This window comes from Syzygium oleosum, unplaced genomic scaffold (genome assembly GCF_021117445.2).
Source record: "Syzygium oleosum isolate NSW1041296 unplaced genomic scaffold, Sole_v2.1 Sole_v2.06, whole genome shotgun sequence".
Lineage (NCBI taxonomy): Eukaryota > Viridiplantae > Streptophyta > Magnoliopsida > Myrtales > Myrtaceae > Syzygium > Syzygium oleosum.
The window spans coordinates 609,668-752,426 of NW_026607490.1; the positions used below are offsets into that span (position 1 = coordinate 609,668).

General features: G+C 39.2%; 9 protein-coding genes, 1 long non-coding RNA gene and 2 pseudogenes across 14 annotated transcripts; 5 read left to right on the forward strand and 7 right to left on the reverse strand.

Moving 5' to 3' along the window:
• The first annotated feature begins 27,978 nt into the window (after positions 1-27,978).
• LOC115663530 (amino acid permease 2-like) lies at positions 27,979-30,365 on the forward strand. The gene is made up of 7 exons (XM_056312534.1): positions 27,979-28,138; positions 28,368-28,601; positions 28,781-28,874; positions 29,006-29,223; positions 29,335-29,474; positions 29,574-30,251; positions 30,301-30,365. The coding sequence occupies exons 1-6, from the start codon at positions 28,069-28,071 to the stop codon at positions 30,225-30,227; spliced, it is 1,410 nt and encodes a 469-aa protein (XP_056168509.1). The 5' UTR covers positions 27,979-28,068; the 3' UTR covers positions 30,228-30,251; positions 30,301-30,365.
• A 3,082-nt stretch (positions 30,366-33,447) lies between these two features.
• On the forward strand, positions 33,448-34,874 carry LOC115683667 (uncharacterized). Its single transcript, XR_008816827.1, has 2 exons — positions 33,448-33,880; positions 34,442-34,874. It is a non-coding gene; the product is annotated as an uncharacterized LOC115683667 (long non-coding RNA).
• A 6,641-nt stretch (positions 34,875-41,515) lies between these two features.
• Positions 41,516-44,430, forward strand: LOC115668037 (amino acid permease 4-like). Of its 2 annotated transcripts, none has more exons than XM_030589545.2 (7): positions 41,516-41,683; positions 41,857-41,995; positions 42,215-42,448; positions 42,622-42,715; positions 42,846-43,060; positions 43,172-43,311; positions 43,492-44,430. In XM_030589545.2, the coding sequence occupies exons 2-7, from the start codon at positions 41,857-41,859 to the stop codon at positions 44,143-44,145; spliced, it is 1,476 nt and encodes a 491-aa protein (XP_030445405.2). In that variant the 5' UTR covers positions 41,516-41,683; the 3' UTR covers positions 44,146-44,430. The 2 variants fall into 2 exon arrangements, with proteins under 2 accessions (XP_030445405.2, XP_056168508.1); XM_056312533.1 differs by having other exon boundaries at positions 41,516-41,615.
• Positions 44,431-46,380: 1,950 nt separating this feature from the next.
• LOC115666907 (auxilin-related protein 1-like) lies at positions 46,381-54,629 on the reverse strand (annotated as a pseudogene).
• Positions 54,630-55,734: 1,105 nt separating this feature from the next.
• LOC130138431 (auxilin-related protein 2-like) lies at positions 55,735-56,111 on the reverse strand. Its single transcript, XM_056312536.1, has one exon. It carries the CDS (start codon positions 56,018-56,020, stop codon positions 55,754-55,756), a length of 267 nt encoding a protein of 88 aa, XP_056168511.1. The 5' UTR covers positions 56,021-56,111; the 3' UTR covers positions 55,735-55,753.
• A 13,921-nt stretch (positions 56,112-70,032) lies between these two features.
• LOC115689699 (amino acid permease 4-like) lies at positions 70,033-76,184 on the forward strand (annotated as a pseudogene).
• Positions 76,185-76,555: 371 nt separating this feature from the next.
• LOC115689680 (auxilin-related protein 2-like) lies at positions 76,556-86,140 on the reverse strand. The gene is made up of 8 exons (XM_030615818.2): positions 85,293-86,140; positions 79,564-81,196; positions 79,337-79,472; positions 79,144-79,244; positions 78,948-79,013; positions 77,647-77,736; positions 77,289-77,465; positions 76,556-77,066 (listed from the first exon to the last, which is right to left on the reverse strand). Exons 1-8 carry the CDS (start codon positions 85,883-85,885, stop codon positions 77,028-77,030), a joined length of 2,835 nt encoding a protein of 944 aa, XP_030471678.2. The 5' UTR covers positions 85,886-86,140; the 3' UTR covers positions 76,556-77,027.
• A 2,523-nt stretch (positions 86,141-88,663) lies between these two features.
• On the reverse strand, positions 88,664-97,884 carry LOC115689684 (ultraviolet-B receptor UVR8). Of its 2 annotated transcripts, none has more exons than XM_030615825.2 (12): positions 97,721-97,884; positions 96,149-96,335; positions 95,623-95,769; positions 93,968-94,049; positions 93,504-93,659; positions 92,354-92,533; positions 91,832-91,903; positions 90,917-90,988; positions 90,628-90,746; positions 89,593-89,678; positions 89,440-89,492; positions 88,664-89,136 (listed from the first exon to the last, which is right to left on the reverse strand). In XM_030615825.2, the coding sequence occupies exons 1-12, from the start codon at positions 97,827-97,829 to the stop codon at positions 89,074-89,076; spliced, it is 1,326 nt and encodes a 441-aa protein (XP_030471685.1). In that variant the 5' UTR covers positions 97,830-97,884; the 3' UTR covers positions 88,664-89,073. The 2 variants fall into 2 exon arrangements, with proteins under 2 accessions (XP_030471685.1, XP_030471684.1); XM_030615824.2 differs by having other exon boundaries at positions 88,664-89,142.
• A 14,410-nt stretch (positions 97,885-112,294) lies between these two features.
• LOC115689682 (lipase-like PAD4) lies at positions 112,295-122,290 on the forward strand. The gene is made up of 4 exons (XM_030615821.2): positions 112,295-112,459; positions 112,599-112,935; positions 120,154-120,861; positions 120,984-122,290. The coding sequence occupies exons 1-4, from the start codon at positions 112,440-112,442 to the stop codon at positions 121,758-121,760; spliced, it is 1,842 nt and encodes a 613-aa protein (XP_030471681.2). The 5' UTR covers positions 112,295-112,439; the 3' UTR covers positions 121,761-122,290.
• Positions 122,291-122,580: 290 nt separating this feature from the next.
• On the reverse strand, positions 122,581-125,908 carry LOC115689683 (amino-acid permease BAT1 homolog). Its single transcript, XM_030615823.2, has 7 exons — positions 125,679-125,908; positions 125,387-125,569; positions 124,610-124,729; positions 124,308-124,499; positions 123,876-124,181; positions 123,293-123,475; positions 122,581-123,190 (listed from the first exon to the last, which is right to left on the reverse strand). Exons 1-7 carry the CDS (start codon positions 125,787-125,789, stop codon positions 122,699-122,701), a joined length of 1,587 nt encoding a protein of 528 aa, XP_030471683.1. The 5' UTR covers positions 125,790-125,908; the 3' UTR covers positions 122,581-122,698.
• An 11,625-nt stretch (positions 125,909-137,533) lies between these two features.
• Positions 137,534-140,016, reverse strand: LOC115689686 (psbP domain-containing protein 2, chloroplastic-like). Of its 3 annotated transcripts, none has more exons than XR_008816801.1 (4): positions 139,594-140,016; positions 139,340-139,495; positions 138,149-138,477; positions 137,534-137,754 (listed from the first exon to the last, which is right to left on the reverse strand). XR_008816801.1 is itself a non-coding variant. In XM_056312376.1 (3 exons), exons 1-3 carry the CDS (start codon positions 139,927-139,929, stop codon positions 138,217-138,219), a joined length of 753 nt encoding a protein of 250 aa, XP_056168351.1. In that variant the 5' UTR covers positions 139,930-140,016; the 3' UTR covers positions 137,828-138,216. The 3 variants fall into 3 exon arrangements, 1 of the variants encoding a protein (XP_056168351.1); XR_008816802.1 differs by lacking the exon at positions 137,534-137,754 and adding an exon at positions 137,828-138,059; XM_056312376.1 differs by lacking the exon at positions 137,534-137,754 and having other exon boundaries at positions 137,828-138,477.
• A 656-nt stretch (positions 140,017-140,672) lies between these two features.
• Positions 140,673-142,328, reverse strand: LOC130138393 (single-stranded DNA-binding protein WHY1, chloroplastic-like). The gene is made up of 3 exons (XM_056312378.1): positions 141,724-142,328; positions 141,541-141,633; positions 140,673-141,216 (listed from the first exon to the last, which is right to left on the reverse strand). The coding sequence occupies exons 1-3, from the start codon at positions 141,862-141,864 to the stop codon at positions 141,082-141,084; spliced, it is 369 nt and encodes a 122-aa protein (XP_056168353.1). The 5' UTR covers positions 141,865-142,328; the 3' UTR covers positions 140,673-141,081.
• Between the last annotated feature and the right edge of the window lie 431 nt (positions 142,329-142,759).

The window sequence follows — 142,759 nt, forward strand, 5'->3', positions numbered from 1 at the left end:
TATATGAAAATGTTCAATGAAGTTCTTCTGGTGCTAATATTAGGGCTTTTGAGGAATCTTCTCCTTCCTCTTTAGCTTTTACTGATTTCAGAGCTGGTGCCAGAGTCTTCACCATGCCCTTTGGAGGTATTCTTGTCTTGATTGGCATTTGCAAGCCGTTGATGTAGAGATGATCCTCCATCTTGCATAATTTGTAGCTATGAGCATGATCAAATTGACCTTGTCTTATGACATCTTTTACAACTTTGCTCTGACACCACTTTGTTGTAAATTAAGTTGGATCGCAATCGATTGCAGCTGAATTTTAATTGTCAAAATTGCGCAAGATGTCGCCGTATATTCTTTTTGCAAAAAAAAAAAGTAAATATCACAACAAAAGAAGAACGATACACCATAAGTTCTTACGTGGAAAACCCAATATAGGAAAAACCACGGGAAGCTGATCCGGGTACTGCTCCACTATAATCAAAAGATTACAATTAACACTCTGACGGTGTTTCTCTCACGATAAATTCTCACAATTTTCACAAAACATATCCTCACTTAGGCTCTGTTCGTTTGGCGAAAAATGTTTTTCGAGAAAACATTTTCCATAATTTCCGGTGTTCGGGGGGCAGAAAATAAGTAATCAAGGAAAATGTTTTCCAGTGAATGAAAAATATCCTTCTAAAAACTGGAGAAAATGTTTTCCTTTCTTTCAAGAGAGGCAATCATTTTCCAATCTTTATCGCTTGCCCTCGTGTTGCCCTCACAGCCTGTTGCCCCAACATCGCCCTCACCTCCTCGCACTTGCCTCCTCTCTTCATTTTCCCCTCTTCTCACGCATCCTCTCCTCTCTCTAGAATGCTCTCTGTTTCCCCATCTTTCTTACGCTTTCTTAGTCTCGTCCCTCATCTCTAGATCCGTTCCTTCTCCATTGCTGGCTCGCGCTTCGTCTGGTTCCTCATCTCCAGATCCGCTCCTTCTCCGTTGCTAGCTCGCGCTTCGTCTAGTCCCTCTTGTTGTCCCACAAAGACATGATTCCGAGGTAATCACTGTCATTTGCTTTCATTTCTATAAATCGATCTCTTTGCTCAATAGATGATTCAAGAGAAAGTGCGTAAACCAACTCTTCGAGTTTAGTTTGATAGCATTGGTGCTATTAGCAGTTAGGTCTTCGTCTATTTGTCTGTTCGGGTTGTTGGTTGATTGAGCGCATGTCAATTCGTTATTGATGGCTCTGATGGGAATGTTGCGTTCAAGGGTTGGGGACGGCTGAATGGTCGGATTGATTGCAAAGTTCGTTAGATCTTTAGGTGTTTATTCTGTTGTTGGGTTGACATGATCGAGTTTGCTTTTTGGCGATCCTTTTGGTTCAAGGAGCAATTCGTCAAGTTCCCCAAGACTGTTCAGATTCGGAGGAAGAGGAGAATTCTGAGGCAAAGGTTGAAGGTTCCGCCAGCTTTGAACCAGTTCACCAAGACCCTCGACAAGAACTTGGGTATGCAGTAACAAAAAGTTCTTTTGCTTTCCTGGATCTGAATATTGTGGTCGGTGTAGAATCTTAAGATGCACTTGTGTTTTGCAATAACTAGTTCTTCTTGCTTTGTTCTCTACCAAAATATAATATATGAGATGCGATTATGAGAAATGGCTGCTTTGCTGCTCATTGGCCTTTCATTTTGCTTGTATAAATAGGCTTCTAATATTTCACCTGCATTTTGTGTTTTATGATCAGTGTGCTCCAATAGAGACGGATGATAACAAAATCCAAGTGGCGGTAACGGGTGCGGGTGTAGCGGTTATGACAATTATCACACTAGTTATGGATGATTATAATCATTCTGAGAACCACATACCGAGAGAGCCTCATGTGAATCGAGATTACGAGAGAGAGTTGTATATGAATCGTGTGTTATACAGTGGTGATACTCATTGTATAAATCAAATACGGATGACGCCAAATGCTTTTTTAGAGCTTTGTAAGGTACTTGGTGTAAGTAACTTGTTGCGTTCTACAGAAATATTTCTATTACGGAGCAAGTTATGGTATTTTGCCATGTTATTGGACATAATGTGAGGTTTATAGTTATTGGGGGAAGATTCCATAGATCAATAGACATTGTGCATAGGTATTTCAAAATCACTTTCAAAATCGTCTTGCAAGCGATTTTGAAATTATACAAGCATGTGGTGAAAGAGCCAAGCAATTCCACTCCTCCTGAGATAAGTAGCAGTCGAAGGTTTTATCCACATTTTAAGGTATGAAATTTGGAAAAAAAAAAGTCTTTATACATTGCTTGAGAAGTTTCATTAGTATTTGGTTAGTAACTATATTGATTATTTTAGGATTGTATCGAAGCAATAGATGGAACTCATGTACGTGCATCAGTTCCTCTTGAAATTCAAGGAAGATTTCGTGGTCGGAAGGATGGAACAACATAAAATGTATTAGCTGCTGTTACATTTGACTTAAGATTTTCTTATGTCTTAGTTGGTTAGGAGGGCACTGCACGTGATTCACGTATTTTATCTTATGCACTTTCAAAGCTGGATGGGTTGAACATTCCTAGAGGTAAGAAAATGGAATTTATACACAATGTTTGAATTGAGGTTTGTATCTTAGTAATAAACTTATTTATAATTTGTAGGAAAATATTATCTTGCTGATGCTGGTTATGGAATCCAAAATGGCATCATCTCTCATCATGGTGTTAGATACCATTTGAAGGAGTTTGGTGATCGCCCACCTGAAAATGAGAAGGAACTATTCAATCTCCGCCATTTTTCTCTAAGAACTACTGTTGAAAGAACGTTTGGAGTTTTAAAGAAGCATTTTCGAGTATTGGATTATGAACCCTTTTGGTCATTTGATACACAAGTCAATGTTGTCTTAGCTTGTTGTATCATTCACAATTTTATCCTGGGATTTGATCCCAATGACTCTATCATGGAAGAGATGAATAGACAAATGTAATCTCAGAGAGAAAATCCAAGAATCCTACTTTTACAAAGAGAGGAAAGGGAGGAAAATAGGATATGGGCATCAAAAAGGGATAGGATTGCGCATGCAATGTGGATTAGTTATCAGAATATTCAAAGAAGTCAATAGTTTTCCTTTTGTATCTTTTGAGTGTTTCATTTAGAACATGTGGTTTCCATTTCTTTAATGTTAATAATCTTTAAAAAGTTACTATGCGTCTCTCTTCATCGTATTTTTTCTTATTTTGCTGTTTAAAGTTGTTACGTAGTTATCATGATGGGTAAAAGTAAGGCAAATGATGAGAAGATCAAGCAATTTAGATGGTCTAAGCCTATGAAATGTGTTCTACTTGAAAGTCTTGCCGAAGAAGCTAGTAAAGGAAACAAGCCTTTGAGCGCATTCAAACCCTCTTCAATTGCTCGAGTTGTCGATACAATAAGTGAGAGGTTTGGCGTTCATTGTCAACCCGAACATGTTGAGAACCATTTGACGACAATCAAAAGCAATTGGAAGACAATTCAAATGATGCGTGGCAACAGTGGATTCAATTGGGACGACAATTTGAAGATGATCATAGCTGGGAAAAAGGAATTTGATGAATATGTGACGATAATTTTTCTCATCACTTTTCATATGTTTGAATAATTGGGGCATAAGAAGCTTGGTGGTGGGGCAAACTGAATCTTTGTTCTGTTTGCCTATTCAAAATAGCTCAAATTCTCTCTAATTCACATGTTTGGACACTAGTGCCCGTAAGGTTTAGGATTCGGGGTAGAGATAATTTTTGCTTATGGATCGTGTTGATTTTCTTATTCAGCTGGAAGTGCTTTATGTCCTTTATAATGGTAACATCTTGTTTTCTCTATTGATATATCTGAACCGTCAAGCATTGTTAGCTTATGAAGGCTTCTGTGCTTTCTATTCCTTGGTGAAGTCCTCTAGTTTGAACTAGTTTTGTGAACAAATTAGCTTTGCCGTTGTAATGATTAATACGTCTTGACGACCTGATATTGTCTACTTTTTATGGAATAGAGATGGAAAGCTGTTGGGGTTTCTTTTCTTTACTGGAAATTCTGAAATTATCAGTTGAACTTTTTAACTCCAGTACTGAGGAGAGTTTAGATTGAGTTGCAGTGTTGGTATTTACAGCAGCTTCATGTAATGGTTATCATAACTGAATGAATATTGTGCATATTACGACGATCTAAATTGTTTCGTTCGACTTTTTATGGATTATTTGCATTGAATTGACAGGTCCATCCTTCTCATGAGAAGTTTCTAAATAAGATGATTGATATGTATGATGAGATGTCTTTGGTGGTTTGGAGAGATATGGCCATCGGAAGTTTTGCTAAGCAGCTCGGAGATGTTGAAGTGACAGAAGTTGAATCCTCACCCATTGATTTAGGCGATGACTTCGATGAGTTGATGAAGGGATCAAAAACATCTTCATCTACTGTGCCTTCGGAAAAGAGGTCCCACGAAAGACGAAGATGTTCCGACAATGATGATAAATATGCTCAATTTTCAAAACAACTTAGAGAGATGGCATCAGCGATTAAATCATTGGGTCAAAGCTGCAACGATTACTCTCAACTGTACAATGAGGTGATGAAGGTGGACGGATATGATGAAGTTTCCCTTGGATCGGGTTTTGACTACCTAGTTGAGAATGAAAAAATTGGAAAAGCATTCATGGTGAAGAGCGTGAATCTTAAGAAAGTGTGGATTGATAAATTTCTAACCAAAGGAGAACAATGACATATTATATAGAGCTTTATTGTCAAAAGACTCATGTGTTCTTTCTTTTTATACCGTTAGTGTTAGTACTCTGAGAGATGAAGTTTGATGTAAGGTTGGTCTGTATTGGCTTTTCTATGACTAGTGATCTCAGTGTGGACTCTACATTTCAACTTAAAGAATGCTTACCCTTTATTTTGAAGTGATTCTATGTTGTTTATTAGATCTGAAGTTGTGAACTTTCTCCCTTCCTCATGTATATCTAATCAAATTTTGGCTTCTGAATAATGTCCAATAACAATCATTTTGGTAAGATTGGTAGTGTTCTGATATCTTTCCTATTTATGCATAATTGTCGAAATCTTATACTATCAAGATCATTTATTCAAGATTGTAGCTTTGCAAGAGAAGTTCAAAATCCATAGAAGAAGTGATGGGTGTTTGGCGATGGTGAGGGAACATAGATGCCAAGCAAGTTTGCCTTGTGGCCTTAAAGGCAAGTGCATGCTCAGGTGATGAAGTCTAGAAAATATTTTCCTTACCGAATGGCGGAAAATATTTTCCTGATCTTTTTCACATTTTAGCCGAACACTAGAAAATATTGTTATTTTCCCAGAAAATGACTTCCCGGAAAACATTTTCTAGAAATGTCACATTTTCCGCGAAACGAACGGAGCCTTAATGAACTCTCAAGATCTCTTGTGTTTACGCACATTGTTGAAGACTCTTATTATTTCTCTGAAGTATTTTCCGATGCAAATAGAAACCTCCACCCAAGCCTTTCTATTTATAGTGGTAGATCTCCACCCAAGTTAAGAAGCCTCCCTAATTGATTGAAAATCACCTCCCAATTAGAAATCTCCCCGATTGATTGGAATTCCTCTAATTGGGCAATTACTAAAATCGATCCCATCATGGTATTCTTTCTAAATACGACTTCTTATTTAGATTTCTTCCTTGTCATCGATCCTGAACATGTTGGGCTGCTCCCAACAATCGGCCATTTCAGAAGGAAGATGTACTTTCTATTTTTCAGTAAGCGTAATGTTTGGTGTATATTTTAGGAAGTTTTGTTTTTGTTTTTGAGTTAGCGAAATATTTGATGTATCTCGTACGGAGATTTACTTTCTGTTATTTTGTTAATCAATAACTTGTGTATATTTTGCATTGTTCGACGGGCACGAATTCTCTCAAACTTTAAGTCATTGAAGTTTGCAATTTCGCTGTTCTATATAGAATTAGAAACTCTGTATATGCTATCCATTGCTTATGAGAACTTTCTTTTTATACAAGTGACGATCACACATTGCCTTTTTTCTTTAAAAGAAAAAATCCGACCATTTTGGTCATGCAAATTGCCATGTCCGTGTACATTGGGATAGGCTCCATTTAGAGGGTGGCAAGCGTGTCGAACGTCCAAGATTGGCATGAGTGGGATAAACAACAATATAGATATCCAATGTCTCATATTATTGTTATGTGTACTTCGGAAATTAAAACGAAATTTCACAAATGGAAAGAGTTGTGCATGTTTTTTCGGAAAAAAAGTATGGAGATGTATAATTAACAAAGAAAAAGTTATTTTTTCACCTCTTTTTTCTTGTTAGAAATAAAGTTTTCATTCATGAGGACAAAGTTTGACGATATATAGTTGCAGTTTCAGAATAAACAAGAGCTCAAAGGGCCTGAGAGGATGTAAGGTCCAACTTGGAGGAATGCTTTTCTTTCGTGGCAACCCAGTCCAATATTTTATTTGCTTTTCGGTTGTCAGAATGTAGTTGTAATCCTTAATCGTTATTGTTGTGCATCAAGGCAAGCGATTAATTTGAACAAATCAGGAATTAACTTCAGCAGAAATTGTCCTCAAGGGTTGAGAAGGGACAAGAGTAGAGAGCTGAGAGTCCCTGAAATTGAGAAGATGGGAAAGTATATGAGAGTACCTTCAGATTGGGGTGAATCTAAAAAGCAGATGTTTGCTTGGATACAGGTGGAAGAAAATATGAAGCTTGAGGCCTGAAAAGAGAAATTGATATCTAAAACGAGAAAAGGAAATACTTATTAAAGTGGTAGTGCAGGCTTTTTCCCGATGGACAATGTCAGTCTTTAATATACCAGTGTCTATTTACTGTGCTATATAATAGAAAATTGCTAATTTCTAGTGGAAAAATAATGATGAACAATCAGCTATGCATAGTAGGAAATGGAACATCTTTAAAGCCAGAAAAGACAGTGACGGACTGGGGTTCAGGAACTTGATGATAACTTTTAACAAATCTATGCTTGGAAAGCAAGGTTGGAGAACAGTTAATCAGCCCACAACTCTCTGGAGTGAGTTGCTAGAAGGATTATATTTTCCCTCATTGCGACTTTTGGCAAGCAGAAAAAGGCTCTAGACCATCTTGGGGTTGGCAGAGCATTTGATGGGTAAAGAAGCCATACAACCCTCGGTTTTGTGGGTTGTTGGAAACGGCGAAAGCATTCAAATTAGTGAAGACAGATGGCTTAAAATGGATTGATCGGCGGGCCTGCTAACATAGATGAGCCTTACTGGGTTGCTAATCTAATTGATAAGGAGGAGTAGAAGTGGAATGAACAGACATTGCAAACCTAGTTTGATGAAGAGACACAAATGAAATCCTAACAATCCCGTTGGATCTCAAGCTATAGCAGACAAGCTAGTGTGCTCTAATGCAAAGACTGGAATCTTCATAGAAAAAAGTGCGTACAACAAGAATTGAGAGGAGTGTATGAAATCGGATGCAAACAGGGCCTCATCATCATTTCAAACACCTCGAGCTCACTGGAACAAAATATGGCAGGTACCCACTCTACTCGAAATTAAATTTTTTCTCTGGAGTATTTGTCAAAACTCACTTTCTATTAAAGATAATCTATTCAAGAGGAAAATTATACCTGATCCAGTCTGTGCTCTCTGCCATCGGCAACCTGAAGGAAGATGATCATTCACACCTCTCACACACACACACAACTATATAAGCTCATACCCAAAATCTCACTATCAAAATTTTCCGCCAAACGCAAACACTCTCGTCCTATTTGTCGCTAGCTGAAAAACCTAAAAAGTATGTAAGACGAATGATATGAGTAACTACAACCCAGTGAGTAGTACGAGAACTCATTTATCCCAAATCCAATATATCATATAGGCACAATATCAAACATGAGTTGTATCGTGTTAACAAAGGTTTATACATGTCTAAAATACTCATTAGATCGACAATATTAAATCAAACATCAAAGGTCTAATTTATTGATCAATCTAGCGCTCACTATTCAATTATGGTCATGCTTAACGTCCCATAACAAAAGCAACCAAGATTCCTACTATGGCTAGGTCTCTGTGACATTCTGAATTTCGATCCATTTTCGGGATTTATGAAATGAATATTCCTTCAATGCGCTTTCAGTGAAATCTCGCTCGGAATTGATTACTCTCGAGTAGACTAACCGTTAGGGAATGGCTAGCTAGGAATCAAGTACGTGGACCTAAGAACTTGGTCATGGATTGACACTTCGACCATAAGGATTGGCGAGGGAATATTTTGGGCCGTTAAAGGCCAATCCAAGGATAGTTATGGAACGATTCGCAAATGTCGTGCAATTGGGTCGCGGTTGATTCCGCTTTGTCATTATATGAATTTCGAACGATCCTCAACCTAATCCGAACGATCGCGTCATTTGGAACTAGTGATTGACCCTCACAATTACATGACAACCGAGGTCGCCATAACTCGAGTAAACTTAGATATGGCTCGATATCGAATCGGCCACGAGTCGATACGCGTAATTCCTAAAAGCCGCCCGTTAGTTCGAGATATACTAAAGTCGCATTCGATTGAATTTGATCATTAATTAGAATCCGAATTGGGTATCGAAGTTTCAAGATTTCCACGGCTAATTTGTCGGACGTCGTCTCATTAAACGTGGCCAATCGTCGTGTTGATCGGAATTGCGGAAAAAGGAAAATTACGGACAAAATATTATTGAGATAATGTTGAACCCTTCTCTCTCCTCTCTCTCTCCTCCCCCACGTTGCCGCTGCCCCACGTTGCCTCACGTGTTGCTTCTTCTTCTGTCCTATTTTCTGCTGCTCCCATACTTCTCTCTGCTGACTGTTGACTCCTCAAGCTACCCCACGCCTCTGCTGAACCCACACTTGCTGACTTCTGCATTTTCTGCTGACTTGCTGCTGTCCCCACGTTGCTTTTTGCTTCTGCCTTGCTGCTGTCTTCTGCTTCTGCCGCTGACTGCGTCTGCTTCTGGTTGACTGCTGCCCACGCCTCTGCTGCTGCTGCTGCCTATAACGTTGATGGCCAGTCCCACCAACTCCACCAGCCATCATCATTGACTCCCCCGTGCTACTGACTTTTCCCCCCACGTTGGCTGATAAACCCCCCCCCCCCCCCACCAACTTCACCCTTTTCTTCCTCTTTTCCTTTGCTTTGTTGCTTCTGTTTTGCTGCATTTTCCTCGCTGCTTCTTGCTTCTTCTTGCTGCACGCCCGACCAGCAGCTTCGTCTGCCTCCACCGGCCAACCGCCTCAGCCGTCCGGCGACCGCTCGCTGCCGTCCGTCGCTGCTGCACCGGCGAGGTTGCTGCTGCCCTTTCGCTCAGTTATCTTGCTTAGATCTTGAGTAAGTACTCCCTAAACCTTGGTTAGGATAATGGGTTATTAATGAACATGTTTAGGGGTGGATTAGGGCTGTGGATAATTGGTTTAGTGGCTGGTTGTGCTTGGTTTGCTTGGTGGTGCTTGTTGGTTGATTTCCGGTAAGGCTGCTGCTGCGTCGCTGGTTTTTGCTATTTTTTCTGTGATTTGTGTGGGCCAAATTTGAGGAAGTATTCTTCATGAAAGTTGTTCATGACATCTTGTAGTATAACATATATTAAATCTAGAATTTTTGGAGGTCATTTAGGGTCATTCGTAAGTCCATTTTCGGACCATCTCAAAACTGCTGGAGTTACTGTTCACCCGACCTTCTGATCTTTCCGATTTTCTATAAATTTTTCCAGACCTCGTTTCAACAAACTTCCTTCACAAACATTGTTAAGAACATTCGTGTCTATGACATATAAAAATTTCAGAGATTTTCAAAGTGATTTGGCTACTGAATGAGTTGTATTTTGATTGTGTGAGGGGCTGTCCGAGCGAACTGGGTTCTGTCTGGCTTTGAGTGTCAAAACGAGGTGTTTACAATCAGAACTGGATTTCTTGTTCTGCATGAAAAATGTTTATCAAGATTTTTTGTACAACATATCCAAATTTCAGAATTTTTGGAGTTGATTTACTATTTATTTCAAACGGATTTCGGTCACTGCGCAGCTGCCCAGTTTGGACCCGATTTTGTACATTCTCGGTTTTTCTTTCTCTCGAGAATCATTCTGTATTATCGTGGCGTTTTGACGGATTTAGTTGACATTGGGCTAATTTACAAAGATAAGAATTGGTAATGACTGTTGAGGTGTGTGCATGGTCACGACACGTTCCGTTTAGGCGGGAGTTCTAGACGATGCCCGGCGGGAGTTCGGATGCCGTTTGGTACCCGGGATTGCCGGGGGGTGTTCGATCCCAGATGATGCTGATCGCGGTGGAGGTCGAATTGATGCTCCTAAGTGAAATGCCGTTGGGTACCCGGCTTGCCGGGGGGTGTTCGATCCCCAACATTGTCGTCTGGTACCCGGGGTTGCCGGGGGGTGTTCGATCCCAGACGATTCCGATCGCGGTGGAGGCCGGATTGATGCTCCTAAGTGGAATGCTGTTGGGTACCCATCTTGCCGGGGGGTGTTCGATCCCCAACGTTGCCGTCACCGACGTAGCGGGACGATGTATGGTTACGCCAGAAGACTGGCGGGAGTTCGGTGGCCCGAGGGATCGCTAATAATCTGGACTTAATGAGTGCGATTTGCATTGGGGAATGCTTTGCCTGAGTTAATTGATGAGCACGTCTAGATTATTAACTGTGTTATGCATGATTATGCCTTGAATTGCGTTGTACAAGCTTGATGAGCAATTGGTCATGTTATGGCGGGATTCTAATGTGCAGGGCTTGCGTATGTGCTGAGGCGAGGTAAGGGCGCCTGTGATTGTTATGACATGTTGGATGTCGGTATTGCATGATTAGGATTGTTCGGAGGTACGCGTTAGCCTAAGCGAGACTTAGGTTAACGCGTTGTTAAACATTTTCAGGCTTGGAATGACGAGTAGTCGTCACGTGCGGTTCGGAGTTCTAGGGTGATGTTGGGCATTGGATGTTGATGTAGCTAGCAAGGATCACCTAGAGGGGGTGAATAGGTGATCCAAAACAATTTTTAGTAATTTATGCGGAAACAAAATAAATCACAGAAGAGTCTGAATAAAATTCAGATTCAAGACAGATTATATAGACGGTGATCTTGATGTGCAGAATGTAAAGTAAGAGATAAGGAATAGAGAATCTGCATACAAGTTTATAGTGGTTCGGCTTATAGCAAGCCTACGTCCACTCTCCCACGCTTACTGACCTCTATTGGATTTCACTATGTAATCAAGAGGAATTACAACTTCGAGTGTTAACACTCTTGTGTATGATAGGACTCTCTATCTCACACAATCACTCTTATAAAGTGTCCCTCAAGATCTTAATGTTTTGCTCAGAACGACAAGAGAAATGATTGGAGTATGCTCAGACTTTGGACTTGTTGATTCTTGATTCTGTACTTCCTTCTGCTGCTCGTTGATCTCCTTAAATACTCCTCTACTTCCAAAACTAGCCGTTGGACAGCATTCAGAGGATCATCTTCCAATCTTCACCTTGGACAGATTTGTATAAAAAGGATTGAGTAGCCGTTGGATAACAGATTCTGAATCCCGCTGATTCTGGTCGCCCATACAATCAGAATCTTGGTTTCCATAAGTAGAGCTTTGTCCGTTGTAATGCATTCTTGCCATGATGTTTGATTGTCAATCAATTTAATTAAGATTAAGACAATCAGAACATTCCTTCTGTGAAATCCATGCCAGATCACTAGCTGTTGTGATATGTTCTGAATTCTGCGTCTGAAGAAATTCTGCGTCTGTATCAGAAGAACTTCTGCGTCTGCGTCTGAAGAATTTCTACGTCTGAATAATTTCTTCATCTGCATCTGCATCTGAATAACTTCTGCTTTTGCATTTGAATAACTTCTGCGTCTGAATCTCAGAACTTCGATTATGTGGGTCTTCAAAAACATACTTGACAGTTTGTAAAGTCTGAATAACTTTCTTCTGAGCTTCCAGAATATACAGACCTGGAATAAAATTGTTCAGAATAAGTATCAGATTTACAATCACAAAAGAAGGTTTTGTCAACTTCAAAATCAATAGGAGTTTTTCTCAACAATCTCTCCCTTTTTTATGATAACAAAACTTTCTTGCAGATTGAAATATTTTGAAAATAAATAAACATATTAAGCTCATTAAACACAGATTGAAAGAGCAAACTCTGTTGATATCTGTGTCTTTCTTCCTTTGAATATAACCTGTGAATCTGCATATAATTTCTCCCCCTTTTTGTCATCAGCAAAAAGATAATAATAGAGAGAATAAGGCACTGAGATTAACTAATCAACCAGTCTAACAATAAGTACGAGATATATTACAGACCAATTGAACAATGTGGAGAGAAAAGTTAAAAAACAGGCTATTTTTTAGGAGTACGAATCAGTTGAAAATTTTCCAATATTGAGACAGCCTCCTCAATCTTCAAACTGCATTGACCTATGGCCTTATCCATGTTGGATGAGCACATAGTAATGGCTTCCTCTAATGCTGCTTTATCTGCTGCTGCCTGAAGTTGTTGAGCCTTGGTGTTTTCCTCAACAATGTTCTGTAGATTCTGCATATGTTGTTCTAGAGCAGCTTGCTTGTCTTTAATCTCAAGCAGAATAGAAAAGATGTTCTGATTTTCGGATGGCTGACCTTGGACATTATCTTCCTCAGACTGATTGTACCCTATTGCTGATTCTGGCGGAATCTCCCCCTGAACAGGTGATTGATCTTCAGAAACATGTTTTGCATGAATGGATTCTGAAACCTTGGGATCTGGTTCATGAACATGTTCTGAGCCTCCTGTTTCAAAGTGTTCAGCTTCTGCTTCATCATTTTCATCATGCAAAAGAATTCTACATTTCTTGCTGTACACTTTTAGTGGGGTATGAGAATCAAGCTGCTTGCTGGCTGAACTGGTTCTTTTCCTTTGCTCCTTGACTTTCTCAACTTTCTTGTCAACAGATTTTACCTCTGACTTTTCAGCCTCTTTTCCTTTTACTCTGTCCCTGACATCTTCAAATTTCTTCATTTTGGAGAGCATCCGTTCTCCAACAAACATAAGAGGTAGCATGGTTTCACGCAACTCACCAGGAATAGATATATTGAGAAACATAAAGATACGAGTGATTAAAGCTCCATATGGTAGATGATCCTTATCCTTCTGTAATGCTCTGTATATATGGAATATGATGAGGTGAGGGAGAGAAAAGGATTGACCTTTCAAGATAGCCCAAATGAGCTTTATCTCTGATTTTGATAGGTCAGTTTTTTAGGCATCTTTTGGCTTCAAACAGTTGATGATGATCTTATGCAAGATCACAGATCGTCTGGATAAGTCAGAATAGGAGAGATGACGCTTTGAGCCTAGAGCAAAGTGTGGTTTTTCAGAAGCCACCCGAGACGCTTCTTCAAGATTCACTGCCAATGGAGTAAAATTGGAGTGTGTGGCTCCAATTATCCTTGCCAACTCATGTGCCTTTAAATCAACCTTCTTGTCACCAACAGTAAACTGTATCCAATTTGGTGACAGAATTGAAAGATTGGAATAAAAGTAGGCAGTTAATTCAGCATAAGTATTGGCAGATTGAAGACAAAATTCATTAATCCCTAACTTCTCAAACAGGTGCTGTACAGAAATGCCAGCCTTCTCCAGGTATTCGAAATCCACAGTTCTATTGTTCATTACTCCTCTAGCAAGTAACAACTTGTAGTACATATGATGCGCAGTGCTTCTGAATAAGCCTCCTGTTCCAGGCAAACCAGATGCTATTCCCACCTTTATCTCAAAAGTCTCAAAAAATCGTGCATCATCATCAGGAACAACAAATTTTGAAGCACTAGTGGATTTAGGGCTTACATGAACCGATTTCTTTTCAGAAGGAGTTGAAGCTTCTCCAACCTTTTCTTTGCCCTTTCTGGAGGAAGTCTCTTGTGGGGTAGAACGGGTTGGAACTTGTCCAGATTTAGTGCAGTAATCAGAATAGGTTTTCACAAGGTGAGTTTCAGAGCGAAGATCGTTGTCTTTCAGACAAGCACGAAGAGCCGACTCAGAGGCATTATACCTTTTCAACCTTTGATAATGTTCCCACACATGTTTAATGCTTCTGAACCGAAAATCAGTTTTACCGGACGATTTTGATGGAGACGATTGCTGAGGTGGTGTCGCTTCAGAAGAGTCTTTGGGATGGTCGGAGTCTGAGTCTGAAACTTCCAAATATTCTACCGGTGCGGTGGACTGTGAGTCTTGATTGAGAATACGGGAACATCTTCTACGGGCCACCATCTTGACCGACATTATGATCACCTTTGGAGACGAAAGTTTTGATCTTTGGAGGAAGAAGAGGAAAGTTTCTGAATATCGGAAGGGTTTTGAGAGTAAAAGATTGTACTGAGGGTTTTGAAAAGAGAAGGACGGGTTTAAAAAGGAGATGGATAATTTTTGGAAGAAAAAGTTATTTTTAGAAAATAAAAAGATATCTCAATCAAGTAGGAAGAAAATATACTTTATGAAGCTTAATCAAACGAGATGATATCATAACAAGATATTAAGCACAATTTATCAGATAAATGAGAATACATACCTGATTTGCTTCCAAAAGTAACGATTATAAAAATATCCTGCCAAAAATGCCAAAAATATACCCGCCAAAAATTTGAATAAGGAACGTACCTTTCTTTGTGAATCTGAAAAATGTTCAGACCGAAAGTACTTGAGTGTGAAAAATTTCTGTCTATCAAACACTTCAAGAAAATGGATAAGTGATGCACAGTTTGTCTCTTATAAACTCAAACGAAGATTTATCAAGAGGTTTTGTAAATATATCAGCTAATTGATTCTTAGAATCAATGAATTGAATATTCACATCACCATTTTGAACATGATCTCGAATAAAGTGATGCTTGATTTCAATATGCTTAGCTCGAGAATGAAGAATTGGGTTCTTTGTCAAATTGATTGCACTTGTGTTGTCACATTTGATTGCAATACTCGATTCTTCAATATCAAAGTCTTGTAATTGCTGCTTCATCCACAAAATCTGTGCACAGCAACTTCCCAATGCTACATATTCTGCTTCTGCTGTAGAAAGTGCAACTGTATTTTGCTTCTTTGAGTACCAGGATACCAACATATTTCCAAGCAGTTGACATGTACCTGAAGTACTTTTCCTGTCCACTTTACATCCAGCTAAATCAGCATCAGAATATCCAATAAGAGTAAAATCTGAATCTTTGGAATACCAAAGACCTAACATTGGATATGTTCCAATGTATTTGATTATTCTCTTTACTGCAGAAAAATGAGATTCCCTTGGGTCTGATTGAAATCTCGCATACATATAGACACTAAAAAGAATGTCAGGTCTAGATGCAGTTAGATATAATAATGAACCTATCATGCTTCTATATACCTTCTGATCAACCTTTTTACCATTTTCATCTTTGTCCAGTTTGGATGAATGAGACATGGGAGTGTCTGTCTTCTTGCAATTCTGTAATCCAAACTTCTTGATAATCTCCTTTTCATACTTCTCTTGGCAAATGAAAGTACCATCTTTGGTTTGTTTCACTTGAAGGCCAAGAAAGAATGATAATTCTCCCATCATACTCATCTCGACCTCGTTCTGCATATTCTTTGAGAATTCCTTGCATAGCAGTTCGTTAGAGGATCCAAAGATTATATCATCAACATAAATTTGAACAAGTAGGAAATCCTTACCCTTTCTCTTAACAAATAAAGTTGTATCAACCTTACCTTTGGTAAAACCATTTTGTAGAAGGAAGTTACTTAACCTTTCGTACCAAGCTCTGGGTGCTTGTTTCAGACCGTAAAGAGCCTTCTTGAGTCTGTAGACATAATCAGTCTTTCTAGGTTCTTCGAAACCAGGTGGTTGTTCCACATATACTTCTTCTTTGATATATCCATTCAGAAAAGCACTTTTCACGTCTATCTGAAACAATTTAAAGTTATGGAAACAAGCATAAGCTAATAGTAGCCGAATGGCTTCTAACCTTACAACTGGTGCATATGTTTCATTATAGTCTATGCCTTCTTCTTGAGAATAGCCTTTTGCAACCAGTCTTGCTTTGTTTCTTGTAACTTTCCCTTTGTCATCCAGTTTATTTCTGAATACCCATTTTGTTCCAATGACCGGATAATTTTTGGGTCTTGGTATAAGTTCCCATACTTTATTGATTCTGAACTGCTGAAGTTTCTCCTGCATAGCATCGATCCAGCTTTCATCTGATAAAGCTTCACCAACTTCTTTTGGTTCTATTTCTGATATCAATGCCAAGTTGCTGATGTTCTCTTTGTGTTTGGATCTTGTCTTGATGCCATCTTCTATTTCTCCAATGATGAGGTTCTTCGGATGACTGGATTTATGTTTCTAGTTTTTGTCAAATCTTTCCTTCTGAAAATCTGCAGACTCTGAACTTTCTGGTTGAGTCTGTATTGTATCTTCTTTTCCTTCTGATACTGATTGCTGATGATCTTCTGATAACTCTTGAATGTTTGGAGGTGGTTCAGATTCATCTCTGTGAGTCTGAATGTTTTCTTCAAACTTTACATTCATTGATTCTTCCACAGTCTGAGAGTTCTTGTTGAAGACTCTGTATGCTTTACTTATAGTAGAATATCCAAGGAAAAATCCTTCATCTGCTTTCTCATCAAACTTACCAGTGCGGTCATTTGGATTTTTCAGAACAAAGCATTTACAACCAAACACTCGAAAATATGAAATGTTTGGCTTTCTACCTTTGTAAAGTTCATAGGGGGTTTTCTCAAGAATAGGTCTAAGAAAAGCTCTGTTAATGATATAACATGCTGTAAAAACTGCATCTGCCCAAAAATAAAAAGGAATTTTGCTTTCAATCAACAGAGTTCTTGCCATTTCTTGCAAAGAACGATTTTTCCTTTCCACAACACCATTTTGTTCTGGTGTATAAGGAGTAGAAAAATTATGTTGAAAGCCATTTTCCTCACAAAAATCTGAAAAGCTTTGATTTTCAAATTCTCCCCCATGATCAGTTTTAATGCAGGAAATGGAATAGCCAATTTCATTCTGAACTCGTTTTGCAAATTTTGAAAAATATGAAAATGCTTCATTTTTATGAGCAAGGAAGAACACCCAAGTAAATCTTGTGAAGTCATCAACAATGACTAAACAATATTTCTTACCACCAATACTCTGTGTTCTGGTTGGTCCGAAAAGATCCATATGAAGAAGCTGCAAAGCACAATTAGTGGAAACATGATATATAGACTTGAAAGAACTTCTTACTTGTTTCCCTAGAGTGCAGGCATTGCATAACTCTGTTTTCTTGTATTTCAAATCTGGTAGACCTCGAACTAGTTTCTTGTTTGAAATCTTTGAGATCTGTTTCATACTGATATGCCCCAATCTTCTATGCCATAGATCTTCATCTTCTTTGATTGAGATCAAGCAATGAGTGGAGTGTGGATTGACATCTAGAAGATAGATATTGCCATGTCTTCTTCCTGTAAATGTTTGAGAAGAATCTTTGCTTGTCCCTGAGCATGTATCTTCTTGAAAGTTGATTCTGAATCCTGTATCACATAGTTGGCTTATGCTTATCAAGTTGTAGTTGAGTCCTTTCACCAAAGAGACATCATTGATTGTAAATCCTCCAATTTTAACTGTTCCTTTGCCAACGATTTTTCCTTTGGTATTTCCTCCAAAGGAAACTTTTCCACCATTCAGACTGTGTAAATCAGCGAATATGCTTAGATCTCCTGTCATATGTCTAGAGCATCCACTGTCTAGGTACCACTTCCTTTTTCTTTTAGTGGTAACCTGCAAAAATCACAACATCTCAAGTTTTCTTTGGTACCCAAATTTGTTTGGGTCCTTGAGTATTAGTATAAGCTGTCTTAACAAAATCTCTTCTAACAGGTCTCCAGACCTTAGGACATTCATTCTCAAAATGTTGTGGATCTCCACATTTTGAGCACCTGAGTGCACTTCGGCCAACAAGTTTTACAAAATTCCTTTTGAAATGGTTTTTATAAGCTTGTCGAGGAGGTCTTTGTTTTAATCTCTCCTTGACCTTTGGAAAATCAATCAAGCTATCACTTTCCTTCACAAATCCGAGACCATATTTGTTGTAGTAAGGAATTTGGATAGAAAGGATATGCTTTAAGGTTTCTGAACCCTTTGAAAACTTGGAAGTAATTTCTGAAACTTGCTTTTTCAAAACTGCATTTTCTTTGGAAAGAAAATCTCGACTTTCCTTAACTTGATGAAATTCTTTTTGAAGGAAATCGATCTTTTCTTTTTGTGAAACATCCTGTTGCCTCAGTGATGAATTTTCCTTTTTCAAAGAAGAGATACATTTAAGAGCAGTCTTAAATTCAAAGCACAATTCATCAATGTAATTTGATATTTCAATAGGCATGTCAGAATGTTTTACCTCAATCTCCACTTTGGGATCAGAATCTGAATCTGAGTCTGAGTTTGACTTAGCCATTAGACAGAAATCTGAGATATCTTCGTCACTGTCTTCGCACTCTGTATCACTCCAGGTTTCTGCTTTTAAGGCCTTCTTTGCTTTCTCAAACTTGGTCTTCTTTTTCAGAAGTGGACAATTTGGCTTAATATGTCCACGTTTCTTACAGTGAAAGCATATAACATCCTTTGATCTCTCTGTTTCATCGAAAGACTTCTTCTTCTCAAAAGGCTTCTTACCTTTGAGGTTTCTTCCTTTGATCTTCATTTTCTTATACTTCTTTATAAAGAGAGCTAGTTCTTCATCATCAACATCTTCATCTTCAGAATCTGCATCAGAATCAATGTTAGTCTTCAAAGTAATTGACTTATTACCTCTGGATTCATTCTCCTCATTCCGTTTCTCAGTCTTATATGATTGAAGAGTTCCAATTAACTCATTCACTGATAGAGGCTTGATCCTTTGTGTTTCTCGAAGAGATGTTTTGATGCTATCCCACTGATTTGTCAGTCCTCTCAGAAGTTTGTTGACTTTCATTGCATCTGGAACTGGTTGTCCTTGATAAGCAAGACCATTTACTATATCAGTAAACCTGTCATACAAATCAGCAATTGATTCTCCAGGCTTCATTTTGAAGGATTCATATTGACCAAGCAAAAGATTGATTTGAGTTTCCTTGGCTCGATCTGTTCCTTCATAAGTGACAAGGAGAGTATCCTAGATTTCCTTAGCTGATTCACAAGCAGCAATTTTTTTATATTCAATAGGTGATAAAGCACAATAGAGAGACTAAATTGCTTTGGAATCTAAGGTTTCTCTTTTGGATATCTCAGTTTGAGATAATGGAGGATCTGTTGCTATGCTTGCTTCTGCCTTTTCTTTTGAATCAGAAGATCTTGGATTGACTCCTCTGATGATGACATCCCATTGCATGTGATCAATTGACTTTATGAATGCCTTCATCTTATTCTTCCGCACACTATATTCCTTGCCATCGAAATATGGTGGTCTGTTGTTGCTCGTCCTTCAATGAGCCCTGGAGCACCATAGCTAGCCATATAGATCGTTAGCTCAGAAGTAAGACACTTCAATAAATGAGCAACCTGCTCTGATACCAATTGATGTAGCTAGCAAGGATCACCTAGAGGGGGGTGAATAGGTGATCCAAAATAATTTTTAGTAATTTATGCGGAAACAAAATAAATCACAGAAGAGTCTGAATAAAATTCAGATTCAAGACAGATTATATAGACGGTGCTCTTGATGTGCAGAATGTAAAGTAAGAGATAAGGAATAGAGAATCTGCACAAAAGTTTATAGTGGTTCGGCTTATAGCAAGCCTACGTTCACTCTCCCACGCTTACAGCCTACCGGTTGGATTTCACTATGTAATCAAGAGGAATTACAACTTCTGAGTATTAACACTCTTGTGTATGATAGGACTCTCTATCTCACACAATCACTCTTACAAACTGTTCCTCAAGATCTTAATGTTTTGCTCAAAACGACAAGAGAAATGATTGGAGTATGCTCAGACTTTGGACTTGTTGATTCTTGATTCTGTACTTCCTTCTGCTGCTCGTTGATCTCCTTAAATACTCCTCTACTTCCAAAACTAGCCGTTGGACAGCATTCAGAGGATCATCTTCCAATCTTCACCTTGGACAGATTTGTATAAAAAGGATTGAGTAGCCGTTGGATAACAGATTCTGAATCCCGCTGATTCTGGTCGCCCATACAATCATAATCTTGGTTTCCATAAGTAGAGCTTTGTCCGTTGTAATGCATTCTTGTCATGATGTTTGATTGTCAATCAATTTGATTAAGATTGAGACAATCAGAACATTCCTTCTGTGAAATCCATGCCAGATCACTAGCTGTTGTGATATGTTTCTAAATTCTGCGTCTGAAGAAATTCTGCGTCTGTATCAGAAGAACTTCTGCGTTTGCGTCTGAAGAATTTCTACGTCTGAATAATTTCTTCGTCTGCATCTGCATCTGAATAACTTCTGCTTCTGCATTTGAATAACTTCTGCGTCTGAATCTCAGAACTTCGATTATGTGGGTCTTCAAAAACATACTTGACAGTTTGTAAAGTCTGAATAACTTTCTTCTGAGCTTCCAGAATATACAGACTTGGAATAAAATTGTTCAGAATAAGTATCAGATTTACAATCACAAAAGAAGGTTTTGTCAACTTCAAAATCAATAGGAGTTTTCCTCAACAATTTGTTGAGATGGTGGCCCGTAGAAGATCTTCTCCAAAGGTGATCATAATGCCGGTCAAGATGGTGGCCCGTAGAAGATCTTCTCCAAAGGTGATCATAATGCCGGTCAAGATGGTGGCCCGTAGAAGATCTTCCCATATTCTCAATCAAGACTCACAGTCTACCGCACCGGCAGAATATTTGGAAGTTTCAGACTCAGACTCCGAGCATCCCAAAGACTCTTCTGAAGCGACACCACCTCAGCAATCGTCTCCATCAAAATCGTCCGGTAAAACTGATTTTCGGTTCAGAAGCATTAAACATATGTGGGAACATTATCAAAGGTTGAAAAGGTATAATGCCTCTGAGTCGGCTCTTCGTGCTTGTCTGAAAGACAACGATCTTCGCTCTGAAACTCACCTTGTGAAAACCTATTCTGATTACTGCACTAAATCTGGACAAGTTCCAACCCGTTCTACCCCACAAGAGACTTCCTCCAGAAAGGGCAAAGAAAAGGTTGGAGAAGCTTCAACTCCTTCTGAAAAGAAATCGGTTCATGTAAGCCCTAATTCCACTAGTGCTTCAAAATTTGTTGTTCCTGATGATGATGCACGATTTTTTGAGACTTTTGAGATAAAGGTGGGAATAGCATCTGGTTTGCCTGGAACAGGGAGGCTTATTCGAAGCACTGCGCATCATATGTACTACAAGTTGTTACTTGCTAGAGGAGTAATGAACAATAGAAGCGTGGATTTCGAATACCGGAGAAGGTGGCATTTCGTACAAAGACCTGTTTGAGAAGTTAGGGATTAATGAATTTTGTCTTCAATCTGCCAATACTTATGCTGAATTAACTGCCTACTTTTATTCCAATCTTTCAATTCTGTCACCAAATTGGATACAGTTTACTGTTGGTGACAAGAAGGTTGATTTAAAGGCACATGAGTTGGCAAGGATAATTGGAGCCACACACTCCAATTTTACTCCATTGGCAGTGAATCTTGAAGAAGCGTCTCGGGTGGCTTCTGAAAAACCACACTTTGCTCTAGGCTCAAAGCGTCATCTCTCCTATTCTGACTTATCCAGACGATCTGTGATCTTGCATAAGATCATCATCAACTGTTTGAAGCCAAAAGATGCCTAAAAAACTGACCTATCAAAATCAGAGATAAAGCTCATTTGGGCTATCTTGAAAAGTCAATCCTTTTCTCTCCCTCACCTCATCATATTCCATATGTACAGAGCATTACAGAAGGATAAGAGTCATCTACCATATGGAGCTTTAATCACTCGTATCTTCATGTTTCTCAATATATCTATTCCTGGTGAGTTGCGTGAAACCATGCTACCTCTTATGTTTGTTGGAGAACGGATGCTCTCCAAAATGAAGAAATTTGAAGATGTCAGGGACAGAGTAAAAGGAAAAGAGGCTGAAAAGTCAGATGTAAAATCTGTTGGCAAGAAAGTTGAGAAAGTCAAGGAGCAAAGGAAAAGAACCAGTTCAGCCAGCAAGCAGCCTGATTTTCATACCCCACTAAAAGTGTACAGCAAGAAACGTAGAATTCTTCTGCATGATGAAAATGATGAAGCAGAAGCTGAACACTTTGAAACAGGAGGCTCAGAACATGTTCCTGAACCAGATCCCAAGGTTTCAGAATCCATTCATGCAGAACATGTTTCTGAAGATCAATCACCTGTTCAGGGGGAGATTCCGCCAGAATCAGCAACAGGATACAATCAGTCTGAGGAAGATAATGTCCAAGGTCAGCCATCCGAAAATCAGAACATCCTTTCTATTTTGCTTGAGATTAAAGACAAGCAAGCTGCTCTAGAACAACATATGCAGAATCTACAGAACATTGTTGAGGAAAACACCAAGGCTCAACAACTTCAAGCAGCAGCAGATAAAGCAGCATTAGAGGAAACCATTACTATGTGCTCATCCAACATGGATAAGGCCATAGGTCAATGCAGTTTGAAGATTGAGGAGGCTGTCTCAATATTGGAAAATTTTCAACTGATTCGTACTCCTAAAAAATAGCCTGTTTTTTAACTTTTCTCTCCACATTGTTCAATTGGTCTGTAATATATCTCGTACTTATTGTTAGACTGGTTGATTAGTTAATCTCAGTGCCTTATTCTTTCTATTATTATCTTTTTGCTGATGACAAAAAGGGGGAGAAATTATATGCAGATTCACAGGTTATATTCAAAGGAAGAAAGACACAGATATCAACAGAGTTTGCTCTTTCAATCTGTGTTTAATGAGCTTAATATGTTTATTTATTTTTAAAATATTTCAATCTGCAAGAAAGTTTTGTCACCATCAAAAAGGGGGAGATTGTTGAGGAAAACTCCTATTGATTTTGAAGTTGACAAAACCTTTTTTTGTGATTGTAAATCTGATACTTATTTTGAACAATTTTATTCCAGGTTTGTATATTCTTGAAGCTCAGAAGAAAGTTATTCAGACTTTACAAACTGTCAAGTATGTTTTTGAAGACCCACATAATCGAAGTTCTGAGATTCAGACGCAGAAGTTATTCAAATGCAGAAGCAGAAGTTATTCAGATGCAGATGCAGACGTAGAAATTCTTCAGACGCAGATGCAGAAGTTCTTCTGATACAGACGCAGAATTTCTTCAGACGCAGAATTCAGAACATATCACAACAGCTAGTGATCTGGCATGGATTTCACAGAAGGAATGTTCTGATTGTCTCAATCTTAATCAAATTGATTGACAATCAAACATCATGACAAGAATGCATTACAACGGACAAAGCTCTACTTATGGAAACCAAGATTCTGATTGTATGGGTGACCAGAATCAGCGGGATTCAGAATCTGTTATCCAACGGCTACTCAATCCTTTTTATACAAATCTGTCCAAGGTGAAGATTGGAAGATGATCCTCTGAATGCTGTCCAACGGCTAGTTTTGGAAGTAGAGGAGTATTTAAGGAGATCAACGAGCAGCAGAAGGAAGTACAGAATCAAGAATCAACAAGTCCAAAGTCTGAGCATACTCCAATCATTTCTCTTGTCGTTCTGAGCAAAACATTAAGATCTTGAGGGACACTTTGTAAGAGTGATTGTGTGAAATAGAGAGTCCTATCATACACAAGAGTGTTAACACTCAGAAGTTGTAATTCCTCTTGATTACATAGTGAAATCCAGCCGGTAGGCTGTAAGCGTGAGAGAGTGGACGTAGGCTTGCTATAAGCCGAACCACTATAAACTTGTGTGCAGATTCTCTATTCCTTATCTCTAACTTTACATTCTGTACATCAAGAGCACCGTCTATATAATCTGTCTTGAATCTGAATTTTATTCAGACTCTTCTGTGATTTATTTTGTTTCCGCATAAATTACAAAAAATTGTTTTGGATCACCTATTCACCCCCCCTCTAGGTGATCCTTGCTAGCTATCATCCTTTTGGATGCCCTGTTGTAGAGGAGTTTAAGTCAACCTCCCTTTTGTATCCATGGCCTCGTTAGGAAGTGGCTTCGCGTGAGGCTTGTAATTGTGTAAACCTCCTTGAATTATCTTTGTGAGCTTATAATGACTTGCTGGTTTTTATGGGAAGTGTTTTCCTTACTACCCCGTTTATTTGAATGTTGTATGGAGTGTTCGTATTCGCTTCCGCGTGTGTTTAATCGCTAGTGTTTCGATTGGGTCGGCGACAAGTCCTGGGATGTCGCATACTTGATGACCTCGGAGGGATGTTGCGTGCTCGATAGGGTTCGGGGCGTGACAATCTCTATCTATATTGCCGGTGACTCGGCGCACAAAAATATCCTAAAAGCAGTATGCATACTCATAGGCTCCTCAATGGGTTCAAAACATAACAATAATAAGCATCAAACTACTAACATCATCCTCCAATAACCACAAATCAAATCCCAAAATCCATCTCATAAATCAGGTTCATTGATTAAAACATATGAAGTTTCATAATTTTATTATATCAAGCTGAATACATAAATAAAGTTCATGAAGAAGTACGTATAACCTTTCGCAATACTTCTCATAAAATGTCTATCAAATTATTCACAAATAACCAAAAAGTAAATGCCCGCTCCGTCTTTATGCAAGAAATGTGCTCGAGATATTTTTCATTTCAAATATCAAACCATGTGATACTATTTTTATAACTCATAACATATCACGTTCTTATCATTTTCAAAACAAGAATTTACTAAATCAAATAAGAGATAAGCACCATTAACAGCTAACCAAAACCCAAGTCGATTATTATGCCGCTTGGAAAACTTGAAAATCCGAGTGGTTCGAGACAGTGTTAATCTGACTTGTTGAGACCTTCAAAACGCAAGTGAGCCGAAACATCTCTCTCGATTTCTTTCTTTTTCCTTGTTTTATCAATCTAAGACTAAATCAATCCTTTTAATTCTTTCTCTGCACCGCTCTCTCTAATTCAAGAACCAATTCTCCTGTATTTGCAGAAAGAAGCATTTTAAACCAATGTCTCTAGTTCCGTCAAAGTAAGCTTAGTCATGTACCTTATGTCCAATAGCCCATTATTCAATTTTATTTTTTTTTGGTTTTAGCATGCAAATAGGATACGTGTCTATTCCATGCACTAAGCTAACTTATTAATCTTTTCCTTTTTTTTCTACTCTTTTTTTTAAGTCCAATTATTACTCCAATAATCTATCAATCCTTAGTCTTCGAAATCAAAGTGTCATTAGCACTTTGTGCCGTGTGGTCGGCAATTCATTATGGTCCCCAAATATGGAATGTAGCTAAAGCGATATTGTTAATTAGGTGGACTAAGTGAAATCATTCCCCCACTCGGTCTGCCTGAGAGAGATTGAAGGACACCTAGGATTCGAAACTTCGAGGAGACTCAATTGCCGCGTGGCCGACAATTTATTTTGGAACTATTGGAAACAGCAAATAGGGCCAAAACATAAAACGTCACATTCTATGGAGGCAAAACGCGATTAGAACTTTACATGTATTTCATGTTTAGCTTAGTCAGGAAGTTAAGCCACTACAATTTTTCGGGAAGACCTTTCAGTCCGAAAGTGTATAATATTTCTCTAATGTCTTGAGGGTGTTATGCAAACCCTTGGTACAAATATTATCATTCCTTTCGAAATTCTGATTGCGGTAATGAAGTACTGTAGATTTTCGCTGACAATTCTAAATCTGCATCCAACATCAATTATAGGCAGATAATTCGCACTACAAAGATTTAATTTCTCATAAGCTTATGAATTTAAGACCTTAGGTTTCTTAAGGCACAGAGTTCTCATTGCCTTACTAACCTCGTAGGATTTTATATTAGCATCTCTGGCAATATATGCAATTGTTGATGTTGTGTCTTGACTTATAGACGCGGTTTACATCTGAGTCTTTAACTAATATGACAATTTCATAAGTTGCACATTACATCTTTCTCAACTAACGGTCAAAGTTTCAAAAACTAAATATAATGATAACAGGAAACAAAGATAGGGACCGCAAGTATTTTAATAGTTTACACCTGCTTCGAACATGCTATGAAACGCAACAACAAACAACGGACGAAGATTCTTAACGGGGCAGTTAATATGGCAACGAGAAGCTTTCTACCCTAGTTGTTCACTCTTTCACCTATAAATAAGCTTTGAAGGTTCATACCATGAAGAGTTGCTGCAATTGCTTTTCTCAACCCATCTCTGTTTTCTTCCATTTATGATAGATCCCTCTCTGTATTATCTTTTTTCTTCCTCTTTGATTGCCTTTGATTGAGGGAAAGGTTGCAAATTATTAAGGTAAGTGTTTCGCCGGTTTTTACTCCGTCGAAAATCTTTCACCGAACGCTGTGTTTCGGATTTTATTAAGGGAGACCAGGGTCCTGAATCAAGTTTGGACAGAGAATGTCAAATGCGTTTATTAATCCCAATTTAGATCTTACACCCTGACTTGATACGATGCCAGACTCGACAATACTAACAATGAAACGACAACTTGCAAATGTTGAAATTAAGCTATGTCGGAATCTAATCAACGACACAACTTCAAAGTACGTCAGAATTTAATCAATGACGTAACTTAAGAGAATATGGTTGGAATCTAATCAACAGCTATACTCTAAGCACAACGCCGGAATTTAATCAACGACGCTGAACTGGTGGCACAACATTGGAATTTAATCAACAATGCTGAACCTGATAAAGACCATCGTCGGAATTGAATCTACGACAAAGAATCTGAAAACTACAATTAAAACTACTCCTAATGCGTTAAGGATAAAGACTAGATAAAAGATGTGTTGTGTTTGTCGAAGAAGGTCCTCTCTACGTTGGAAATCCTTGAGTATTTATAGAGCAGCTTGATAACTGTCGACCGACTTCCCCTTGCTAGTCGTTTTCCACTTCCTTACGTTTCGCACTTTTAACCGTTTCCTTACTTGTCGACATTGCTTACGCTTTTTGGGCAGCACGTAATAGCTAATTTTCTTCCACGTGTCTCTTTATTTCTTCCTTGGTCTTCACGCCCACGGTCATATCTTTTCCTTTTGACACGTGTAAACAAATTCTTCGCCACGTATTACCGTAGTTCCGTGCAAAGCTCGTGATCTTGGATTCATCGACGTCACATGCACAGCTCGTGATCTTAGATTCGTCGACGTCACGTGCAAGGCTCGTGATTTTAAACTTGTCGACACCTCTATGACGTGTCCTGTCGATAATTACTTTAGGTCCTCTTAATGCCTCTAGGCCTGACTTGCGGCCTTTTCTGAATTTTTACCATGTGGGCCGTACTTCATATCTTTTGTAACTTGTAAACGGCCCGCTCTCACCAGGGATAATTTTGAGTGTCAACAGTAAGTAAAATATCTGATTAGTGCTTGCTTTTGTTAATTTGTTCTTCTCAATGATAGTGATTACGAATTTGGGGTTTCATGGCCTTACGATAGTTTCTTTCCATTGCTCAATTCTTGAGCAATATTCTGTTTTGCCATATATATGTGTGTGTACAGTATAACCACTCTATATGATGACCTCAAATGCACTTGGCATTTTCTTTTTACTCCCATCAAGAGATCAAAACCATGTCACTTTGCCTTTTATATGTGTTTTGCACCACACTTATGGCTACACGTGAACGTTTATATGCTCAACTCAAAGGAAGTTTTCATTGACCGGAAAACATTTTTGGCGAAATGAACGGAGCTTTTAAGTGTTAATTAAACTTTCAAGTAGAACTAGATGCCATCCAGATTGGCAAGTTAGAATTTAATTTCCACACTTACAATTCACTAACAGTTGCTATTTCCTTCTTTCTTTGTCTTTGTTTTGGGAGGACATTAAAGATCGGTGAGATCGCCGCCACCAAGAACAACCAAAACCACCACCACCGCCAAGTTGGCGACATGTCCATTGAAATGCTTCCTCAGAGTGTCTCCAGACGCTCCGTTGACGAAGACTGCCCCAAAAGAACCGGTAAACAACCTTATCTTCTTATATTTTATAGTCTAGTTCATTAATACTTGTTTACTACAAGTTTGATACATCAACCATGCAAAATTTACATTTTCCGTACTAGGAGTAACAATTTAATAGGCTTTATCCAAGTGTAATTCCTTCATAAATTACTGAAAAACTAACTAAGAGACAATAAAAGGTTTACAACTATACAGGGTTGATTGGATTTTATTGGCTGACTGACCAGGGACCTTATGGACGGCGAGTGCGAACATAATTACAGTGATGGTAGCAACAGGAGTGCTTTCGCGGGTATGGGACATTGCTCAGCTCGGTTGGATTGCAGGCCCTGCTGTGATACTCCTGTTCTCCTTCGTGGGCTACTACACCTCTCGCCTCCTCTCCGATTGTTACCGCACCGGCGACCCCAACACCGGCGAGCGTAACTCCACTTACATGGACTCTGTTCGCTCAATCCTCGGTACGGAATTCTATCACCATGTTGTTGCTTCTCATTATTTGACTCCCGCACTTTGATCAAATTTCCTATTACCATATGTCTCCAAATGTATAGCAAAATGAGTCCCGTAACTTTTAATTAGGTGATACCAGTAACTCTACATTCTTAGAATATTAACATTTTCAAGGTTTTATTCTCAGGTGGAGCAAAGGTAAAAGCATGTGGTTTTCTTCAACATATAACCCTATTCGGATACGCCATTGGCTGTAGCGTTGAAGCATCTCTCAGCATGATGTGAGTACAAATCTACTTTCCCAAACTCTTGACAAATTTATTTAGCAGATCACATTGAACTTTCAGTTCTACCGTTTCTTATATAACCTGACTGATTCAATTTTATACACGTTACCTCTTTCCAATAAAAGGGCGATAAAATACGTGGATTGCGCCAGCAAGAATAATTGGGAGTACTCAAAGTGCCAGATTTTGAGTACTCCGTACATGATCATCTTCGGCATTACAGAGGTTCTGCTGTCCCAGATTCCAGATTTTGATCAGATATGGTGGCTTTCTATTGTGGCTACTGTCATGTTCGTCACTTACTCTTTGATTGGTCTTGGCCTAGGAGTTGCCCAAGTTGCAGGTACAGGCTTCTTCTTTTCTCAAAACAGATGGCCAAGAAATTTTAAGAGATTACATTACCAATATCATAAATAAGAAGTTGTTTCCATCAACTTTTTTTCTTGATGAGCAGCTAGTGGAAGTTTCAAGGGCAGTCTTACAGTAACAAGCGGTGGAGATGCGACTGAAACCCAAAAGATATGGAGATGTTTCCAAGCTCTTGGAAATATCGCCTCAGCATACTCATTTTCTGTGATCCTTATTGAAACTCAGGTACTAAAACATGATTCCATCCGTTCAAAAACTAAGGGAAGGGTTAAGAATGGATAGAACAGAATGAAATACCTTGTTTTTTCCTTTTGTCTTTGGCAGGACACCATCGGATCCCCCCCATCAGAAGCAAAGACCATGAAGAAGGCCATTTCTCTGAGCACCGTGGTGATGACGACTATCTACATGCTAGGTGGCTGCGTGGGCTATGCTGCTTTCGGTGACGACACTCCAGAAAATCTTCTGATCGAATTTGGTTTCGACAAGCCATTATGGCTTCTTGATATTGCCAATGCTGCTAGTGTGATCCTTCTTGTTGGAGCATACCAAGTAAACAGTCAGCCGATATTCGCCTTCATCGAGAAACAGGCCAATCAGAGATGGCCTCGTAGTGAGCTCATGGCTAAAGAGATAAAGATCCCGGTACCGGGTTTGGGCCAATTCAACATAAAGCTCTTTAGACTTGTTTGGAGGACGGCTTTCGTGATCTTGACCACCGTGATATCGATGGCATTCCCGCTCGTCTTCAACGATGTCGTGGCTATCATCAGCTTGGGATTTTGGCCTCTAATGGTCTATTTTCCCGTCGAGATGTATATTAGACAGAAACAAATTCCCAAATGGAGCACCAAATGGGTATACCTGCAAATGCTGAGCATGGCCTGTCTTGTGATATCGATCATGGCAACTGCGGGTTTGATCCCAGATCTTAAGGACGACCTTAAGAAAAATAAGCCATTCGGGTTGATCTACTAAAAAAATGCATGGACCTTTGGTTGATTGGCCATTTGACAAAAAATAACATCATGGAAGTTTCTAGTTTCATTTTTTGGTATGGAATTACGAACTCTGTATGTTCTATCCATTGCTTAGGAAAACTTGCTTTTTATGCAAGTGATGATCATACATTGTCCCATTGTTGTAAGAGAAAAAAAATTCAAAAATTTTGGTTATTCAAATCGCCATATCCACGTAAATTGGGTTAGGCTCCAATCATACGATGACAGGCATGTCGGCCTTTCAAGGTTAATTTGAGTGGGAGAATTATGATATGAACAAAGAAGGTCACATATTATTATCATGTATGCATCGGTAAATAAACGAAATATCATAATTTGAAAGAGTTTGTATATTCTTTTTGGGAAGGGGAAAAAGTAAAAAGATGTATGGATAATAACGTTTAAAGAAAAAGTGAACTTACTATTAGATTGATTGGCTTGTCCCATACCTCTTCGACATCCTCGACCAACTCCCTTTTATCAAATGTTGTCCCCTGGCCTCAGTCAAACAGCTCTATCATGTATATGTTTGCCCTAAAAACCAAAATTGATTGGTACGCCACTTCATTTAACCAATCATTTAGCTTCAATTCTCTCTAGGTACTCAAAAATGCTTCATGACCTTACCAGCATTCCATTACTGATTTGTGCATGATTATGCCGCTCAGTTAAGTGTAGTGTTTCATGTAATAATTGTATCGCGTGAACAATTAGCATCTGCGTCACGTATTCCATCAAATGTTTTTATTTATTATGACTTTCGAAATGTTCCCAGTATACACTTTATCTATCGCATAATCTCAGAAACATTACATGAAGAGTAGGTATTGCCCACACTCCGTATAGGCGTGTCCAACTCACATGCACCGTTAGATCTCATGGGTCATACGATGACCCACCTCACATGTGAACTGGGTATGCACCAGGTTCAATACTTCTCTATAGTGACTTAGACCAATCGTTTATCGGAGTGTTATGGCTTAAAATCCTCAGCTAACAATGTATTGGAAAGCACACGTCAGCCATCTTTAATGTTTTTCTAGTAAAGGACCTTGCGAGATGCTTTACTTGCTATACACTCAACAGCATTACGTGATGGAAGAACAATAGACCATCGAACTAATTTCTAGTGCATGGAATCCTCTTACAGGCAGCAAACTCTCATTCGTAAATGTAGAACATATAAAGATATTGGAAACAAGTTAGACATAGTTTAGCATAAAAGATTGTTTACGTACCCGAATGCTTAAATTTCCGGGGGTATCCACCAGTGACTGATGATTCATTCCTCGCCCTAATTATGGTTTTGAAACGTGAACTTCAACTCACCATGCCGTTGCCAGCAGACCCCAAACGTCAAATTAGATAGACTAGGACTTGGGACTTGAACTTGAAAGGGCAGTCCAATGAATGCTAGCAGTTAAAAAAGGTACTTGATTTGGCGTAGGCGTTTTGTCAAACTGTTACAGGTTGACAGCCTCAACCATTCATGGACTCTCCTTCATGTGTTTGAACTTAAATCTCAATATATGGTTGCATGCATGCAAACTAACATTATAAATGATAAGTCTTTTTCCCCATCTTTAGGCTCCTTGTAAATTCTAAAGCCCAAAACATGTTTTCTGGCAATGTAAGACCAAGGGTTTTAGGCAAGTTCAGTGAGGACGCACAGTTGTAGCTCAGGCACACGAGGCCAGATTCTTACACAGGACTTAGATTCAAGAGTCAAGGAAAATGGTTGTCGGCCCACTTGCCCAACTCATTCATGGGTTGAGACTACTTATTCATTCGCTACCTTCTTTTTCCTTACATATCCAAGTTGTAAGGCGGCCCAATTCCCTAAAAAAACCCCAAACTTTAGGTTTAGTCCCAAATCTGCTTAAAACTTTTTTTTGTCTTAAAAAAAAGGGTTACTACCACGAAAAACCCTAAACTTGTACACTTGTGACACATTTACCCCAAACTATTTTTTTGACCATAAAAAACCCCAAACTGGTACACCTGTGACAATTTTACCCTGAACTATTTTTTTGACCACAAAAAACCCCAAACTGGTATACCTGTGACAATTTTACCCTGAACTTACCACAAAAAACCCCAAACTGGTACATATGTGACAATTTTACCCTGAATTAAAATTTTAATATTATTTTTTATTTTTTTCGAATTTTTATTTATTTTTTATTCTTTTCTTTTCTTTTTTTTTTTCATCTTCAAACCCTGGCCGGTCGCCGGTCCGGCGACCGGCCAGAGGTGGAAGCCGGCGAGGGCCGCCCTCACCGGCGTCGGGCGAGGGCCGTCCTCGCCGGCGTCGGGCGAGGGTGACCCTCGCCTGCGTCGGGCGAGGGCCGCCCTCGCCGGCGTCGGGCGAGGGCCGTCCTCGCCCGCCCAGGGCAAGGGCGAGGGCCGCCCTCGCTTGAGTAGGGCGAGGGTCACCCTTGCCCTGGGCGGGCGAGGTCGGCCCTCGCCCGACGCAGGTAAGGGTTGCCCTTGCCAGATCCGGCATCGGGCGAGGGTCGCCCGACGCCGGCGAGGGCAGCCCTCGCCAGATCTGGCGAGGGCAGCCCTCGCCCAATACCAGCAAGGGTCGCCTTCACCGGATCTAGCGAGGGCGGCCCTCGTCCAACGTCGGCGAGGGCGGCCCTCGCCGGTTTTCGCCTCTGGCCGGTTGTCGGACCGGCGACCGACCAGAGGTTGAAGGTTAAGGAAAAAAAAAGAAAATAAAAGAAAAGAAAAAAGAAAAAATTCAAAAAAATTCAAAAAAATAAAAAAAATAATATTAAAAATTAGTTCGGGGTAAAATTGTCATATGTGTACCAGTTTAGGGTTTTTTGTGGTATGTTTGATGTAAAATTGTCACAGGTGTACAAGTTTGGGGTTTTTTATGGTAAAAAAATATAGTTTGGGGTAAATGTGTCACAAATGTACCAGTTTAGGGTTTTTCGTGGTATTAACCCTAAAAAAAACCCTCAACTTTCATTCTAGTCCCAAATCTACCCTCGTTAACTTTCCGTCAAAAATCACCGTTAAGTCTTCTTACATGGCAATTCCATGTCAGCACAAAATCCACATCATAAGCTGACATGGAATAACTCCAGAAAACATCGACGTTTTTGCTCTGGATATTGGGGGAAAATTAGGGCTTGCTTTGCTTCGTCTTCTTCAATTTGCTTTTAAAGATCGACCAAAAGAAATTCGCACTCAAAGAGACAACACCGCTCAGTCGCTCCTGATCAGTCGCTCCCTCCATCAGGTTCGCTCTCTACGCCATGAAGCCAGAGCCAGCTAGCGTCTCCGTCGCCCTCTCCATGGGTTAGCCTCTCTTTTGTTTCGCTTGAAGGAATCGATCGCAATTCGCACTCAAAGAGACAACACCGCTCTGTCGCTCCCTCCATCAGGTTTGCTCTTTACGCCACGAAGCCAGAGCCAACTAGCTTCTCCATCCCCCTCTCCATGGGTTAGCCTCTCTATCGTTTCACTCAAGGGAATTGATCACGAACAGGAGGGATTCCTCCATAAATCGACTGAGTCGTGGACTCCAAAGCACTCGATCTCTTCCTATACAGGCTCGCGCTCGGTCACTCGGTGGAGAGAGTGGCGGAAACTGCGATCAACCCTTGTGATAACCAGGTATTTGTTCTTCCGTTTCTTTTGCTCTTTTTTTCCCCTAAATTTAACTTTTATCGTTTTTGATGAAGTATGCGTGCATTAATCTTGATGTTTTCAATTTTTGCTATCCCTGTTACATGTATGATTCTAGGTTCTTGAACATAATTCAATCGCACAAGAATGTTGGTTGATTGTTGTGGTAGTCAATTGTTCTTATGATGTGAATTGTGTTGTTTACAATTCGCTTCAATCAGTGGAATGTGTTTGACATTGAAATTGCAGGTTGATCGTCATTTTGCTAGCAAGTTTTGCTCGTAAAAAATTGGAGTATTACTAGGTTGAATCAGAAGCAATGGTGGGTTCATTCAATTGTCGACTCTTTATGTTCGAATTTTGTATCTTCAGGCTCGACAAGGATATGGACTTTTCATGCTCATTTTGTATCTTCAGGCTCGACAAGGATATGGACTTTTCATGTCTGAAACTGGGAATTCATATTTAAGGATAATATCTTTGTCTAATTTTAAATGTATATCGAAAAGAAAAGCAAGTTCATATGTAAGATTTTTTTTTTTACTGCAGATGCCTGGTAGTGATAGAGTTATTGACATCGGAGGTCCATCCTTCTCCAACGAACAAACAAGAGCAAGGAATGTTCAAGTTTCAATAAGCCAATCTTCAATTGATGTCTCGGAATCTCCATGCACTCAACAATCTGGAATCGGTGGTGGATTGTGAAATTGTGGACCAAGAAATGCTAGTGGATGTTCAGTGCCTGCTGTTAGATGAGGAGATTTTGTTGCAGACAGAAAAGTGCTAGTTTTTATGTTTTTTGTAAGTAGATATGGCTATGTACTGTCTGGTGTGAGGATATGGTAATGTAACTTTCTATATGGGATGGTTTGGTTATGTACGATGCATTGAGTTGTGCTTGTTATGTTGGCATGTCTCTCTTTTCCAGCACACAATGTGGATCGGTTTAAGTTAATCTAATGCTATTTAGCAGATTTTTGCCTTCGCCTTCTTTTGAGCTGTGCTTGCTATGGTGCTGGGATTGGTTGAAGGATCAAAGTTGGATCATTATTTGTGGTTTTAGCTGTATAAAAAGGTCTTATCAGGGAAGGTGAAGGAGATACAAAAGTCTGGTGTTATATTGTGCAATCTTGTTTGCTGAGTTGCGCGTCAGCAAATGTTTAGAGTAAACAGTTACAACAGTTTGTGCTATTTGACTTGGCTGCTCAAGTTTACAGGAGAGAAGAAATTGGTAGGACAATCAAATAATTCAGACAAATTCCACATCAACTAATTCGGTAACTTTTGTATTTCAAGATCAACAAGGATTACAACTCAATATGTCTTTCACCAACATGAGAAACAAATAAATCGAAAAGAGAATATGAGAGATCTAAAAATACAGCTACAAGATGCTCCGCATCATCTAAAACACAATTTCATTTCACTCAACCCCTACTAAAAGATGCCATGGATGTGAGAATGCTTTCTCCAAGCACCAGTGTCAATAAAGGTTTTTCAGCATCCTTCATATCACAGCTGCAGTCGGCTTTGACTCAGGCTCGGGCACCTTTGCTCCTTTTCCTTCTCTTTCAAGGCCTTCAATGTGTTCTCTGCATGTGAGACAAACAGAAACTGGAGTCACTTGAGTCCATGCTTCAATGTGTTCAGCAGCCAAGTACATATATTTTCAGTTGAATAATGGCAGCAGTAACAACAACAAACCAAGCCTTATCCCACAGACGATTTGAAAAACGACATTGTCACCTACACTTTCGATGAGAAGAAAACTAACATTTTCCATGAAGAGAACTGTTAAATGACGTTTCATTTGGTTGTTCTGAGTTTTTTTCCCTGATTCTCTTTGCTACCTGTTTAACTCGGCAAAACCAGGCTTCTTATACCATACTGCAATGGGAAGATATACACTCTTATATATCTTTTTTGCAAAAAGCACGCAAATGACACAGATTGTCGGAAGTGTTCATGGTACAAAAATGAGAAAGGAAACTGTTGCTTATAGGGCTGCATCTATACCTCATATGGTGGTTGACTCAATTTCACAGAACAACGTCAAAAAACTGTTGCTTATAGCAAATTCAATTTCACAGAACAACGTCAAAAAACTGTTGCTCATAGCGAATTAGGTTTTTTTCAAGTAAAAGGATTTCAGAATAAGGAGGAACACTTGAAATACACCAAAGAGAACCATCGGCTAATGCTCACTTGAAAATTCAGGAGCTTTTTCTTCCCATCCTTCGGTAAAACACAAAACGAAAAATGATTTCATGAGCTTCTTCACTGAATTAACACTCATCAATGAATGGTTTATAGTTTTTGACTTCAGTTATTTGGAATCATTAGACATACTCAAGGCATCACTTAAAAAATCCCACGAACTCTATCTAAGCATTCCTTGCTAACCATTATAACTTTTGCCTACAACTTTTGGTCACCATTTATCTTATCAGCACGGAATTCAATTGACCCCTCAACATCTGCTATTCCAGAATTTCACCCTCTGTTGCTCACCAGCAACCATCACTGGTCACCATAGAAACACGTGAAGCACAAAGCCATGGCGATAGTTCAACAGCGTACTCGGCAACTATGAAAGTACATCAAGAATCCTGTCTAATAATTAACAAATCGATTAATAACATGTGGGACTATATCAAAACATCTTCAGATTGAGCAATTCCAAGAATTAATTCATGACTGTATCTCACGGACATATCATCAAACAGGTTGTATACATTCGATTAAAGGAGAAACGATACATTAATGAGCTCGGATTTGATACTAATCTCTAATCCCATTCAGGACGATCGTAATCAATTAACCTAAATTGAGAAAACATCTCAGCACATACATATATGTACAATTAATTTTCGTTTGATTGACCCAGTCACATATATGCAGCATATTCAAAAAGACAATGTACAAGGAATGATTCAATTTCATGCAGGGGACTCTCGGATAAGTTCTGAGGTATAGCATACCAAATTGATCTCGTAAGTTCTGAGAAAGCATTCTCACATCAATTGCAGTTTCCGCCACCTCTCCACCGAGAGGCCAAGCTCGAGCTTGTATAGGAAGAGACCGAGCGTTTTGGAGTCCACGACTCGGTCGATTTACGGAGGAATCCCTCCTGTCCGCAATCAATTTCTTCGAGCGAAACAATAGAGAGGCTAACCCACGGAGAGGGGGATGGAGAAGCTAGCTGGCTCTGGCTTCGTGGCGTAGAGAACGAACCTGATGGAGGGAGCAACCAAGCGGTGCTGTCCCTTCGAGCGCGATTTTTTTTTTTTTGTCGATCTTTGAAAGCGAATTGAAGAAGACGAAGCAAAGGAAATCCTAATTTTCCCTCAATATTCAGAGCAAGAACGTCGACGTTTTTTGGAGTTATTCCATGTCAGCTTCTGACGTGAATTTTGTGCTGACGTGGAATTGCCAGGTAAGAAGACTTAACGGTGATTTTTGACAGAAAGGTCACGAGGGTAGATTTGGGACTAGAATGAAAGTTGAGGATTTTTTTTTAAGACAAAAAAAGGTTTTGGACAGATTTGGTACTAAACCTAAAGTTTGGGGTTTTTTAAGGAATTGGGCCGTTGTAAGGCATGGTTATCTATAAAAACTCTTTTAGACTCATGATCAGAAGGAAAAAAAAAATTTGTACCATAATAGAGAACAGGCACAGTACACTAATATAAAACTAAGCGAACCTAAAAAAGCACAAGAATGGTTGAATGAATGATTCAATTTGTATTATCAGCAAATACAGGCTTTCTGAACTACTAATGGTTTTTGTTTAAGGGCTTCAATTTTAGGAGGTGGGCTCGCGGACCGGCCACCTGTTTGGGCATATATGAGCTGTTCCAATGAGTTGTGCAGTACCTCGCCATGCCGGCCAAGCCATTACGATGCTAATCCGGAATATGGGCCCATATTCTCATATTGCTAAATGAAATTTGTTAAATTATGATAAGCATATTTGGTAATGCACGCTACATTTTTTATTGAGAAAGTTACGAGGGTAACGTTAGAAAAATCGCATTGCACAAATCAAATGACTCGGAGGATTGAATTGAAAGAGGGTCCTTGAATTTAGAAGATTTAACCATGTACAAAGTAGGAGCTCTCCCCCTTGGCGGCTCCATGGTGGACGTGTAGAGGCTAGTGGACTCCTTATTGGGTCGACCACTTGACGGCCACATGTATTATATTAATGTCGTGATTTATTCTAGTAATAAAGTAGGAACATATAGAGGCTCTAAATTAAGTATATAAGAGCACTTTAATTCTCCAATGACCTATCAATCCCCGGTCTTCGGAATCAAAGTGTCATTGGCACTTTGCGCCATGGGGCTGGCAATTTATTAGGGCCCCTCAATATGAAATGTACCTGACATTATATTGTTAATTAGGTGGCCTAAGTGTAGTCATTCTCCCCCTACTCGCTTTGCTTTACAAGGATTGAAGGACACAAAGGATTCGAAATTCCGAGGAAAGTGATGTTTTGGAACTATTGAAAACTACACATAGGGCCAAAATAATAAAACGCCACATTCTATGGAGACAGAGATGAATAGTATTTAACACGTCTTTCATGTCTAGTTTAGTCAGAAAATTATGCCAATATGATTATTTCGGATGACCATCAAGTCCGAAAGGATACAATTTTTCTTTAATGTTTTGAGGGTGTTTTGAAAACTCTCTGTATTGACATTATCGTTCCTTTTAAAACTCTTATTAGTGTGTAACGAAGTACTATAGATTTTCGAGTACACAATTCAAGATTCGCACTATTATCAAGGCCTTTTACCTTATTATGAAGTAAGTAATGCCAACTTAGGGATAAACTTGAGACATTACATTTCTTGAGGCACGGGGTTCTCGTCATCCAACTAATCATATGAGTTTCTATTAGCATCTCTACCAAATTTCGAATGGAGGATGTTGTATCGGTTTAATATTGAGTCTTAACTAATATGACAATTTCTTAAGTTCCACATTACATCTTGCTATGCTTCTCTCTCTCTCTCTCTCTCTCTCTCTCTCTCTCTCTCTCTCTCTCTCTCTCTCTCTCTCTCTCAGGCACACGACAAATGTTTGGAAGGCTGAGAAGCCCTCTTTACGCTCTTTCCACCTGCCTTCGGAGAGGGGACCAAAGTGCTCCGCGAAAGGATTGGTCAAAATTTAAAAAATAAACAACCAAGGGCATAAACAATAATAAAAAGGAAAGAGAAAACAAAGCTAAGGTCGGCAAGTCTATCATAGTCTGCAATTGCTTTAAACATCCAATCAAAAGCAATAAGAAACACTAGCCAAAGGTACGGACCAGAGGCGAGCATCGATTCCTTTCAACAACAATGGAGGAGATTCTTACACGCGGGAGTGCAATACGAAAGTGAGCTTTATCACTAATTAAACTATGATTTTAGCCACCCTAGTTGCTGACTCTCTTCTCCTATATATAAGCTCGAAGTTCCTGCCATGGAGAGTGCAGCGATTGGTTTTCTCGACCCATCTTTGGTTTTTCTTCCGTTTGTAATAAATCCCTCTTTGTATATAATTTCCTTTTCTTCCTCTTTGATTGCCTTTGATTGAGGGAAAGGTTGCAAAATAATTAAGGTAAGTGGCACATATGATAAGTGCTAACTCTTGCTGATTTGTTCTTATTGCATGATAGTGATGATCATGTTCCTTTTTGTCCTTGATTGCATTGAGCATATATTATGTTGAGCAATGGAAAGAACTCTTTTGTTGTGTTTTTGCTTTCTTTCACTTTCTTTCACTTTCTTTCATTCCTCCACTGGAGATTTGGGAAGTGTGCTTTGTCTTCTAATAGATTAAATGCTGCTTTACATGCATCACTGTCACTACAACTACAAAGCATGTGCGCATTTGATATCCATTCTAATGTGTTCTATTTTAAGATTTTATTTACTGTATATCAATTGGTTTGGCTTGGTCTATTTTTATTTTTCTTTTGTAAGTGATGATTATTTACAAAGAGAAGGACAATGGTCGGTTTACATTGATATTAGCTAATGCGATATCTTGCAAAAGTATGCAGAGGAGGCAAATGCATGGACCGAATGGAGTTTCAGAGACTTAACAATACTGAAGACCTAGCTTCACATATCCATTATTGAACATAGATAGGCCCAACACCAAAGGCAAATATATGCTCAAATAAGCTCTAAGCATCTTGCTAAGTGAAGCAAGAAAGGCAGGAACAAGTGAAACTTTTCTACAACTTTGTACCAATGCCTTAAACGCTACGTTTGTTAGGAGGAATTAGGAGGGAAGAGAAATAGTTCTATAAAATGCAATCATGTTTGGATGGAGAGAAACAGACTGATGGAAAGACTACGAAAGATTAGGAAGAATTGATCGAGTAAATTTTTTATGTACATTTTAATTCTTGGAGGGATTCGTACGGATTTTCATATAAACAAACAAATTTATTCTTCTTGCTCACTTGTTCTCCTATTTTACATCTATTTAGAAATACATAGAAGCATATTTATGTCGTAATGCATTCTTTCCCTTTTCTTTTCCCTTGCTAGCATCCAAATAAATATTATAACTCAATTACCTCAGATTCCTTCTCTTCTTTATCCTCATAATCATTTAAATCACTTCTTTTCCTTCCTAACCATCACATCCAAAACGAGTGTAAATGTACAATATGGTGTTCGATAATATTTAATTAGCTCTTTCTTTTTATGCATGGATATCTTTCTTTCTTTTTTTACAAGACATCATAATATAATGAAAATGACTTAGTAAATAAGCTCTAGTAAATTTAGAGCAAATGCAAAAATTTTCTTGTTCTGAGTTAGAGAGAGAGAGAGAGAGAGAGAGAGAGAGAGAGAGAGAGAGAGAGAGAGAGAGAGAGAGAGTTGACTGAAATAGGAAGAGTGGGATTGAAGAGGTGGATGGGCCCGTTTGGGAAGGTCTGTGATTTGGGTGGATCGTTGCCGTACTCGTTGGGCGTCACGTGGGGTTTTTTTTTTTTTTTTTTAATTTTTCATTTGCCGTCTTTTCATTTGTTTTTCAAAGTTCTTTTTTATGATAAAAATGCAACTCATGGTCCTCCTCTTCAATTTTATAAACAGAATGCAGAGATTAAGAAATTCTAGCAAATTTTATTTCCCATTATTATTCAATGAGCGGCCGACCTTGCGGACGAATATCCACTCACTCGTATATTTGTGTAAAATCTAATTCAATGGCAGTATACTTACAAACTAGCAGTAAAATAGCTATTTAACGTCCTTTTTTCTTCCGTGGTTGGTGAGGAAAAAATATTATGAAAATAATTTCTTTAACAGACAAATTCAACCATCAATATAATAGAAATTATTATATGCACCGGGTTCATGTGAGTTCAATATTCAAATATCTTGGATCAAATGGATTTCATAAATATCACGTTTGCAATAAAATCACATAATCGAGTGGTACTATATTAATCTTATATATGCAAAGCATCTAGTAACTTTTTGGAAAATGTACAAACCATCATGTCTTGAACTTTGGTTTAACACTATTCCAGTATCTTCCATGTAGCCAACTCCCCACATTATAAATACACACACTTCAATCCCTCCTCTCCCACCATTGTGAGTTCTAACCTCTCTGTCCCAACTATTCTTCCATTATTCACTTTCTTGCCACCCCCATCTCTCTCTCTCCCTCACAGAGTGTGTGTTTTGAGCCCTTCGGTTTTTAGGTAGGTGCACAAAACACAAAGCAAACTCAGTTTCAAAGAAGCACACTCTATCCACTGATTTTGATTCGGTTAGTGTTAATTAAACTTTCCAGTAGAACTAGATACCACCCAGAATGAAACAACATGGCCTCTGATTGATGAATAAATTTGAAGTTGTTATCATTTGGCAAGACAGAATTTAGTTTCCACACACACGACTTACTAACACTTGCTATTTCCTTCTTTTTTTGGGACATTAAAGATGGGTGAGAGCGCCGCCACCAAGAACAACAAAAACCACCACCACCACCAAGTTTGTGACTTCTCCATGGACATGCTTCCTCAGACTGTCTCCAAATGCTTCGACTCCTTTGACGACGACGGCCACCTCAAACGCACCGGTAATCAACCTTATCTTCTTTCTATATATTGTCTGATTCCTTTCTACTTGTTCACTACAGGTTTGATACATCAGCCATGCGATCTGTACTAGGAATAACAGTTTAATATGCTTTATCCAAGTGTTATTCCTCACAAATCACTGGAAAAACTAACTTGAGAGACAATGAAAACTTTCCAAATGTAAAGAGTTGATCGGATTTTTTCGGTTGACTGATCAGGGACCTTATGGACAGCGAGTGCGCACATAATAACAGCTGTGATAGGATCGGGAGTGCTTTCGCTAGCTTGGGCCATTGCTCAGCTGGGTTGGATTGCTGGCCCTGCTGTGATGTTCTTGTTCTCCTTTGTGAGCTTCTACACCTCTTGCCTCCTCTCTGATTGTTACCGTGCCGGCAACCCTGTCTCCGGCAAGCGTAACTACACTTACATGGACTCTGTTTGCTCGATTCTCGGTATGAATTAATATATTGTCGCTTCTCATTATTTGACTCCTGCATTTTGCTTAAATTTCCCATTACCTTATGTCTCCAAATGTATAGCAAAATGAGTAGCCTGACTTTTAATTAGGTGATAATAGTAACTCTACATTCTTAGATTATTAACATGTTCAAGGTATTATTCTCAGGTGGAGCAAAGGTAAAAGCATGTGGTTTTATTCAATATTTCAACCTATTCGGAATCGCCATCGGCTATACCATTGCAGCATCTATCAGCATGATGTGAGTACAACTCACTGTTCCCAAACTCTCATTGTTCCCAAACTCAGATCACAATGAACTTACAATTCTACTGTTACCTATATAACCTGGCTGATTCAATTTTATATTTGTTCCCTCTTTCCGATGAAAGGGCAATAAAACGTTCAAATTGCTTCCGCGAGAGTAACAGGGAGAACCCGTGCCATATGTCGAGCACTCCGTACATGATCATGTTCGGCATCACAGAGATTCTGCTGTCCCAGATTCCAGATTTTGATCAAATATGGTGGCTTTCTATTGTGGCTGCTGTCATGTCCTTCACTTACTCTTCGATTGGTCTTGGCCTGGGAATTGCCCAAGTTGCAGGTACAGATTTCTTCTTTTCTCCGGACAGATGGCCAAGAAATTTCAAGAGATAATTTTATCAATATCTTAAATAAGAAGTTGATTCCAGCAATTTCTTTTCTTGATGAGCAGCTAGTGGAAGTTTCAAGGGTAGTCTTACAGGAATAAGCATTGGAGCTGTGACCGAAACCCAAAAGATATGGAGGAGTTTCCAAGCTCTTGGAGATATTGCCTTTGCGTACTCATTTTCTGTCATCCTTATTGAAATTCAGGTACTTAAACGTAATTCCATCCGTTCAAGAACTAAGGAAATGCTTAAGAGTAGATAAAACACAATGGAAGTACCTTTCTTTTTCCTGTTAACTAAAAAATTCAAGCAAAAATTTGTGACGGCTAAGCTGGAAAGTTAAGTCATGAATGCCATAAGCTCAAGAAAATTGCATCTTTGGCAGGACACCATCAGATCCCCACCATCGGAAGCAAAGACCATGAAGAAGGCTACTTTTCTGAGCACGGCAGTGACAACGACTTTCTACATGCTCTGTGGCTGCATGGGCTATGCTGCTTTCGGTGACGCGGCTCCAGGAAATCTTCTGACCGGCTTCGGTTTCTACAACCCATTCTGGCTTCTTGATATTGCCAATGCTGCTATTGTGATCCATCTTGTTGGAGCATACCAAGTGTTCTGCCAGCCGATTTTTGCCTTCGTCGAGAAACAGGCCGCCCAGAGATGGCCTGATAATGAGTTCATCGCCAAAGAGATAAAGATCCCGGTACCAGGCTTGGACCAATACAACATGAACCTCTTTAGGCTTGTTTGGAGGACGATTTTCGTGATCTTGACCACGGTGATATCGATGCTACTCCCTTTCTTCAACGATGTCGTGGGGATCCTTGGTGCCTTGGGATTTTGGCCTCTAACGGTCTATTTTCCCGTCGAGATGTATATTAAACAGAAACAAATTCCCAAATGGAGCACCAGATGGGTATGCCTCCAAATGCTGAGCATGGCCTGTCTTGTGATATCGATCATGGCAGCTGCGGGTTCGATCGCAGGAGTTATGCTTGACCTTAAGAGTTATCGGCCATTCAAGATGAGCTACTAAAAAAATGCACGGACATTTAGTTGATCGGCCATTTAAGAAGAAAAAACTAACATCATTGAAGTTTCGAGTTTCATTGTGCACAATTCCTTAAGTGGGTGGTGCTGGTGTGGTTTGCATCTTTGTCTTGGTCTAGTTTGTTTTCTTGAAAAGTTCCTGTTTGGAAGAGAAGGAAGGAACTTGTACGCAAAAAGTGTGGAATCCTCAACATAAATCTCTTTTCTTCTCAATTTGCTTGTTAGTGTAAAAATCTTGCTATGGCGAGGGTGAGAAAACACTCATCAATATCACTTTGTCATAACATGTCCTATCCGACAGTCGACGACACCCATGATATCGATGATTAGCCAAACCAACCTCTTCGCGAGTTTCTAATAAACAGCGAAGCAATAAAGCATGTGAATTGAAACTTACATTCCTTTGTGTGATTTTGATCTCCAAAGACAAGCATTTGTTTACAACAACAAAAATACCGAAAATGTGCTGCTAAAAGTGGGGATGTTCATGTTTGCTGCATTAGAAATTTCCTAATTAGTTAAACAAGCTTTGGAACATGGCAAGACATCAATGTCTTCCTACTCTTCTGTCTGATCGATCCTCCTCCGGCTTCCAATTGTATGCATAATCCTGCTTTCCCTTTTGACATTAGCCCTGACAAATGATTTGGCATTACATTTTCACTTTCACTCGTTACAATTTTTCTAGGTTTTATTACATTTCTAATTATTATGTGGCATACATGTCGAATGGACAGTTCTGCTTAGATGGAAACTTCCCGGAATGGCTCTGACCCTTAGGTATTCTCATCCGTGCGGGGGTAGGTGCTTGACATAAACAGTCACCTAACGAGGAAAATAAGAAAATCCGAACTGAAAAAAAATCAAAGAAACGGGAGAAAAACAAGATCTCGAGGAAAGCTGGCATGATCAGTCCGTGTTAACCGACATCGATATCTGGGTAACTTCAATCCTATCAAAGTAGGGCCACCACCTTTCATGACCACATTTAAACCTTCATGCAACTTTTTCTACACGTCCTCTCTCCAACGTACAATTCGGCATAGAATTGACATTTCAGATCCTGAACGCACCCTCCTTATTCCCAGCAATATCTTTCCCTACCAGAGAGACAGACAGCGACTTTCACTTGTTGGAAAAGACATCAAGTCCTCAAAAGATGCTCTGCTCATTACTCAAAGATTTTCATGAGAACCCGCACAAAAAAAAAAATGGTTTGCCATGCATGAAGAAGTGAACCTCGGTCCTGAGTCCACGAAGGTTTCATTTGAGCTGGAGAATACAAAAAGCTGAAAGCTAAAAGGCAGAATCAAAAGGGGGTCCAAATAATTGAAAATGAACGGTCACTCCAAATCACAGGAAAATTTGAATGGATTAAACTAGGAAATGTCAAAGGCAAATAACATGCTGAGCACTGTTTCGGTGCTTTAATCAGGAAGCAGCTAACGTGGAAGATAACACTCAACAGGGACTATAAGTAGAAATGATTTTTAGGGAGAGTACACATTCAAATGATGGGATTTTTGGATGCTCCATCAGAACCACCAAAGGTGCTGCTTCATGTTTATTCCTTTTTTCATCATGACCTGAGGCCAGTAACGTTAAAAATCATATAGTAGTGGAGGTATCATGAGCATCTGGTCCACCTGGACATGGTTCTTCCTCACATACAAAAAAAGAATCCTTATAGGTACTTCGTTTGAATTACTTAGTCTAGATAACAGGGTAAAGTGGACAGACACTTAAACTGCACAGCATAAGCAGCTGTTCCATAAGTTCTTTTCATCATCTTCTTTCTGCTCCTAATTCAAATTCTCCAAAATGGAGATCAAAAGGTGAAAATCATGGAAGCAGAAGGCAAGATCTACCACTACCCAGATGACGTGATATAGTGCATTTATGGACAGATGTCCTTGTAGATATAAAAATTCACATATTTGTTAATTTAAAGGGAAAACTATCCAAATACCTAGTAAAATTACTAAACCATCGGCCAAAGGAGAGTTGCTTATTTAAGTAGAAAGATCACAACCGTTTAAATAAGAGGCTCGGCAGCATCTCCGCTTTCTTTACTTTTTGGTTTGGAAGGGAAACCTTAGATCTCGAGCAATGATGAAATAAGTGACCTTATAGGAAGAAAATGACTGTTATGATAGCGCAATGACGCCTATAAATACACTGCCGGAGGTGTTATGTTCATAATCGAACTAGAACTGTCCACTAAATAAAGACATTTCTTCTATATAGAGATGTGCTGAGCAATCATAGAGTTCAATACAGATGAGAGGTTATACGCTCAATAAATGGAGCTATATCACAACCCAAGAGGGAAAAAATCACCAAAAAGAAAAGAGTCTTCCCATTCTCAACGAGAAGCAGATCTAGTAAGAGTTTTCCATAAATGGAATCAACACATGCTATTCTACAAAGACACAACATTCCAACCAATAACACAATAGCCTTCAACTTCTTTTACCTCGAGAGAGACTCAATTGTGGCAAGCGACGATGTTCTGCAACTCTTGGGAGAAATCAACTGGATTGTGTGTATCTATGCTTTGTCTGCACACGTGCACAGTACATTTCATCAAGAAGACGTGCTATCATTCTTCTGTAAGGAGCAGACTAGCATTCCACCAAAAATATGACATGGTTGCCGACAATGCAGCGTTGAGGAGGCAACATGACTCCAGGAATTCAAAAGAGCTCCTCAGAATTGAATTTGTTCCAAGCTTCCTGTAGCATTATTAAAACAACGATATCAGTAACAAGTTATCCCTCAAACAAGAATTCTTCATTTGACTTGTGACTGGTTCCTTCACCTTTCAACAAATTACTTGCTACATAGTAGCACTAAGGCGACCCACATTTACAAATATGGCCTGAAAATTTACAGTGATAGAATGCCAAAGACCAACAGAGAAATGACCAATTAGGAAAATTTGATATCCCAAATACCTTAAGGAGGTCAAACACTTTTTCAGCAACGTATTTCTGCTGAAGATTGACACCTTTCAGCTGCACTTTATCAGGATGAATGCACAAGGTTGCTTTCTTATAGACCTTCTTCACTGCTGCACCAGTTATCAAATCTGTCAAAGAAACAGGCTGCCAACCACATTCAGGCCAGAGCACCTACCACAAATCACAAAAAGAAATATCAGCCACTGCAAAATACAAATCAATGACTAAAAATCCATCACCGAAAGCAAATAATATCTGTCACTGACTAATATTTTCAAACCAAAGTTTTCCATTCAGTAAACGGCAATAACCATCATAAGTTAAGAAAGGGAAACAAGTATTAAGACATACATATTGCAAAGTTGAAAGCAGAGCCGGTAGGTTCCCCTCTTTGCCAGCAGCCCAACGCTTAATCTCCACATCCAATGTTTCGGCAATTCTCTGAAAATCATCCAAAACAATATTAAAGAGAGAATTCACCAATTTGTAATTTTGACCAAGAATCAATGTAATTAAAGAACTAATGCGAGATGAACATGAATAAATAGAGGAAATATGCAATCCGTATACAGTGACAATCAACAAAAACTATCAATTCAAAAAATCAAAACAAGCTTAAGACTTATTATGGCATCTGCATTCAAATTTACTATTTCATGCCCTTCGTCTTCTAAACCATGTGGGACACAGCATTGGATAAAAGCATCCTCACTTTTCCCCAGTTTAGCAGGGGGCAAAGACCTTGACAGTAAGTGCATTCTTCAAGCCATGGAAAGTACACACTGAGCCTTTGTTATTCATCAGATAAAAGACGATTCATAAGAAGCCATTTGCTGTTTACTTTTCCCCAAAGAGAAAAAAGAGATTCTGGAATTCAAGGAGAAATATTCCTAGTCCAATTGCAGAAAATCCTTTAAAAATGTCAAAAAGAAGAAATTAACAAAGCAAAACCTAGAGAGAAACGCCAAGTTCAACTTCAAACGACAAAATCCAACAAAATCCAAAAGGCACACAAATTGATAACCTATGTTATGATCTCCTCTGAAGGAGTCTAATTGGTGTACCACCAGCGGCGGCGCAGCGCAGTTCAGAATGAGATGCTTCTTATATCTTCCTTTTTACCTCGCTCCTATCTATTAGGGCACTGCAGAATCATTTCCAGAATTTTGCATACGAGGGATTAAACATCGGTTGCAATGGAGAAAAAGTTTTTGTTTTCAATTGTCATATCTATGAGTGATCGGTCTCAAAGAGTGGCAAAAGCAAGAGATTGATGATGGAGAAAGTTGCAGATTGGTGAAAGATTTACTGATGGCGGAAGTGAGTTTGTGGTACAGCATTAACAGGCAGTCGTTTTCAGCCCTTCTTATGGGAGTTTAAAGCCTGAACTAACATTCAAAATCAATTTAAGACTGCAACATAGAAATTCAAGGATTAGCCCAGCTTTATGACAAGCCATACCCAATAGTCATTACACTTGCAGAATCCTGATAAGTTAGGTGACAGCAACAAACTTTAGCAATAAAAGTAAAGCAATCAAGACTTGAATATATGTCTTTCTGCACCTAAGCCACAAGCTCAATACTCAAAAGTAGCGCAGACGCATAAAAAGAAACTTAAACATAAGGAAATCACAACAGCTTCTTACATGTCTCTCGGCCTGCTCCCTTTGAACGTGAAGATCCCGCTGGTTCTTCTCAGCCAGAGCTTTTGCCTAAATAGGATAGACAAGACATAAATCTAAGAGAGAGATCCACAATAATCAAACCAGTTCAAATAAGGCTAAATTTTCAGCATCCATCATTCACAGAGATTAACAAAATGTCCCCTTAGAAAGCATATACCGCTTGTTCTTGTGCCCTCTGTTGGCGCTCCAACCGAGCTCTACGTCTTTCTTCACTTTCTCCTTCAACTTCCTGGAACTCCCCCAGATGATGCTACTCCTTTTGGTTAACAGAGGGAGTAAAAGTTCAGTAAACAATTAATATTTAGAGTTAATAAAGCTTTATCTCTCTGCAAAGTTCATGCATGCTACCTCAAAAAATTAAAGAAAGATCGTCGACAATATTTGTAGTTGATTAGGCTTTTCTCGTGCTTGATGAAGTAGATTCAGATGTCTTGGCCACATCAGGCCCCTTTCTGCTTTGTGACTGTTTCAAAGAAAGGATCCTGGGTCATCAAAAATTAGGATTAGAAATCATTTTTTTACCGCCATTGTAAGGTCAAAAAATCCAGCAACTCAGCTATAAGTTCAAATACTCACTGCAGGATTGGCCCTGGGCCGCGGAGCACTGCTTGCTCGACCCATGCTGAAAAAGGAGTCAAGATCATTATCATTCTTTTGTTGGTTGGCCCTAGCAGCCTTTTTCTCGAGCCTCCGCAGCAGCCCCTCTCTCGAGCCTCTGCAGCAGCTCTCTCCACAGCAACTCGTTCTGTTTTCATCCGTGCTTTAGTAGCCCTCCCCTTCCCTCCCTAGCCCTCGCTTCTTTGCCTCTGCAGCTACTATTTTGCCGAATTCAGCTTGTGCTCTCACCACTACTTCCCTTTGCGGCCAGTCTCGACGTTCAGCAATCGTTACAGCAGCCGTTTCAGCTCTCGCGCGATCCGCCATAGCCGCTCTCTCATTTGCCTCCCTAGGAGCTCGTTCTGCTGTCATCCGTGCTTCAGCAGCCCTCCCCCGTGCTTCCCTATCCCTTGCTTCTGCAGCAGCTCTTTCATGGGCGTCGGCTTGTGCTCTCAGCATTGCTGCCGTTTCCGCACGCTCTCGAGCTTCAGCATTCGCTTTCTCAACAGCAGCCCTTTCGGCTTTCTGGCGAGCCTCCATAGCTGCTCTGTCACGTGCCTCCGTAGTAGCCTTTTCCCTCTCAATCTCCCTTCTCTCCCTTTCCTTTTCAAGTCTCCTTTGTTCCCTCTCTTTTTCTTCTCTCTCTCTCTCTTCCTCAAGTCTCCTTCCCTCCCTATCTTCCTCTTCCTTCTCCCCCTGCAGCCTCTCCCCATCTAACTTCTCTTGCTTTTGCCGGATAGCTCTCTCGTGAGCATCCAGAAAATCCTCGTCCTTCTCGAAATGCACGGTGTCTCTACTTCTAGCAGCCTTACTACTCTCTCTTTCCCTTACCTCCATTGCATGTCTAAACTTAGCCTCTGCCCTCTCCCTGTCTGCCGCAGAAGCAGCAGCATCAGAGTCCATGCCCATTTCTTGCCGTATTTTTTTGTCTTCTGTACCAAAAAGCGATGAAGCTGCTGCTTGAAGAGCTGAAGGCAGTCCACCCACAGTACGGACGATGTCTTCTGAAAGAGCATAGTAATCGGCTGAAGGAGAGTTGTCATCACCGAAGGCATGCCTAATAAAAAGTTGAAGTGCATCTTCGTAGCTCAACTCCTCCATTTTGTAATGCTTGATTGTATACATAAATCCTCTGATATTCAAAACACTTTTGTCCCTAGTGGTAACAAGTATCCTAGTACCAGGATACAAAGAAATCGCTCCAACTAGATTTCGGATTTGGTTGCCCTTATCAACATCATCCAACACAATTAGAACTTCCTTGTTGCGAATTGTGCCTCCAATCCCGTTGATCCCTTGATCAATATTACGAATGTCGCTAGCCACTCCAGAATTAGAGATATTGGACAAGAGTTGTTCTTGCAGCTTGACTATTGCCGTTTCCTTTACATCATCAAGAAAGCAGCAATATTTTCCAAAGCGAGAACAGTGTTGATTGAAGATAATCTTGGCAAGTGTTGTTTTACCAATGTCCTCCCTCCCGTAAATTCCAATAAGCCGCACACCTTCGGAGTCGATGTCTAATAAATTGTTTATGGCTGCTCTTCGATCCTCCATTCCAACTAGATTTTTGGTCACTATTCTTCGTCTTGTCTCGAGTATTTTCACAACCTCTTCAACAACCGACTTGCTTAGATGCCCATCGCTGCCACAAAGTTGAACAGTTTGAATTGAGAAAAGGTAACAAATGTATTTTCCTTGCATGTTGACCGACCATCTACTAAGTAATCGGGTGGGAACGCGAGGTCAAAACATTTTTGGAGGGAGTCAACTTATTATGTAATTGCCAGCTAATTTCAATCTAATCATCCTAAATAATGTTAATCCAAACGCAGCCTAGTGAATTGTTCCCATGTAAGAAACTTTGATCTTATGAACGAATAACATAATCAGAATATATTATTGTTATGCTCCGAGATCGACAAAAATGAGTACGTAAACTCGTTCTGCTTTCATCCGTACTTTAGTATCCCTCCCCGTCCTTCCCTAGCCCTCGCTTCTTCGCCTCTGCAGCTACTTTTTTGCCGATTTCAGCATGTGCTCTCACCGCTGCTTCCCTTTGCGGCCAGTCTCGACGTTCAGCAATCATTACAGCAGCCGTTTCAGCTCTCACGCAAGTCGCCATAGCCGCTCTCTCATTTGCCTCCCTAGGAGCTCGTTCTGCTTTCATCCGTGGTTCAGCAGCCCTCCCCGGTGCTTCCCTATCCCTTGCTTCTGCAGCAGCTCCTTCACGGGCTTCAGCTTGTGCTCTCAGCACTGCTGCCCTTTCCGCACGCTCTCCAGCTTCAGCATGCGCTTTCTCAACAGCAGCCCTTTCGGCTTTCTGGCAAGCCTCCATAGCTGCTCTGTAAAGTGCCTCAGCGGCTTCTCTCTCACGTGCCTCCCTAGTAGCCTTTTCCCTCTCAATCTCCCTTCTCTCCCTTTCCTTTTCAAATCTCCTTTGTTCCCTCTCTTTTTCTTCTCTCTCTCTCTCTTCCTCAAGTCTCCTTCCCTCCCTCTCTTCCTCTTCCTTCTCCCCCTGCAGCCTCTCGCGATCTACCTTCTCTTGCTTTTGCCGGATAGCTCTCTTGTGAGCATCCGGAAAATCCTCGTCCTTCTCAAGATGCACGGTTTCTCTACTTCTAGCAATCTTACTACTCTCTCTTTCCTTTACCTCCTTTGCATGCCTAAACTCAGCCTCTGCCCTCTCCCTGTCTGCCGCACATGCAGCAGCATCAGAGTTCGTACCCATTTCTTCCCGTATTTTTTTGTCTTCCGTACCAAAAACCGATGAAGCTGCTGCTTCAAGAGCTGAAGGTAGTCCACCCACATTAAGGACGACTTCTTTTGCAAGAACATAGTCATCGGCTGAAGGAGAGTTGTCACCGAAGGCATGCCTAATAAAAAGTTGAAGTGCATCTTCGTTGCTCAACTCCTCCATTTCGTAATGCCCTATTGCATACTTAAATCCAGTGTTACATAGAACGCTTTTGTCCCTAGCGGTAACAAGTATCCTAGTACCAGGACACAAAGAAATCCCTCCAACTAGATTTCGGATTTGGTCGGCCTTATCAACATCATCCAACACAATTAGAACCTCCTTGTTGCGAATTGTGCCACCAATCCTGTTGATCCCTTGATCAATATTGCGAATGTCGCTAGCCACTCCAGAATTAGAGATATTGGACAAGAGTTGTTCTTGCAGCTTGACTATTGGCGTTTCCTTTACATTATCAAGAAAGCAGCACCATTTTCCATAGCGAGGACAGTGTTGATTGAAGGTAATCTTGGCAAGTGTTGTTTTACCACTGCCCTCCCTCCCGCAAATTCCAATAAGCCGCACACCTCCGGAGTCAATGCCTAATAAATTGTTTATGGCTGCTCTTGGATCCTCCGTTCCGACTAGATTTTTGGCCACTATTCTTTGTCTTGTCTTGAGTATTTTCACAACCTCTTCAACAACCGACTTGCTTAGATGCCCATCGCTGCCACAAAGTTGAACAGTTTGAATTGAGAATAGGTAACAAATGTATTTTCCTTGCATGTTGACCGACCATCTACTAAGTAATCGGGTGGGAACGCGAGGTCAAAACATTTTTGGAGGGAGTCAACTTATTATGTGATTGCCAGCTAATTTCAATCTGATCATCCTAAATAATGTTAATCCAAACACAACCTAGTGAATTGTTCCCATGTAAGAAACTTTGATCTTATGAATGAATAACATAATCAGAATATATTATTGTTATGCTACGAGATCGACAAAAATGAGTACATAAATAAGTGCTTCTTATTTAAATATCTAACTCGTCTTCGTCGGATCTCTTTTGTAGATCAATTTCACAGACTAATCAAAAGGTAGATCCTAATCAGTCAAGTGATGGATCCAGGAATAAGAAAGAACGCCACGTAAGCAACCAATGAAAAACCAGTGTACAAAGAAGTGTTTTTGTTGTTTACCTAAATAAAAATACTAAACAGCATTATGTTTGGTAAGTTCATTTTTTGAATGTTCAAAATGTTCAAAGACACTAAAAATTTAATCACTACATTATTATTTCAGTTAAAAAAAGAATTTAAGGGGAAAATTGTCCTAAAAGTCCTAATCTTATTGTATGACGGCCAATTCGATCCTAAACCTTTGGCAATTCAGTCTTGAACCTGTTGTACGGCGGCCAATTCAATCTTAAATCTTTCAATTGTGACAATTTAATCATAAACCTTTTGACGATTTGTCAATCTGGTCCTAAACCTTTTAACAACTTGATAATTTAGTAATTTCGGATAATTTTGGCCGTAAATCTCCAAAATATTAAATTTACCTATTTCTTTTGTCGTGGAAAAGAACTTTACAAATGCGATTGCATTCAGTTCCATAATCAAGTTCTCTGGCATACATTAGGAATCTTAACATAAACATGGATCGAGTTAGTGTAAAAAAGATGAAACAAAACCAAATTTTTATACGATGAAAATTAGGTCAAAAACGAAATCATAATGATTCGATTAGGTCAGAAAAAAAAAATGGATATCTCATGATATAAAAAATTAAAAAAACAAAACTTGAGTCTTTTTATTTCAATTAAGGGAAATTGGAGTTGGAATATGATCAATGAATTCTTATTAGATCTAGCTTTCGATTGTAAAAAACAATTTTCACATGCACAGTTAAATGGTTACCCTCTATAATCCCGCGATTTTAACCCTCTGATGCCACCAACTTCTTGGAGAGCCTGCCGCCACGTCTCTGCAACCTTGGAGCTGAACTCCTGATCCATCCTTTGCTCCAAATCCATAATGTCGTCACTGTACAATGGGGTTCTCAGCTTCACATCATCAGATTTCACATAATAAAAAATGGGCAATATCACTTTCTCATTCCCATCTTCTCTAGAATTAGAGGTGTTCTGCACCATCCTTGCAAGCTCGCAGAGGCACGAGTAACTCGAAGCGTAGTTTCGGGAGAAAATGATTATGTAGAGCCTAGAGTCATCGATTGCTCGCAGAAGGTTGTTACTAATTCTTTTGCCCCATGGGATTTCTGAGTTATCGTGGAAAACGCGAATCCCGGCATCAATCAAGGCGTTGTAGAGGGTGTCGACGAATCCAAGTCGAGTATCGTACCCTCTAAAATTCAGAAACACCTCGTACTCCTCTCCCAATGGATTGCTGGTGCTCGTTCCTATCTTTGATAACGCCATACGAGCTCACTTCGCACTTAGCAAGGTCAACCCCCCTGCCCCCCTCTCTCTCTAATTGTCACACCTCGATACCTACCAAAATGGGGGAGTGACACAGCCGTTCTTCCACTCGAAGGACGCAACCTCAAACACAACCAAAGAACCAACTCCCGAAGTCCCTGTTGAAATCGCTCTCGCTCTATAGCCACTAACCGAGGAACCTGAAAAGATTAGAAATGACAGGGGTGAGCAACTACAGCTCAGTGAGTAATACATCTCTTCTAAGCAAATCGAGTAATCACTATACATGTATACAAAGCAATACCAAAATTTCAGAAGCCAAACTCAAGGTATAAAATACATATCGAATCACATAAGAGTTGTTTCATTTCAACAAAGCTTTGTACAAGTCAAAAATACTCTTTTAAATCCACCATCACAATTCAAATATCAATGGTTAAGTCCATTGATCAATCTCTATAAAAACCACATCAATGATCCATTCCATTGACTAACTTATTGCTCAATTACTGCTATGGTCACAATACAACGCTTTGTAACAAGGCGACCAAGATTCCCTCTTTGGTAAGGTCTCCACCTACAAAGCATATGGCTCGGCATAGAAGGATATCCTATATTGGTATGCATACCCAATACCCCGTCATAAATCCATTAACCATTTCATAAATTACAATATGTTTCTCAAACCATTTCATAATCCATTTCATAAATCACAATACGTTTCTGTAACCATTTCATAATCCATTTTATAAATCATGCTCATAAAGCAATACATGTACGTAAACTGTCACGGCACATTTCATAATATGTTTCTCAAATCATTCTCAAATAGCCGAAAAGTAGTGAATACTCGATCCCGCTTTATACAACAAAAATACTCTTTTAAGTTCAATAAATATTATATATCAAATCACTATTACTTCAAGGCATGAGTTTTACCAAGCCAAAGAAGAGATAGCGCCACTCACTTAGAATGCCTAAAATCAAACAACACGTAGCTACACGAGCCGAAGATCTCATAATCCTAACAATTAAAAGAGAATCGATGTCAAAACCAAGTAAAATAATATAGCTTCAAATCGGCTAAACGTCGCTTAAATGCTAACAAAACAACTCATACGCGTTAACAACTCACACACCCAAAGCGATTATTCAAGTCGTTCGAGCCTATGCAGCAGCCCTTTCTCGAGCCTCTACAGCAGCTCTCTCCACAGCAGCCCATTCTGCTTTCATCCGTGCTTCAGTAGCTCTTCCCCGTGCTTCCCTATCCCTTGCTTCTGCAGCAGCCTTCTCAGCTCTTTCCCTTGCATCTGCAGCTGCTCTTTCACAGGCTTTAGCTTGTGCTCTTAGCACTGCTACCCTTTCCGCACCCTCTCGAGCTTCCGCATTCGCTTTCTCGATAGCAGCCCTTTCAGCTTTCTGGCGAGCCTCCATAGCTGCTCTGTCACGTGCCTCAACGGCTGCTCTCTCACGTGCCTCCCTAGTAGCCTTTTCCCTCTCAATCTCCCTTCTCTCCCTCTCCTTTTCAAGTCTCCTTTGGTCCCTCTCTTTTTCTTCTCTCTCTCTCTCTCTTCCTCAAGTCTCCTTCGCTCTCTCTCTTCCTCTTCCTTCTCCCCCTCTTGCGATCTAACTTCTCTTGCTTTTCTCGGATAGCTCTCTCATGAGCATCCAGAAAACCCCGTCCTTCTCGACATGCACAGTGCTTCTACATCTAGCAATCTTAGGGCTCGTTTGGTTCGACATTAGGGAAATGCCTTTGGCAAAATGCAAAGGTCTTTGGGATAAAGGGTTTTTCCGAAATGCAAGTAATATTTGGTAAGTGTATTTTAAAATTACATTTCAAAGCAAATTTAGCCTAAATACCTTTTGGTAAAAATTATATTTTGTAAATGACTTTTACTGATATTTAAAAAAAAAAAAAGCTTGAGGTGGAGCTCAGCCAACGACCACTGCCGCCGACCAGTTCTGGTCACCGACCAGCCTCCCCTGACCTCAGGCAAAGTGGCCTGAGGTCGCGTGACCTCAAGCATCGCCTGGGTCGCACGACCCCCAGGTGACCGCGACCTCAAGCGGCGGTCACCTAGGGGTCACGTGACCCAGGCGACGCTTGAGGTTCGCCTACCCTAGGAGGCGATCGCCGGGGTTGCTCGGCCCCCAGGTGGCGGTCGCCGGGTTCATGCTAGCCCTCAGGCGGCGGTCGCCGGGCGCCAAACTTGCTGCTTGGGGAAGATGATGAACAGTGCTATGAATAGTGCGATGAACAGTAAATTTGCATTTCGAAAATGAAACTTGCTAAAGTACCTCCGGATATGCCTTGAGTTAAAGGCCTTTAGAGTCTTTTGGAAATGTAATCGCATTTTCCCAAAGTGCTCTAAAAAAATTGCCAAACGCATTTATATTTGGCCAAAGGACTTTAGAGCCCCAATGCTCATTTCAAATGCTAAACCAAACGGGGCGCCTTACTACTCTCTCTTTCCCTTGCCTCCTCTACGTGCCTAAACTTAGCCTCTGCCCTCTCCCCGTCTGCTGCAGATGCAGCAACATCAGAGTTCATACCCATGTCTTCCCACATTTTTTTTTTGTCTTTCTTACCATAAAGCAATGAACCTTTTTCTTGAAGAGCATAAGGTAGTCCACCCAGAGCAAAGACGATATCTTTTGAAAGGGAGTAGTAATCTGCTGGAGGAGAGTTGTCACCGAAGGCATGCCAACTAAAATGTTGAAGTGCATCTTCGTCACTCAACCCCTCCATTTTCGTAATGCTTGATTGTATACTTAAATCCTCTGATATTCAAAACGCTTTTGTCGCTAGTGGTAACAAGTATCCTAGTACCAGGATACAAAGAATTCACTCCGACTAGATTTTGGATTTGATTGCATTTATCAACATCATCCAACACATTTGGAACCTCCTTGTTGCAAATTGTTTCTTCAATCGCTTTGATCCCATCATCACTGTTAACAATGTTGCGAGGCACTCTAGAATTAGAGACATCGGACAATAATTATTTTTGCAACTTGACTAAGCCCTTGGTTTTTGCCTTTTCCCTTACGTCATCAAGAAAGTTGCAGTATTTCGCAAAGCGAGGACATAATTGGTTGAAGATTATTTTGGCAAGTGTTGTTTTACCAATGCCCTCCCTCCCACAAATTCCAATAAGCCGCACACCTCCGGAGTCGATGCCTAATAAATTGTTTATGGCTGCTATTTGATCCTCCATTCCGACTCGATTTTCGATCACTATTCTTTGTCTTGTCTCGAGTCTTTTCACAACCTCTTCAACAACCGACTTGCTTAGATGCCCATCGCTGCCACAAAGTCGAACAGTTTGAATTGAGAAAAGGTGACGAATGTATTTTCCTTGCATGTTGACCGACCATCTACAAAGTAATCGGGTGGGAACGCGAGGTCAAAACATTTTTGGAGGGAGTCAACTTATTATGTAATTGCCAGCTAATTTCAATCTGATCATCCTAAATAATGTTAATCCAAACGCAGCCTAGTGAATTGTTCCCATGTAAGAAACTTTGATCTTATGAACGAATAACATAATCAGAATATATTATTGTTATGCTACGAGATCGACAAAAATGAGTATGTAAATAAGTGCTTCTTATTTAAATATCTAACAAGTCTTCGTCGGATCTCTTTTGCAGATCAATTTCACAGACTAATCAAAAGGTAGATCCCAATCAGTCAAGCGATGGATCCAGGAATAAGAAAGAACGCCACGTAAGCAACCAATGAAAAACCAGTGCACGAAGAAGTGTTTTTGTTGTTTACCGAAATAAAAATACTAAACAGCATTATGTTTGGTTAGTTCATTTTTTTTTAATGTTCATCGTGTTCAAAGACACTAAGGTAGCGAATGATAACCATTCTGTTCCGGAACGAGTTCTTTAACCAGAAATAGATTTTTCTATTTCTGATTTCTGGATGAGTTTCTGAGAAAAAAAACCCGTTTGATAATGACAAAAAATTTCTATTTCTAGAACAGAAACCCGTTTGATAACAGCACAAAATTTTTATTTCCTGAAATAAAAACCCGTTTAATAAACAACAGAAAATTCTATTTCCAGGAACAAAATTCCATTTTTTTAGAAATGGAATAAAAATAATAAAAAATCCGAAAAATTCATAAAAATCTTTAAAAAAATTCAGAAAATCCCAAAAAATTGAAAAATTCCAGAAAAAATCATCAAAATGTCGAGAAAATAAAAAAAATTAGATTTCAAGAAAATAGGAAATTTGTTGAATTTTTTCAAAAAAAATCAAGAAATCAAAAATTTCAAAACTTCACAGAATTGCTTAGAATACCTGTGACCACCCACTTTTAGTGAAATTTAAATTTTTTTAGGTGCCCAAAAAAAATCAAAAAATCAAAAATTTCAAAACTTCACATAATAGTTTAGAATACATGTGGCCACCCACTTTGAGTGAATTTTAAATTTTTTAAGGTGCCCAAAAAAATTCAAAAACTCAAAAATTTCAAAACTTTACAGAATGGCTTAGAATACCTGTGGCCACCCACTTTGAGTGAAATTTTAATTTTTGGAGGTGAAAAAAAAGCAAAAAATCAAAAATTTCAAAACTTCACAGAATGACTTAGAATACATGTGGCCATCCACTTTGAGTGAAATTTAAATTTTTTTAGGTGGAAAAAAACATAAAAAATCAAAAATTTCAAAACTTCACAGAATGACTTACAATACCTCTAGCCACCCACTTTGATTAAAATTTAATTTTTTTTTGATGCCCAAATGGTATTTTTTATTTTTTTTTTATTTTTTTTGATTCCTAAAGAAAATTAAATTTCACTCAAAGTGGATGGCCACATGTATTCTAAGCCACTCTATGAAGTTTTGAAAATTTTTCGTTTTTTCTTATTTTTATTTTTTTTCGACACCTAAAAAAAATTAAATTGCATTCAAAGTGGGTGGCCACAGGTATTCTAAGCAATTATGTGAAGTTTTTTATTTTTTATTTTTTTATATTTTTCGGCACCTAAAAAAATTTAAATTTTGCTTAAAGTGGATGGCCACAGGTATTTTAAGCCATTTTGCGAAGTTTTGAAAAAAAAAAAAATTTTGGCACCTAAAAAAATAAAATTTCGCTCAAAGTGGATGGCCACAGGTATTTTAAGCCATTCTGTAAAGTTTTGAAATTTTAACTTTTTTGTTTATTTTTATTTTTTTTGGCATATAAAAAATTTTAAATTTCACTCAAAGTGGGTGGCCACGGGTATTTTAAGCTATTTTGAGAAGTTTTGAAATTTTTTATTTTTTTTATTTTTTTCGGCACCTAAAATAATTTAAATTTCACTCAAAGTGGATGGCCATAAGTATTCTAAGCCATTCTATGAAGTTTTGAAATTTTTGATTTTTGTTTTTTTTTTTTTTTCGCACCTAAAAAATAAAATTTCGTTAAATTGGTGGTCACGGTATTCTAAGATATTCTGTGAAGTTTTTAAATTTTAGAATTTTTTTTTTGGCAACTAAAAAATTAAATTTTGCTCAAAGTGGGTGGCCATAGGTTTTCTAAGCCATTTTGTGAAATTTTGAAATTTTTATTTTTATTTATTTTTTTCGGTACCTAAAAAAATTTAAATTTCACTGAAAGTGGGTAGCCAAAAATTCTAAACCATTCTGTTAAGTTTTGAAATTTTTGATTTTTTGCTTTTTTTTCTCACCTAAAAAATCGTGACTTCCATATGAATATGTGTGTTGAAGAAAATGAATTCCTCATAAATGGTTCTCACTTTTGTTCCAGAAATGAAAAACCAACTTTTTTTTTGTTCTCATTTTTCGGTTTGAAATCCGTTTTGGAAGCAAACTTGTCCGGAAATAGAAAAATGAAATTGCGTTACCAAACGGGTTTTCGGTCCAAAGCGATTCTAGGAACAAAAAACCGGTTGGACATAACAGAATGGTTTTCATGCAGCACCTAAAAACTGGGAAGGTAGAGTAGAAATTAGTGTGATAAAGTCATTCACAGAAATGTTCTAACATAGAGTAGAATTTTTTGAGTGAGATCCGTTTATTTCGAAGCCATTGCTCCCCTCATTACTTAAACACTCCAGTCTCTAGCTCCTTGGCTCTAGTACTCTAGTTATCGCTCCTGCCAATGTAGCTCGTTTGAATATGGTCTCTCTTAGGTTAGGGGAAATTTCTTTGATATAAATGATTTCTTAGAGATGAAAAGCAATTCTTCATACCTGGTCAGATATAGGTCAGGTCTCTTAGTTTTTAGGTCTTTGCATGAAAACCATTCTCGTTCTGTCAGAAGCGATTTTTGTTGAATCGGTTTTGGACAAACCCGTTTGGTAACACAATTTCATTTTTCTATTGGGACAAGTTTGCTTCCAAAGCGGATTACAAACCAGAAATGAGAAAAAAAAAGTTGGTTTTTCATTTAGGAACAAAAGTGAGAACCATTTACGAGGAATTCATTTTCTTCAACACACATATTCATATGGAAGTCACGATCTTTAAAGTGAGAAAAAAGCAAAAAATCAAAAATTTCAAAACTTAACAGAATGGTTTAGAATCGTATACCCACTTTCAATGAAATTTAAATTTTTTAGGTGCCAAAAAAATAAAAATAAATAAATAAAAATAAAAAATTTCAAAATTTCACAAAATGGCTTAGAAAACCTATGGCCACCCACTTTGAGCAAAATTTAATTTTTTAGTTGCCAAAAAAATTCTAAAATTTAAAAGCTTGGAATATCTTAGAATACATGTGGCACACGATTTGAGTGAAATTTTATTTTTTAGGTGCTTGAAAAAAATAAAAAAAAAGCAAAAATCAAAAACTTCAAAACTTCACGGAATGACTTAAAATACTTGTGGTAATCCACTTTGAGTGAAATTTAAATTTTTTAGGTCTGAAAAAATAAAAAAATAAAAAATTTCAAAACTTTCAGAATGGCTTAAAATCATGTGCCACCCACTTTGAGTGAAATTTAAATTTTTTATATGCCAAAAAAATAAAAATAAGCAAAAAGTAAAAATTTCAAAACTTTACTGGAATGACTTAAAATACGTAGTACCCTTTGAGCGAATTTTATTTTTTAGGTCGAAAAAATAAAAAAAATAAAAATAAAAAATTTCAAAACTTCACAAAATGGCTTAGAATCCGTGGCGTCCACTTTAAGTGAAATTTAAATTTTTTAGGTCTTGAAAAAAAAAAATAAAAAATAAAAAAATTCACATAATTCTTAGAATACTGTAGGCGCTTTGAGTGAAATTTAATTTTTTAGGTGTCGAAAAAAAATAAAAATAAGCAAAAAGAAAAATTTTCAAAACTTCAGTGAGTGGCTTAGAATACAGTGGCCATCCACTTTGAGTGAAATTTAATTTTCTTTAGGAACAAAAAAATAAAATAAAAAATAAAAAATACCATTTTGGCATCTAAAAAAAATTAAATTTTACTCAAAGTGGATGGTTAGAGGTATTGTAAGTCATTCTCGTGAAGTTTTGAAATTTTTGATTTTTTATGTTCTTTTCACCTAAAAAATTTAAATTTCACTCAAAGTGGATGGCACATGTATTCTAAGTCATTCGTAAAGTTTTGAAATTTTTGATTTTTTGTTTTTTTCACCTCCAAAAATTAAAATTTCACTCAAAGTGGGTGGTACATGTATTCTAAACTATTCGTGAAGTTTTGAAATTTTGATTTTTGATTTTTTGGGCACCTAAAAAATTTAAATTTCACTAAAAGTGAGTGTGGCAGGTATCTAGCATTCGTGAAGTTTTGAAATTTTTGATTTCTTGATTTTTTTTAAAAATTCAACAAATTTCCTATTTTCGAAATCTAAATTTTTTTATTTTCTCGACATTTTGATGATTTTTTCTGGAATTTTTCAATTTTTTGGGATTTTCGAATTTTTTAAAGATTTTTATGAATTTTTCGGATTTTTATTATTTTTATTCCATTTCTAAAAAATGGATTTTTGTTCTGGAAATAGAATTTTCGTTGTTTATCAAACGGGTTTTATTTCGGAAATAGAAATTTTGTCTTTGTTATCAAACGGGTTTTACGTTCAGAAATAGAAATTTTTGTCATTATCAAACGGGTTTTTTTCGAAACTCATCGGGAAGCAGAAATAGAAAAATCTATTTACGGTTCGAGAACTCATTCGAACAGAATGATTATCATTCGCTACCCTATTTTCCCGACGGATTGGCATGCATACATATGCCTTTTTTTCTTCTTAAACATTGAAGTACATATACTATCAGAAGAACGAATTATTGAATGCGGCTGATATAAATATTGAATTGTTAGATTAACCCAAGTTAGTTCAACCTGATCTCCATCCAACTTCTACATTCATAGCTTGAAAAAATGAATCAGATCTTTATATGCGAAATTCTCAATCAATGCTATCAACGGTCGCATTATCATTTCACTTAAAACAAGAATTTAAGTGTCATGCAACAAACGGGACTGGCCCAAGTGGGATTAGAGATCGACATAAACGTTACCCTCAAAACTTGAGGAACATGATGAATCGTAAACTTGAACATCCATTACAAGTTTAAGTTGAAGGAATAGAGGAACAGAAATGTTTGATCTTTAAACCAAGTAGAAGAATCAAAATATAAATGCGTGATGAATTACGGAAATACTAGATTTACCTATTCCTTTTGTCATGGAAAAGAACTTTACTAATGCAATTGCATTCAGTTCCATAATCAAGTTATCTAGTGTTGGAAATTGTGATCCGTTTTTTACAAAGAAATCTCTTGTCCAATCTAGACTTCTCTAGACGGACATGAGCAGCAAGTAAAGAGGAAGACCTGGAGTCAAATCTTACTTAATCATGAAGAAAGAAGAGTCAACAATTGTGGCTACAAGTTGAAGACTACATGGGAATGCAAGCAAGCAGTAGAAGTCCAAGTTGGTGGGCAAAGTCAAAAACTTGGAAAATCCTAGAACAAACTAGTAGCTTAGGAAACAAGTATACTCAGAGGATAAGAATATGAGTCGGCAGAAGCCTCTAGAGTCAGTTGAGTTGCTCTATAAATAGAGCTTAGTATCGTTTATGCAGAACGTTTGGGGAGATGAGCTTAAAATTACATATCTTTAGCTTCTCCACCCATACTCCTCTATCAACTATACTTGTCCAACTATTGTAAAACCATTTCTATAAATTAGTGAAACTATCCTTGTCCCATAATTTGTCCCTTGTCCATCCTATACCAACTATACCATACATACATACACTTGCACACATCACAAAACACAAACTATCATCGATATCAAACACCATGCTTCCGCGCAATTCAAATTTTCTCACATCTAGCATACATTAGGAATCTTAATATATACATGAATCGAGTTAGTGTAAAAAGATGAAGCAAAACCAAATTTTTATACAATGAAAATTAGGTCAAAAACGAAATCATAATAATTCTATTAGGTCAAAAAAAAATTGGATATCTCATGATATAAAAAAATTAAAATAAAAAGAAATTGAGACTTTTTATTTCAATTTAGGGAAATTGGAGTTGGAATATTATTAATGAATATTTATTAGATCTACCTTTCGATTGTTAAAAATAATTTCCACTGTTAGATGGTTACCCTATATAAGTCTATGATTCCAACCCGCTGATGCCACCAACTATTTTTAGAGCCTGCCACCACTCTCTACATCCTTGGAGCTAACTTCTTCTTCTGATCCTTCATCATTTGCTCCAAATACAGAATGTCATTACTGTACAATGGGGTTCTCAGCTTCACACCACCAGGTTTCACATAATAAAAAATGGACAATATCACCTTCTTATTCCCATCTTCTCTAGAATTTGAGGAGTTCTCCACCATCTTTGCAAGCTCGCAAAGGCACCAATAACCCGAGGCATAGCTTGGGGAGAAGATGGGTATGTAGAGCCTATTATCATCGATCGCTCGCAGAAGGTTGTCACTAATTCTTTCGCCCGATTGGAGCTCTTTGTTATCCAAGAAAACGTGGATCCCTGCATCAATCAACGCGTTGTGGAGGGTGTCAACAAATCCAAAACGAGTATCGGGCCCTCTAAAACTCATAAACATCTGGTACTCCCCTCCGAATGGATTGCTGGTGCTTTTTCCTGTCTCTGATATCGTCATAGGAGCTCACTTCGTACTTAGCAGGGTCCCCCCCCCCCTCTCTCTCTCTCTCTCTCTCTCTCTCTCTCTCTCTCTCTCTCTCTCTCTCTCTCTCTCTAATAGGCACTGGAAATACTTTTTCATCTAACATCTTGTACCGGGTATAGGCAATTTCGCATGAAGTCAACAATGTTTTGCGGATCTCGACACAAGTCGATGACTTCAATATTAAAGTCACGACAAGGCTTGGGGTGGTACGAAGCTGGCGAGGAATGTGGTCCACAAAATAAAGCCTTTATGCGTGCAGTTGCAGGGAAAGTGAAGAAGTGACGTTCCTTGCAAAATCTGAGGAAGAAGTTGACTTTAAGACCTTGGATGGGTAGTGTAAACCGAACATCTATGGACTAATTCAGTGTAAAAAGTTCTAAGCCTTGGTTTTCAACAATCTTAAACGGAAACCACAATCTCCAGCTAATGACGAAATCTTATCCTTCAAGAAGTGTGCATCTAAGCCCCTTCTGTAAAGCATGACCACTAAATCTTCCGAGCTCCAAAATGCTTTTCTATTGATGAACTTGCCATAAACTAGTAAAGTGACATGAACAAATTATAGAGGCACAAACAAACGAGATTAATCATGAACCAATTCGAATGTACATGTGCATTTTTTAACACACAAATAAGCAATCTCAAAGGCCCTAAGATACGATCGCAATCAACAATTAACCAATCAGTTAACTCCGGCTCTCCTCACATTCAATTGGGACAGATCCACTGCATTTCCCCTCAAAGCACCTACTTCTCAGCTCAAACATCACGATGCAAAAAAAAACGGTTTATTCAAAGTACCAACTTCTCAGCTCAAAAATCAACGCACCAGGAAAGCAGCAGAGGAACAATTGCAATGGAAAGCAGCGTAGGAACAATGGCAACCAAGCCCAGACGTCATGAAAAGCAGCAGAGAATTACAAACACGGTCAACAAGGATTGCAATGCTCAAACATCATGGAAAGCAGCAGAAGAACAATTGCAGAAAAACAGAAATGCAACAACGAAAGCAAAGATCTAAGCAGTCGAAAGCAGATCCACCGGAGAGAGAGAGAGAGAGGAACTTGCGGAGAGATGCGAAGATCGAAGGCGAAGGGAGAGAGCGAGCGATCGGCGCGAAGCTGAGCGAAGCGAAAGAGGCGGCACTGAAGCGTAAGATGCGTAGGGTTTTTTTCTTTAAAAGGGGCAAAATTGGACAAGTTCCTTAATTGACGGTTTCAACGTTCCGAAAATCCTGGCGGGTAGGACCTGTCTTGAGCTTCCAGATGCTTACCTTGGTCAAAGGAAAAACTTTCTTCCCAAACAGTCCTACGTTGCACAGACACGCTCTGCGAGCCACGTGTACACCTACACCGTCCGACACGCATTCGACACGCTCCGGCACGCGGTCAACAGGTGTCGGACATTCGACACGCGATCAACGCATCGGACACGCCGGCGACACGCGTGTCCCTTCATTACCGAGAGAAAGATGAGGAAGAAGGTGCAATCGAGAGAGACTGATGAGGAAGAAGGTGCCAGATTTCTGGTGTTGAGGACGACGCCCTTCACGCCATCATCTCCTTTGCCTTGCCCTTAGCCGGCAACGGAGGAGAAGGAAGAGGTGGGAGGAGATTGCGGGTCGCGCAAAGGAGGACGCTAGAGAAAGCAGGAGGCGTAGAAAAAGAAAGGAATATGTTATTAGGGTTTTGACAAATGAAAGCGGATTGGGCTTCCAACAATTGGCTGCTTTTTTTTTTATTTTTGATCTTGTACTTTCCTTTTTTTCTAATTTGATTATCTACTTTTAGTTTCTTTACTAATATGTTTATTTACACATAATTATTTTTTGAAAATTTATGTTTACTAAGCTCGCGTGTGTATAATGTTTTTAGGGTAAATTCATTCTAAGCTTTTTTTTTTATCATTTATTTACTTATTTGATTCAAATTTAAAAATAATAATTTATTATGTATACAACGTGTCCCAGCATATCGGAATTTTCTATTTTTTGAGAAATAATGTGTTGCGTGTCGTGTCATGTCGTGTCGCATGTTGCGTGTTGGTGTCGGTGTTACTTAGGGTCCGCATAGTAACGATTCTGTATCCGGAAACTGATTCTGTTCAGAAATAATTCTTTTTTATTCTGTGCCCGAGAATAATTTATAAGCATTTGAAAGCGTTTGATAACTGTCCAAAATTTCTATTCTTAGAATAGAAAAAGAACAGAAATGCGTTTGATAACTACACAAAATTTCTTTTTATTAATAATATTTTAATTTTTTAAATATTTCTTTCTCTTTTTTTTCTTTTTTTTTCTTTCTTTCCCTTCCCTTCCTTGGCCATGGCCGGTCGCCGGGGCCGATCACAGGCCAGGGCTGGCTAGGGCGTCGCGGCCCTCGTCGCCGCCCTTGCCAGTCGCGACGGCGAGGTCGGCCTCGACAGATCTGGGCGAGGCTCGACCTCGCCGTCGTGACCCAGGCAAGGGAGATGGATCGCGACAGTGAGGTCAGCCTCGCCTTGGCTAGGCAAGGCCTCGCCGTCGCGATCGTGAGCCGCCCTCGCCGGCCCTAGCCTGTGGCCGGTCGGCGGCAGGCCAGGAAGAAGAAGAACAATAAACCAAGAGGGAAGAAGAAAATCAAGAAGAATCAGAAATGGAAAAATTGTTCCAAGAATCAAGAAACTACTTTTTTTTACTTCTTGATTCTATTCCAAAACTGATTCTGGGAACAATTTTTTGCAAATTTGTGCCCAGGCACAAAAATTTTAACAAACGGATTTCTGTTCCAAAACTGATTCTGAAAATAAAAGAACATCAATTTTCACTATTTAGCAACTTGCCAAACGGGCCCTTAGACAAACACTTAAACTTTTCATTTATTTTCATCGTTTTTTTTAATAATGTAAGGAAAATTTTCAATTATGGACATGAAGTGCCCTTATTTTCACAAATAAAGGTCTGAAATGAATTTTGTTTCAATTAAGAATCTGAAATTGTTATATCTGTTTCAAAAAAAGGTCTAACTTTTCAAACGATAAGAGCATTCTCGTCTTTCAACTTTTTATAATTTTTTTTTCCTTTTCTTCTTTTCTTTTTTCTTTCTTTTTTTCTTTTTCTAGTTTTCTCTTTGTCTTTGCCGGTGGTCAGCTGACCACCGATAAATCTCAAAAAGGGTTGGACAAGGGTCATCCTCACCTGATCCGACGAGAGCCACCCTCGCCGGTAACAGGCAAAGCGACCATCGCCCTGGGCGAGGTCGCCCTCGCTGGCCATGGGCGAAGGTTGCCTCGCCGAACCTTGTTAGTGGCCGGCAAGGCGATCGTCGCCCAAATCTAGCAAGGCCGACCCTCGTCCAGCCCTTCCCGGGCTTCGCCAGCGACCAGCCACCGGCAAAGACAAAGAGGAAACCAGAAAAAAGAAAAGAAAGGAAAAAAGAAAAAATAATTTAAAATTAAAATTATTTTTGGTCAAAAATACCCTTGATCGACTGGAATATTTCGCCTACCGGTGAGGTCAGGCCCTTATTTGAAACTATCATGGCCACTTCAGGCCCTTATTTGACACAAAGTCCACTTCAGGCCCCTATTTGAGAAAATGAGGGCACTTCAAACCCCTATTTGGAATTTGGGTTAATACCACGAAAAATTTCAAACTTGTACACTTGTGATAATTTTACCCCAAACCAATTTTTTGACCACCAAAAACCCCAAACTGGTACACCTGTGACAAATTTATCCCAAACTAATTTTTTAACCACTAAAAACCCCAAATTGGTACATTTGTAACAAATTTACCTTCCGTTAGTTTCTGTTAAATTGGATTAATATCACAAAAAATAAAAATTGGTACACCTATGACAAACGGAAGGTAAAACATAAAATTGGTACATCAGTCAACTGATGCGTGTCATTTAAAAATGCAATTTGATAGTAAAATTTAATGGAAATAAACCGAATGTAAATTTGTCACAGGTGTACCAGTTTGGGATTTTTGGTGGTAAAAAAATTAATTGGGGATAAAATTATCACGGATGTACTAATTTAGGATTTTTCGTGTTATTAACACTTGAAATTTTCCCATAATGTAATGCAACTCCTGCTTTTCCCCTTAACTTTTTTTAGAGGAATGCAGAGATTGAGAGTTTCTAGTAAATTTTACTTGCCATCATTGTTTAATGAGCGGCCCATCCTGTTGATGAATGTCCACTCACTCATATATGTGTAAAATATAATACATCACTTACTATATATATGGCAATATACTTACATATTATCCGTAAAATAGATAATTAACATCCTTTTTCGATGTCGGTAAGGAAATATTAAGAAAACAGGTTCTTTAACGGATAGTGTCAGCCATCAATATAACAGAAATCATCGTATGCACCGAATTCATGTGAGTTATCTCTTCGGCTCCGTTCGTTTCGCCGGAAACGTGACGTTTCTGAAAAATATTTTTTAAGAAGCCATTTTTCAGGAAAATGACATAATTTTCCGATGTTCGACAGATATTTGAAAAAGGCCCGGATAACATTTTCCACCGTTTAGTATGAAAAATATGATTTCATTTTCCTCAATGCATAGCTTTTAATAATTTTTATATTTTTTATTTTTTATTTTTTAAAATTGATTTATAATTATCTTTTTCTTTTCTTTCTTCTTTTTTTCCCTTCTTCTCCGGCAAGTTGCCGGCCACGACAAAGGTTGGTGACCAGCCATAGGCAAGCTCCAGCGTTGCCAAAGGGGGACGAGGCTCTCAGATTAGTGACACTCGGGCCTCGCCAGAGGTTGGCAAACTCACTCGCTATCGCCTCACCAGATCTGGCAAAGCTCAGCCTCGCTTCACCGGCCGTCGTTGTGGCCAGCGCCAACCGGTGGAGAAAAAAAGTAAAGAAAAGAAAAATAAAAAATTAGAAAAAATCAAAAAGAAAAATAGAAAAAAATTATAAAGAAAAGAAAAGGAATGTGAAGGAGTGTAGAGAGGAAAGAGACTGGAAAATTTCCCCATTTTTATTGATGTTTTTTCCAGCGAAAGCGTTTTTCTTGATTAGTTTATTTTCCGTGAACCGAACACCGGAAAATTTAAAATAATATTTTTCTTGAAATTGTTTTCCGCGAACAGAACGGAGCCTAAGATTAGATGAAATTTACGAATTTCAAGTTCCTGATCCCGAATTCCCGCAGAATGTACAAACCATAATGTCTTGAACGTTGGCTTGAGAGTTGAGACTATTCCGGCATCTTCCCTGAATTCTAACTCCGCACATTATAAATACACACACTTTCAATCCCTCCTGTCACTCCATTCTGAAATCTAACCTCCCTCCATCTCTCTCAGAGAGTGTGTTTTGAGCCCTTCGGTTTTTAGGTGGGTGCACAAAACACAAAGCAAACTCAGAGTCAAAGAAACACCCACTCTCCACTGATTTTGATTTGGTTGGTGTTCATTAAACTTTCAAGTAGAACTAGAAACCACCCAGATTGAACAACATGGCCTCTGATGGATGAATAAATTTGAAAGTTGTTATCATTTGGCAAGACAGAATTTAGTTTCCACACACACGACTTAATAACACTTGCTATTTCCTTCTGTTTTTTGGGACATTAAAGATGGGTGAGAGCGCTGCCACCAAGAACAACCAAAACCACCACCACCACCACCAAGTTTGTGACTTCTCCATTGAAATGCTTCCTCAGACTGTCTCCAAATGCTTCGACTCCTTTGATGACGACGCCCGCCTCAAACGCACCGGTAATCAACCTTATCTTCTTACTATATATTGTCTGATTCCTTTCTCCTTGTTCACTACAAGTTTGATGCATCAGCCATGCGATCTGCACTAGGTATAACAGTTTAATATGCTTTATCCAAGTGTTATTCCTCACAAATTACTGGAAAAACTAACTTGAGAGACAATGAAATCTTTCCAAATGTAAAGAGTTGATCGGATTTTTTCGGTTGATTGATCAGGGACCTTATGGACGGCGAGTGCGCACATAATAACAGCTGTGATAGGATCGGGAGTCCTTTCGCTAGCATGGGCCATTGCTCAGCTGAGTTGGATTGCTGGCCCTGCTGTGATGTTCTTGTTCTCCTTTGTGAGCTTCTACACCTCTTGCCTCCTCTCTGATTGTTACCGTGCCGGCGACCCCATCTCCAGCAAGCGTAACTATACTTACATGGATTCTGTTCACTCGATTCTCGGTATGAATTAATATATTGTCGCTTCACATTATTTGACTCCTGCATTTTGTGTAAATTTCCCATTGCCTTATGTCTCCAAATGTATAGCAAAATGAGTAGCCTAACTTTTAATTAGGTGATAATAGCAACTCTACATTCTTAGAATAGTAACATATTCAAGTTTTTATTCTCAGGTGGAGCAAATATAAAAGCATGTGGCTTTATTCAATATTTCAAACTATTCAGAATCACCATCGGTTATACCATTGCAGCATCTATCAGCATGATGTGAGTACAACTCATTGTTCCCAAACTCTCACAAATTTATTTATCAGATCACAATGAACTTACAATTCTACTGTTTCCTATATAACCTGGCCGATTCAATTTTATATTTGTTCCCTCTTTCCAATGAAAGGGCGATAAAACGTTCGAATTGCTTCCGCGAGAGTAACAAGGAGAACCCGTGCCATATGTCGAGCACTCTGTACATGATCATGTTCGGCATCACAGAGATTCTGCTGTCCCAGATTCCAGATTTCGATCAAATATGGTGGCTTTCTATTGTGGCTGCTGTCATGTCCTTCACTTACTCTTCAATTGGTCTCGGCCTGGGAATTGCCCAAGTTGCAGGTACAGGATTTCTTCTTTTCTCCAGACAGATGGCCAAGAAATTTCAAGAGATAATATTATCAATATCTTAAATAAGATGTTGAATCCAGCAATTTCTTTTCTTGATGAGCAGCTAGTGGAAGTTTCAAGGGTAGTCTTACAGGAATAAGCAACTGAAACCCAAAGGATATGGAGGAGTTTCCAAGCTCTTGGAGATATTGCCTTTGCGTACTCTTTTTCTGTCATCCTTATTGAAATTCAGGTACTTAAACGTAATTCCATCCGTTCAAAAACTAGGAAATGCTTAAGAGTAGACAAAACAGAATGGAAGTACTTTTTTCTTGTTAACTAATAGATTCAAGCAAAAATTTGTGACGACTAAGCCGGAAAGTTAAGTCATGATCGCTGTAAGCTCAAGAAATTGTATCTTTGGCAGGACACCATCAGATCCCCACCATCAGAAGCAAAGACCATGAAGAAGGCTACTTTTCTGAGCACGGCAGTGACGACGACTTTCTACATGCTCTGTGGCTGCATGGGCTATGCTGCTTTCGGTGACGCAGCTCCAGGAAATCTTCTGACCGGCTTCGGTTTCTACAACCCATTCTGGCTTCTTGATATTGCCAATGCTGCTATTGTGATCCATCTTGTTGGAGCATACCAAGTATACTGCCAGCCGATTTTTGCCTTCGTCGAGAAACAGGCCACCCAGAGATGGCCTGATAGTGAGTTCATCGCCAAAGAGATAAAGATCCCGGTACCAGGCTTGGGCCAATACAACATGAACCTCTTTAGGATTGTTTGGAGGACGATTTTCGTGATCTTGACCACCGTGATATCGATGCTACTCCCGTTCTTCAACGATGTCGTGGGGATCCTTGGTGCCTTGGGATTTTGGCCTCTAACGGTCTATTTTCCCGTCGAGATGTATATTAAACAGAAACAAATTCCCAAATGAAGCACCAGATGGGTATGCCTCCAAATGCTGAGCATGGCCTGTCTTGTGATATCAATCATGGCAGCTGCGGGTTCGATCGCAGGGGTTATGCTCGACTTTAAGGGCGCGAATGACAACCATTCTATTCCAGAAAGAATTCCTGAAACAGAAATAGATTTTTCTATTTCTATTTTGAGGATGAGTTTCTAAGGAAAAAAACTCGTTTGATAACGACCAAAAATTTCTATTTCTAGAACAGAAACACGTTTTATAACAGCATAAAATTTCTATTTCCTGAAACAGAAACCCGTTTGATAATAACACAAATTTCTATTTCCTGGAACAGAAATCCATTTTTTTAGAAATGGAATAAAAAATTAGAAAATCCGGAAAATTCCTAAAAAACTCAAAAAAAATTCAGAAAATCCATAAAAATTGAAAATTTCCAGAAAAATTCATAAAAATTTCCAGAAAAACAGTCAGATTTCAAGAAAATGGGGAATTTATTGAATTTTTTTTAAAAACGAAAAAATCAAAAATTTCAAAACTTCACAGAATGACTTAGAATACATGTGGCCACCCACTTTAAATGAAATTTAATATTTTTTAGGTGCCCAAAAAAACTAAAAAATAAAAATTTTTAAAACTTCACAGAATGGTGCCCAAAAATTTAAATTTTTGGGCATAGTGGGTGGCCACAGATATTATAAGCCATCTGTGAAGTTTTGAAATTTTTGATTTTTAGATTTTTTTGGGCAACTCAAAAAATTTAAATTTCACTCAAAGTGGGTGGCCACAGGTATTCTAAGCTATTTTGTGAAGTTTTGAAATTTTTTTATTTTTTGATTTTTTTGGGCACCTCAAAAAATTTAAATTTCACTCAAAGTGGGTGGCCACATGTATTCTAAGCCATTCTGTGAAATTTCGAAATTTTTTATTTTTTGATTCTTTTCTGGGCACCTCAAAAAATTTAAATTTCACTCAAAGTGGGTGGCCACAAGTATTCTAAGCCATTCTGTGAAGTTTTGAAATTTTTTATTTTTTTTATTTTTTGATTTTTTTGGGCACCTCAAAAAATTTAAATTTCACTCAAAGTGGGTGACCACATGTATTCTAAGCCATTCTGTAAAGTTTTGAAATTTTTTATTTTTTAATTTTTTTTCTGGGCACTTCAAAAAATTTAGATTTCACTCAAAGTGGGTGGCCACAGGTATTTTAAGCCATTTTGTAAAGTTTTGAAATTTTTGACTTTTTGATTTTTTTTGAAAAAATTCACTAAATTTCCTATTTTCCTGAAATCTGACTTTTTTAAAATTTTCTGGACATTTTTACGAATTTTTATAGAAATTTTTAACTTTTATGGATTTTCTGAAATTTTTTTTGAGATTTTTATAAATTTTCCGGATTTTCTAAATTTTTTTTGAGTTTTCTGAATTTTTTATTTTTTCTGATTTTTCTAATTTTTTTTAGAATTTTTTTATTTTCCCGCCGGGAATGAACCGGACCGAACCGGTTCGAATCGGTTTGACCAGGTCAGATCGGGAACAAATTTATGAAGAGTTGTGTTTTGAAGAGAGAAAACAAATTTTTTTAGAAATGGTTTTCATTTCTTGTCCAGAAACAGAAAACCAACTTTTTTTTTTGTTCTGATTTTTGGTCCAGAATCAGTTCTGGAACAAAAAGTTGTTCCAGAAATAGAAAAATGAAATTGCGTTACCAAACAGATTTCTGTTCCAAACCTGTTTTCGGAAATAGAAAACTAGTTCTGGACAGAAACAGAATGGTTATCATTCGCGCCCTAAGAGTTATCAACCATTCAAGACGAGCTACTAAAAAAATGCACGGACATTTAGTTGATCGGCCATTTAAGAAGAAAAAACTAACATCATTGAAGTTTCCAGTTTCATTGTGCACAATTCCTTAGGTGGTGCTGGCGCGGTTTGCATCTTTGTCTTGGTCTAGTTTGTTTTCTTGAAAAGTTCCTGTTTGGAAGAGAAGGAAGGAACTTGTATGCAAAAAGTGTGGAATACTCTAACATGAATCTCTTTTCTTCTCAATTTGCTTGTTAGTGTAAAAATCTTGCTATGACGAGGGTGAGAAAACACTCATCAATATCACTTTGTGATAACATGTCCTATCAGACAATCGACAACACCCTTGATATCTATGATCAGCCAAACCAACCTCCTCACGAGTTTATAATAAACAACGAAGCGATATAGCATGTGAATTGAAACTTACATTCGTTTATGTGATTTTGATCTCCAAAGACAAGCATCTGTTTACAACAACAAAAATACCGAAAATGTGCTGCTAAAAGTGGGGATGTTCATGTTTGATGCATTAGAAATTTCCTATTTAGTTAAACAAGCTTTGGAACATTGCAAGACAACAATGTCTTCCTTCTCTTCTGTCTGATCGATCCTCCTCCGGCTTCCAATTGTATGCATAATCCTGCTTTTCTTTGACGTTAGCCTTGACAAATGATTTGGCATTACATTTTCACTTTCACTCATTACAATTTTTCTAGGTTTTATTACATTTCTAATTACTAGGTGGCATACATGTCGAATGGACAGCTCTGCTTAGATGGAAACTTCCCGGAATGGCTCCGACCCTTAGGTATTCTCATCCGAGCGGGGGTATGTGCTTGACATAAACAGTCACCTAACGAGGAAAATAAGAAAATCCGTGCTGAAAAAAAAAAAAAAAACGAGAGAAAAACAAGATCTCGAGAAAAGCTGGCATGATCAGTCTGCGTTAACCAACATTCATATCTGGGTAACTTCAATCCTGTCAAAGTAGGGCCACCACCTTTCATGACCACATTTAAACCTTCATGCAACTTTTTCTACGCGTCCTCTCTCCAACGTACAATTCGGCATAGAATTGACCATTCAGATCCCTAACGCACCCTCCTTATTCCCAGCAATATCTTTCCCTACCAGAGAGACAGACAGCGAATTTCACTTGTTGGAAAAGACATCAAGTCCTCAAAAGATGCTCTGCTCATTATTACTCAAAGATTTTCATGAGAACCCGCACAAAATAAAAATATGATTTGTCATGCATGAAGATGTGAACCTCAGTCCTGCGTCCACGAAGGTTTCATTTGAGCTGGAGAATACAAAAAGGTGACAGCTAAAAGGCAGAATCAAAAGGGGGTCCAAATAATTGAAAATGAACGGTCACTCAAAAGCACAGGAAAAATTTGAATGGGTTAAACTAGGAAATGTCAAAGGCAAAGAAAATGCCAAGCACTGTTACTGTGCTTTAATCAGGAAGCAGCTAACGTGGAAGATAACACTCAACAGGGACTATAAGTAGAAATGATTTTTAGGGAGAGTACACATTCAAATGATGGGATTTTTGGATGCTCCATCAGAACCACCAAAGGTGCTGCTTCATGTTTATTCCTTTTTTCATCATGACCTGAGGCCAGTAACGTTAAAAATCATATAGTAGTGGAGATATCATGAGCATCTGGTCCACTTGGACATGGTTCTTCCTCACATACAAAAAACAGAATCCTTATAGGTACTTCGTTTGAATTACTTAGTGTAGATAACAGGGTAAAGTGGACAGACACTTAAACTGCACAGCAGAAGCAGCTGTTCCATAAGTTCTTTTCATCATCTTCTTTCTGCTCTTAATTCAAATTCTCCAAAATGAAGATCAAAAGGTGAAAATCATGGAAGCAGAAGGCAAGATCTACCACTACCCAGATGACGTGATATAGTGCATTTATAGACAGATGTCCTTGTTAATATAGAAATTTGCATATTTGTTAATTTAGAGGAAAACTATCCAAATCCCAAGTAAAATTACTAAACCATCAGCCAAAAGCGAGTTGCTTATTTAAATAGAAAGATCACGACCGTTTAAATAAGGCTTGGCAGCATCTCCACTTTCTTTATTTTTTGATATTGGAAGGGAAACCTTAGATCTCGAGCGATGACGAAATAAGTGACCTTATAGGAAGAAATAGACTATTAGCTTACATGCGACGCCCAAAAAACCAATCACCGTCATTTCGATATGATACCACAATTATGCCTATAAATACACGGCCGGAGGTGTTATGTTCATCATCGAACTAGAACTGTCTGCTAAATAAAGACATTTCTTCTATATAGAGATATGCTGAACAATCATACAGGTCAATACAGATGAGGTTATACACTCAATAAATGGAGCTATATCACAACCCAAGAGGGAAAAAATCACCAAAACGAAGACAGTCTTCTCATTCTCAACGAGAAGCGGATCTAGTAAGAGTTTTCCATAAATGGAATCAACACATGCTATTCTACAAATGCACAACATTCCAACCGATAACACAATAGCCTTCAACTTCTTTTACCTCGAGAGAGACTCAATTGTGGCGAGCGACGATGTTCTGCAACTCTTGGGAGAAATCAACTGGATTGTGTGCATCTATGCTTTGTCTGCACATGTGCACAGTACATTTCATCAAGAAGACGTGCTATCCTTCTTCTGTAAGGAGCAGACTAGCTTCCACCAAAAATATGACATGATTGCCGAAAAGGCAGCGTTGAAGAGGCAAGATGACTCCAGGAATTCAAAAGAGCTCCTCAGAATTGAATTTGTTCCAAGCTTCCTGTAGCATTATTAAAATAACGATATCAGTAACAAGTTATCCCTCAAACAAGAATTCTTCATTTGACTTGTGACTGGTTCCTCCACCCTTCAACAAATTACTTGCTACATAGTGGTACTAAGACGACCCACACTTACAAATATGTCCTGAAAATTTACAGTGATAAAATGCGAAAGACCAACAGAGAAATGACCAATTAGGAAAATTTGATATCCCAAATACCTTAAGGAGGTCAAACACTTTTTCAGCAACATATTTCTGCTGAAGATTGGCACCTTTCTGCTGCACTTTATCAGGATGAATGCACAAGGTTGCTTTCCTGTATACCTTCTTCACTGCTGCACCAGTTATCAAATCTGTCAAAGACACAGGCTGCCAACCACATTCAGGCCAGAGCACCTACCACAAATCACAAAAAGAAATATCAGCCACTGCAAAATACAAATCAATGACCAAAAATCCATCACCGAAAGCAAATAATATCTGTCACTGACTAATATTTTCAAACCAAAGTTTTCCATTCAGTAAACGGCAATAGCCATCATAAGTTAAGAAAGGGAAACAAGTATTTAAGACATACATATTGCAAAGTTGAAAGCAGAGCCCGTAGGTTCCCCTCTTTGCCAGCAGCCCAACGCTTAATCTCCACATCCAATGTTTCGGCAATTCTCTGAAAATCATCCAAAATAATATTAAAGAGAGAAATTCACTAATTTGTAATTTTGACCAAGTATCATTGTAATTAAAGAACTAATGCGGGATGAACATGAATAAATAGAGGAAATATGCAACCCGTATATAGCGACAATCAACAAAAACTATCAGATCCAAAAAACAAAAACAAACTTCAGACTTATTATGGCATCTGCATTCAAATTTACTATTTCATGCCCTTCGTCTTCTAAACCATGTGGGACACAGCATTGGATAAAAGCATCCTCACTTTTCCCCAGTTTAGCAGGGGGCAAAGACCTTGACAGTAAGTGCATTCTTCAAGCCATGGAAAGTACACACTGAGCCTTTGTTATTCATCAGATTAAAGACGATTCATAAGAAGCCATTTGTTGTTTAATTTTCACCAAGGAGAAAAAAGAGATTCTGGAATTCAAGGAGAAATATTCCTAGTCCAATTGCAGAAAACCCTTTGAAAATGTCAAAAAGGAGAAATTAACAAAGCAAAACCTAGATAGAAACGCCAAGTTCAACTTCAAACGACAAAATCCAACAAAATCCAAAAGGCACACAAATTGATAACCTATGTTATGATCCCCTCCTAAGGAGTCTAAATCGTTGTACCACCAGCTGCTGCGCAGCGCAGTTCAGAATGAGATACTTCTTATATCTTCCTTTTTACCTTGCTCCTATCTATTAGGGCACTGCAGAATCATTTCCAGAATTTTGCATGCGAGGGATTAAACATCCATCGCAATGGAGAAAAAGTTTTTGTTTTCAATTGTCATATCTATGATTGATCAGTCTCAAAGAGTGGCAAAAGCAGGAGATTGATGATGGAGAAAGTTGCAAATTGGTGAAAGATTCACAGATGGCAGAAGTGAGTTTATGGTACAGCATTAACAGGCAATCGTTTTCAGCCCTTCTTATGGGAGTTTAAAGCCTGAACCTAACATTCAAAAGCAATTTAAGACTGCAACATAGAAATTCAAGGATTAGCCAAGCTTTATGACAAGCCATACCCAATAGTCATTACACTTGCAGAATCTTGATAAGTTAGGTGACAGCAACAAACTTTAGCAATAAAAGTAAAGCAATCAAGACTTGAATATATGTCTTTCTGCACCTAAGCCACGAGTTTAATACTCAAAAGTAGCACAGACACATAAAAAGAAACTTAAACATAAGGAAATCACAACAGCTTCTTACATGTCTCTCGGCCTGCTCCCTTTGAACTTGAAGATCCCGCTGGTTCTTCTCAGCCAGAGCTTTTACCTAAATAGGACAGACAAGACATAAATCTAAGAGAGAGATCCAGAATAATCAAACCAGTTCAAATGAGGCTAAATTTCAGCATCCATCATTCACAAGAGATTAACAAAATGTCCCCTTAGCAAGCATATACCGCTCGTTCTTGTGCCCTCTGTTGGCGCTCCAACCGAGCTCTACGTCTTTCTTCAGTTTCTCCTTCAACTTCCTGGAACTCCCCAGATGATGCTACTCCTCCTTTTGGTTAACAGAGGGAGTAAAAGTTCAGTAAACAATCAATATTTAGAGTTAATAAAGCTTTATCTCTCTGTGAAGTTCATGCATGCTACCTCCAAAAATTGAAGAAAGATCGTCGACAATATTTGTAGTTGATGAGGCTTTTCTCATGCTTGATGAAGTAGATTCAGATGTCTTGGCCACATCAGGCCCCTTTCTGCTTTGTGACTGTGTTTCAAAGAAAGGATCCTGGGTCATCAAGTTAGGATTAGAAATCATTTTTTACAGCCATTGTAAGGTCAAAAAATCCAGCAACTCAGCTCTAAATTCAAATACTCACTGCAGAATTGGCCCTGGGCCGCGGAGCACTGCTTGCTCGACCCATGCTGAAAAAGGATTCAAGATCATTATCATTCTTTTGTTGGTTGGCTTTAGCTGCCTTTTCTCGAGCCTCTGCAGCAGCCCTCTCTCGAGCCTCTACAGCAGCCCTTTCTCGAGCCTCTGCAGCAGCTCTCTCCACAGCAGCTCGTTCTGCTTTCATTCGTGCTTCAGTAGCCCTTCCCCGTGCTTCCCTATCCCTTGCTTCTGCTGCAGCCTTCTCAGCTCTTTCCCTCGCATCTGCAGCTGCTCTTTCACGGGCTTCCGCTTGTGCTCTCAGCACTGCTGCCCTTTCAGCTTTCAGGCGAGCCTCCACAGCTGCTCTGTCACGTGCATCAACAGCTGCTCTCTCACGTGCCTCCCTAGTAGCCCTTTCCACGGCTTGTCTGGCCCTTTCCCTCTCAATCTCTCTTCTCTCCCTTTCCTTTTCAAGTCTCCTTTGTTCCCTCTCTTTTTCTTCTCTTTCTCTCTCTTTCTCAAGTCTCCTTCGCTCTCTCTCTTCCTCTTCCTTCTCCCTCTGCAGCCTCTCGCGATCTAACTTCTCTTGCTTTTCCCGGAGAGCTCTCTCATGAGCATCCAGAAAATCCTCGTCCTTCTCAAGATGCACGGTGTCTCTACTTCTAGCAGTCTTACTACTCTCTCTTTCCCTTACCTCCTTTGCATGCCTAAACTTGGCCTCGGCCCTCTCCATGGCTTCTTTCATGGCTGCTGCAGATGCAGCAGCATCAGAGTTCATACCCATTTCCTCACTAGAAAAGCCGTTAGAATGATCATCAACATTATTTCTACTCCCGCCCATTGCAAAATCTTCTAATTCATCGATTGGAGATGAAACTGAACTCCCATAAGCAGGAGGGAATGACTTAGGATCCTCAAAATTTTGAGTGGAATTTGGGAATGAAGAAAACTCATTAACAATTTTCTTCGCATTTGCAGATCCGAAAGAGCTACTTCCTGCTCTCGAGACTCGTGCTGGCCTTGGAGGAGGAGGTCTAGACGGCGGGGGCACACTTGTAGGTTGTGTAAAAAGAGGAATTTCTGATACTGTGAGCCATAACTCATCTGAGGATGAGACATTTTCCTCATATCTTGGGGACATGTCTACTGGACTACTGGCATCATTGGGATTGGCCTGCGCATAGGAAGGACCAGAAGCAGTTTGACCAGCAGACATGTTAGTACCTTGAGAAGCAGGAGGAATATCGAAAAAAGCTTGATCAGATTTAAGATCATTATCAACAGGCAAAGACTCTTCCTCATAGTTATCTGGACTCCCCTTAGAGCTGCGCTCTCTCCTCAGATGACTTCTATCCTTGCTGCTATTGGTTCTTTCAGATGAAAATGACGGCACAGATTTTCCCAAGCTATCAAATGGATCCATGTCATCGTATACTCCCCCACTGGATACAGATGGAGCATCAGTTTTCATGCTCTCGGATTTACCGAGCTTACTAAATTCTTCCAACGGGTCAGTGGAAAGGCCTGAAGATGAGGTCACATGGGGTGAGGTTGATCCTAATGACGCAAATGGATCTTCTGTCATTTTACTCGTGTGATGTGTTGGCTCAGAAGGCCAAGTAGGCTCTGGTATTGGCCTGCAGGAGAAAGAGAAGTTGGTGCATGTACTGAGGAATATCTTATACATTTGTGAAACGGAAAATGAGGAAAAGTACCTTACCAAAAAAAAATGAGGAAAAGTAAAATTACCAGCATGATTACAATTAACAAGATAGTGATCCCAGATAACATTCTCTTAGGGGGTAGCAAGGGCGGGGGCGGGGGAGGGGGGATAGGGGTAGAGAGAGGAGAGTTGACTTGATTAGTTATGTTGTAAATTAAGTTGTAGGATGGCTATGGCTATGCAACTCGAGTCATTTAAACAAACCTTACATAAAAAAAAAAATCATCTTGCATCGTAGTGACCACAGATAAGCACAATTCCTTCTATATCACAAGACCCAATCACTCCATCTTTACCTCAATTGTGGAAAAACAAGGCAAATAGAAATTGCCCAATGCCCTTTCAAAAGATTAATTACACCAAATAACCTCATAAACTGCTACCAGATAACCATAAACTTCATGATTTGGCTGTTGCTCTTGAAATGACCCTTAAATTTTATAATGTTTAGAATTTAAAATCATCTCAGTCACTGCCATGTTAATTGATCTTATCATGTCACATATTCAAATCTTACTTACAATCTGAGAAAAATAAAGAAATAGCCCATTTTCTCCAAAGTAGAAACGTCAAACCCAACCCCCCCCCCCCCCCCCCCCGGGCAATTCCCTTTTCTTTTTCTCCTTCCCAAGGCTAGGTCCTCGTTGCAATTTTTTTCTGTAGGTCTACATAGTTAGAATATAAGAACAGTTCATGTAATCCATTGGCTGCAGTCGTAATTAGGCAACTGAATCAGAGTCAAAATCCCTTCGAATGTGATAAACTATACTACCAGTTCTCCTAGAACTAATACTGTCTTCCAGGGTGATTCAATTACTTCGTTAAACTGATCAAATTTTCTAATGTCAGCATATCAAGGAGTTTATCATAAATGGCTGACGAAGCCAATAAGAAGCAAATCACCATAAGAGTAGCATATGTTGTCTCCTAGTTGTTCCAATAACAAGGCATGCGGTATGCAAATCTATGGCAAACCTTTGGCAACATTAACAGTATGTTTTACTGCTAGCTACTGTTTAGTCATAGAATTTCCATGTTCATATTATTAATTACATTTTTTATTCAATTATATACATTTTTCTCGAACAAAACACAAAGATTGAGAATCTTTGATCCTCCAAAATTTCACCATTGCAAACTACATCTCGTGAGATTGAATCCAATCTGATGAAGTCTGTAAGTTTGTAACCATCACCAGATGGTTCGTATTTGAGAAATCTGACAAAACTTGACTCAAATAGCTTGTCAAGACTCCACATTGTCCAAAGCTACAAAAAGATGAAATATATAAAGTTGGTTTGTTCCAAAATTTAATATCTGATGGGGACAACTGTTACAGTGAAACTGTTAGACCTAACAGAAAGTGGAACAGCTAAGGAAATACTTGCTCTAATAACACTTCATGCTGTATAGTTTATGGAGTTAAATGCAATTTTCTTGGCACAAGTACAAGGACCTATACCAAGACAACTATACCTTCACATTTTTCAGTAGGCATCTCCATGTTATAGAATGAATATCCATATCCATATTCATAACATCTAAAGAACTACAGCATGCACAAGGCAGTTTCATGAGCAAAACAGCATTCTTCTTGATAATTGAGATCATAAACTAGTGGCATTCAAAAGGCATACTGCTGCCCAAAGTTGATGAAGAGGGTCATTAATGGAGCTAAATTATTCTTGCAATCCAATGAGTCTGATTCCATCTAAAGAACTTGGGAACTTCACATCACAATTGAGTAACTATAATTGACACCAAGGTTTACCTCAACCATAAGTCCACTTGCTTCATTGTTTAATTTACTGTGTGATGGAAGAAGTACAGAAATGAATGTATTCCGAGAAAGGGAAAATGACATAAACAGTTCCTGAACTTTGGCCCAATGTGCAATTTGGTCCCTGAACTTTTAATTTGTTCAATGTAGTCCCTGAATTTTAGGCTAATGTTCAATGTCATCCCTGAACTTTTAGTACATGTTCAATTTAGTTCCTAAACTATATGAAAATGTTTAATGTAGTCCCTAAACTTGAATTAATGGAAAGGACTGCATTGAACATTTTTATATAGTTCAAGAACTGAATTGAACATATACCAAAAGTTCAAGGATGACATTGAACAAATTAAAAATTCAGGGACCACATTGCACATTGGGTTAAAGTTCAGTGACTATATTGAACAAATTAAAAGTTCAGGGACCCAATTACACATTAAGCCAAAGTTCATGGACTGTCTGTGTAATTTTCCCTTCCGAGAAATAGGTGTAAGATTAGAAGAGCTTGTTTGCAATTGAATGGACACATGAAATGACGTCCGGTTGCTCTAGTGAGAAGATGCGATTATAGGATCAAGAAACAACTAACAAAGAGTAGAAGAAAACCTAAAAAGACATGAAAGGAGACGCTAAAAAAATATGGGGAGTACCTAAAACTACAGAAAACTTTCATACCAAATAGAGAACAATGGTACAAAAGCATTCAAATAGCCGACCCCACTTAGTCGGATAAAGTTATGAAAAGTAGCAATCACAATCTCCCAACATCTTTTATCAAAAATGAGAAGAAAATAAGTTTTCCCCTTCACAAATCCCGATTTCTCCACAAGAATATCGCTCTAAGAATAAAAAAAGAAAAGAAAAGGTAGATTCTATGTTCACCACTGCACTTTTCCACATAGAGATTGAACTTTCCATTTCCAGTAAGAAGACTGGATAGACCATTAAGTGCCAAATCCAATCAAGCACGTCGATTAAAGATGAATGATCGTTGCCATGAAAATGCCGTGTTCCTACCGGTAATCACACTTGGAAATAAAGAAATACTGACTGCGAGTTTGAAAGAGAAAAGGAAAGAATATGCGATCAGATCAGCAGATTTTGGCAGCGAGAGAGGAAAGAAAAATCAAAGTAGATAGTACAAGTTAAAGCAGACATTAAACAACAATTATTTGGGCTTGTTAACAAGTGTCCTTGGGGGCACCACTTGTTAAACATGTTTAATGAGAAAAAATTCAATTTTCAAAACATTAACCGTGCATATCACAAGAAGAGTCTGATTAAATGATAAGTCCATTCATTCTTCTTATATACACATTTTCCTTCTCAATGGATCAGCTAAAATATTCATATAACGATCTCTTGGAAAAACAAGTCGCAACTTCCTCAAAATGCTGTGTTTGGGAAGGGTAGACTGTGCACGGGAGGAATTTGTGGGAGGATTATAAGATTCGGAAGTCATTTTCCACTATTTGGAAATAAAAGAGAAAAATTATGCGATAGGCCCATATATCCAATCTCTCAAATTTCCAAAAAAAAAAATTATAGGAAAGGCAAGAGATGTGTATGCCAGTGACCTACTCGGGATGGTACATACCTAATAATGAAGGTTATGAAAAAGCAATCAGTCTACTATTTCTTCTCTATCATTCCTCCTGACCAAACAAGCAAAAGAAAGTTGATTCTCAATCCCCATTTTCAATGCCGTTACTTCCCTTTCTTTTCAATACACTCTTTCTCCCACTTCTTTTCATGTCAAGCACAGCATAAAGGTGGGAACTCAACTTCAAAAGCAACATAGTACCAATAGATCGTCCCAAAACCCTGATAGCTATGGGGTAAGGAGGGCACAACAATTTTCTTCATATTCACATACGGAATCCGCAGGGCTTTGCCACATAAATACCAAATCCTATTTGGCCATGTCAGTTCAATGCATACCCTAAGATCGATAACAAATCCACTGGGATCATAAATGAAGACCTAGTAAAAGAGAAAGTATGTACACAGTGCAAACAGCAGACAATGCTGCAAGAGATTAGAAAACAGATAAACTAGTTAAATCAAACAATGATCAACACTATTTTGATCAACCAAAGCTAGCTCTAGCAGGTGCAATCAAAATACGCTCAATTAGGAACAATGCTGACAAATACTAAATCTCTACAGTACTAAAAACACTTGAAGTCCACAATGTAATCAGGAAACAGAGACCAAGGCACTTAGCACATACCTGTTCTTAGCAGGAGGACCGCTTCCTCCAAACCCAGGAATTAAATCATTATCAAAAGCTGGGACACTCCTGTCATACACCTTACTCTTTGACTCACCTTCCTTCTTTCCAAATCCGCCCAAAAGATCGTCAAACGCACTACTTTCGTTCCCTTTCCTCCGCGGAGGAGAATCAGAAATGGACTTGAAGACATCCTCAAATTTAACCCCGGTAGAGCTCTTCAAGCCCGGAACACCTTCAAATATATCGTCGTCGTAGACCGGCGGCTTATCATACACCGGCGAACCCGGCGATTTGGCGCTCGAATTGTACATCGAATCGAAATCGAAACCCGAACCGCCACCGCCGCGGCTCTCCGATTTGCCCGCGCCCCTCGCATTGTCGCCGAAGATGTCCCCGAAGTCGTCTAGGGTTTGGGACCTCGCCTTCGGCTCGAAGCCGAAGGCGTGATCGGAATTGGGGGCGCGGCCGGATCGGGATCCGAGATCGAAGTCGAAGGAGGCGGCGGAGGCGGAGGAGGGTTTCATCGGGGCCGATTTGCCCTGGGGCTTGAAGCCGAAATCGGCGGTCAGGAGGCCGTCGAAGTCGTTCATTGCCGGCCGGGTGGGTCGGTGGGGCGGCGGGCCTTGGATTGATGGGTCGGGTCGGGTCGATCGATCGACCGGGGGAGGATCTCCCGACGAAGGGGGGGGGGGGAGATCGAGAGGGTGGGTGGGATCGACAGGAACGGAGGAGGGTTCGTCGGGTGATCTGCGGAGTAGGGAAGAGCTTCGAGCGAAAAACTGAGATCTGATGATGATGATGATGGTGGTGGTGATGAAGGAGGGCGGGAGAGGGAGAGAGGAGAGGAGGAAGAGGTTGGGCTGCTCCTTCCTTCTCTGGGAATGAAGGTGGGGGGCAGGAATTGAAAATGTCAAGAAAATGGGGGAAAAGGAGTTGGTGTTTTTGTGCGCGTCTGAGGGGGGGGGGGGGGGATCTAATCTGACCACTATTTCCTCCTCTTCTTCTTCTTCCTTCTTCTCCCCCTGGAGTTTTTTGGTATATTTGTCCTCAGTCTGTCTGTCTCTGTCTCTCTCATTCACCTTCTGCTCTTATCCTTAATTACCTCTCTTGCTATTTGCGTGTGTTTGGCTAGGGGTGATCGGTTCCCGAGTTGAGCCTGTTCCACGTTAGAACCGAAAACTGAACCGGTAAAGGCCGGTTCACGAGTTCTTGAAATCGAGAGCCGGATTGGTAGGGCCGAGAACTGACCTGAACTGGCTGGTTGTGGTCCGGTTTGAGGTTTTGACAATTTCTTTTTCTTTTTATGCTTTAAAAGAAGGGGAAATTTTTTATTAAAAAAAAAATACATATCGATCTAGTCCGATCCGAACAGTTTGATTTCGCACTTGGAATAGAGAACCAGACTAATTATTCCCAATTTCAAAAATTTAGAATCGGGAACTAGACCAGTTCTCTCTGTAACCGCCCAGAACGGGCTGATTTGGTCCGGTCCGGTCCCAAATAGGTTGGGTTCCCGTGCACACCCCTAGTTTTGGCATTGTTGTGTAGTAAAATTGATTTATAAATCTTTAAGCGCGGTGAATGATAGCCCAGCACAACAGGTGAGTCGTATTCAATATTTTCCATAAGAATTTATCGTATCGATTGAAAGGAACCGACTCGCCAACGCATCCAAGGTACGGATTATATTTTCTTCTTATGATACTATGGACAATCAATGCGCTTAGATACATACCTCGGCCTCGGTCCAATTGAGTGTAAATTTTATTGTCTCGTTATCTTTGACTATGTGATACCAAAGAGTGTCATTAATGATGGTCTTCAGTTATTCTTTTTCTACTTCACATATACTTACTTTGACTGTGAGCTAAGATTAATGTTTACTCAGAATGAAGTCAAGGAACCCACTGCCATCTCAATGAATACTTTAGAAACTTTAAAGTCTTCATCTAGGATAAGATAGAAGTGGATAAATTATAGCCAAAGATAGTAATTTATGATTAATTCATTTTAAATCTTAATTTGTTGAGTAAGAGGTTATAAAATTCTATCACCGAGATTACTTTTAATTTTCTTTTGCCATTCGATTTATGTGATTTTAATTCTACTATGCAGCTTCCCGATACTTTCTTTCGTGCACATTCAAAATTCTGATGTTTTTGTGTAGATCTTTTCTAACTTTCACAAGCCAATTGTGACACGTGCAAGTTAAAAAAAAAAACTTGCCAAGTGGCAAAACGAGAATGAAAGTCTTCAAGCTTGCAATTTATGTTTAGAGGTAATAAAGAAATTGATAAATGATAGGCCATAGCCAATATTGGTATTCTAACATGATAGCACTTTTCAGTTCACTCGCTATGCATTATCTATATTAGCCAAATAATTTCTATTTTTCCTTTTATCAATTAATTTTATTGATTTTATCTCTTATCCATCTAACCACTTAATTCTTTTATTACGAAATTGCTTTCTTATTTATGTATTTATATAGAATTTTGTGACTCGTGCGTGTTAAAGAAGATGCCAAAGTGGCAGAATGAGAAAGGATAGACTTCAAGATCAAACAAATGGGAAAATCTGATTTCTTTATCATCAACTTGGCCCTTAAAGTTAAAACTTAACTTTCACATTAATCTTCCTTTTCTTTTTTTATCTAGATAATGTCATCAATGTACATTGTACTTTTATTCCAAAACCCAAATCAATTGTTTACTTTATTGGTTCAGAAATTGTCGTTCTACATTTTAAAAAGTGCCACCCGCGATAGATTTTGCCGAGATGTACTCTCTATTTTTTTATTTTTTTTTGGCTGAGGTGCACTTTTTTTTTTGTCATGTTACCGAGCTGTACTTGACCCGTTTAGAAAAACACGATAATCATTTTATCGTAAAGTAATTTACCATATCTCGCATTTTCTAGGGACACATTTCATATTGAATTATCGAAAAGAATTAGAAGCATGGTTACCGCGATTTAGTAAGGCGAACCACTCAAGAAGAGAACACCGTTCCGAAGTCATGACATGAGAACCTTCGTGCATCACCATCTGCTGGACATTTATGAGACTAAACTTGGTGTCAGTGTTTCACCACAACCAATGGTCAATGCCAATGTCCATCTTTAATGAGAGGCTGCGTGAAAGTCTACCAATCGTCGATACCATGTTTGACCCCTCCTCTCTCTCTCTCTCTCTCTCTCTCTCTCGCAGCTTAAACAGTTTTCCCCTTCGAACAAAAGACTGATGCCGGAATGTAAGTTGAGTTGCTTCAGGGCCTTTTGGAGAAAGGCCGGTGTGAAGGCCCCGTACTCACCATCCGACCATCGACATGAGCAGACATATAAACCCTAACCACCAGAGATGCTGCATATTTGTGCCGACACCGGAAACGTAATGCTTTCATTCCATATCTAGTCATCGCGGGATCACAACCCATCCAGGGATGTTAAATGCTCCTTTTCCAGTTATTTAAACAGAAGCAATTATGGGAAGCAGTTCAGCAATAAGATATAAGCTTCCCTCAAGCCTTACAAAGCCTATTAAACCACAAAAGTGGAGCCCCATCTAAACTATTCACATTGGCGTTAAGTTCTAATATAAGGGTTCAACTATCAAGATAGAAGAATAAAGACCAACGGCACAAGTCCCCGCAAGGATAGATCATTTACAAAAAACCTAGGAAATGGAGAAGTTGAAACCAAACTTCGCAGATGGCACAACCTTGTCGGCCAGTATTAGAGTGCCGAAAGGATTGGCTGTAATGAAGCATCTTTCAAGTGATCACATTCGCATCCGCTTGACATCAGTCTCGGGAACACTCACGTCGTTTCTGTTATCCTGCCACTGAACCTAGAAATAGGAAAAGCAAATCAATGATCTAATCTATCTCATTACAAGGTAGATACGAACCTTGTTGCGCTGAATGTAATAGCTTTGAAAATTACATTATCAAGTCTTAACTGCATATTCTTTCTTTTATTGGTCAAGTCAACTGATTGCAATCTAAGAAAACAAGTAGAATTAGTCTCTGTATTATCAGACACAACAGTGGAGATGTCATGGTCAGGAACATCACTAGATCTGTGGCTCCACAAGTTTCACATCAGGAACAATTGTAGTTTAGAGTTTTAAGAGCCAGTGACTTACGGTTTCATCAGGAACAAGGGCATATCTCTCTGATGGGGAGACCCACGTTTTTCCTGTGTAAAGTTTTCCATGCATATAAAAAGATGCAACATATTGGGTGAATAGTGAGTAAACATATCGTAAAAGGCAGGGAAAATCGAGATCATTAAGCACCTGATGAGAGATCTAGGTTTGAGGACTGAATTTGCTGCCCACTAGATCCATCAGCACTCAAAGCATCTATTATCTTTGGCATGTTCCTACACATTTTCCAAGTAATTAACATCAGTGAACAGAGATTCGGCAACAACTTCGTTAATTCTACATATGTGAAGTAATGTAGACCATGTTCATTATCACCAGTTAAAAGTTCCATCATTTCCTCCGTTCTTTCAGATAATCATCAGCTCCCGAACTCAACCACGTATCTTCACTATTACCAACATTACTTATTCTCCAGAACAGTGCCTATGTTGTAGATCAATTAATGAAGTTTTTAAAAACATTAGCTGACAAAAACTAAAATGAAGTTTCTTTTTTTTTTTCAAAATCGAGGAAAGTTATTAATTTTTTCTTAAGCTTTCATGTCTCCAACTCAATGCATTTGACTATTAGATTATTACAGAGATGAGTCCAACTCAGAGTATGAACCATAAAAGAAAATACCTATTAAACCGATCATAGGAATACTAAATAGAAGACCTATTGTCCAATGAGAAATCCTTCCAGTAGTATCGGCCATTTAGTCCACCCAAGCAAACCCCACATATACATTTGGCCAGAAGAAAAACCCCACATAAACAGATGGCACACTTGAGGGTCACCACATCCATCTAGTACTGGATATTTTCACTTCTTAGTCATGGTAAGAGAACTCGGGACTTGATTCAATCAATTCATTGAAAAAAAGCGTAAGGGTGACAATATACTATCTTACGATCCTTGCCTAAGCCCAGATTAAAGTTTCTTCTTCATATTCAAATATCAGTTCAGTTCCTTGATGGATGCAATAAGGAAGGTATATGCTCGCATCAATTTTCCCATATTTTGTATATAAACAGAGAGTTCTCTCAGGAAAGAAGCAATGAAATTACGTCAAAGCATATGGTGACTGTGTGCAGCAAACTACAGATTACAGAGTTCATTGCTCTTAAATGATGCCACAAGCACAAGCAGCAATACCCAAAAAATGCATGTAGACACTTTTACCTATCAACAGATTCCCCATGCCCAAGCTGTCCATTAGTTCCTCTACCCCAGGAGAAAACATTGCCTTCTTCAGTAACAGCTAGTGTGTGCCTCCATCCACATGAAACCTGAGCCACTTTCTGTCTCAAAGGAAAAGAACAAAGAACGTATTAGCACCAGAAGTAGGAAAAGACAATAAGGATGAAAAGTTGCAATCTCATGCGTGCGAGAAAGGAAAACCCACGGAACTGAAAAAAAATGCCATGAGCTATCTTATCAGTTATCCCAATAAATGGAAGTAAGGATGTGCCTGCTCATTAGGGAATTTGACTTGCACAGGAGCACAATGATCAACGTTGTCACCCACTCCAACCTGTCCAAACTGCATATAAAAGAGGAGAGAGTATCAGTTAATTTGCAGTATCACAACTAAAGCATTAGCTTTAGAAAATAATTACGCAAAAGATGTAGAAATATAGAGGAGAAATTCAGATATGAATCCCCAAAAAAAGTAATAATAAAGACGAATTACTCCAACATCCCTCAGGTGTAGGCAAAGTTGCAGGACGAGTACTCTGCTTTCGAAAATACCTCTAACACCAGTACATCCACTATTAAAATCATACAATGCGGTGATTTTATTTGTATATCTCTCTAATCTAGATAAACTAAAAACAATTAACTTGGAAGGCATCCATCCACATTAAAATTATATTATAAAAGCATTATTCATCAACTCAACTATTTTAATATTATCTCATAAACAAAGTGGATATTGAATTCACATAATCATATTTCATTTATTTGATGAATCCAATAAACTGTGATAGAGGGTATCAAAGTGATTCTGTAAAACACATGGGGTCTCCCTCCAATTTTGCCAAAACCTGACGGTCAACTTAGAGAAATTTAAAAAAAAAAAAAAAAATCTTGCGAGAAATTTATCCAAAAGAACATCAAATCCCACTCTAACAAAACCTAACAAAACCAATACCATAGGGAATGGCAGATCCAGACTGCACATGCCGAAAAAAGAACGCCCAAGCATTCAGTAAATGTTCATTAAATAAAGAGAATATATCCATATATGGAGAGCGAAGAGAGCTCAGTGGAACTGAACGGCTTCCTAACGTCCCAGGCAAACAATACTGGGCAATTGCTGATGGAACTGATTAGCAAGGAGGAGTCTAACCAAGTGATGGTGAAAAGGAAGCCAAAAACGAACCTTGTTCCAACCCCAGCCATACAATTTTCCATCAGAAGTGAGCGCCATAGTGTGTCTCCAGCCACCAGATATCTGGAAAATAGAATTTGGGTTATTTGAACAGAGATAACATGTTCGGCTGACCAGATACATTCAGTAAACCCTATCTCAACTTAACATTTAGCAAACAAGGTATCAAAAGTACTAGCACGAATAAAAAGCCTAAAATAGAGGAAGAAAGAATGCAGAAAAGGTGATAAAGTGATGCCGATTAGACCTACATAAGCACGCATCTTCATCAGCCGTGAACTATAGGTAACAAGAGAAAGTTGAGTATTATTTTATTCATACATTGTCCAAATCAAAATCAGGAAACCAGCGAAGCTAAGTTCAGAAGATCACTCCCATGGATCCATTCACAAGCACTTGTTAAAAGTCAGTCGTTCCATTTCTTCTCTAAGGACCTTTCACCAATAATCTTTAGTAGGCCAATAGGCATTGGAAGAAAGACAGAATGACAGCTGCAATTGAAGGATGTGTCACCTGAGAAACGAAACTTCCATGCAAAGCCTCCAGCTTGTGAGGAACAAGGTGATCTTCAAAATTTCCATGGCCAAGTTGACCATACTTGCTCCATCCAAAGGTGTATAAAGCACCAGAAGCAGATACTGATATTGAATGTCGCCATCCGCAGGCAACCATAACCATCTTTTCTCCGTTCAACTGATTGAATTCGTAAGAATGTTAGAACAATAGTCCTCGATACCATACAATGAAATAATACAACCAACAGTTATAAAAACAAGATGATATGTTTACTATAACAAATAATAAAGTTTTTCCTTCGAAAGTCAAATACAGCATTGTTTTCTAAGCACACCAGAAGCAAGCAACAGACTAGCAAGATAAAATGTTCTCTTTAAGTCAGGAAACAATTGTGGTCCGTATGCCATGCCACATAGCACGGAACTACATAAAGTTGAAGTAATTAATACCCTATAATTTATATTGGGTTAACAAAATACTTCTTGTTTTGGCTACAAGTTCTTTTCTAAGAGACATAATCACCCAATCTACAAAAACAGTGCCCCACAAATCAATGTCACCCAAGTCATCCAGACAAATCTAGTTGCTGGTGAAAAACCATCAGTTCCAGAACAAGCTAGCACACATGAAATTTGAAAGACACAAGAAAGCTGGCACGATAACCAAGATGAAACTAATAATATACAAAGAAGAGGTGTGTCAGAGACTCAGAGCTGCAGAATCAAAACCATTGCTCTCAAGGTAATTTATAAGGTGATCATATAAACTGCTTCCTATGTCTGTTTATTCTTCTTCTTTTTTTAATTAAAAAAACAAGGTTCTCTACACTTCGACTACCAGAAGTATTAATTATATAGCCTAACAGTGGCTTGCCTTCACATTGAACATATTGTAGCCTGTTAAGCAGTATCTAACTTATACTTTACGAGCACATCACTGATGATGACTGTTAAAAGAAGCCAAGCTGTCTGGTCCTTTTCTCACATCAAATTCTGATCGGTGAGCAGAGAAAAACTTCCAAGTATTTGTGTAACTCTTCACGCACAGATCTCCTAAAGGACAACTTTGCATTGTAGGATTAACCGCATGGGATGACTGAAAATTATTTTAACTAGAAAAAGTTCACATCACCAAAATCTTAACTTACATGAATAGCAGAAACTTTCTCAGGAACTAAGCGATCAGTTCTGTCACCTAGGCCCAAGTTGCCATAGCGGCCCCAACCCCATCCGTAAAGCTCTCCAGCTTCTGTAACTGCAGCAGTATGTTCAGCTCCAGCTGCGACCATTTTAATGGGGATCCCCTAGAAGTTGCATCACCATGACAAAGCAAATAAGCTATTTAAGTAAATCCCTTATCCTTCTACAAAGTAAACTGTAAAATGTTCCTGTGTGTCATTAATTCGTATTCGAACACAAATGGAGGCTCGCTGTAAAGGCCTCAAATAGTCAAAACTTGATGCAGCCTTAGAAGAAAGATTGAGCATAATCTCTGGCAGTAGTGAACACACATATCTTTCTCAAAAAGGATGTTGGTGAAAGATGGGTCGTCTATGCAGTGAGCAACCAACATCCTTATTGACATTATTACCGAGAAATAACTTGCCAGTACCTGAAATGCATGTATCTTCTGTGGTAGAAGAGAATCCTCAGTGGTGCCAAGACCAAGTTGACCATTTTGATTCCTCCCCCAGCTTCAATCAAGCAAAGAATTTGTAAGGAAAAGTGTAAGGCACTGGCTGGTTTTACATTGGTGACTTTAACCTAAAGCATTCTATCAGGGAACAATATCAACATTGAGGAAACACATTGGATATTAGAAACACGCAAAAGCTGTAGGAAAACCAAACTTTAGATTGATGAAGTACCCCTTACTGAGGTGGTTACAATAAGCTCCAACGTAGGGTTGGCAATTCATTTGTTCGTGTCACAAATCGTGTAATGCCAAATTTAGGTCTAATCCAAACATGGCCACATATAGTACGCATTCCATATTTTTGAAACACAAACATGAAATTCACTTAACGGGCTATACAATCGACACGTTAACATGTCGAACAGTCAAAGATATAATCTCTTATTTAAACGTGTAAAAATTTGTTTAAAAGTATATTAACGTATCGTAATGAATATATCTAAACATGTCGAGTTGAATGAATAACACGTTGACATCATGTTTAATTAAAAGTGTCATAAGGGTAAACCGGCGAATGACACATTTATTGTTTGTGTATAAACAGGTCGACCCATTTATGACATGAACACGATGAAGCTCAACCAAAGCACGCTTACTACATGTTAAACAAAAGGGTGGTGTTGAAAATTGATAGCCCTACTCTGAAGCTGCGACAGGGTTAGTGTTGATGGTCATATCATTACATTGTGCAAGCACTAAAGCACTGGTTTTGGAAGGTCCAAAATAAACACATGTCATATCACTAGCAACTTATGTGTTATCACCAAAACTTGGAAATGTACTTGACTGCATAAAATATGTCAGCCATTTATAGAACACTTAAGCTAGCTTGGCAGAAGATATATGCATTAAGTGGAACATACAGAACTGAAGACACAGAATTTAACTTTAGTAGGTACTTAAAAGGGAATAAACCCCCATGTGCGAGTAACTTTCAGATATGTTAGATTCTATCCGTCATATGTGAGCTCTTTTGTGTATATGCTCGTTACAACCCCAATTTCTTTTCTTATTCAGTTCAGTCCCCTCAACTCTTTATTTTGTTAAATCCATATCACATTGGAATGAAGCAAGCCACCAATTTAAAGATCACTCGGTCACATGGCCCAAAAGTTCCACGCTACTTCTCCCCCCTCAGACAGGTAACATGTGTGTGCACCCACACTTTCAAAGAGAAAGAGAGACCAAAAAATATCTTCTCAAAGGAGAAAAATATTATGTGAGCTCATCAAAATCAGATTATTAGAAGATGTTTCCATCAAACAATTGTGCAATTAAGGAATTTAGCATGCGACTACCTTCAATGAGACATGTCAAACTGAAATACAGCCAAAGTACAACAATAACACAAGTCAAGTGATGTCGAAAATTCCCATGAATCACGGTCACAAGAAGAGAAATTCAACAAAAAGATTCCGAAGATAGTAATCATTTAATCAAGGTTATCTGCACCTACAACTGTGGGGATCAAAAGAAGTTCAGGATTGGTTTAAATCTTAGTCACCTTCAACATTTACTGAGTCACTGATAAACATGGCATTAACATAAACAAATAAGAGAAGATAATAAACCTCTGGACTTCTCCTTCCACAGTCACAGCCAAACAATGGCTGTCCCCACAAGCAATTTGCTTTATTCTCAAACCCTGCAAAGCTTTGATTGGTTGAGGTGAAAAGACATCACTAGAGTTGCCATGACCCAACCTCCCAAAGTCACCCCTGCACAATCAACAAAAAGCTCGATTTTCCTCCGACTGACTGGGTTCATAAGTATCTATGTTGCTTATGCAATAACTAACCTTTGATTAAGATAAATATGACATTTGTAGAAGAAGAAAGGAGTTTAAGTTTATTTCGCATTAGACCCATTCATTTTGCCGTCTTTGTTATAACCACATTGAGAACATTCATCTCAACAGCAGCAAATCTCAAACAGAAATTCACGCAATGGCCAAATAAACCTTAAAGCCAATCTGAAAGAAAAACCATCTATTCAAGTCCAAACAACTGCCCAAGGTAAGAAATAGACACTACTATTCAGCAGAATGATTAAAAAATCAAAACTTTCATACTGTAAAATTAAAAGATTAGAACAGACCATCCCCAGCTATACACCTCCCTAAGTGATTCAGAATATGCAGTAGTGTGATCAGCTCCACAAATAGCAGATACTACTTCTTGACTATCCAATGCACTCAAATGTGTAGGTGATGAACGATCTTCCGCATCCCCATGGCCTAGTTGGCCATCCTCCCCTCGTCCCCATGAGCAAACAACATTCCCAGCTGCAGACAACACAGAGTAAGGTTTAAAAATGTATGATGCCAACCTAAATTTAAGAAGTTATTACTCAGCACAACAATTGAGCCATGCAAAGCACTGTAATTCTTTTTTCAAAAGACTATCATAAAGACACCAAGAGAAAGTACGAAAGATGCAATTATCACAGAGACTAATCCAAAAGTAAACAAAGATTCTAACACTTGTGCTGAATCTTACCATTCTATTTACCTCACAAACAAATGTCCAATCTTACCATTCTATTTACCTCACAAACAAATGTCCATGATCCATGAATTTGGAATTTGGAAAGAGTATATAACAATTAGAATTTTTTTTTTTTAAAAGGTCTCCTCACTTATACAGACTCAAGCCCTACTGCGCCGGAACAATGATTGAACTGGATACACGCAGAATCTCAACCCCAGTGAATAACCAAATGAAAGTGCATTACACTCCCAGCCCTTGATTACATCCAAGTCACACCTTGATTACCTTTCAAACTAGGGGTGTAATTGAGTCGAATCGAATCGAATCGGCACGGTTTAATAATCAACTATGCGCCGTTTGATGCTCCACTCGAGCTTGATTACTCAAGATTGAGCTCTATTTCCCAAGATCGAGCTTGACTAGATTAAGTTTTCAACAACCTCAAGCTCAAATAAGCTCAACTTGATTAAGTTTCGGATAATCTCAGATCTATACGACTCGATTTGCTATTTAGTTTTATTGTAAGCTCGAGTTAAGCTCAAAGTCCAATACTATAAGTGCAATAAATATCATAAATGTATCATGTAATTAAGACAAGAAACATTCGACGACTTGATTGAACCTGAGAGCTACTCGGACAAAGCATTTTCAAGTTCGAGCTCGACTCAACAAAATGTTCGAGCAGCTAGAACTCAACTCGAACTCGAGATGGATCGATCCATCCTCGAGCATTCTGCCATTTGAGATCGAGAAGATTGGTCGACTCATTTACACCCTTATTTCAAACATTACTACAAGGAACAGGGGCGCACTTATATTCGCTGAAAATGCACAGAAACGCGTGAAGACAGAACGAGAGCTACGAAGCGCCAAAAGTAAAGGAACCAGAACACCCAATGTCAGAAGACATACGACAACAACTCCCGCGACACTCTCAACTATAATGCTCCACATTTTGCAAAAGACTTTAAAAAAAAAAAAAAAACCCAGCTTTTAGTTCATTAGTGGTAACAAAAAGAGCGCAGCGCAGGGCAAACATGCTCAACGGCACACCCGGCAAGCCGATAAACCTAAAGAATCAAGGGTCTAGAATAGGAATGGCGAGCCACATCAACACGCATTTCGTCGCACGGGCAGGCAAACGCAGACCGCGCAGAGCAAGAGTCGGGGGGAAGCTCACAGAGAAGAGCGACGGAGTGGCTGGCGCCGGCGGAGATGAGAAGCACGCGCCGCACGGGAGCGCTGACCTCGCCGCTGCCGCTGCCGCCACTGGCCGAATCCACCTCCATCCTTCCTTCTCCGGCGACGACGAACAAGAAGAAGAAGAAGAAGAAAAAAACAGAGGGAGGGTGGGGGGAGGGAGAGAGAGCGCTGAATCACTAGCGAATGGTCGACGGAAAGAAGACCGATTCGGGGTGGGGACACAGAAGGAGAAGAAGAAGAAGAAGAAGGAGGAGGAGGAAGAGAAGGCTATGCTGTGCTACAATAGCTCGGGAAGTCCAAGAAAAGAGGGGGGGACCAGAGAGCTCTAGAAATAATGGGAGGGGAGATTAGGTAAGTGACGCCACGTGTGCATCTCCCTCCTAACATCGCCCCTTCATCTTCTCTGTCGTCCGCTTCACTTGCTCACTCACTGTAGTGTAGAGCTAGGGAGAGAGAGAGAGAGAGGGGACGAAGTAGACGAAGGTGGAAGGAGGAGATAGAAGAAGAAGATGAAGATGAAGGTGGGAAGGTTAAAAAAAAAGAGAGAATTGAGAAGACGGGTGAGAAGACAAGAGGCAGTTGAGGCGACCGACACCGGCATTGACTTTTGAGGCCCTCGATGCCGTGCCCCCCGCGGTACATTTTTGTCCGCCTCCCCTCTCCCCCGTCAAATCCATCTTAACCGTTAACCATTGTTAATCTTGTTATTTCATACACCAGTCATCCTCAAATCAAAATTTAAAGTTAATTTTATTTCAAATACGAATCTAACTTTACCGGCTGTTTAAATATCAATTTCGTCCGAAGACAATTTGAACCTAAATTTTAGTTAAGTTAGATTAAAAATTTTAAAAATATATATGAACCTTTTTTTTTTTGGAAAAAGCCAGTCCTTTCGATCATGGCTGACGGGTTCACCGACGACCCAACAGCCGAACCCGACGACCCAACAGCCGCAGGTGGAGTGCCGTGTGTTTATAGAAAGAAAAAAACTAAAAAAAAAATAACGAAAAAATAAAAAAATGAAAAATGCCCTTTGATCAGCCGGTGAGTTTAGGCCATTCTATGAGAGTGACATGGCAACTTCAAACTCTTATTTCAAACAATATCCACTCTATACCTTTTATTTGAGAAAGTGTGGGCACTTCGGATCCTTATTTGGAATTTTCTCGAAAATCGATCATAATAATTACACATAGTTTGACACCTCCTATAAGAGTGTTCATTTACTATTGTATCGAAATGAAGCATCGGTTTGCAACCGATCCATCTTAAAAGGATTTTCCCTCGATCGATAACTAAATATCTCGTCAAAAAGATTACCGAAATGATGCGCATGCCCCTTTCTTTTTTTAACCTTTTTACTTTTTCTCGTGCTTTTATAATATAATTTGTATTTCTGTAAAATTATGAAAGAATTACATGAGAGACTACGATCGACTATCGTGAAAGTTTCGATAGTTTGGGAGTTGAAATAAGCAGCGGTAATGACACAAATATTCCACAAATTTTGAGCCAACGTGCAATGCGGTTCTTGAAAATTTTAATGCTTGCTCAATGCTGTCTCAGATTTTTATAAGTGTTCCATTTAGTTTCCTGACCGTATAACTAAACGAACATATATCAAAAGTCCATTTACACATTTAGCTAAAATTCAGGAAAAATATCGAATAAATTTTAATGTTATGGACCATGTTACTACGGTTCAAATTTGCCATAACATTTTTTGTTACTATTCTAAACTTCTCTTTGTCATATATCAAACTTTTTTGTCTTATAAAACTCAAACTTTTTTGTCCAATCTATCTTTTGTCAATTTTTAATATTATTTTTATTTTTGAATTTTTTTTTTATTTTTTTTCTTCTTCCTTTTTTTTTTTTTTGTTTCACTTGGGCGCGTCGATCGGCACCGAGTGGGCGGGGCGAGGCTGCCTCGCGCGTGAGGCGAGCCTCGCGTGGGCGAGGCTCGTCCCGCGGTAGGGGCGAGCCTCGCGCGGCGAGGCTGCCCCGGTAGCAGGCGAGCTCGCGGTCGGCGAGGCATCGGCGCGGCGAGCCACTACACATTTCGCGAGGGAGACCGACCAGCCTCGCGGGGCAGCCATGCGCGCGGGCGAGCCTCGCGACGAGAACTACGGGGGGCGAGCCGCGCCCCTGCGAGCCGCGCCTGCGTCGCCCGCATGCGAGTCCCCGATGCGAGGTCCCGCGGACTGCCGCCCTGGGCGGACGCCGCCGAAGATGAAACAAAAAAAGAAAAGGAAAGGAAAAAAAAAAGAAAAAAAAATAAAAATCGAAAAAATATCTAATAAATTTTAATGTTATGGACCATGTTACGTACCGGTTCAAATTTGCCATAACATTTCTATTGTTTACCCAAACAAGTAACAGTGCACGAGCACAAAGTCAAAGTGGGGAGATAAAAAATGCAAAGCGCGAGACCCGCCTGTCAACGTAGAAACAAAACCCCTAAGGCCTAAGCTAACGAAGCACACGTGTCGGGCGACTTTTTGTGCCCCCCCCCCCCCCATCGTGCTTTGCACAGCGGTCAACGACGACCCGTTTTTATCCCTTTAATTTAATTTTTATTTTTTATTTTTTATTTTTTAATCTTTTTTTGTTTTTGCACTTTCCCGCCGTGATTAGATGACCGTGGCGGGGGGAGGGGGTCGGTGCGGCGGAGTAAATGACGGCGACGAATTCATTTCCGGGCGCGAGACCTAACGGTCAGAGCCAGAGGAGAGTTACCTTGGCACGTGGCCGCGCACGTGACCTGTCGGACCGAAACGGACAAATGCCAAAATGCCGGAAATGACGGAGGAGGAAGGACGAGGAAATTTTGGGGTGTGGGGGGGACAGGCGCCAATGGAAGAACATGGGAGAACAGCTCAGAGAAAACTGTTGACGGTGGGTGGTGCCTCTTCATCTTCGCGCCCGTGTCTTGTGACTAGGACTAGACGTGCGCTCCGATGGATGGTGCGTTCGGATTGAAGTCGGATTGGATCGGACACGAGGCCCGCCTCTGTTGTCCCGACGGTGTCCTATCTTTCGCGAGAATAGCAACTGCGATTCTCTGCTCGATCAGAGTCGGATCGGAAGTCGCGTCGCGTGTGACACGAGATGAAGAACGGTTCCGCCTTCCGAAAGGGTCCAGAGAAGACGTCGCTTTTGAAACCGTAACATGAGCTTGATTACCGAGAATAGAATTTGCGATCGCTCGCTCGTTTGGAGTCAGATCGGAAGTCACGTCGTGCGTAAAAGAGACGGAGACGGTATCGCTCCCGAAAGGGTCCAAAGAAAAGGCCGCTTTTGAAACTGTACATGAGCTTGATTATTGAAGGGGTTTGTGTACGATCGATGCCGACGCTAATGGACATTGTGATTGCCGATTGGCTTGTTATACCACGTTAGTCATGTGACAAGCATGTGAAACGGTTTCTCTCCATCTTGGGGTTTTGGGGATGAGATCAAAAGATTCGGCAAGAAAACAAAAACCAGGCTTGATTATGGGATTAACATTTGTGTCGCTGAAATAGCTGATTTGAAAAACATTTACTCCCAAAAACTTATTGTCCTTATCACTCAAAAACAATTTAGTCAATTGAGAATATTTTTGTATTTGACAAGAAAATAAAACCCAGGCTTGTTTACGGTCCTTACGGGATTAACATTTATGTCGCTAAAAATAGCTAACTTGAAAAACATTTACTCCTAAAAACTTATTGTCGGTATCACTCAAAACAATTTAGTCAACCGAGAATATTTTTATAATCGACGGTAATTTACGTCTAGAATCTTCATTAATGAGAAAAAGATTTTTCACTATTTTCTGATGCGTTGATTTACCGCAAAAACAGGTGCACATCCATTGGAAGCCATTTGGGGCTCCGCGGGGAATGGAGAGAGAGGCCTGATCCATGCCACTCCAAAAAGCCCAAAAGAAAAAGATTCAAAAAAATCAGTCCATTTTCTAAAGCTGTATTCGCGAACTGCCCCGAAAAAAGCCCAAGAGGAAACTCACGAAAGATCCACACCAACTCCTAATCCAACTGAAAGGAAAGCCCTCGTCGCAAAGTGCAAAAAGTTCTGAAGATTTCACATGGAATACAAGTGCTAAAATGCATGCAAATTCAAAAACCTGGACACTGCTAACATCACCAGTGTCAGCATATCGAAGCCCCCTACGAGAAGGCACATGAATCCAAAGGGACAGACCAAAAGCAAAATGATCGATTTGACACATTTATCTGTCACGTGGTGCTATAGTTTCCATCCGTTCACAAAGTTCTTCTTCAGAGACTAGGAGTTGATTTGCTTAGAAGACCAGTAGTGCCGAATATCCTTTTGGGAGAACCAATGGATGGAACTTGTCCCGCATGCGCGGGTGATGAATGTGGAAAATTATCTTTGGAAAGAGACGACGAGATTATTGCGGAGCACGCGGGCTATGTCTCATTCTCGACCGTAGAGTTTGCATTTCTTTATTAACCATATATAAAACAGGGTTAGAAGACATGTTTCGGACGTGGAAATGGGAGTATGGAAGAATGGAGTGGATCGACGAAAGAAAAGGGCAAAATAATACTAGAAGTGCCAAAAGTTTCTTACGGCGTTCACTTTATTGCCAAAAGTTTTTTTTTCGGATCACTTAAGTACTACTTTTTCAAAAACATGATCACTTAAGTGCCAATTCCAATTTGGGTCGCCAAAAATCCGACGTGACCATATTTTATTAATTTCATTGGCCGACATGGCTCACTGGCATGCCCAGTCAACATATAGAGCCATAAACGACATTATCTACAACGTTTACCCCAAAATATAAACCCTAAATCGCAAATTGGAAGAAATTCCTCAATTAGAAACCCTAATGACCATCAACCCAAAATCGAAACCATAATTCGGTTTGCCCCCAAAATTTAACAGCTCAATCTTGCAAATGGAGAGCAGGAGCATGACGGGCGGCTCAAATTCGTTTCAACGAAGCGAAGAAGAAGCTAAATATTACTCTTGTTGTGGGCTACCGAGTCCATTGGACTCGGTTGAATCCCAAAAGAAGATTCCATGGATGCGCTAGGTATAGAGAATGCTCGAAGTGTAAATATTTCAAGTGGGTTGATGCGAAATTTTCAGGTCAAGTGATAAAAGTGATCTTAGAGTTACTCGAAGGATGACATCGGATGTGTTGGACGATGTGGACTCAATGCAAGCAAAAAAGAAGGCTTTATCATCTCTGGCTAACCATTTGAAGGATGAAGTTTCGAGGATGAAAAGTGAAAGACAGTACTATCGAGTGTTAATTGTGTTGCTGTCTTATTTGGTTTATTTTATGCTCAAATATAAAGTAAGTGATGAGAAGAAGTTTCTTAGTCTACCATAATTGAAGATCATAGAATAAATATACGGGGGTAATTTGTAAGTTTAGTTGTGTTGCTAGTTTGCTACAATTTTGTGTAATAATGTTGGTTTGCTGCAAATTCATATGCTTTTGGTGGAAATAGGATTGAAATTCAATTAAGCATGGGCATGTTTACTAAGTGATCCAATGAGCTTTATAGTTGTAATTTTCAGTCTTTTGGTGAAAATGGGATTGGAATTCGTCCATGTGAAAATAACAAGTTCTCTGGTTTAGTTGTGTATTCTCAGTCATGCTAGTTGTTGTGTTTGTGCTGGAAATGTTGGTTTGCTGGTTTGCTGCAATTGCGAGTCAAGTTCACGAGTAATTATTTGAGTGCCAAAAATTATAAATAGTATTTGTTTGAGTGCCAACTATTATTAAAAGCGATCACTTTAGTGCGTGTCATAGTTAAAAAGTGATTACTTTAGTGCGAATCCCAAGTAAAAAGTGAATACTTCAGTGCCAAGCACAAATCAGCACAAACAAGTGATCAGCTATAAAAATAAATGTTTGTGCAAGTACAAAACTACACCAGGTTATTGGTGCAAGCGTAACCAGCACAAATAAATGCTGGTGTGGTCTTGTGCTTGCGTCAGCTGCACACACACATGCTAGTGCTTGGACCAGTAGCATAGCTGGTGTAATCTTCTAACAACAAACAGCACCAGCTAAAAGTAAGCATATGCAACACCAGCAACACAAGACCAAGCTTAAACTTTGCCAACATCAGCCCATAACAAACTTGCACCAGCAGCATACCAAGCAACATAACAACCATATGCAACACCAGCCAAAAGCAAGACAAAAATGGGAACTACCAAAAGCATAGATAAAAACATCATTGCCTTAACATCGATGTGCTTGTTTTAATTGACAAAAACATCGTTATTTTGACGAAAACATCGTTGCCTTGACAAAAGCAACCATATGCAGCACCAGTCCATCAGTGAAGCTTCCCTTCTCAACAAACATCTCAAAACCAACCCAAAAAAAACCATGTGCAGCAACCCCAACAGTTAATATCAACCCCCATTAGTCAAGCTTCCCATTCAAACAATAAAAAATACCATATTCACAACCCTATCAGTTCATAACCACAGCACCAGTTCCTTTCCCTTTTGATGGGCTTTTGGTTTAATTCATAATCTTTGAACTCTTTCTAATTGGAATTGAACGTGGAAGTACTTCAAGTGGCCTTCCTGTGGCAACCATTTTCTTTCCGGAAGAATGTAATGTCATTTGATGGGAGCTCTTCATAAATGACATTAGCTCTGTGGTAATATGTTGGGGTCATTGTTGGTGCCAATATTAGTTGGTTAAGATGGAACTGGTGCTGAATTCTTTGTTGGTGGATGTTATGGAGCTGCATTCGATGTCATTTTCTTTGGAGCCACCCCTCTTGTCTTTGGACCTATCACTTGTCTTTGGAGACCTCAATTTCTTTGTGATTATGGGGACCTATCGAGCACCGATGGAATTTCCTAAATTACTCAAAATGATGCATGCAATTTCAGAGATAACCAAGAAACTTGATAAACATGTACTAAATAAATCTCTATGGGTGTATTCAAAGTACAAACACGTTTATTATAATGTAAAGTGTCGCGACCTAACCACTGCGGTGCACCACCTAGGGGTTCGGCTATTAGATTATTAAGTATAAACCTTCTTCGGGCCTTCTCAAGCCTTACCAATTCGCGACTTAGGATTTAAGTTCTTAACATGCAAATGTTTTCATGCTGGAGTCGCCACTAATCTATTTTGCGGTGGGTCGATTGGAAACCCAAATAAAACATGGGGAAATATGTTTTATTCCTGTAAACCAGAGATTTTGAATTCGAGGATTTGGTTACGCTAGAGCTAGTTTAACGCCCTTTCGGTACCTTTCCTTTTCAAAAATCCTTTGAGTATGCAGTTTGGATTCATTTTATTACTTATTCACTAACATGCAAGGTGACCATGCGGTTGCACAATCCACCAATTTAACACCCAGAAAGCAGTACATAAATTACTAGTTTAGGAGAACAATGTACCTTTTAGCAACGTAAGCATATGTATTGTTAGCTAGAAAATCACATGGACAATCCTATTATGATTTCTAATTAACAAGCACTTCAATCAATCAATATGTTCTTTAGGGTTTTTTTATTTATTTAAATGAAAACTAACCTAAGTGCAATGATGTGCGAAATATGACATGCAATTAATAAAACTTAGCATGCAAACTATATGTCATGCGACGATATGTCCTATTTCTAATGACGGTCAAATGATGTATTTTTTTATAGTTTTCATTAAAATTCGGAATAATAAAAAGCGCCTAAAATAACATGCAATCTATTCTAGGAAGACACTCTAACTTATCTTAAAATGACTTCATTTTGGGGTATTTTTATAAAAGTTTGAAATCCTAAACTACCCTAAATAATCTATTAGAACTAGAATAACCCCAAATTTAACATAGGAAATAAACTACCCTAAATCCCAATTTAAATTAAGCAGCTATCCTATCTTCTAGATATATTTAGGATTTTCTAAACATGCAAAGTTTCTAATTTAAATTATAACTAATATTTTTTGGATTTTCTTTTATTTCAAAGATAAAGCAATCAAACAAAAGATAGCAGTCTCATTCAAACAGTCCACGCAATCCGCAAAATCCATTTATCATGTTCAAATTAGGAAAACGATTCTAGCTAGCGATCATATCCACATGGTCGTGGATATCAATGGAAAGCCGATCGTTTTAATTTGGAAAGTAGATAAGATATATTATCGTATCCAAGTGGTTATGGATAAGATAACAATCTTCCGTACCGTCGCGTATTGTACTTTAGAGTTAAGATCATATAGTCGTCCAGGTACGTTGTTAAATTAGGAAAAACTCATAATTTGGGGTATTTTCGAATATTGCGGATATAGCACACGTTATCCTTAAAATATCTAGCAATCCACAGAATATTCACAAAATATTTAAAATATCTGAAAATCGGGAAATTAAATTTTAAAAAAAATATTCATATAACGATCTTTCCTAATTTTTGGATATTTCCAATTTGAACTCAGATTAGACTTAGGATTGCGGATCGTGGGACGGCCGATGGCGGCGCAGGGGCAGCTCGGCTAGGCTCCACGCTCACGGACACCACGGTAGCAGCGGCGTCAGTTTGGCGGGCTGAGCAGCAGTAGCTTGGCGGCAGGCTGGAACGGCGACAAACGGCACAGGCAGTAGGGATGGTGGATTGGTGGCGACTAGCGTCGGGTAAAGCAGCAACAGCGGCTCGGCAGTAGCAGGCGGCGATGGACTGGGAGTAGCAGCAGCACAGGCAATGGGCAGCGATCAGCAGTGACGGGGAGCAATGGCAGCTCGGGCTGTTCGCCAGGCATCAGGGAAGAACGGCGACGGCACGGCGTCATCGTCGATGGAGGCAATGGAGGTGACTCATGGCCACTGGTCTAGCCGTAAGCAAAAGGCGCGGCGATGGGATGGCAGGAGGAGCGGTAGCTGGGGTGGCAGCAGGTCGAGTCACTGGGAGCAGCACGGGTGGTGACTCGGGCGCGACTTGGGAACGGCGGCGGCAGCAAGATCGGCTCGGGTGCGAGGGGGGCCCCGCCAATCTCACTCTCTCGATCTCACTCTCGTTCTCACTCTCACGTGTATCCCTCTTGTGTTCTGAAAAGTTATGATCGCTCCTCTTTCAATTGTGAACCTTAGCACATCTATTTATAAGAGTTAGCCAATGTTATCTTGCAAGAGCCAAGATATATTATTTCCTAATTCCGATACTTAACTTAGGCAATTTTCTGATTATTTCCTCTAACTGAATATTCATAGAATAAAATGAATTATCCTCCAAGTATATTATTTAATAATTCGATAATTCAATTATTCCAACTTGGCATTTTCCAACGAAAATTTCAGCTCTTATAATGTCCATGGGCTTGGCCAAGAATTTTCTTGAACTTGGGCTTAGTCCAATTTTATTAAGTTCAGAGCCATCCATTTAAGTCCATCCACTGCCAATCCAATGCAAATATGTAATTGAACTACATGATTATAAACTATATGCTATGCAATCTAATTTTAATATTTTTATTTAGGGGTTAGAGATTAATTTCTAATTTTTTATGCACTGATTATTAAATGGTTAGCCAAAATTTAGGTGTCAACATAAAGGCAATGAGGCTTGAAAACATACCAAAATTCATGTTAATTTTGGCATCAAGGCCGCAACTATGCATGCTAATGAGCGCCACTGGAACATCCTTGTTGCACTCTTCACTGCAAATCCACATTCATATCCAGATTAGGCACAACTTCTAAATACAACACTAGATTATGGAAAATGATTGCAGAGGACCGTAGGACTCCTTTAACAACTAACCATGCGAAAATAACTTCCTGGAAAACTAGATTATGGAAAGCAGATACACTATATAGCACAACCTAGGAGTCGCCAAACTATTTACCACAGAAAATTAAGAAAAAATAGACTAATATCAAGACACAAACAAAGAAACACCAATATAATGCTAAAGCAAATCTAAACTGGCAAATACACACACTTCGCATTCGGTTTAGCACATATATTGACTACAAAATCTAGATCAAAAGGAAGTAAAAAACACATTGGTTATTACTGAGGTTATACAGACTAAATCGCCGATCAAGCAACGAGCTAAGTGTAGAAGAAAACTGAGCAGTGAGACAGAGAAACAAGCATCTCAAACCTAAAATGACAACGGACACAGCACAACACACTTCTTCACTCCACAAACTTCTACTTTAGACATTGATATGTCGGTGAAAAAAATCAAAAAGAAAAAAGACAAAAACCGGGACGACTTACCGTTAAGTAAATATCACATTGGTTGGTTGATGTTTGTCTGTTTAGTTTATATTTGATCTTAAATGCAAATAGGTTCAAAGATTGAAATATAGAGTTATGGTGAAATCTTGCCAAAATTGAAATCTTTAATATATGCCTAGAAGGTGTTTGAAAGAATACCAAAATGGTTCTATTGCACCTTAGATGGGAAAGAATGAGAAAATGATAAAACTAAACATAAAAGTGGTATCTTGGTAATTTTCGACAAATTTCGAAATTTATAAAAGTGAGAGGGTGCTGTTAATTGGGTTTTTTTTATGGGTTTAAATGTTAAATAGTGGGTTATTAAGTAATATTAATTAAGGGAAATCAAACCAGTTTAAAAAAATGAGTTTAGAAGTTTTAGGGCAAATCCGTAATTTCAGAAAATTGAAGGACAAATTTGTAAAAACTAGAAGCTCTGGGGGCTGTTCATAGCATGACTAACCTTATTTTGGTAGGTGGTTAAGTTATTTTTAGAGATAATTGCTTAATCTAGACAATGTATCTAATTATGCAAAATTGGAGCTAATTGTGTAATTAATTTGGAAGTAGGATTTTTTGGTAATTATATAAAATATGTGAAATTCTCATGGTGTAAATAAAATACTCGTATGTTTTAAATGAAAAATAAATGGACTTTGAAGTTCAATTTAATTAATATGACTTGATTAAGTGAAAATGTGAAAATGCCGAAACTAGATTTGATAATACTATTTTTGTAATTCGACTAAGGGAGCGAATGATAATAATTATGTTTCTTTGTTTTTCTATTTTTTTGTTCCCGGGAACAGGTTTGGAACAGAAATCTATTTTCTTAAATAATTTTATTTTTTCATTTCTAGGACAAATTCTGGCCAAGAAATAGATTTGGAACAAAAATGAGAAGTTAAATTTCCTTATTTTTTTGTTTCTAGAACAGAAATAGAAATAACAACTTTCTTTTATTGCTCACCCTTGCCGCCCACCGTCGCTCACTTGCTGCTAGCCGTCGGCCATCTACCGCCCACTCGTCGTCGGTCGTCCGCCGCCACCTGCCGCTGCCACCTTTCACTGGCTGTCTGCCGCTGCTTGCCGGCCGCCCCCTCCATCGCCGCCCGCCGCCGTTTGCTCGCCCCACCCCCCCCCCCACTGTTGTCGCTCACCGGCCGATAGGAATAGAAATTTTGCATCATTATAAAATGAATTTCTATTCCGGAAACAAAAATTATGTGATCAAACGTTACTTTTTGCTCAAAAGCTTGTTCAAGAAAGAGAAAATAGATTTTTTAATTTCTAGCAAGAAATAGGCTCAGGAAAGAGAAATGTTGTCATTCGCGCCCTAAATTGCTGAAGTACTAGCTAAGTGTTGTCGATTAATCACGTGATCAATTCTTTGAGTTGTCAATGTTCATACTATCTTCTTTAAGTCTTTGATGTTCACATGCTTGATCATTCGTTTGAACTCAGCCAAGCATATCTCTATATTAATTGTTGCGAAAGCAAACAATCGAACAATTAAATAAACAGGATAAGAAAATAAATCAGACACGAAATTTACGTGGTTCTGTCGATGTGACCTACATCCTCGGGAAAAGCAACACAAAACTTCACTATATCAAGCGATATAATGAAAATTACATTCACACTGGAGCATTTCAAACATTCTCAATGTTTTCCGGTCCTTAATTACACCAAATGACTTACACGGTGTTTAAATTCACAATTCCTCACGAAATAATCTCTCAATCTTACGAAGGAATTCACAAAATCTTAAAACAAGATTTTCATGGCTTCAGACACTCGGAATGTAATTCACAAGCAGAAGCCCCTCTTTGATACTCTTCACAATGAAGACACTTCTTGTATGTCCAAAATTGGAAACTTCTTTTTATGAAACCTATCTCCAACTAGGAAACCAACTTGAATTAGGAAACTCATTGAAAAAGGAAACCTACTAGAATAAGAAACTTTCCTCAATATGCTCAAACTCGAAATTTATATTCAACATTGGTGACGTATTTCCCTAATTGTAAGAATTTTTAAGCCTTTCGGAATGAGTTTTGTAATTACCATTGACAGAGAATGACTATTTACTCAAAATATAATAAGATCAATAATCATAAAATCTTCTAAATTTTAAACTTCTTATTAGAATATCTCGAATTATAAAACTTATGAAAAAGGCTCCTCAATTAGTTTTTTCATAAAAAAAATGTTCTCCGTTTGTTAAGTTGTTAAATTGATCATTGAAAATGACAATGTACCAACAAGCGTGGTGAGTGAATAGACCTTTTAACTAGGGACTTCTTTATTATTGCGACATGAGCATTTCAAAATTAGCATGTATGATACAGTCAAATCGATAAGAAATTATTTCAGTGGTTTCAAGTTCCAAAATTTAACATGGCCAAATTACTCAATTGAGAATTAATTTATATAACAACTAGAAAAAAAAAGTATCTGAGCACAGCCAATTGACCTCAATGAAATGTACGAAGCATCGCATGCTTAAGTGATGTAACGAATTGCAAGTTGACATTTAGGCTCAGTTCGTTTGGCGGAAAATATTAAGAAAAATATTTTCAGAAGCTTCCGATGTTCGGGGCGGAAAACGTTTCCGTGGGAAAATATTTTCCTTCCCCTCACAAAATAGCCTAAGTCTCACGGAAAATGACTTTCGCTTCTTCAAAAGCGGAAATCATTTTCCGGAGCTTTTTCTTCTTCTTCTTCACTAAGGTCGCCGGCCGCCGCCGGTCGCCGCGGACGCCGAACGTTGACCGTCGGTGCCGCCGCCGCGCCCTGCGCTGCTGCCCACTTGCGCTGCCGCCGCCGGTCTGCCGTCGCCGGTCACACGCGCAGCCATGAACATCCCGCCATGGTCCACCGTGCTGCCGGCCTCCTGCCGCCGCCGGGCCGGACGCCGGCGTTGGCCGTTGGTCGCCGGCCGCCATTCTGCCGCTGGCTGATCGCCACCGCCAGTCGCCGGCCGCGGACGCCGCCGCCGGTCGCCAATGAAAAATATTTTCCGAAACTTTTTCATATTGATCGCGAACAGGAAAATTATGTTCAGGAAAACATTTTCCAGGAAAAATGACTTACGGGAAAATATTTTCCAAAAGGAGAATATTTTCCGCCAAACGAACTGGGCCTTAGATAAAAGTCGTAGTTTATTCCGATAATCATCCGGCACATCGGTTGCTACGTTCATTTTGCCAAATCAATTAAACTATAATCAGCATTTTTTGTTTCTATGGTCAACGTGCAAAGAGAGAGGAAGAGAGAGCGCTAGATAGAGTTACAAGAGCGGCCAGAGAAAGGTACAAGCAAAAGCAGCTGTCATACAGAAAAATGATTTCAAAACTAGAGTTGCAGAAACGTAATTTGGCAACCATGCCAGCTCGTCTTCCGTGTCGAAAACGTTCCTCAAGTCATAATCAAGTACATAGCCACATTTTCTTCGAGACAAATTATTGCGTCCTTAGGTACTATTTATTTCACGAAAAATTAATACTTAAAAGAATATTTTCTTAATTTTGATCACTTATATCTCTTAAGAAATGAGGTAACAGAAAATATTCTCATTATCAACGAACATGTTGAGGCATGAATTATTGTTTATTAATTCATTTTTGTAGGAACGAATAATGATTAAAGTTTGGGAAATTTTTTTGGGAAAAAACCACCAAAAATCCAAAAATATGTCAATTGTGACATATTTACCCCAAATTTTTTTTTATGACACCAAAAATCCAAAACTTATACTCGTATGACACATTTATTTCAAGTTTTTTTTACCACAAACTTATAGTCATGTGACACATTTATCTTAAATTATTTTTAAAACTTCAAACTTGTACTCATATGATATATTTACCCCATGCAGATATAAGTTTAAGTTTTTTGTGTCGTAAGAAAAAGTTTGGAATAAATGTATCACATTGATACAAGTTGAAATAAATATGTCATACAAGTATAAGTTTATGATTTATTGTGTCACAAAAAAAAATTATGATAAATATGTCATGGTGGACATATTTTAAAGTTTTTGGTAACTTTCTTCCTAAAATTTTTAAAATGTCAATTTTTAGATAAATAAACGAAGCCATTAATCATTAAAAAATAAATGGAAAGGGACAGCGCACGGCAGACAAGACGGGTCGATTTATCCGAAGAGAGTCCCCCACCACTTAAAAGCAACGTGCTCCGTCCCGTTCTCCATCTTTCTCTGTGTGTGGTGTCTTTTTGTCTGCGAGTCCTCTTCTTCTTTGGCTCTGCAAATCAACGTCCCATCTTCAGCAGAGATCCAACTCGCTGGCCTGGCATATGGCCTCAAGTCTTCGGCGGGTCTCCACTCAACGACTTGACCCTCTTCACATGGCCGCCATCATCGGACGATAAATTCAGGGTTTGATATCCATCTCACTTCCCCCTTCAACGAGCAGAAACGGTGAACCATGGACACCGAAGCTTCATCGTAACACACCTCTTCTCTCTTCTCCTGCTCACCTCAATTTCCCATCATTTCCATGTTTCCAGCTACGTTCCTTCCTTAACTTCTGCTTTGTTGTTGTTGTTGTTCTTTTCCCTTTTTTTTCCTTGGTCGTTTCGGCAAGGTTCGAGACCAGCGAGATGTTGGGGACTTTCCTGGCTTCGACCCCGCTGCTGAAGGAGGCGTGGAGGCTGTGCGGCACCGCGAACGCGATGGGGTGCGGTGCCTTCGCGGCGGAGCAAGTCGGGGGCGTGGGGTACGTGGCATTCTCGGGCGTCCAAGAGATGCCGGTGCTCGGTTGGGATCCGAACTACGGCATGCTGGTGCCGCTGGATGTAGCAGGCCGCGGGCTGTTCGCGCCGTTGAAATGCCGTTACGACGACGAGGAGCCGGTCATGGTCCACTCTGGAATGCTTCACCTCTTCCTTCAGTATCATTCGCGCCCCGATTTTCAAAGCCAGGTTAGCAATTTCTATTTCCTATCATCAGTGTTATCGACTCTTCTGGAAAAGTTGAATTTTACATCACTGCCAAGGGTGCTTCTTCAGTTTTGATAGACTTATCAAACTGGGTGGTAAATCCATTTATAATGGGCCGACTTATTATATGGGTTAGTCGTATTTAGTAAATGGGTTATTAATAAATTAAAATATAAAATAGGTGTTAAACGGATCATAAATAGATTTACAACTTTCTTAAATATAACCCACCGCTACGACTCTCTCTCGCTCTCATTGATCTTTGCTCACTCCCTCAACACCCTCACCTCAGTTTAGATATCAACACCCTCATCTCAGTTTAGATACGAGTTTTTCTAAATTAAGTTAAATATGAAAGTGTTTTAGTAATATGAGTTTGGTTGAATATGAATCGCTAGTGTGCATTGCATGGAAATTAGTCTATTTGGATCGAACCATTTTCAACTCAAGCCGATCCACCCATTTGATGAGTCTAAGTTTTGATCATAAATTTCTCGGATTATCTAAAGCTTTGGTAAGACTGATTACACCTGTGGGTAATTTCTTTATATTATGAGTTGTAAACTTGCATATATTTTAGCTTATTTGCACTTATAACTAATAATTTTTTACCTTTATATAAGGTGATTAGTCTATAAAGTTTATAACCTGAGAATGCTAATAACACTTGGGCTATGTTTGGTTCCCTGGACTTTTTTTGTTAGATAAAGGTCATATAGGATAATGAAACAATTTGTAATATCCTAAACAATATTTGATAGATGTTTGAATATAACTTGGATATAACACGAATTCTTCACTCTTCCCCTCCACCTTTGCACCATTATCATCAACTCGATGTCATTGTTGCCTTCCGCTACCACTTGTCAAGCTACCATTGACATCGCCTCACCTCGCCGTGCTTTCCCCAATTGTCATTGCATCCCCTATTGTTGCATAGTTACCAACCCGTGACGCCTTGTCGGTCACCATCTCTGTCTCGTTTAGATCCTTGACATTGTGACCCTTGCGGCCTTGCAGTCGCCTCAGATAATGCGTGATTGAGTGAAAGACTACGAAAAAGGTGGAAATCTTTTTCTCGCATGTGAAGTGTATATACAATAGAGAGGAGGCACAAGCTGTGAATGAGAAGGAACGATGAATAAATGCTCCACCATTACACTAGAATTGGGCGAAGGTGGAGATGTTGATTGTGAAACTCCAATTGGGGAACAATGATTGGTTGGCGGATGATTACGATTGGCGATGCTTTGCGCGGTGGTCGGAGGCGACGACAATTAGTTGTTGCAGTGGTGGCCCTAGCACGGTGGCCGGCGTATATCATAGACATGAGAAATCTTATCCACAATTATCTCACTTCACATACGAGAGTTTTTAATCAGAGTTATATCCATTTTTTATCCGGCGTTATCCTATCTTACATAGCAACCAAACACTAGATATGATAAACTGGTAGGGGCGTGCAGAGGAACCGGGAACTGCCCGAAACCATACCGGATTGGCCCAGAATTGGTGGTTCCTAGGGGTGAGCAGTTCCAGGTTTCATGTAGAACTTGAAACCTACTTTCGGGTATAGGTTCCTCATTTTTTGAACCTAGAACCTACTCGTCGAAACTTGAAACCTAAAATCTACCCTATCATAAGTTCCAAAGTAGGTTCCAAGGTTTAACATGTTCTTTTTTTATTTATTTCATTTTTAGTTAAACAAAACGAAGATGAACGCAATAATACTGAATAAGCTTGTCATTCGCCAAAGAGAATACAAAAGATTAGTTTTCCTGGCATTATGATTCAAATAAATATAATTAAAATTAGAAGTTATTGCGTGAATCGATACTACGGGTGAGCGATTCCATGTTCCGTATAGATTTCACCCATGATAATACGTTCCTCATTTTTTGGAATTTGAAACCTACCTTATCACAGGTTCGAGGGTCGGTTCCAAGGTCTACCCACATTCCACCTACATTATTAAATGAACAATTGCAGAGAATCATCACCTTTAATAACCACCACTTACTGCCATGATCTACTAACCACAACTTATATTTAGACACAAAAAAAATATGAAAACATTAACTAGTTATAAAATGAAAGTTCGGACTAGTAGTTTCAGATTATACACTCATCATATAATGCCATGAACCATTGCAGGATCACGCGAAGACATAGACCAAGTTAAAACACAAAAGACTTGTTTAGGTTTTACGTTTCACCTACCTAGAATCTGGAGCTTACCCATTGAAATAGGTTCCTCAATTTTTGGAACCTGGAACCTGGAACCTACAGGTTCTCACATGTTAGGTTCTCAGGTTCCTGGTTCTACCCTGGAACCATGCTCACCCCTAGTGGTTCCCTTGCGGACCGGTCCAATTCCCGATTCCAATTTACTAAAATCAGTGAATATCGGTCTGGTTCTTGGTTCTAGGCGTAGAACCATCAACCCGCCCACCCTGATTGGACCAGTGTTGTATATATATAAACATATAATTTTTAAGAAAAATTTCCAATAAAAAAAAGAAAACATTTTAAGAAAAATAAAAACCCTAAAATCTCTAATTCGAAGCTCAACGCCCATTAACTAATTGCTCGTCTCGTCTCACTCTCACTTTTTTTGAGTTGTCTCTCTACCTCTCACTTATGGTCTTGACTCTCAAGCTCAACGTCCATTGACTCACTGCCTTGACTCTCAACTCCCATCAACTCATGGTCGTGCCTCTGATCATTCATCGCCTCCCTCTCCTCTCTCACTCTTGGTCGCCTCCATTTGCGTGAAGCTTGGTGAGACCGGATCTATGGACCCATCAGGGAATTGGACCGGACTGGCAATCCAGTTCTCCGGTCTAGTTTTCAGGTGGATTCATGAAACTAACGGGCGGTTCTCGATTCCATGGTGGGAACCACCCAGCCAAACCATGCTCACCTCTCTATCCTGGTCATCGAACATAACCTTACCGATTACCCTGTAGTATAATAAAATAGATCAATCCATCATAAATGACAGAAACGATTCTTAGTAATTGTCCTCAATAATTGAATTCTTCTTCTAGGTTCCTTATAAATCATCCTCATGTATCGTAATTCTCCCACGAACAATCTTACAATCAGTAATTTTTATGGACTGTTTGTAAGTTACTATCGTTCTAAGAATAGATTGATCCAATAGCAAATTAAGCCAGATAGTGATTAAAAGAATGCAATGCAATGCATCCATTTAAAAATGACTAAGAAGTCTTATCTTCTCGCGATCGTCCCGAGGGCAGATCAATCCAAACACAACGAATATAATGGCCAATACCAGACAATTCGCTAGACGTTGAATCTCGCTATTTTGCACTGTAGCTCAGTGCTATTCATGATTAATTTGCCGCCCACTATGTAGTGGAACAGTGATTGCCTACCTATCTTCTTCCTCGGGTTAACAAATTATAAGCGAAGTGGTCCCGGTTGCATATATTACTAGGTCCCCTTGTCTCAGCAAATTTATTATAATGGTACACTTGATAATCACCTAACTTGCTTTTAAATATGTCTCAAGTTATTCATTGACTTAGACCTCTGAAGGCAAGACGTTGTGTGGACCAGGGTTCACGGACTGAGCGCAATCAAATTATCGAATTTTGCGGAGTTCACGTGCAATGTGAAAATCGCATTAATTAAATTATGTAATTGATCTGGTCCATGTAGACTCGAGTGTCGATAAGATTTTCCTCCTATAGCCGACGATTCAATGAAAGGGTGATTTCTTAGCGATTCAGGAAATGCGACATCCTGTATCGCGTCAGTGGAGATAATAAGAGGGACTTTGAGACGGATTCCCAGACAGGGACGGGACTGAACTGAAAGCACCTTTTTCTCATCTCGTTCCTGGACAAACCCGCCCGACCTTTTCGACTAGAGACTATCGGATGTAGACTTGACTTTTAGTTGAGACGCAAAGGGTCAAGATTGCAAATAGGGTTTCGATCTGTTTCTGAGCTATCTTCCTTTCCACATGAAAAGTCCATTTTCCAGGAATTATACTGTGAATACATCACCAGTTGCATGCGCTCTTTCAATGTAATCACTTCAAACATGCATCATGACTTGTAAATTTTCCGCAAACTAAAACAAGTTTTCTCGGTTAACCACCTCGAGGCCCCAAGAGATCGATTGAGTGGACGAATTTTTCAATATCGTGGATTGAATTTTGCTTACTTGTGATGATGTTCTGCTTGACATGTTTGAATCTTCGTGCCTCTCCCTGTGTGCCAAAGAACTTCTATATTTTTGCTAACATTGACCTTAATGTTCATCACTTTTGATTAATTTTTTTATGGTTAAAAGATGCAGCTTACAGTCTTGCTCAAGATAGTGTCTTCCATTTTCTCAGTTAATAACTAAAATCTGCCAAACAGATCTGTCTGACCTGATTAATGGATGTGGATATCACTAATATAGCAATATTAAAATCCAAACAGGACGTTATTAAATTACATAGAAGATATGTCACGCATGAGAAGTCTAATGAGTGACCAATCCGTAAGTAACGTGTGCAAACTTATACAAGTAATCTATTTTTATTTTATCATAATAAGAAAATGTCATTCGAACATAATTTATAATTCCCACATCCACATGCAATTTTTATAAATTAATCGATCCTATTGATGAAATGTCTCCTTTCACGTGTAATGGTAGAACTTTTTGTACGAAATCCTATTCCGTCTTTAAAATAGGGGATAGATATCAATGTCATATAGTTCTCAAATATTCGTGTTGTGGCTTCGACTGCTAGATTATATTGGAGGCATACAAGATGTCGAGTTGTTTTCATGACGAGTTGTCCATCTTCATAGGTCCACGAAACACAACCAGGCAACTTTACCGAATGGGTTCATTAGACATGATTTTAGTTCTACGGGTCAATGAAGCATCGCTATTTCTAGCCAGGAAATTACCCCACCCGCACTTCTTTCGGGCTTTGTCTTCGACTCATTATAGGGCAAATGGGGTCCTCCTACTTTATTCACATGTGAGATTCATCATATTCAACTATTCAATTTGACTTGAGGATTCATGTATCCGATCCACCCAATAACTTTTTCTTGATTTAAGTGGCTACTTTAAAGCTTAGTGCGCAATTAGTGCTAAGTACTTTATCTATTGTTGATCCATCAGATGATGAGTTTGAAAAAAAAAAAAGTTTAGTGGGTGCCGTCCCATTGCCAAATTTTCCACAGATTAGCAAATGGACAGATAAGGAAAACGCAACATGTTATATTTTAATCCCCATTAGGTTAGTGGTTGTTTGTATATATATGGGTTTCTAGGTAGATTGTCAAAATGGGTCAAAGATCAATTTCTTAACCCATATTTAATAAAGTGAGTTGTTGTATGAGTTAGTTATTCAGTAAATGGGTCATAAATAATTTTATAATGGTAAAACCCAAATTAATATAGGTGTTAAATGAGTTTTCAACTTACTTAAACCCAACTTACCTATATGATTTTCTCCTCATTTTGTCTCACCCTCATTCGATGCCAGCTCACTCTACGCTTTCACCTTAGTTTGTGTATGTGTTTTTTTTTAGATTGTGTTAAATATGGATGTGTTTTAACAATATGGATAGGGTTGAGTATAATTTGGGTAAGAATCGGGTCGGGTATTGGTTACTAGATTTGTATTGCATGAAAATGAGTCAAAACAGGTTAAATGGGTCAATTTGGGTCGGATCATTTTCAATTCGACCCACTCGTTTGACGGGTCTAATTCTAGGCAATAAGTAAACTAAAAAAAGCAACTCGCATTATTTATTGATCTTATTTATTGTAAATTGCTGCATCATCTATCTCTAGCTGATGTCTGCAATATTACATACATAATAATACTTGTAGGCATTATACCCTAGTCATTAGAATATTCAAATTTTTCAAGGCTTGGACGGGCGGAGGTGGGCTGGGCAAGCTCAAGAAGAGAATTGCTTACTCAGACCCGCCATTTTTTCCTTGAGCCCATCCACGTTGATCTGGCATGGGCAGGTTTAACGACCTGTTAGGTCTACGATAACTTACAGGTCCGGTCCAAATTTGGAAATTCAGTAGATCGAAGATTTTTCTTTGGAGTTAGTATATAAAATATGATCCTCCACAACAAATCCAATTGTGATTGTTCAGGAGATAGTCTTCTGTGCATAAATGGTATTGTTCTCATAGATTATCTTGGTGCATACGTTGTTGAAATGAGCGTGTGAGTTATGTTAGGAATAAATCTCACTGAAGAATCGTGTGTTGTAGAGTAATTGATATATCTTAGTTACGCTATAACTCGTTAGCTTAAGCTTTGAGCGAAAGTGGATTCAACTAAATATGTTGACGAGTTTGAATGTGGGAGGGTATCGAATTTTTGTTTCGAGCTCTTAACAAATGATATCAAAGCCCATGATGGCCTACTCCCAATATGTCATTGCTATTTGGTGATCTCAAGTAAGGAATCTCGTGACCATCACAGTTTCTGAGCAGCATTCATGGTTCAGCCTAGGAAGAGACCTAGGGTGAAAGTGAGCGTTGTAGTGTAGCAACGCGATCTCAATGGGAGCCTTCATGGCAGTTTGGTCTAGCGAAAGGGACTTGGTATAAAGATGGGCATTGTGGAGTAGCAACACGCTCCTGATGACAGCTTTTATGGTTCGGTCCGGAGAAAAATACTAGGGATGAAGGTGGGCATTATTATTGTTACGGTTCTCACAAGGGAACGCGGAGATTCAAGTCAAGAGATGTGTTAGAATAAGTCTTACATTAGAGAATCGGTATAATGCGGAGTAGTTAATATATAGTTGGCTCATAACTTATTTAATTAAACTTTTGAATGAAAATATATTCAATTGGTTATATCGACGGGCTCGGGCTCTCCCTTGTTGCGCGCTACCCACATACACTATACACATGGATGCATTCAATACACGTGTTAAACGTATTTGCACCCTTATCATCATTTGCTGAACATGTTAGTGTTGTTCAACTTGTTTAATAACTAGTTCCATATGGTTAGCACTTGCAGCACGAGAGATGATTTTCTACTAGATCTATTGGTGTAACTCTTCTAATTTGACATGATCTGTGCAAGTTGAATTTTTCCAAAGAAGCTTTTGAAGCGTTGTAATCGAGATTTTTTCAGGAAGTGTTTAACTAGATTTCAGGAAATCTTATACATGCATGCAGATTCATAGCTTGGTGGCTGAAACCAAGTCAATAGTGATCACCGGCCACTCCATAGGAGGATCAATTGCCTTCCTCACAGCTCTTCGGCTCCTCACCTACCTCATATCCATCTTCCCACCCATCTCGGTCTTCTGCATTGGTTTCGGCTCTCCTTTCCTCGGCAATGAGTCTCTTTCCCAAGCCATCCTCCGCGAAAGATGGGGCGGCAGCTTCTGCAACGTTGTGTCGACCCGCGATATCATGCCGAGGTTATCTCTCCACCAATCACTTGTTCCGACTCCCCAGTGGCAGGCCATCATAAGATTCTGGTACACGTCTATGATGTCTATGAATTTCGCTAACCTCCAATTAACTGAAGAAGACAAAGCCCGGTTATTTTCCTCCGTTGCGGCCGACATGGAGTGCCTGGCACAGGCAGTGGAAGGCTCGGGAGGGAGGTTGTTTTGGCCGTTTGGGAATTACTTGTTTTGTTCAGATGAGGGCGCCATTTGTTTGGACAACGCTGTATCAGTGAGAAAGATGATGCATCTGATGCTAAGGACAGGCTCTCCAAATTGTATCATTGAGGAGCACCTTAAGTATGGGTGGTATGTTGAAAGACTGAGTCTTCAGTCCTTGAAGAGAAGCTTCTTGGAAGGAGATCTCTCTGAATCAAGCTATGAAGCAAGTCTTTCGATGGCTTTGAACTCCTTGGGGACTTATCGACAGGTAGGAGCACAACATCCTAGATCGTCGAGTGATTGCAATCAGTAAATGTATCTACCTAGGCTTTTTATTCCCGGGTGCAATTCCTCGAGTTTAAAAAAGTTCTTTGATCCTTTACTTTGCAGGTATCGATTGCACCTATGGCAAAAGATTGCTTGAAGATGGCAAGGCGAATGGGGCGTGCGCCGAACCTAAACGCCGCCGACTTAGCCATTAGGCTATCCAAAATCACTCCTTATAGGGCGGAGATAGAGTGGTATAAAGCTTGTTGCGATAAATCCGAAGAGCAAAGAGGATACTATGATTCATTCAAGCAAAGGGGGGCCTCAAAGAGAGAGTTCAAGATAAACATGAATCGGTACAAGCTTGGGGCCTTTTGGGACAAGGTCATACACTTGATGGACGGGAAAGAACTCCCACACGATTTGCACAGAAGGTCCAAATGGGTAAACGCGGCGCAGTCCTACATGCTTCTTGTGGAGCCATTGGATATCGCGGAGTATTATCGTTCAGGGATGCACCTTAAGAAAGGCCACTACATAAGCAATGGAAGAGAGAGGAGGTACGAAATTTTCGATCGCTGGTGGACTGAGAGAGTTGTTACCGAGAAACTGAGCAATAGGAGGACCAGGTATGCAGGCTTGACCCAAGACACTCGCTTTTGGGCAAGGGTGGAGGAAGCAAAGGAGTGGCTGGACAACATTAAGCGTCAGAGTGACCCTAGAAACCTGGCTTTTCTTTGGGATGGACTCATTAAGTTTGAAACTTATGCAATGAACCTGGTTGAAGGAAGAGAGGTGTCAGCTGATGTTGTGGCTAAGAATTCGAGCTTTAGTCTGTGGTTAAAAGAATGGAGAGCATTGAAAACACAGATTATCCCCCAATCGATGCCTCTTGTTTAGGTCGATAACGCATGCCACTGACTTTTATTAATTTAACATTAACCGGACGTGAGTCGAGATGTAAGGCACATGAGATTGGGACACATCAAAAGGGATAGAGAGATGTACAATTGATGTGGTGTCGAGCTCCCTCTGGGCGATAAGCGGCCTTCCCCTTCGGATCTGGAAGCTCGGCCTCCATGGCCATGGGGGAGCCACCGCCTCGAGATCTAGAGGATCGACACCTCCATGGCCACAGGATTTGGTGCCAAGGCTGAGATCTCGGTAAACATATGTTGCGATCTAATGTGAAGCCAACAAATGGGACTTGCGGGAGACAGAAAATTTAGATCTGAGATAGAGGATCGGCACCCTTAAAGTTGCACAGCCAACAATAAACTTCTCATTTCTCAGTTTGTGTCAGTATTAGTTCCATAGCTTCCCATGTCCAACAAGGATTGAATTTGGATCCCGCATATGTTTCTTTGACTTTGTACACCACTCGACTGGGGATTAATTCGTCAATCTAGTGTTATATTACAGTAGAGCAAGATTTCCTGTGGTGACGGGGACTGAGGTGGGTTATAATTTTGTCAAGCCCTGGCAGACAACAATCTTTTATGTGCGGATTATCATGCTGACAATAAAACTTGATATGATGCACCAGGGATGATATTCTGCAGTTACATCGCCTCTCAAGCTTTCTCACCGATCGACCAAAGATGCATGAGGGACTGCTCAGTGATGTTAAGACAGGAGATCTATTCTGTGCTTTGAACAAATTTGAGCTTTCATGCTTTTTTTGGAATGTAAACAAAGTGGTTATGCCTTGCACTAGAAGTAATCAAGTACGAATGCTCATGACATATGCCTGTGGCAGAACACGATGGATTTGTTTTCAAATCATTCTAAGGGCAACCAATTGCCTATACTGAAACATTGGATACAAGAGCATCGTATCATACCTTTCCGTTCTGTGCATCGATGTTCCTAACAGGTCCCTTAAACCATCTCCGGGCATCAAACACCCACCAAAGCATTATCAGACCTAAACCCATACCTAAAGCAACTGGCGCATAGTTGAATGTGTTCCAACTAATGGGATACAGAGTCGGTAGAAGAAACACCGAGCAGGTATAACATATCCACAGAAACGCTATCAAACAGATTGGTCTACTTGCCTTTCCCAAGTAAAACGGTCCGGGTTTGAAATTCTTCTCTTCCATGACCATCCTTGCGAATATCGGGACTGCATATCCTCCGACCCATCCTATTGTGCATATGGAAGTTATGGCAGTGAAGACTACATTCACTTTCAATATTGGAATTCCAAGTAGAACACAGATGGCTGCGCAGAGCCACACTGCATTAGATGGGACTTTGTGCTTTGGATGCACTTTTCGCCATATCGATGAAAATGGGATGCCCTTGTCTCTTGACAATGCATATACCTGAAGAGAGCCGTGGTGCACGGGTTATGTATTGATGGACAGAGAACCCGAAACTTTTCGGATGGTGAAGCATAACAAAGGAAAAGAGGAATAGATACTGACCACTCTTGCTGCACTGGTAGTGATGGAAAGCCCGCCGAAAAAGAATGAACCCCATATAATGAATAGCAAGATGATCGCACCAGTAGCACTGTGATACCTCCCATGGAATGCATCATAGAGTATTTGAGCTGGAACAAACACACCCGCCGTCTCATTGGTCGTATCATATAGATAGTTAAAGTCCTGAAAGTTTCAGAATGCACAAGATAGTATAATACAGCAGAAACAGTTTTAAAAGCAACTCAAAGCGATCGATGTAACAGCAATGTCCAGAAGAGAGGGAGAAAAAGCATATGTGCATTCTTCAGCCTGCTCTTTGTACAAATTTAGACATGCAACGTTACTGACTTTAATATTGGTAAAAGGCAGTTGAATGGAGTTCTGTGGTGATGTGAGATGTGGCTTAACAACAAAAAGTCCACCCAATTTCCCGATTTAATGTTGGACTAAAAAATTCATGAGAGGTAAAATTGCGTGTTCTGTCTTTGGAAGCTGCAAATTTTTTCCTCATTCAAATTGCTACTTCATTACTTCCAACAAAGCAATATTTTCACTTAATAAGTAGATATGAAGAGCTCCTTACCTGAATGCTAAAAGTAAGAGCCAATATATAGGCCCAACCAAACACTGAAATGATCCCTATACTGGTAAGAATCGCAATGGGACCGTTCTTGTCAGCGCCTTTAGTTTCTTCAGTTAGATGCGCAGCTGCATCATACCCGTAAAGTGAATACTGACTGACGAGAAAAGCCAGAATTACTGCATAAGGTTTGCTTGATATCCCAGTTGTATCAGTAGCCATTTCGAAATGGCTGAACACAAAAGATGCAGACTGTGTAGTCAGTGCTACGAGCGGAAGCATTATAACTATGACGATCCCGCCGATTAACTAAAGGAAAAGGAAACAGAGTTTCGATTAGTAATTGAAATCATCTCAAAGGTCACTTATTTTGGTCCACACAGACTATTGATATGTTAAGTTTTTGATACAGAATGCCCGAGTTTTAGAATATACCTGCCACCATATTGAGATTATGTCGATGAACGCAATTACTTCAAGCGCGAATGTGTTGAGGAATGCCCATATGAAAGTAAGACCCATGTACATGCATAAGAACAACCACTTCGGTGCAAGGTAGCCGCCATCTTTGTTTGTGCCAGTGCACAATAATATGATGCTCTGAAGGGTTTGTGATCCTGCATATGCCTTCCGGAACCACTTGTGGGATCAATTCACTGCACGAAGCTTTGATAGATACTTCGAAGAAGTAATGCAACAGGAAACAGAACAATAAGCAAACACACTACGGAATCTACCTGAGTACCGATGCCAGCAATGAGGCCAATGGCTTCAAGCCAAGCGCAACACCATGAAGCAAATGGACCCCACTTGGGTCCGGCGAGATGGGCAGCCCAAAAATAAAGGGAGCCGGTCGTCTGTTCAAAGTCCACAAAGATAAGATCATTAGATATCTTGGAAAGGCATGAACTTCTTTTCGAAAGAAACCCTCCAAATAGCATAAGTAAAACCTATATAGAGGAAAATGAAGCATTTAGTGCTTCGGAGTATTTTGTTCCCAACTTCCTTTAAATTCTGTTGGAAAACAGAACAGCAACTAAGTTTCGACAAAATGGTTTTACATGCACCATTTTCCCTTCTCGAAAGTGTTCTTGTTAGTTCTGCTAGCTTCTCTTTAGACAGAAGTACAAAGAATCTCCTTAAGGTTAAAAATTTGCCAAACATTTCGGCCAAGCAAAGAGCTTTGCAGTTCGGAATTACCCCAGCATAACTTCCTGTATCCTTTCTGTTTGTTTATAAATTCATGTAAGATGTTATGACTAGAGGAGTCTACTTAAGACCCAAAACAGGTTCCTTCTTTTACACAAGGTAAATCATGATGCTCAGATAAACAATCTTTTTGGTTAAGACCTTCATAACTTTTTGACCTTTCAAACAAGCTCTTAAGTGTCAAAGGTACTAAATGCACAAACAAACTCTCCCAAGTCATCACGAAGAATTCAAAGATAATACTAAAATTGACAAACAAAGACGGCATAAAAAATAAAAAGGAGAACAAGTAACGAGGAACAAACCGGGAAAGAAGAGCAGATCTCAGCCATTGCAATCCCTACAAACCAAGTGAAGAACGAAACCACAACCCATCCCCAAACCAAGCTTGCAGGTCCTGCATACAAAAGGCTTGATCCATACAGGGGAGTGATCCCAGTGAAGAGTGTCATCGTCGAAAATGATATTGCAAGAGTCTTGAACAAAGTCTGCCACCAAAAAATATATGAAAACAAATTACAAATATTTTTTGAGAAAAGCAACTTTTTATACAATTGAATGGAAAAAGAGGGGAAATATGCTAAAATTTGAAGTTACCATCTCTCTTCTGAGCTCTTGCTTGTAGCCCAGTTCATTCAACCGCTTCTCTCCAGTATCCATTTCTGCGAATTGGGTGTTGCCCTCTGCTTCTTCGTTGTTGAGCCCCATGTCGGATCAAAAGATTTGTCACCTTGTTCTTGTGTTCAAGATGATCTTCAAATTTGTCAAAAACCAAATTTGCAGAGAAACCAAGAGCGGAGAGAGAGGAAGAGAGAGAGAAGGGGGGAAGCATTGACTCATGGAGATTCTCCAGAATATATAGACATGGACCATCATGTTCTGGTGATGTATTTACCGTCATCTACAATTCCAAAATCGAAATTAAAGAAAAGGGTGGTGTTATTATATATTTAATCTTTTTTCAATGTTTGACTTGCGGCTAGTTGGTTGCATCAATTCTAAGACTGAGAGTAAGGGGTCAAACTAAATCAAGCTCACATTATTCAACCGCAAAGAAATATCCAACCTTTTACAATTGAAGATTGTTATTCACACATGTTGTTTGTGTATGTAAAGCCGTAGGTTGATTGGAAACACAGCCAATGTGAAGAGCTTCATTTTAAGCATGGCCGCATACTTTTCTTCTTCTTTTCCAGTTCTGGTTTGAAATAGTCTAGTTCAGATTGGATACACGAAGCCCGGTTGTTCTTGACCATCAAATTAAGTTGACAATTCAGCTAACATTGTATTTCCTACGTTCACACTTCACATCTAAACATGCAAAACAAAACACTACGAAGCGAAAGCTAATGAACTCGGTCGAAAAGTTCTGGATCATGGATTTACGTGTTTAAAAACTCTATCTTCCATGCTCATATTTTTACCTTTTTTTTCCAAATGACTATCGTGTCTTCTCCTTGTGCAGGACAAGTTGAAATTAGACAAAAAAAATGGATTTTGTTTTTGGGACGGTTGAATACTGTGTTGGGGAACCATAAATGTCAACAGGACAGAGAGAAAAGGATACGTGGAAGAAGATGGGAAGATTGATCTATTCCAAGATGACAGCATGAGAAAAACTAAAAAATAATCATAATAATTGGGAGGATTTGGTGAAAGGTTGACCAAGTTAATATTGTAAACTATCGTACTTACACCGGAAGCGAGAGACACCACATGCGGACAAAATATTATGTTTTCTATAACAGTGATCAGATTCGTTATATAATTACAGGCCAACTTGGTCAAACCAACACTATAGAATCTTCTCTCTCACATTTTTTAGATGTATGAAGAGGTGTAAACTGGACAACATGTTAAGTTTCCGTTTCTTTCCTTATGACACGTGATAATCACGCTTTTGACTCCTTTATTTTTGCGAAAAACATATGAAAACTGTCCACGGAACACTAAACTTAACCCCTGGTAAATTAGAGGTAGAATTATGTACTTTAAGGTTGATTCTTCCTATTTTTTTACACAAAAAGAGGAATGAACTATGCGCAAAAGCGAATTGAATTCACACGATTACATAAGCACAAGATAATGCAACGAGCAATCCGTATGGGTGGGGGGATGTTTAGTTATAATGGCGGGATCTTCACGTCACGGCAACGAAAACCAAACTGTCACGCAGCGCGAGAGAGAGAGAATGAAGAATTGGCGGCTGCAATCCGGGACCCCATGTTGCGTACAAAGGACAGCGCATCTCCTTTTGACTTTTCAGTAAGGAAGAGAAAAGGGGAAATCTCTCAAAAAATATCCTTTGAACGCCAGTAGCCTGTAGCCAAATGGCCCAAATCTTTCCTCGTCTCCTCCATATCCCAAACTCCTATTGTCGATGGCTCTCAACTACCTTCGATTACAAACCCATCCATGCTAGCCGTTCAAAATAGGGGTGTTAGAATCGAACCGAAAAATCGAACCGAACTGGAAATTTTGTGCATTTCGATTTGATTCGGTTTTCGGTTCGAATACTCAAAACAAACCATTCTTTTTCTTTCGGTTCGATTTATTTCTGTTCGGTTCGGATCGAACCGAATTGAAAATACACCCTTCGCTTTTTACCCTAAAAGGCTTTTAGGGCTCTTCGTCGTCCCGCCCTTCCTTAGCCTTACTTCCCAAATCTTCCGGCCCCGTTCCGTCAAGAAGAGCTGGGACACTATCAACCTTGTCCTCGTCCTCTTCGCCATCATCTGTGGGTTCCTCAGCAGATCCAACCGCGGCAGAGACGCGGGGTCGTCGAGCTCGTACCCGAGGTCGGACTCGCGAAAGTCGTCGTCGTCGTCAAACCTGGCGACGCCGTACAAGTGGTACGACAGCTACGACCGTCGGAGCTCCGATCGGGGCGAATATGGGTTCTCCTCGAGTTCGTCTGGGAGGATGAGAAATAGCAGCTCGTACCCGGATCTGAGGGACGCTTGATTTACCTTCGTGTCTCTTCTTCCCTCTGCTTCACCAGAGGGATGCAGAGGTGGAGGGGCTGAGGGAGAGGGTGGGCGAGCTGGTGGATGGCCTCGAAAGGGAGAGGGCGGCTTTGAGCGACGTGAGCGGCAAGAGGGATTCGTTGAAGGTGGAGAGCGTGGGCTTGGTGGAGAAGGTGAGAAGGTATCTGGAAGGGAGCTTCGAGAGGTTGAAGTTGCAGAATGAGAAGTTGGTCAAGGAGAAAGAGGAAAGGGAGAGAGCGATCGAGGCGGCGATGAATAAAAAGGAAGAAGAAACCGAAAATTGATCCGAACCAAACCGAATCAAACCGAACCGAATTCGGTTCGAGCGAGTTTCGGTTCGGTTCAAGAGGCGACCTTAATGGTTCGGTTCGGTTTGATTTTTCAAGAAAACCGAACCGAACCGAATCGCTTACACCCCTAGTTAAAAATCCGATGTACAGCTATTAAAGGCGAAACTATAAAGGAAGATATTTTTAAATAATTGGTACAAATATGGAGGTATTGCAAGGCAAAAAGAATTTTGGGATGTTGATGTCTCGTAGGATCAAGTTTAAAATTTTGGGTGAAATTATTATTTAAACGAATGAATATAATAGAGGAAATTCTCGTTTCTCCCTTTCCCTTTTGGTTGTTAGACAGAAATTCTTATTTCTCTATAATCGGACAACGCTAGGACGGGAAGTTGCTTTTGCATAGAAGATAATCTCAAAGCACCCCTTTAGAAGATTTTACAAAAAGGACATTACCTTGGTTCGTTTCAATTCTTTAGAAAGAAAAAAAAGAGTAGTCAAGATGCCTCGATAATTCTTGCTAGAGTCAGCTTTTATCCGTGTCCAATGGCATCGGCTTTCTTCAGGAATTATGATTTCTCTCGAACCCAAAACTCGAATATTGTTAGGAGTCCTCGAGAATAAGTTAACTTGGAAAGATGAAACTATATGAGAGTCGCCAAACAGATAACTGAGAATGAGCGACGTGAGAATGCCATACTAGGTGTGGTAAATAGGGAAACTTACCCCCGAAAAAAGTCCTAAATTTATTATATGAATATCAACGTGGAAGAATTTTAGTTAGAAATAGCTACGTAAACGCTAGTTGTCCTACTTGGCATAGTCGGCGTTGACATATTGGCGCTGATGGCCACTGTTGAGGCTATGGACCGACAAAGGGAAATAAGAAAAAAAGAAAAAAGAAATGAAAATGAAAAAAGGAAAAAGATTTGGAAAATTTTTAAAAATTTTAAAAAAATTGTAAACATTGTCAATATTAGGGGTGAGCACTGGTCTAGTGAAGATCCTAGAACCAGACCAAACCGACCATACCCGGTTGATTATGGTTTGATTTCAGGGTCTACAGAGTAGGTTCCAAGTTTTAAAAATAAAACCAGTCCCGACGGGTAGATTTCGGGATTGGAAGCTACTCACACTAGAACCTAGAACCTATCCACACTAGAACCGTTCACTCCTAACTTGACGCCTTACGTACTCGTCTAGCGGAAGTTCTTAAAACCTTCGAGATAATGGTTATTTGTCGTACAATACCGAGAGTAGAATTTTCCCAACTGAATGGCGTGCTCTGCAGCTTCTGGCAGCGTTCAATATGTCTCCAACTTGGTGAATGCCAGCACATCAAGCAAACTTTTTGGGGACATGGATTATTTGATCTCCACCTCCTTCAAATAATTAAATTCTTTCGGTCATCGCCAGCTCTCAACACTCCACAATAACGTAGCTCAAGAAGCCTTACTTTTTTCATTTTTTATTAATTGTTGCTTTTGGCGAATGAGAATTTTTATTGTTTCCTTAACTTATATTTTGCTAGACTAAGGAGTGAATTGGAACACTTCCTAATTGCTTTATATATCTATTTGTTTTGTACTGTACTTCTCGCAGTTATGTTTCTCTACTATTTTGTTGTAAGTTTTATTTGTCTTGGTTGTAAATAATGGGATGTTTTACTAAAGTTTGTCCTATTACGAAATACAAAAAAAATAAAAAAAAAAAGAATTCACCAGTTCCAGGTAGACCTTGGAACCGAACCAGAGTTCTAAAATAAGTTCCAAATTCCAAAAACTGGGAACCAATCTCAATAGAGTAGGTTCTGAGTTTCAAGTCTGGAACCTACCCACCCTAGAATAGCTCACCCCTAACGTGTGCCATGTAGGACAGACGGTGTTCACGTCAACGATTTTAGGCCAAAATTGGCTAAAAAGACCACATTGGCAAATTCACAAAAGGTTTTGGACTAAATTGGCCAAACCGAAATGTTTAGGACTAAATCGGTATCCGTACAATAGGTTTAGAATTTTTTTTGAGAACGATGAAATTTTTTGTATATTTCGATGTATATATTAATAAAGAATATAGTAGCCTATTTATAGGCTTTATTAGAAAACTATTCTAAGATAATATCTCAATCAAGATATGCACAATCAAAGGGAGATATACGTGCATTATATTTTGAAAGATATGGATAATCAACATAATTATCAAAATATCTGTAGCATCAAGTGGCCTATACGACTGGCTTGGGAAAATAATCACTGAACGATGCGGCCTGTGTGGCTAGCATCAAAAGTGGTTGGCATCAAAAGAAAAGCCATCTTCGTGAAAAAGGCTCGACTCGGCGATGCGGCCGGTGCGATTTGCATCGAAACACAACCATCGTGGAATGATTTAAGTGCTTCCTCAGAGACTTGTGCGCATGGAGTGAAACTTGTTGAGTGGCTGAGATGGATTTTTTTGGGCATGTCTCAAGAAAGGAGGCTCTGATATCAAGTTGAGAAATAATAATGCGGAAGAGAGAATAATAAAATTTTATGAATTTTTTATGTATATATTCATAAAGAATACATCAGCCTAACGTGTGCCATGTAGGACAGACGGTGTTCACGTCAGCGATTTTAGGCCAAAATTGGCTAAAAAGACCACATTGGCAAATTCACAAAAGGTTTTGGACTAAATTGGCCAAACCGAAATGTTTAGGACTAAATGGGTATCCGTACAATAGGTTTATAATTTTTTTTTAGAACGATGAAATTTTTTGTATATTTCGATGTATATATTAATAAAGAATATAGTAGCCTATTTATAGGCTTTATTAGAAAACTATTCTAAGATAATATCTCAATCAAGATATGCACAATCAAAGGGAGATATACGTGCATTATATTTTGAAAGATATGGATAATCAACATAATTATCAAAATATCTGTAGCATCAAGTGGCCTATACGACTGGCTTGGGAAAATAATCACTGAACGATGCGGCCTGTGTGGCTAGCATCAAAAGAAAAGCCATCTTCGTGAAAAAGGCTCGACTCGGCGATGCGGCCGGTGCGATTTGCATCGAAACACAACCATCGTGGAATGATTTAAGTACTTCCTCAGAGACTTGTGCGCATGGAGTGAAACTTGTTGAGTGGCTGAGATGGATTTTTTTGGGCATGTCTCAAGAAAGGAGGCTCTGATATCAAGTTGAGAAATAATAATGCGGAAGAGAGAATAATAAAATTTTATGAATTTTTTATGTATATATTCATAAAGAATACATCAGCCTAACGTGTGCCATGTAGGACAGACGGTGTTCACGTCAGCGATTTTAGGCCAAAATTGGCTAAAAAAGACCACATTGGCAAATTCACAAAAGGTTTTGGACTAAATTGGCCAAACCGAAATGTTTAGGACTAAATGGGTATCCGTACAATAGGTTTATAATTTTTTTTGAGAACGATGAAATTTTTTGTATATTTCGATGTATATATTAATAAAGAATATAGTAGCCTATTTATAGGCTTTATTAGAAAACTATTCTAAGATAATATCTCAATCAAGATATGCACAATCAAAGGGAGATATACGTGCATTATATTTTGAAAGATATGGATAATCAACATAATTATCAAAATATCTGTAGCATCAAGTGGCCTATACGACTGGCTTGGGAAAATAATCACTGAACGATGCGGCCTGTGTGGCTAGCATCAAAAGTGGTTGGCATCAAAAGAAAAGCCATCTTCGTGAAAAAGGCTCGACTCGGCGATGTGGCCGGTGCGATTTGCATCGAAACACAACCATCGTGGAATGATTTAAGTGCTTCCTCAGAGACTTGTGCGCATGGAGTGAAACTTGTTGAGTGGCTAAGATGGATTTTTTTGGGCATGTCTCAAGAAAAGAGGCTCTGATATCAAGTTGAGAAATAATAATACGGAAGAGAGAATAATAAAATTTTATGAATTTTTTATGTATATATTCATAAAGAATACATTAGCCTAACGTGTGCCATGTAGGACAGACGGTGTTCACGTCAGCGATTTTAGGCCAAAATTGGCTAAAAAGACCACATTGGCAAATTCACAAAAGGTTTTGGACTAAATTGGCCAAACCGAAATGTTTAGGACTAAATGGGTATCCGTACAATAGGTTTATAATTTTTTTTGAGAACGATGAAATTTTTTGTATATTTCGATGTATATATTAATAAAGAATATAGTAGCCTATTTATAGGCTTTATTAGAAAACTATTCTAAGATAATATCTCAATCAAGATATGCACAATCAAAGGGATATATACGTGCATTATATTTTGAAAGATATGGATAATCAACATAATTATCAAAATATCTGTAGCATCAAGTGGCCTATACGACTGGCTTGGGAAAATAATCACTGAACGATGCGGCCTGTGTGGCTAGCATCAAAAGAAAAGCCATCTTCGTGAAAAAGGCTCGACTCGGCGATGCGGCCGGTGCGATTTGCATCGAAACACAACCATCGTGGAATGATTTAAGTGCTTCCTCAGAGACTTGTGCGCATGGAGTGAAACTTGTTGAGTGGCTGAGATGGATTTTTTTGGGCATGTCTCAAGAAAGGAGGCTCTGATATCAAGTTGAGAAATAATAATGCGGAAGAGAGAATAATAAAATTTTATGAATTTTTTATGTATATATTCATAAAGAATACATCAGCCTAACGTGTGCCATGTAGGACAGACGGTGTTCACGTCAGCGATTTTAGGCCAAAATTGGCTAAAAAGACCACATTGGCAAATTCACAAAAGGTTTTGGACTAAATTGGCCAAACCGAAATGTTTAGGACTAAATGGGTATCCGTACAATAGGTTTATAATTTTTTTTTAGAACGATGAAATTTTTTGTATATTTCGATGTATATATTAATAAAGAATATAGTAGCCTATTTATAGGCTTTATTAGAAAACTATTCTAAGATAATATCTCAATCAAGATATGCACAATCAAAGGGATATATACGTGCATTATATTTTGAAAGATATGGATAATCAACATAATTATCAAAATATCTGTAGCATCAAGTGGCCTATACGACTGGCTTGGGAAAATAATCACTGAACGATGCGGCCTGTGTGGCTAGCATCAAAAGAAAAGCCATCTTCGTGAAAAAGGCTCGACTCGGCGATGCGGCCGGTGCGATTTGCATCGAAACACAACCATCGTGGAATGATTTAAGTACTTCCTCAGAGACTTGTGCGCATGGAGTGAAACTTGTTGAGTGGCTGAGATGGATTTTTTTGGGCATGTCTCAAGAAAGGAGGCTCTGATATCAAGTTGAGAAATAATAATGCGGAAGAGAGAATAATAAAATTTTATGAATTTTTTATGTATATATTCATAAAGAATACATCAGCCTAACGTGTGCCATGTAGGACAGACGGTGTTCACGTCAGCGATTTTAGGCCAAAATTGGCTAAAAAGACCACATTGGCAAATTCACAAAAGGTTTTGGACTAAATTGGCCAAACCGAAATGTTTAGGACTAAATGGGTATCCGTACAATAGGTTTATAATTTTTTTTGAGAACGATGAAATTTTTGTATATTTCGATGTATATATTAATAAAGAATATAGTAGCCTATTTATAGGCTTTATTAGAAAACTATTCTAAGATAATATCTCAATCAAGATATGCACAATCAAAGGGAGATATACGTGCATTATATTTTGAAAGATATGGATAATCAACATAATTATCAAAATATCTGTAGCATCAAGTGGCCTATACGACTGGCTTGGGAAAATAATCACTGAACGATGCGGCCTGTGTGGCTAGCATCAAAAGTGGTTGGCATCAAAAGAAAAGCCATCTTCGTGAAAAAGGCTCGACTCGGCGATGTGGCCGGTGCGATTTGCATCGAAACACAACCATCGTGGAATGATTTAAGTGCTTCCTCAGAGACTTGTGCGCATGGAGTGAAACTTGTTGAGTGGCTAAGATGGATTTTTTTGGGCATGTCTCAAGAAAAGAGGCTCTGATATCAAGTTGAGAAATAATAATACGGAAGAGAGAATAATAAAATTTTATGAATTTTTTATGTATATATTCATAAAGAATACATTAGCCTAACGTGTGCCATGTAGGACAGACGGTGTTCACGTCAGCGATTTTAGGCCAAAATTGGCTAAAAAGACCACATTGGCAAATTCACAAAAGGTTTTGGACTAAATTGGCCAAACCGAAATGTTTAGGACTAAATGGGTATCCGTACAATAGGTTTATAATTTTTTTTTGAGAACGATGAAATTTTTGTATATTTCATGTATATATTAATAAAGAATATAGTAGCCTATTTATAGGCTTTATTAGAAAACTATTCTAAGATAATATCTCAATCAAGATATGCACAATCAAAGGGATATATACGTGCATTATATTTTGAAAGATATGGATAATCAACATAATTATCAAAATATCTGTAGCATCAAGTGGCCTATACGACTGGCTTGGGAAAATAATCACTGAACGATGCGGCCTGTGTGGCTAGCATCAAAAGTGGTTGGCATCAAAAGAAAAGCCATCTTCGTGAAAAAGGCTCGACTCGGCGATGCGGCCGGTGCGATTTGCATCGAAACACAACCATCGTGGAATGATTTAAGTGCTTCCTCAGAGACTTGTGCGCATGGAGTGAAACTTGTTGAGTGGCTGAGATGGATTTTTTTGGGCATGTCTCAAGAAAGGAGGCTCTGATATCAAGTTGAGAAATAATAATGCGGAAGAGAGAATAATAAAATTTTATGAATTTTTTATGTATATTTCATAAAAAATACATCAGCCTATTTGTAAGCTTTATTTGATAATTATTTTAAGATAATATCTCAATCAATATATGCACAATCAAATGAATATATACATACATTGTACGTGCAATACACATGCAATCTTCAGTTATATATGAATAATCAACAGAATTATCAAAATATCTCTAATAATAAAAATTATCTAAGAAAAATCCTTAATGGAGATGGGAACATTGATTTGTTCAAGACGACATTAGAAAAAGAAACAAGAAATAATCGTTTAATTGGGAGGATTGGTGAAAGGTTTGATCAAGTGAATATTCTATAGTATCATACATATACCGCAAGTGAGAAACCGCACATGGGGACAAAAGATTGTAATATCTTTTCATATCAGGAAATAATCATATGAAAGGTTTTTTTTTTTTTTGGTCTGAAAATAATGTGAAAGGTTGACCATGTGAATATTATACAGTAATATAGTATCATACATACACCGGAAGTGAGAGACTGCACATGTGTACAAAAAGATTGTGATTTCTTTCGTATACTTGACCATGTATTGCGTCATGATTTTTATTTTAATTTAGGGTCCGTTTGTTTTGCAAAAAATTTAATATTTTTAAAAAATAATTTTCAAGACTTTATTTTTCGGTATATGGGTAAAACCTAAAAAAGTCCTGGAAAGTATTTTTAGTCGTTTGGTAAGAAAAATATAATGGGAAAAATTATCAACAAAATCATATTTTTTTTAATTTTTTTTTTGTTTTTGCTTCTTCCTTGGCCAGTCGTTGGCCATGACGACGGGCCAGCGATCGGCCACAGGCAAGCTCTAGCCTCACCCATGGTTGATGACGCTCAAGTTTGCCAAATCCTAGCGAGCTCGTCCAATCTGGGGAGGCCCAAGCTCGAGCCTTCCCGCGAGCTCCCCCGATTTGGCGAGGCTCGATCTCGCCGGTCATCGCTGTGGCCGACAACTGGCCAAGGAAGAAGCAAAAAGAAAAGGGAAGAAAAGAAAAAAAATAAAAGAATAGAAAAGAAAAGTTAAAAAATAAAAAATCAATTATATTAAAAAATAAAAATATCGATTTTTTTAAATTAAAATTTCGAATTTATAAAAATATATGTTTCTATAAGAACAAACGTTTCATTAACCAAGGACTCAAGCTGGAGAGCCGAGGACCCGAGCATGGCCTTTGTGGACTCGACCTGAGGGTTGGGACCGAAGCTTGAGCGTCGGGGACCTGAGCATGACTTTTATGGATCCGAGTTCAAGTGTCAGAGTATCGGATATGGGCATCGGGGGTTCGGGCCAAGCCTCTATGGACCTGGGACACCGAGGTCCCTAGTCCGGCCACTGGAGACCTTGTCCTGAAACGCCGGGACCCGGAAATCAGCGTTGTGGTTTCCGTGCCCAAGCGTAGAGTTTCAAGTCCAAGCATCAATACCTAGTCATATTTCGGAAAACGTTTTCTGGTCCTTTCAAAGAAAAAATCATTTTCCTGAATTTAAGCTTTGATTGGAAAACTTTTTCTGTTGACTCATTTTCTAAGTAAACCAAACACCGAAAAATGAGGTAAATATTTTTCCGGAAAATGTTTTTTGCGAAACAAACGGAACTTAAACTCTGTCCAAACAGAAGGCAACTGTGATCCCGTATATTATATAGTTTACAGGCTATCTGGTCAAACTAATAATACCCAATTTTCTCTCCCGCTTTCCTTAGACGTATGAAGAGAAAGTAAACCTTCCCGTTGAACAAAACTATTCTAACCTTTCGTTTCTTTTTATTTTCTTTCGACTCGTCTATCTCTGCAATTATATGCAAACTGTCCATGGAACACTGAATTTAATCCTGAGGTTAATCTCTAATATTTCATGAACGCAATGCAGGAGCAATCTACATGGGTGAATGCCACTGGAGAGATGAAGAATCGGCGGCTGCAATCCTGGGATCCATGTTACGTGCAACACATCTCCTTTGACTTCCCAGTATTTATAAAAGAAAATGAAAATCATGAAGAAAATTCTCATTTGTCGCTTTCCATTTCGGTGGTTTAGAGAAAAATCCTTGTTTCTCAATGCGAATGGGACAAGGACAACGCCAGGGAGGGGAAGTTGCTCGTGCATAGAAGATAAATCTCAAAGCACCTCCTTTTCGTTCGTTTTTCATTCTTAAGAAAAGTAAGAGCAGCCAAAATGCCAGGACAATTCATGCTTGAGTCAGCTTTTGTCCGTGTCCGAGTGCATCGGCTTTTTTCAAGAATTACGGTTTCTCTCAAACCAGAAACTCAAATATTGTTAGGAGCACCCGAGAACGAGCTTACATGGGAAGATGAAACTAAATGAGCATCGCCTGGCAGATAATTGAGAACGAGCGCAGCAAAAGTGCCATACTAGGTGTGGTAACAAGCATTGCCTAACACTAATTACTAATCATCGATAAGAGAACAACTCGACATAAGAAGTTCATGTAGGTACGTAGAAACGCAAGAATGATATAAAGCCTCTTAGTCATCATTCACAGAGGCTGTTTACAAAAAGCATCTCACCTTTCATTTCACCTAAGAACATAAAGAATGATACCCTTTGCTGGAACGCATCGCCAGAGTCATTTAAGAGGGGAGCTTTGCCACCTGAAATACAAGTCTCACTAGTAAGATAAGGTGCTCAAAGATATGTTCTTTCCCCCTTTCCATAAGACAAAAATGCCTGAAAAAGAATCTTGAAGTGCCCTCACTGATACAATAGGTTCAAATGTTGAAGTTTCGCGCGCGGTCAAGTAGCATTTCAAGTTGTGCGTAAAAGGTGCCGGATGATCATAGTAAGCATTATATGTTGCGCATACATGCAAAAGAACTGACACAGAAGAATCTTTAAGCTAACATATTTCAAATTCTGCACCACCTTTTTGGATCAAAGAGGTCAAAGTTCAATCCCTCTGCAACAGTCCAAGCACAAACCATCTTGAGTTTTCTCTTTTCATTAGATCGACACCTATTTAACAAAATCAATTCAGTAGTGCATTACCTCAGGAGTCAGTAACCGTGTGCGGAGCAACATTGAGCAAATAGTCACGTTGCTATGGATTGTGATGTTCATATGCCAGGAACAGCATCAAAAGAATGGAGAACTTCCTCCAACATCATCCTTGTTTGGGTGTCAAGTGGACTCTCTGGTTTGTCCGAGTGAGCGATGTTTAACAGATAGAGCTTCTTTGAGGTCACAAATGCAGCCGAAAAGATCCTTTTCATGCCTCCCCTGCTGCTGTCCAATTTGTATTCAAACTCATAAACTTGCAAGCCTCCCCGGCCAGATCTCTCCGCCACTCCAATCACTTCAGCGTCTTTCGTACTTTCCTGTTTGGAAAAAAATGGTTTAAAGCACATGGAAGCTTCAAGCCAAACCCAAAACTTATCGACGTATCACTCATAGGTTTACAGCCAAAGAGCCTAAAGACCTGAATCAAGCCAATTTTGACTAATTAAGTCATCATCATTATATATGATATAGAAATGAAAGTCATGGAAACACATTTGAATGTATTTTACATATTCAATTATATGATTAAGTGAGATAACTATGACTATACCAACATGTCTGATAGTAGAACACTGAATGCAGCTCAACCAGAGTTTTGATTCAGTTTTCCTCTTAAATGATTTGGGTTTTAGATATGGTAAAATATTGAAATTGGTGGATCCACTTCAGGCCAATATTTGGTGCACCATGAAGCCAAGTTGACCTGTGACTGTGAGCAAGAGGATCAATCATCACTTGCCATCATCTCTGCAGCCAAAAAACCTCTCTCTCTCTCTCTCCCTCTCTCTCTCTCTCTCTCTCTCTCTCATTGCGTCGATCATCTCCAGTGAACTGCATAGACTCCTGAGATCAAATTATTTACTCACAAATGAGTTCATCCATCTTGTTTTAGATATGAAGCTGACATTCCAGCCTTTTGAGTAAGGAATTCATACTGTCACCATGTATACGATAGAATAATTATTTAGCATACTTAAACTATCTACTGCAGAAAGATACTTCACTTCAATGTTTCCCCTTAATAAGACAGCTCCAAGACATAATTCTTCTCAGCAATTCTAACAAAGACCAAATTATCTACCAAATAATCGATCGCCTGAAAACACAAGAGGCTTCGGGCACCATACTTTTAAGACATTCCATATTTAGAATGAAGCAAGCAATTGAACAAGCACCTACTTTGCGCTTTTCGGCTTGTATGAGCTTGTCCGCAACAAACTGAGGACTCCCAAATTCGTCAAGGCTCGCAAGACGAACAGGACTCACCACCACTCCCACGTTGTTGCTCCCCTTGGTTGGCTCCTCAAACAGCACCGTCGCTCCTGCTTTATCCACCTTCAGTTCCAACAATAAAACAACCCCAATTACTTGGACGGTCACGGCATTTTTGCAAGTCTGATATTCATTATACATTGTACACACAGATGTGTTACCTTAACCCAAGAAGAAGGTTTGAGGAGGGTGAAGCCCTCCTTGGAGTCTGTGTACCTCTCCAGCTCCACTTCTTGAGGCAACGTCGCCAGCGACGCGCTCGAGCCACACCCATTTAGCAGGATGGCAAGAATCGAGAGGCTCGCGGCCCTCCTCTTGCTCAAACGAACTGCTGGCAAGAACGGGACTTGGGCGCGAGGGCTGCGATTCCGAGTTGGAATGCGAGGCTTGGTGATCGAACGCGAGGTGCTGGAATTCAGAGGTGGGAACGGAAAGGGTCGAAGGTTGAAGAGAGAGCGATGATGATCTGAGAGGGCCGAGCAAGTTTGGAGAGCCATGGCAGTCGGAGTGGAGGAGGATTTGGCGCAGACATTGACATCGTCAGGGGATGGAAAAAAAAAAATCTCTTCCCTACATTTTTTTTCGCGAGTTTTCCTCGCTGTTATTTATTTATTTATTTATTTGGTTTACTTTTTTAAGGATAGAAATATAATCATTGTCATCGGGACCTCGGGTTCGTTTGAGAATGATTTTGCCGTGTCACTTTAGGCTAAAATTTGGCGTTTGGGAAATTTTTTTCGAAACCCCATTAAAACTGCGTTTGGGAAGGCTTTTGGGGAAAGCCATTAGAGAAAAGCAAAAGCCTTTACTTTAAAGGGTTTTGGTGAAATGCTAAAACTGTTTGGTACACTATAACTGAAAAGTGTCTTGAGAGGCAACTTTGGGAAAATGCTGTTTGGTAAACATATATTTGAGGAAGTCCTTTGATTTGACCAATTTAAGTTTTTTAATTTTAATTTGTTTAAAATTGAAAAACAATAATGATCGAGACTTTTATATTTCGTGTTTAGAGTAACGTAAAAGAGATATATTAACAGATTAATAAATAAATAAACCACATCTTTGCAAAAAGAGAGTAATTTAATTATAATAAACATTGTCACATATGCATCGAGGAAAACAATAGATTATCATTGAAATTTACAAGCATCTTTAAGTATTTACTAAACTCATGGCTATTTGATCACGTAAACGTGTCATGTCAGAAAATAAATTATCATTTGAAACACTAGCCCCGCCATTCACATCATCAAGATCAACTGAATATCCATAATTGGGATCCAAATCTGCTCTTTCAAAATGTTTATTATTGACGGCGTTTCTTCGTATATAATTGTGCAAAGTCATTGCTGCTATAACAATTTTCACTTGCTTCTCAAACGGATAACTTGGCATATGCGTTAGAATCTTCCACTTCTTCTTCAATACACTAAATGCTCGCTCAATTTCTGATCTTAGCGAGGAATGATGACGGTTGAATACCTCCTGATAACCTGAAGGTGTAGGATTTGTCGAAATTTTGGCAAATGATATTTCCAATTGTTCCTGCATGTTCTTAAGGCCTAAGGAGTGCAATAAAAAGGTAAGAAGGAATGGCCAAACACCCCAAACCACCAATCAAGTGGGGGAAGGAGCATCATTTGTCAAAATCAGATCACTATTTTTGTTATTAAAAAGGGTTGCCCGACTCCAACCAAATGTGATTTGGTGGCAGCTAAGTGATCAATCACATGATGATAATTTGCAGCAACAGTTCCATATGCAAGAATACAGTCCTTTGCTACCTTCAAAAACCACTTGTAAACGTATATAAGTAACTACAAAAACTCTTTATAGAAAGTGAAACCCATTCAGGAAAAAAGAAGGCCGAAAGAAGAATAGCAGAATGGTATTTAAAGAACTGGGAAGCATAGAATCTTAAGCCCACACTAAATAGCTCAGGGCCTTAGGCTTTTAATAAAACCGATGCCGCATCCCCAAAATGGAAAACACGAAAAATAGAAGGAAACATAAAGAGGGAGAGACATTTTACTGCGGAGACAATCTAAAATGTAGCAGAACAAGAAACCATATTCCTTGTCATAGAGACGCAATGATGAATAGATTACCTGCTTTCTGCTCCAATCATATACTCGCGTGCCAGCCGTAGGGGCACATTGAAGCAGCACAATTCCTTCCCTAGACAGTTTATATGCCCCTGACTACACCATTTAACCCAAAACTTCAACAGGTCACAAACTAACATCTCAGGACTTTTCGGATATATAAGAAGAAGAAAATCTCTAACGTACATCTAAAGAAGTGAATTCTGGAGATCGGGGCTCCACTGTCAGAGCTGCCTTTCCTTTGTATATGGAATGACCGACGAAAACCTTTGTAGATGTTGTTCCTACTGCACATAAGAAACCCAAGTAACTCAAAAGAACCAGCATTGGCGCTGCTGAAGCATAATTTCAGAAAAGCAAACAAGAATTAACCACAATATCTTCTCTTTCATAGCTGCATAGAATCCACACTCTTCCATTACTAAAGGGATTAAGCAAATGAACCCTTCGCTGCCGACTTGGTAATTGACTAACCAAGACAGCAAAAAACTATGAGAAAAACTGTTAATCTTATCACTAGGTTAGCTCCATCTATCTGACCATCCTGTAGAGCCACAAATGAGAACAAGAACAAAATTTACTCTCGACTTGCCAGAATATGAGCAAACTCGTAAAGTTACCAGCAACCGAACCCTAACCTCCTAGCCTCAAGAATCTGCTAGCTTTCATCTACAACCGAAAAACTATAGAGACTTCTATCTTGCAGAAACATGGCATTTCAATTGAGGCAAAAGACTTAACAATCATAACTAGAAAAAACACTACGAGAAGGAATCGAAGTATAAGAACCTAGATTCAAGATAAGATGAGCAATTGGGTTCCGAGCGAAGATAGAGGCGAGCACGGCGAGGTGAGCAACTCGGTTCTAAATGAAGAGGGAGGCCACCAAGAGAGAGGCGAGCATGAGTGAGGCGAGCGACTTAACAATCACAGCTAGAAAAAACACTACGAGAAGGAATCGAAGCAAAATAACCTGGATTCGAGGTGAGACGAGCAACTGGGTTCCGAGCGAAGACAGAGGCGAGCACGGCGAGGCGAGCGACTTGGTTCTGAGCGAAGACAGAGGCCACCAAGAGGCGTGCACGAGAGAAGAAAACGGTGAATAAAGAGCAACCAGAGAGAGAGGCGAAGCGAGCGGAGCGTAAGGGGTTAGCGTGACCGTTGCTTCTAGGGTTTCTAACAAAAGAAAGGTTAAAGTGGAAATTAGATAAATCTCTAAGGG

Excerpts from the sequence above, each read along its gene's own strand:
- LOC115663530 (XM_056312534.1), top strand. The coding sequence starts at position 28,069 with ATGTCCATTGAAATGCTTCCTCAGAGTGTCTCCAGACGCTCCGTTGAC. Across the intron at positions 28,602-28,780 it reads CTCTGTTCGCTCAATCCTCG|GTGGAGCAAAGGTAAAAGCA; the intron begins GTACGGAATTCT and ends TTTTATTCTCAG. Across the intron at positions 28,875-29,005 it reads GAAGCATCTCTCAGCATGAT|GGCGATAAAATACGTGGATT; the intron begins GTGAGTACAAAT and ends TTCCAATAAAAG.
- LOC115668037 (XM_030589545.2), top strand. The coding sequence starts at position 41,857 with ATGGGTGAGAGCGCCGCCACCAAGAACAACAAAAACCACCACCACCAC. Across the intron at positions 42,449-42,621 it reads CTCTGTTTGCTCGATTCTCG|GTGGAGCAAAGGTAAAAGCA; the intron begins GTATGAATTAAT and ends TATTATTCTCAG. Across the intron at positions 42,716-42,845 it reads GCAGCATCTATCAGCATGAT|GGCAATAAAACGTTCAAATT; the intron begins GTGAGTACAACT and ends TTCCGATGAAAG.
- LOC130138431 (XM_056312536.1), bottom strand. The coding sequence starts at position 56,020 with ATGGAGGCTCGCCAGAAAGCTGAAAGGGCTGCTATCGAGAAAGCGAAT.
- LOC115689680 (XM_030615818.2), bottom strand. The coding sequence starts at position 85,885 with ATGAACGACTTCGACGGCCTCCTGACCGCCGATTTCGGCTTCAAGCCC. Across the intron at positions 79,473-79,563 it reads GGCCCAGGGCCAATTCTGCA|GATCCTTTCTTTGAAACACA; the intron begins GTGAGTATTTGA and ends TTGATGACCCAG. Across the intron at positions 79,245-79,336 it reads TCTTTCTTCAATTTTTGGAG|GAGGAGTAGCATCATCTGGG; the intron begins GTAGCATGCATG and ends GTTAACCAAAAG.
- LOC115689684 (XM_030615824.2), bottom strand. The coding sequence starts at position 97,829 with ATGGAGGTGGATTCGGCCAGTGGCGGCAGCGGCAGCGGCGAGGTCAGC. Across the intron at positions 94,050-95,622 it reads GTGGAAGGAGAAGTCCAGAG|CTGGGGGAGGAATCAAAATG; the intron begins GTTTATTATCTT and ends GCTTGATTGAAG. Across the intron at positions 89,143-89,439 it reads CCCTTGTTCCTGATGAAACC|GTTCAGTGGCAGGATAACAG; the intron begins GTAAGTCACTGG and ends TCCTATTTCTAG.
- LOC115689682 (XM_030615821.2), top strand. The coding sequence starts at position 112,440 with ATGGACACCGAAGCTTCATC. Across the intron at positions 112,460-112,598 it reads ATGGACACCGAAGCTTCATC|GTTCGAGACCAGCGAGATGT; the intron begins GTAACACACCTC and ends CGTTTCGGCAAG. Across the intron at positions 120,862-120,983 it reads CCTTGGGGACTTATCGACAG|GTATCGATTGCACCTATGGC; the intron begins GTAGGAGCACAA and ends TTTACTTTGCAG.
- LOC115689683 (XM_030615823.2), bottom strand. The coding sequence starts at position 125,789 with ATGGGGCTCAACAACGAAGAAGCAGAGGGCAACACCCAATTCGCAGAA. Across the intron at positions 125,570-125,678 it reads AAGAGCTCAGAAGAGAGATG|ACTTTGTTCAAGACTCTTGC; the intron begins GTAACTTCAAAT and ends TTTTGGTGGCAG. Across the intron at positions 124,500-124,609 it reads TTGCTGGCATCGGTACTCAG|GCATATGCAGGATCACAAAC; the intron begins GTAGATTCCGTA and ends TGGTTCCGGAAG.
- LOC115689686 (XM_056312376.1), bottom strand. The coding sequence starts at position 139,929 with ATGGCTCTCCAAACTTGCTCGGCCCTCTCAGATCATCATCGCTCTCTC. Across the intron at positions 139,496-139,593 it reads AACCTTCTTCTTGGGTTAAG|GTGGATAAAGCAGGAGCGAC; the intron begins GTAACACATCTG and ends TTGGAACTGAAG. Across the intron at positions 138,478-139,339 it reads TACAAGCCGAAAAGCGCAAA|GAAAGTACGAAAGACGCTGA; the intron begins GTAGGTGCTTGT and ends TTTTCCAAACAG.
- LOC130138393 (XM_056312378.1), bottom strand. The coding sequence starts at position 141,864 with ATGCTGGTTCTTTTGAGTTACTTGGGTTTCTTATGTGCAGTAGGAACA. Across the intron at positions 141,634-141,723 it reads CAGAATTCACTTCTTTAGAT|TCAGGGGCATATAAACTGTC; the intron begins GTACGTTAGAGA and ends TAAATGGTGTAG. Across the intron at positions 141,217-141,540 it reads ATGATTGGAGCAGAAAGCAG|GTAGCAAAGGACTGTATTCT; the intron begins GTAATCTATTCA and ends TGGTTTTTGAAG.